Consider the following 140,971-nt stretch of genomic DNA (forward strand, 5'->3'; position numbering starts at 1 on the left):
CACTCAGCCCTCTCCCTGGCTGACCGTCTCTAACTCTGACCACTGGGCACCTCCCTGCCTGCCCTGCCTCCCAGGCACCTTGCTTTGACTCTCTCCCTCCCAATCCATATACACACAGCATGTGTGCGAGGGCTCCCGGGGATCCAGGAGCAGCCAGGAAAGCCTTTGTTCACTTCTATAATTGGTCCCGGCTCTTCTCCATGCCAGGACCTTCAAGTCTGCTGCTCCAACCACCTCCCAGCTGCTCTTGCTTCAGCTCCTCATTCAGATGTCACTTCCTTCACCTTCCCGGTGCAATCCCTCTGGGATCCTTACCCGTCACATCCTGAACTTAGCCTCCATAGCACTGTCTCCAGTCAGTGCAACAACTTGTTTGCAGTCTGTTCCATCTCTCTCACTGGATTGACAAACCCCTGAGGGCAAGGACCCGGGCTGTCTGCTTTCTGCCCTATCCCCAGCCCCAAGCTCCATGCCTGGCCTATAGCAGATGCTCAAAAATGCTTGAATCAGTGTTGAATGAATGAATGGCCAAGCGCATCTGCCTTACAGGCAGCCTCTGGGGAAAGCAAAAGTTGCATCTGGGGATGAAACCCTCACTTGTCTGGACCCAGGACTCCTGGGATGTGGTCCCAGTGCTGACACTCACTTCTAGTGTGACCTTGGGCAAGTCACACTGAGGACGCCCCCTCTGGTCTTCAGTGTGCTGTTTTGAAATGCAGGGGGTGGATAAATCAGGGCTATAGTGGGGCTTGAAGAAATATATGACATTGTGTATGTTTTCACAGTGTCTGTGTGACTGTGTGTGTCAGTGTGTGTGTGAGACTGTGTGTAAGTGTGTGTGTATAAGTGTACGCGTGAGCATGGGTATGAGTGTGTGAGCATACGTGTGAGCGTGTGTGTGAGCATGTGTGTGAACTGTGTGTATGAGTGTATGTATGAGTGTGAGTGTGGGAGTGTATGTGTGTGTGTATGTGTGTGAGTGTATGTGTGTTTATGTGTGTGTATGTGAGTGAGCATGTGAGTGTATGTGTGTGTATGGTGTGTATGTGAGTGTGTGAGCATGTCCGTGTGTATGAGTGTGAGTGTGTGAGTGTACGTGTGTGTATGTGAGTGCGTGACCGTGTGAGTGTATGTGTGTGTATGGTGTGTATGTGAGTGTGTGAGCGTGTCTGCGTGTATGTGTGAGTGTGTGAGAGTGTGTATGTGAGTGTGTAAGCATGTGAGTGTATGTGTGTATGGTGTGTATGTGAGTGTGTGAGCGTGTCTGTGTGTATGTGTGTATGTGAGTGTGTGAGTATGTGAGTGTGTGAGCATGTGAGTGTATGTGTGTGTATGGTGTGTATGTGTGTGAGCATGTCTGTGTGTATGAGTGTATGTGAGCATGTCTGTGTGTGTGTCTGTGTGTGGATGAGTGTGAGTGTGTCTGTGTGTGTATGAGTGTCTTGTGTGAGTGTGTGAATGTGCCTGTGTGTATGAGTGTGTGTGTGTATGAGTGTGTGTGAACATGTCTGTGTGTCAGTGTATGAGTGTGTGTTGTGTGTGAGCATGTCTGTGTGTGCATGAGTGTGTGTGTGTCATGTGTGAGCATGTCTGTGTGTGTATGAGTGTGTGTCTTGTGTGAGTGAGTGTGCCTGTGTGTATAAGTGTGTGTGAGTGTGTCTCCATGAGTGTGAGTGTGTGAGCATGTCTGTGTGTGAGTGTATGAGTGTGTGTGTGTTGTGTGGGAGCGTGTCCGTGTGTGTATGAGTGTGTGTCGTGTGTGAGTGTGCCTGTGTGTATGAGTGTATGTGTGTCTGTGTGTGTGTGCACCTTCTCCCTAGCAAGAGCCCATAGGTTACATCAGATTCTCAAAGGGATCTGTGTCCTCAAAAGGCTCAGAAGCACTAAGATCCTTTTCATCTCTGGGGTCTTTGATTCTACATAACAAGAAAGAGAGGAAGAGGAGGTCATCCAACCCATGGGGGAGGGAGTCAGACCAGATCCTAGAACTTCCAAAAGGGGTGCAGGCTCCACAACAGGAATGCAGGGCAGGCTGCAGGACCAGGCCCCGGGAGAACTTCTAACCTCAGTGGTTCTCCGGGCTGAAAGAAGCAGAGCCCAGAAGAGCTGACTGCAGAAACAGAAGAGGCAACAGCAGCCAGGAGTCTCCTCCCCACTGCTCCCGCCCCATCCACAAGCACCCACTTGTCCTGGGATACAGCAGAGAGCAAGGAGGCACGACTGGCACCCGGAGATGCCCGCCAGGCCCCTTGGCACCCAGAAGGCTTGGCTGGAGGACTCAGGAGGGTGCCAAGCCCCAACCTCTTGCTCCTGAGGCTGACATGTGGGACCATAGGAGGGCTCAGGGTGTAGGGCACTTGTGGGACCTAGAGAGGCCACCTGGGAGGGGCAGGGCCCACAGCTGCAGGCACTGGCAACCCAGAGCTGGACTTGGAAGCCTAAGAGCCAAGGCATGCACCCTCTCGAAGCCCAGGGGAGGAGCAGGAGCCAAATACTGGCCAGGGAGAAAGGGGAGTGGGCAATGGGGGCTGGGGGACAAGGCAGTCCAGGAGAAGGAGGAGGACAGCCTGCTTATGGAGGAGGAGGCAGCATGACAGGGGGAGGGGGCGATGTGGCCTGGTTAGGAGAGGGCTGTGCTGAGGGGACAGGAGAATAGCAAGGCTGGGTGTGGACACAGGCAGCAGGAGCTCAGGCTGTGGCTCAGGAAGAGATGCTGGGCCTATGGCAGGGCCTGGGGCAGGTATGGGGGGTGTGTCTGCAGCAGGACTGGCAGTGGGTGTGCCCTGGCAGGCAGCCCAGATGTCTGAGTAGCCACTAACTTCTGGCTTTTGAGGAGATCAGCACCCAGGAGATGTTTATCCACCCCAAGAATGAGGGTATCACCCCTCCTCTAGTGAGGGCCCAGGTGATGGGTACAGGCTGTTCTTCCCTAGGCCCCTGAAGCAGGGAGCCCCGAGCAGCAGCAACTGCCACTGGAGCCAGAGTCAGGGCACACCAGCTGGGATGGAGCTTGATCCCCACAGATAGAGGAGGGAGGGAGTCACAGGCGAGCTCCAGGCTCTCCCAAGAGGCCGCTCAGAAACCAGCTCATCTGATGCAGACACTCGTCCCCATCCCTGTCCCTGCCACTGTCACACACCGGCACACACACCCTCCCCTCCTTCTCCCCTTGATCATCCACCTCCAGAGCCCCGGCTCCTCCCTCCATCTCAGCCCCACTGCCTGTCCCTGTCCCTGCCCACCTTTAACTGGCCCAACAGGCACCTGCCCCATGTCAAAGCTGGCTGTGTGGGAGGTGGGAAGGCAGGGACACGAGGTGAAGAAAGAAGACCCACCAACAGCGAGTCCTGAGGTCACAGGGACCTAGAGAGGAGTTACCCATCCCTGGTGACCCCAGACACCTTCTCCTACTCTCCCAGGAAGAAACCAGCGCCACACCTATACCAGGCCTACTGGTTCCCTGGCAGACACCTTCTCCAGAGCAGACACCTGCCTCCCAGCTCAGACCTGTCCCCACTGCCAGGTCAGCTCCCTACTTGCTAGTCTCTGAGACTTACCCAGCACAGAGAAGGCAGGGGTGAGAGCCCAACTGTCCCCACCATCCTGGGGAAGTCCTTGCTCCAGTGGGGCCCCCACCCTCCTAAATCCAGAGCCCTCCTAAATCAAGGGACAGTGCCAGAGCTGCCCCTTGGTCCAGCTCAAGGAAGATTAACTCTTTCCCTACCTTGCCCCAGCACTCCAGGCCTGCCCCTCCTGGGTGACTCCTAAACCAACCTCACCCGAGCTATTTGCCCTTCTAGGGGTCAGGTCCTATATCACCCTCCTCCCAAGGGCACAAGAGACCCAGGGGAGCCCTCCACCCAACTGGAGGCCCCTTCACCCGGTCCTGGTCCTGCCTCCCCCTTGGTCCACCTGCCTTGCCGCACTTCCCAAGCAGACTAGCACTGTCCTGGGCTGGCTACTTAACCTGTGTCAGGTGCCCTGGGCTCTGCCAGCCGCCAGCTCCCGACTCGGGGCGGCCTCCCTCACCCATTCCTGCAGCCCTACCTGAAGCAGTAGCTGCCTTTTCTCTGCACAGGCTAAACCCCCGGGCTTCCAGCACTCAGCCCGCGCCGAGGCCCAGGGACTCCCCGGGGGCTGGGGACCGCAGGGTGGCCCGGGCTGCAGCTCTTCGCAGCACACCAGGCTCACAGTGCAGCCCATCCGGCCTGGCGCCCGGCGGGCAGGGGCGGAGACGCGGGAGCCCCAGGAGCCGGCCCGCCCCCAGCCCTTGCGACAGCTCAGCCCAGAGCGCCTGCGACATTGGCAGGGGAACAGCAACGCCCCCAGCCTGGCCCCGACAGAGTCCCTGCCTTTATGGCCAGCAGCGACAGGAGCCCCCATTGTGGGGCCTGATAAGGGTCTGCAGTACAGGTCCTGAACACAGCCAGTGATGAAGCCCACCTCAGGGAGGGGAGAAGGGAGGGCGGCAGTGGTGGAGTCCTTGGGACAGGGACTTCAGACAGTCTGACTTGGGGAGCAGGGTGAGAAACACACCAAGAACATGACAGAGGGACAGGGAGAAGATAAAGGCAGACAATGAGGAAGAGGCAGAGATGAGGGACAGAGATGGGGGACGGAGCCTCCGCATGGGGGATATAGGTGCAGGACGGAGCCGAGGGCAGAAACGCTGGGGCATCCCTTGTGCTGGTTTTTAGATGCGGTTCCTGGGGTATGTGAAAACAGCCGTCCTCCCAGGCCCCTGCTCCACTTCCCTAATACTAGACCCTGAGGCAGCCCAGCCTGGAGAAACGAGGACTTGGCATGGAAAGACCCCAGCCTCAAGGAGGCAGGGCACAGCCAGGATGGGGAGCCCCAGCCCACCTGGGAAACCCGCCTGGCCCATTGCTGGGCACAGGATCTCACTGGTGGTCTCACATCCATCCTTTTGGGAATGGGATCAGGCCTGGGGGGTCGGCACTGGTGACCAGCACTCACGGGGACCGCCTCAGCTGACTGAGGTGGAGACAGGAAGGAGGAGCGTGGTGGGACCCTCGACCTCCCCTCCCCATTCTGGAGCGCTGCCTCACGGCCCAACCAAGCGACAGGGAAGAGACAACCACAGCAATAGCAGCTGCGGAGCTCCTGGCCTTCCTCTGCCCCCTGGTGGCGAGAAGGAAGAAAAGCAAGAGCAGGTGCTGAAAACGAAAAGGAAACTAGCAGCAGTCCCAGCTACCACAATGGATCAGCATCCATTTGGCCAACAGGTGACTCTACCCCAGGTCGGCCTGAGAGGACCCATCCCCCATCTCACCATTCTGCCCCAGTGACCTGGATCCTGCCTCTACCACTTCTTCCCTGCACAGTCACTAGGAACGGACTCTGGCAGCAGAGCCGCGCTGTAGTGCCCCAGCCAGCCAGGATCTCCCGGGCATCATTCCCCTTGGGAATTACGGGGATAGAGGAGTGATGCCAGGAGCCAGGGGAGAAAAATGCATGGCAGCGATGAGGGAGAGGAGGAGACATATGGAGCCGTTCATGGATTTCACACAGGTTCTGGGCTGGAAGGGGCTGCCAAGACCATCAGTCCAATCTTTGGTCTACAGGTTGGGAAACTGAGGCTCAAGGAAGGTGAGTGATTTGCCTGAGATCACATAGTGAGCACGTAGCCAGGCCAGGATGGAGACCCAGGTCTCTGGACTCCTGACCCCATCCTCCCTAAATCCCATGCCCCACCCACCTCCCTCATTTACCTCCGTTTCCCTCTCCCCTCCCCTCCACTGTGTCCCACTGCTGTACCACTGCCACCCCACCCCAAACTCCAGCAGCCACAGCCTGGGAGGCAGGACACCTGGGTTTTCCACTCCATGCCTGGTCTTGACTCTAGGATCTCAGAATAAGGCCACCAACTCTCAGGGCCACAGTGTTCCCCTCTGGGCCCCAGGATCCATCGGGAGGAGAAGAGGATGAGATCCTCCTGGAGAGAGAGGCAGTATTAAAACCAGGCGCCCTGCTCCCCACACACACGCAGCATTTGCTCAGCCCCAGCCCTGGGGCAGCGCTTTACTTCTGCACCCTCTCCTCAAAGAACACACATTTTCCATTCAGCTGGAGCCCAGGAAATGATGAGTGGGTGTCTCGAGGAGGATGAGTAGCCAGGCAAGGCTGGGGGCCCTCCATGGGGAACATGGGGACACTCCAGTCTAGTGTCCACATGGCATGAGCCCTCATGGGGTTGCTCACACCAAGTCAGGGCCCAGAACACAACCCTGTGGGCACACACACCTGAGTTCAAATCCTGGGAACCTCTGTGATGCTGGATAAAAGACTTACCCTCTCTGTGCCCCAGGTTCCCCTCTAGCCTCCCAGGGTTATGTGGGAATTGAATGGGACAAAGATGTTAAACAATTAGCACAGTGTTGTCACCCAGGGACTGCTCAATTGGTGGAGGCCACACCATCATCTTCAAACGCTAGCCTACAAGATAGAGCTGGGATTTTTCCCTTGCTGTGTGGCCAGATATAAGTCTTTCCCTCTATAGACTTTCCCTCTGTAGGCTCTGCATCCTCCTTTGTGTAAGGAGAGAGCTGGGCGGTGAGACTCAGCGTTCTTCCTGGGCTCACAGTCCAAGTCACAGGGAATCACATTATCTAGCATCCTATGACTGGGTTAAATTAAAACAGGGAGTGAGAATGAGTGAGTCTAGAAGTCTAACTCTATAAAAGGGACCACAGGTCCAATTTGAACAAACAGTTGAATTAGGGATGCAGCTAAAGTTAGCCACTGGGTGGCCTAAAGGATCTCTTAGGTGATGTAAAACTTTGGGTTTGATGTCACAGAACCAATACTCCCTCAAGTTACCCACAGAAGCTACTGGCTGTGAAATCCTAATTACAGCATAATGCTGCCAAGTGAAAGGGATAGACATAAGCAAGGAGAAATTAAGAGAGGTAAGAGATTCACCACAATGAGGAGTCTTCTTCAGTGTTTTGGGGAAAGCTGTCCACAGCTTGAAGTCATCAACTTCTCACTCTGGTTTGCAGTTTAAATGTCTCTGGTTATGGCATCAGGTATTTTGGTGAAACTCTGTGTGGCACGCACATCAGGCATGAAGGTTTTCCCTTGAAATTTACACCAAGTTGCCCAGCTCCAGCTTATAAGGCTTCAGGAACAGAGCAGTTCTTGTTCTTTTTAATTCCATGGGAGAAAATTGGATTGGAGGAATCTAGAAGGAATCAAGATCCAGTCCAGTCTACAGGTAGATAATAAACTGAGGCTGGGCGCAGTGGCTCACACCTGTAATCCCAGCACTTTGAGAGGCCGAGGTGGGCGGATCACTAGACCAGTCTGACCAACATAGTGAAACCCCATCTCTACTAAAAATACAAAAAATTAGCTGGGCGTGGTGGCGGGCGCCTGTAATCTCAGCCACTTGGGAGGCTGAGGCAGAAGAATCCCTTGAACCCAGGAGGCAGAGGTTGCAGTGAGTAGAGATAGCGCCACTGCACTCCAGCCTGGGCAATAGTGCAAAACTCCGTCTCAAAAAAAAAAAAGATAATAAACTGAAAAACAATGAGCAGGGCTACAATCTAATAACAGGCACACTATAATTTTTCTTCTGAAACATAATTTTTTTCTCTACAGTCACTCTCATTTCTACCAAAGATAATCAAAGTAAGACTAATTTGTTTGCAAAATAAGTTTAGCTTCATCAAATACAGCCTGACTAATTAAATAAATGCAGCAAACATAGCAATTGACCACAGAGGTTTTCTTTTAAAGCTTGCTTTGTTGGAACTTTTGATAGGAAATCTCAAATTGGATTTTTTAAAACCTCTTGAGGCTAGAAAGCCAAACCAAGGCAGACTTCAGACTTCGACAGCAATACCTATAGATTCCTTCTCTGGACATTTTCAAATATGACATCCCAGTCAATGCCCTAGTAATATACCAAATACTGTCAATATATCCTGTTATAAACAGAACCAATTCCTATAGAACAGAAGCAAATCACTATATTACCATACCAACAAGAATACTCACAAATAGTTTCTGAATTCTGGAAGGATCCTATATGGAGAAAAAGTAAATGTTTCCATTTTTGTTCACAAAAGTACATTTGGCCAAATTTCTGTAATCTATAGATAGTTTAAAAGAAAAAAAGTTTCCTAAACTATGGCAAACAAAATATTTAAAGAACCAGCAAAGTTTCAGATAAAAATTCTTAAAAAACATTATCCTCCTCAGTTCATTTAACCTCATGTAATTAACTCTGTTCTGCTTGATCGTGGTTAAGTTTCATGATAGCATCAGTCTCTTCCTTAGAGTTATGGAAATTCTTACCCAGTCCAATGGTATGATCTTAAAGTTATCAAAAACCTATACTTATCAGAGTCCTTTCCATGAATCTCCTTGAACACATAACACCTTAGAATTACAGCTGCTTGAATAAAAAAAGAAAGTTTTCAGAAAAACATCAGAAAAAAAAGCAATTATTTGTGGACAATATGTCTTGAAATGGCCATGGTTAAATATCTTATTTGTGTTTATTATGATGATGCAACTGAGAAGGAAATTTGGGCATCAGAGACATAGACAAAGCAAAAAAAGCAAAAGCAAAAAAAGTTTGCTTTTGCAAAGTGCTCCATCGGTAAAAATGCAACAGTTTTGGGTGATTCATGGTGAATCTGTTTTCATTTTAATCATTACATATTCATTTTAAGTTAAATTAACAAAAGTGAATCGATTTAAAGAATATTACACTTCAGCAGACATGGCCAAAATGTGAAAGGTGGTTTAGAGATGATGCAAGTTTGGAAGACCCCAAATTAGATGATCATGTTATCAGTGAAGAGTGCCCTCAGCGGCTAGTAACAAAAATCTAACTCCCAGCGGCTTAAAAACATAGCTGGTGAGGGGTTTTTGGTGGTGTTATTTTACACATAACATTTGCTAATGTTGGTTGGGGGCTCAGTAACGTCTAAGGCTGACTGCCCTCTTTCTGATTCATTTGCCCTTTTCCTCATGGTCCCATGATGGTTGCTGCAGCTCTAGCAGTCACAAGCAAAAGGAAAGAAAAGGGAGAGAGGGTGCCAAGGAGTGTCTTTCTTTCTCTTTGGTAGGAAAAGCAAGGGCTTTCCCAGAGCTCACAGCAGTCTTCTCCTTGACCTTCATTAGCCAAAATCATATCCTTGGCCACCGCTAGGTGTAAAGAAGGCTGGGAGAGTGGGCAATAGGTTGCATAACTGGTTTAGACCATCCTCATCCAATGGAGGTTCTATCAGTGAGTAAGGAAGGGGCATCGCAGCACGATAAACCAACATTGGTAAAAGCAAATTGAGAGTGGCTACTGTCTCTTTAAACTTCCTGTCACTATTTATACATGAAAAGAGAACCCAGCAGGAGAGTATGATCTACCTTTAAAAATAGGCTTGCCAGTGGCAGAATTGTAGGCATCTGTGGCATGATAAATTTGACATTTGTGGTAGAGCAAGATTTACACTACCATTAGAGGATGGTTGGGAAGGAACAATGGCAGGCAGACCAGGTGGGCTGTGTGGAAGTGAAGCTTTCAGGCATACCTGTGGTATGAGTGTGTGACCAAAAGCAATAGACAATGAATTGTGGTGGTGACACGTGGTCCATGAATCACAGTAGAAATGTCTCCCATTATTTATTTCCACAACCGTTGATTGAGCACTTACTATAGTCCCTGAAAGAGAACACAAAGATGAATGGAAGAGGATTCTTGCTCACAGGCTGGGGGAGGGAAGACTTGTAAACACATCATTGCAGTATAGTAGGGTTCATGTTATAATGGAGAATTGATGAAGGTGCCAGAAGACTCAAGCCAGGGAACAGACATTAGCTGCTGAGGGAAGCTAAGGCAGGTTCCCAGAGAAGCCGTTCTCCATTATTGAGATGGGGGGAGCAGTGACCTTGACCCCAGCTCTTCCATTCATGGACTGCCCCAGCTCTATGGTCTCTCTGCTAACCATCCAGACTCTGGGAGTGGCCTATGCCCCCAGCCTCAGAGCCATTTAAATCAACTGGTCATTGGCACTGGTTGTGCAAAAGAGTGGCTAGCAGCAAAGGAGCATTCATTTTCCCATCAAATCCCCACCAGACTACCTCAAAGAAGCCTGAAAAATAAGTAAAGATTGTGTGCCTGTTGTCCAAACACAGCTCAAGTGCAGTCTTCCACCTCCTTCCCACTGGATTGCCCCCAATTTGCTGCTAGAGAGGACTCCTTCTGAAGTCTCTGCTGTAAAGTCAAATCCTTCCCCCTTTATTCTTATCAGACAGTTGCAAGCTTTCACAGGTGATCTACCAGGGAATTTAGGAATAAACAAATGGAAATAAATTCAAGAAAAGGAAAAGAATAAAAATGATCATCCATAGAGGGGAAAATTCAGATAATGGATCCTCAACCCCAGCTTCACACCTGGGACCCCTGCTTGGTCATATGGACCCTGGCAGTCTCTGATCCCTTGACTTAACTGTTCTTCTCCAGATGGAGACATGGTTGGGACTCAGAAGGGAGGTGTCGTCTGACTTGGTTTCCCTATTTCACCTTATTCATCAAGTGCCCTCTAACTGTTAAGTCACTCTGATCTCTGAGCTGTGGCTCCTACGGTTGGACACGCCTGGCTGGGGCCTCAGGTAGGAAACCACCTTTGCTTGCTAGGATTTTCTTTGGGGTAGGGCAGCTTGGCTTGACTTGATTTTAGAAAACGTGTTCATTTCTGTGGGACCTGAGGATTTCTGATAAACTGGGTGCCCTCCTCCTCCCTTATGACCATGTACTAAACTCTGACTTCATACATGGAGGTAGGTGAAGAGGAGGCCACAGCCTCTTCCTCCCCTCTTTTTATACCTCGCCGTTTTGTGGGAAGAGGCTGACAGTTTTCCAATTTGAGGTTTATTGCTTTGCCCTGAGACTTTGTCTTTGGTGAAAATGCAAACACTGGTAGGGAGGGAACATACTAAAATGTGTGTATCTGAGTGGACTTATCATAGATCCTCAGGTCTGGCAGCAAATTAAAGGTGGACGACCCTGTCCCTCGATTTGCAGATGAGAAGACTGAAATCTATAGGGGTACGAGACCCCACTCAAGGTCACGAGACTTATTAATGGTAGATTCAGGATAGAACGAGAACTAGATGCTGGATGTCCTTACAACCAATCTGAGTAGCTTTCCAAAGGCTTTCAGATGGTTCTCTAGAGAGCACTGGGGCTTTGAGGGGCTTTTTAGGGGTCATTTGTGTTGGGAGATCAGCAAACCCTCCCCCGAGCAGCTCAGCTTTTATCTATTTCACATATTGGGCTTCTAGGAAATTTTTGTTTCAGCAAAATGCTTCACAATAGGAAATATATTTGAAAAGTCTTTAATGACTCTAGATTTCTGGGGGAAATTCAAGGACCAAGACTGAGGCTTTATCTTCTCAAACGCTTAAAACTCCTTTAAACAGAGGACAAGGCTTAAAATACAGATTAATGCAATGTGTTGCTACCACTTCCTTCCCCTAGTAAATTTTAAGAAGGTTAAACAGAATCAGGGAGAATATAGGAAAGGAAATAATAGAAAGGGCCACCTGGGAACAGGTTTGCCTTCTTGCATTTTGCTTAATGCTGGCCCTTCCCTGAATGTCCAAGACCAACTTGGTCCCCCCATCCAAATGCACAGACACAGCTGAGGATGGAGAAGGCTAAAGAGGGACAGAGGTAGAGACACAGGCCGAGAGGAGACAGACAGTTGTAGGTTGAGCTAGGGCTAAGGCATTTCCCCCATATTCCATCTTACCCTATACTCAGACCAGGCCTTGGAGTTGTGGAAGGTGGAGAACACTGGGAAGCCAACCTCCAAAGAAGCCCAGGTTGGAGGCAAAGGAGGAAGGGGAGCTCTGGTTGCCAAACCAACAGGGAAGCAAAGGATATCCCAGTAACTGCTCTCACATCCTTGATGAGAGTGCCTTGAATCCGAGCTACTAAATCACATTTCCTTCCTTCTAACCTTCCAGCTAGATCAAACCATGGCTGAAATTGAAGAAGACATGGACTATTACAGACTCACGGATGTGGTTTGGTGAGGAGCATTCAAATTTCACTGGCATGCCACCTACAGCAAAAGATTACAGCCCCTGTAGACTAGAAACTGAGACACTCAACAAGTATGTTGTGGTCATTACCTATGCCCTAGTGTTCCTGCTGAGCCTGCTGGGAAATTCGCTGGTAGTGCTGGTCATTTTATACAGCAATGTTGGCCACTTCATCACTAATGTCTACCTGCTGAACCCAGCCTTAGTCAACCTACTCTTTGCCCTGACCTTGCCCATCTGGGCCACTTCCAAGGTGAATGGCTGGATTTTTGCACACCCCTGTGCAAGGTGGTCTCACTCCTGAAGGAAGTCAACTTCTGTAGTGGTATCCTACTACTGTCCTGCATCAGCGTGGGCTGTTACCAGGCCATCGTCCATGCCACTTGTACACTGACCCAGAAGCATCACTTGGCCAAGATTGTTTGTTGGCAGGGCCCAGTGGCTCATGTCTGTAATCCCAGAACTTTGGGAGGCTGAGGCAGGCAGACCACCTGAGGTCAAGAGTTCGAGAGCAGCCTGGCCAGCATGGTGAAATCCCATCTGTACTAAAAATACAAAAATATTAGCCGGGTAAGGTGGCACCTGCCTGTAGTCTCAACTACTTGGAGGCTGAGGCAAAAGAATCATTTGAACCCGAGAGGCGGAGGTTGCAGTGAGCCTCACAACTTTGGCTTCATTGTGCCGCTGCTGGTCATGCTGTTCTGCTATGGATTCACCCTGCGTACACTGTTTAAGGCCAACATGGGGCAGAAGCACCGGGCCATGCAGGTCATCTTTGCTGTAGTCCTCATCTTCCTGCTCTGCTGGCTGCCCTACAACCTGGTCCTGCTCACAGACACCCTCATGAGGACCCAGGTGATCAAGGAGACCTGTGAGCACCGCAATGACATTGGCCGGGCCCTGGATGCCACCGAGATTCTGGGCATCCTTCATAGCTGCCTCAACCCCCTCATCTACGCCTTCATTGGCCAAAATTTTCGCCATGGATTCCTCAAGATCCTGGCCATGCATGGCCTGGTCAGCAAGGAGTTCTTGGTACGTCATCGCGTTACCTCCTACACTTCTTCCTCTGTCAGTGTCTCTTCCAACCTCTGAAAACCATCGATGAAGGAATATCTCTCCTAATAAGGAAAGAATAACCAACACCCTGAGGTTGTGTGTGGAAGGTGGTCTGGCTCTGGACAGGCACTCTCTGGGTTTTGGGGGGACGCTATAGGATGTGGGGAAGTTAGGAACTAGTGTCTTCGGGGGTCATGCCAACCTTCTGAGGAGCTGCTGAGGTACCTCCAAGGACCAGCCTTTGCACCTCCATGGAAAGGAAGCACCATCATTCCGGTTGAACGTTGCATCTTTATCCCACTAACTGGCTAATTAATTCAGTTCTGTTTAAGGTAGTTTGACTTCCGTTTCTATCATTTGCCATCAGAAGAGCCCCAACATCGTCAGTCCTCACATGGAACATTTTTACACAGTTAAACATCTAATGAAGCTAAACCACAAAGGCAAGCTTGATAAGCGGACAGCAAGAAACTGAAAGAGGAGAGGACAGACAAGAGGAGCTTTGAGCAGATGGTGTGCAAATGAGCTGTGGTCTTTTCAGCATGCATTCATTATTGTGATCATTATTTATTGAGCATTTAATAGGCTCCAGGCACCAAGGACATCGAGTGAACAAACCAACAGGGCCCTGTCTCCAAGGAGGGAAAACAGACTAGAAAAACGCTGCAACTGAGGGAAAGCATTTGGGGAGGGAGAGGTGAGCTCACATAGTTTCAGGAAGCCAGGCAAGGCCTAACCCAGAAGATGATGCTCACCTCAGGGTGAAGCTGAGACTCCCTGGAGGAGCATTTCCTTTTACTTGTGGACAAAGGGATCCTCCCCGGCCGGGGGTATGGTCACATACCAGCCCCGAATCTGACATTAGATGAGAGAACAAGGCTGAAGCTCTGTCCTCATAAGGGCTGGACGCTCTCATTGACCCTCTCAGGAGCATCTCCTCAACTCTGAGTGTTAAGTGTTGAGCCACCAGGCTGGTGGTTCTGTGTGCTCTGATCCGAGCTCAGGGGGTGGTTTTCCCATCTCAGGTGTGTTGCAGTGTCTGCTGGAGACATTGAGGCAGGCACTGCCAAAACATCAACCTGCCAGGTGGCCTTGTGAGAAGCTGGAAACACATGTTCTCCTTGGGGGTGGTGGGTGAACAAAGAGGAAGTGGGTTCAGAAGCCAGATCTATGCCACAGGAATTCCCTTTACCCCCATGCCCAACATTGCAGACACATGTGCTGGCCACCTGCTGAGCCCCAGGTGGAACAAAATGAGCAGCCCTTAGCCCTTCCCTCCTGCAGCTTCCAGGCTGGCGTGGAGCATCAGCATCCCCAGAAAGCCGTGTGCAGCCACCAGTCCACTGGGCAGGCAGATGTTCCAAATAAAGTTTCTGTTCCGTGCTTGTCCCTGTGGAAGTATCTTGGGTGTGACAGAGTCAAGGGTGTGTACGGCATTGTCGGCTGTTCCTGCAGTAGAATGGGGGCAGCACCTCCTAAAAAGACGCCTCTCTGGGTTGAAGGACAGCGTTCCCTGGGGCTTTAACTCCTGCTAGAACAGTCTCTGGAGGCACAGAAACTCCTGTTCATGCCCATACCCCTGACCAAGGAAGATCCCTTTGTCCGCAAGTAAAAGGAAATGCTCTTCCAGGGAGTCTCGGCTTCACCCTGAGGTTAGCATCATCTTCTGGATTAGGCCTTGCCTGGCTTCCTCAAACTACGGGAGCTCACCACTCCCTCCCCAAATGCTTTCCCTGAATTGCAGTTTTTTTCCTAGTCTATTTTCCCTCCTTGGGGACAGGACCCTCTCAGTTTGTTCACTCAATGTCCTTGGTGCCTGAAGCCTATTAAATTCTCAATAAATAATGATCACAGGAATGAACGCATGCTGAAAAGACCACAGCTCATTTGCACACCATCTGCTCAAAGCTCCTCTTGTCTGTCCTCTCCCCTTTCAGCCTCTGTCTGTCCACTTATCAGGCTTGCCTTTGTGGTTTAGCTTCATTAGATGTTTATCTGTGTAAAAATGTCCCAAGTGAGGACTGACGACGTCAGAAGAGTCCATCTTCTGATGGCAAATGATAGAAACAGAAGTCAAACTAGCTTAAGCAAAACTGAGAGTATATGGGTTTAGCATTTGTGGGGAAGGATCAGGGATGGCTTGAGGTTGGGAATAGGGTGAGGCTCAAAGACAGGACCTAGATCCAGCTTGAGATGGGGATCAGTGATTGATGTTGAAATCAAAGATGGGGTGGGTGCGGGGATGGGGTGGCTGCTTGGGATGTGGTCAGAGAAGGATGAATGCCAGGAATTGGGAAAGATCCACAAGGAGAAAGAGTGAGAATAAGGGTCATAGTGAGGAGCGGGGAACAGGGAGATTCAACATAGAGCTGGGACCAGATATGCAGTGAGGTTTTGGAATGGGATAAGTGTGGGGGAGTGGTGAGGCTCAGGCAGGAGATGTCAGGCCTGGAATGAATGTCAGGGAAGGGTTAGTAGCTACAAGGGTGAAGCAGAAGACATCCCTGGTAGGGTCACCACCCTTTCCAGAGCATCCCCTAAGATGCTCTTCCAGGGGCCAGGACAGAGGCTCCTCAGTCTGTCCTGCTTGAGGCTCTCCAGGCAGGTGAGTGAGGAGGGAGTTAGGCACTCAAGCTCTAAGAGACAGACAGACTCAGCAGAGAAGACAAGAAGGATGCAGAGGATGCAGAGATAATCTAGGGCGGAAGGCTGAGAACTGGGGCCTCCTTTTCCTCTCCTCTCTCCGCTAATCCCCCTCCACCTCTACTACTGTTTCCTCAAAGTCCAGCTTCCTCCTTCTTCACCTTATGCCCCTGCAAAGATGACTCCATCAGAGGCTTCAGTAAGTAAATAGGGATCCACATTGGGTCCAGGGGAAATGCAAATGACTCATAACCATGTGAAAAATGCTCAGCCTCACAAGTAACTTAAAAAGTGAGCCTCAAACAGCAACAAAATAACTCAGAAGTGATTAGGTATTTTAATGTGGCATATAGTTCTCTGCCTATAGCTCAAGACATCGGTGATTTGAATTTCAGATTTTTTTAATGCCAGGATTTGGGTACTTTATTAACATAATGTATTAAAATATCAAAAACTGGTGTTTTAATCACTGAATAGAATGAGGATTCGATGTCCGGTCAAGGCCCAGGAGATAGTTTGCCTCATGGGCCACCCACTGCCCAGGATGGGGCTGGGACCAGGAATGGGGTGAAACTTAGGAAAGGAGTGGGGGCCGGAAATGGGAGGAGTCAGTGGTTGGGGTTAGGGATGGGGTGCACATAAGGGCTAAGGTGGAGAACAGGGATTGAGATGCAGGTGCATTCTCTGCACAGTGCTTGCTGATGTTCAAATCTGAACATTTATTTTGTAGGCTTGGTTACAACGTACCACCTTTCAAGTAATTATGCCAAAAATCTACTGTTTTCCCCTAAACTAGTTCTGCTTGTGACCAATAGTCACCACTCATCACCCATTACCCCCCTAAATATGAATTGATAATCCAGGTTTTATGCCAAATTTGCCCCTTTCTCAGCAAGTGGCATTTTGGTAAGAGTCAAGGGCTAAAAAATCTCATAGATGCAAATGAAGTAAAATGGCAGTCTTGTCTTTGGTCTAAGAATCTTCTCAGAGATGTGTCTTCCCAGAAATGACCACTCACTAGGAGACAGTGGTGGAGTCCCAGCCTTTTGCTGTTTTTATGCACAGGTTGGAGGGGCCACTCTGGGCTCCATCCAGAAAGCCACAAAGAGCTAACAGCAGAGTTCTCAGCACCAATGTTGTTTTCCAACCTGGTAGTCTGTTTTGAATTCAAGATTTTCCTTCCAATCTTCAGGGTAGAAGAGAATCAAATACATCAAAAAACAGAATACTTTGGGCTGGGCTTGGTGGCTCACGCCTGTAATCCCAGCACTTTGGGAGGCCAAGGCGGGCAGATCACCTGAGGTCAAGAGTTTGAAACCAGCCTGACCAACACAGAGAAACCCCGTCTCTAGTAAAAATACAAAAATTAGCCAGGCGTGGTGGTGCATGCCTGTAATCCCAGCTACTCTGGAGGCTGAGGCAGGAGAATCGCTTGAACCCGGGAGGCAGAGGTTGTGGTAAGCCAAGATTTTGCCATTGCACCCCAGCATGGGCTACAAGAGTGAGACTCCATCTCAAAAAAATAAAAAATGAAAACCAGAATACTTTAACTTGACTTTCTGAAGTTAGTTTTTCTTTTTTTTAATCTTACTATTATGTATATTGCTGAAAAAGTGAAATGGCTTTATGAAGCTTATAATGAAAACCAGCAGCCTTCCAGCCTCAATCCCTGCAGGCAAGGGCAACAACTGTCCATACTTACTCTGCTAGTTCTTGATTTTTTTCCCCTCTAAGTTTAGGTGTCATCATTGACTTTCTACAAGAATGTAGTGTTCGCTTAACATCTCTCCGGCTTTTACTCCTGTCAAGTAAATGCAAATACTGCCTTCCCCAGTCTCCCATGATACAGATCCACACTTTTGTTTAAATCAGTATTGAATGTTTTTGTTATAATGACTATGTAAAAATTTTCGTAGTTGGGTCCGACTTTTACACTTCCTTTCTTTGTACAAGTTTTGTTTTCCCTGGAATTGATGATAGGATGTTCCATGTACTTATCATGACATCAGTCCCAATGTCTCCCTCAATACATTCACATTCATTGGATAATCTATTAATTTTTCTTTCTCAAAGACCACTTTCTTGGAGCTCCTCATTTTCTTCTTCCAACCTGGACAGTGACTCTCCATGCCTACTCTTCTTCCCCAAATTGCCTTGGCTATATTTCTAGATAAATTTTAGACACTGCTTATCAATTTCTGTATAATATCTAACTAGGATTTGGATTTGGATTGTATAGAATCTATAGATCAAGTTGGAGAAAATTGACATCTTAACAGTATTGCGTCTCCAGTCCATGAGCATAGTATCTTTCTCCATATATTTAGGTCTGAGATATAATAAAATTTTAAAGAGTTTATTTGAGCAAACAACAGCTCATGAACTGGGCAGTTCCAAACCAGAAGCAGTTCAGGAGCTCCACTGAGGGAATGCAGGAGAGAGGCTTTTATAGGTTGGACACAGAAGTACAGCAAAAAAAAAAAAAAAAGATTGGTTACAATTATACAGCTGCTTTATTTGGTCTATCCTGTTGGGAAGTCCCTATTATGTAAGTTTGTTGGCTACTTCTGAATGATTGAGATAAGTTTTGTTTTTCTTTAATATAGGCATTTTCAAGAAATAGCTTAAGTTTCACTTATGTTTTCAAATCAAGCAAGCTTGAGGTAATTTATAAGGCCTACCTGGTTTTGTCTTCTCAGGGATTCCTGAGCCCTGATCTCAATTTTAATTTACTTTAACAATTTTCCCTTTTTGGTCATCCTTTCAGCAAGCTAAGAGTATGAGCAAGCAGTATAGCGTTATTCTCAGTTACTGCTACTGATGTAGTCACTGGAACAAAGAGTCCTGTAGATGCCATTATCATCAACAGCTACCCTGGGATGTAAAAATCACATAGTCAGCACTATCCAAAATTGCATAGTCTTTGTAGGCTTGAGTAGTTGGGCTGTTGACTTATCCAAGTTGTCTAATCCTTGATGGCAATCATTTGATGAGTGAGTGGCTGGTGGGAACCACCACATGAGAGACTACAACACACTCAGGATATAAAGGCAACGACAATCAGGAGAATAATATCCAAGGACTGAAAAATTCCCTGGAGCAAAGTTTCCAGAATTTCATCAACTAAATAAATCAATAAAGGAGGTAGTACCTGATTTAAAAAAAAAAAAAAAAAAAAAGCTTATATTAGTTTCTTAAGGTCTTTAATTTTGGGGCAACTATTTCTGATTTGTTAACATAGAAACACCATTTCTTATCAATATGAGCATAAGTTTTTCTTGTTAAGTTACATAGCTTGAAGAGAACTCAGGGTATGTATCCATGAAAACAAAAGAAAAACAGAAGTTAATATTTCGAGCAAACTATTGTCTTAGTTTTTTAGTCCAGAAGCTAGTTAGTTGAGATTTCTAGAATTGAGTTTAAAGCATCTTCAGAAGATGAAATGAGGATGCCAGCTGCAGTCTGATGGATTTACCTCATTTGTAGTTTGAATGTCTCTGGTTATGTTGTTGGGTGTTCTGGTAAACTCTCCAAGTGATCCCCATAGCAGCAAGCATGAAAGTTGTTCATATATGATCTGTTGTAGTGATTTTTCTGAAGCTAAAATCATCCAGCTTCAGCTTGAAGGGCTTGGGAAAGGGGCAGTTTTAATTTTTAGTGAAACCAGGAAAAATCAAGACTCAATCCAGTTTATAGGGAGATAAAACTTCAAAGAAAAGAACAGGACCAGAATTTGATAATGGCTGTGTTACAGTTTTCTACTGAAATACAATCTTTATTATAGTCACTCCTATTTTTACCAAAAATAATCACAATTATTTTGTTTCTACAAAGCAAATCTAGTTTTGTGATTGGAGTGTTGCTTTTCTGGCTGGAAACCTCTGTGGCCAGTGGCACCTTTGCCCAAGTTTTGGTCTTGCATCCAGGGAGAATGAGGTAGGCAGACAAGTGGAGAGTGAGCAAGACGAAGAGAAAGTTTATTGCATGTTAGAACAGCTCAGAGGAGACCTGCAGTAGGGTAGCTCCTTCCTGTAGGCAGGTTGTCTCATTGAGTCTTCAGCTCTCAGCAGAGAGGAGGCCCTGGAATGGGTGGCTCCTCTCTGTAGGCAAGTCATCCCAGTGAGTGTTCAACTCTCAGGAGAGAGGGTAGGTCTTCTCTACAGCTGGTCATTTGGTCATCTGCCACTCTCAGCAGACAGGAGGCCCTGAAGAGGATAGCTCCTCTCTGCAGCTGGTCATCCAGTTGTCTGCAGCTCTCAGCAGAAACGAGGCCCTGGAGAAGGTAGCTCCTCTCTGCAGCTGTTCATCCCAACATCTGTTCTGCTCTCAGCAGAGAGGGTATCTCCTCTCTGTAGCTGGTCATCCCAACATCTGTTCAGCTCTCAGCAGAGAGAGTAGGTCCTCTCTGCAGCTGGTCGACCCAACTTCTGCAGTTCTCAGCAGAGATGAGGCCCTGGAGAGGGTAGCTCCTCTCTGCAACTGGTCGTCCCCACATCTGCTCTCCTCTGGCTGAGTCTGGGGTATGTATTGTCTTCAGATGGGGGAAGTGCATGCTGAGTGGTCCATCAGCAGCCACGGGTGGGCACAAGAAAAAACACCACAAGCTCCACCTCTGGTCCACAGGACTGGCAGCCCAGCCCCCAGACTTTGAAGGTGGGGCTTCACCAGGGACCCACCACCTTCCTCTCAGAAGCCTGTCTGCCTCCTGCCACCAACCATGGCATCCAGGCTGCTCACACGAAGGGGCACCTGCAGGCCAGTGCTGAGCTGCCCTCAGCCCCATCTCAGCTTCCCTCCCATGCTTGTCAGTGCCTAAAGTCCAGAAGGGGGCTGAGGAGGCAGGGGACTGGTGTCCCAGTACTGCTCTGAGCGTCCACCCACCCAGCAGGGCTATAAGAGTGCCCAGGCTCAGATGCAAACTTACTCCATGATCAGAGTAGGCACCGGGAGTGGGGAGAGACTAGGCAGCAGGAGCAGGCACTTCTGAGCCTGCAAGGGTCAGGGAGGCCTTCTGGGGCCTCCAAAGCACAGAGATGCCAGGATCTACAGCTAGGCTTGGGCAGCTGCTATGGCACCCAGGAGTGGGGCTCCTGCCTGCTCCATGGAGCAGAAGGCCCAGGCTGCACCTCCTCACTGCAGCCGGTGTTTCGGCAGTGGCCAGATGAGCCACTGCTGCCATCAGTTTCATGAAACTTGACCTGAATATGTATGTAAATGCAAGAATAATAATTCTATATATGCTATAAAATATGATACTCTCCAAGGTGCTTTATTGTCTTTGTATTAGTCAATCTTAGCTGTAATGAGAAATCTCAGATCAGATTTTTTTTTATGTTAACTTTTATTTTAAGTTCAGGGTACATGTGCAGGTTTGTTACATAGGTAAACTTGTGTCATGGGGGATTGTTGTACAGATTATTTTGTCACCCAGATATTAAACCTAGTACCCATTGGTTATTTTTCCTGATCCTTTTTCTTTCTCCTCCCACCCTCCACCCTCTGATAAACCCCAGTGTGTGTTGTTCCTCTCTGTGTGTCCATGTGTTCTCATCTTTCAGCTCCCACTTATAAGTGAGAACATCAATATTTAGGTTTCTGTTCCTGCATTAGTTTGTTAAGGATAATAGCCTCCAGTCTATCCATTTTCCTGCAGAGTACATGATCTCATTCTTTTTTATGGCTGCATAGTATTCCACAGTGTATATGTACCACATTTTCTTTATCCAGTCTACCATTGATGGGAATTTGGTTGATTCTATGTCTTTGCTATTATGAATAGTGCTGCAATGAACATATGTGTAGCTGTGTCTTTATAATGGAAGGATTTCTATTCCTTTGGGCATATACCCAGTAATGGAATTGCTGGGTAGAATTGTATTTGTGTTTTTCGGTCTTTGAGGAATCACCACATTGTCTTCCACATTGGTTGAACTAATTTACACACCCATTAACGGTATATAAGTGTTCCTTTTTCTCCCCAATCTGGCCAGCATCTGTTGTTTTTTGACTTTTTAATAGTAGCCATTCTGACTGGTGCCAAGTGGTGTCTTATTTTTTATGGTTTTGGTTTGCATTTCTCTAATGATCATTGATGTTGAGCTTTTTTCATATGATATTTGACTGCATGAGAAATCTCAGATTAGACTTTTTAAAACTTCTGTAGACAAGATGTCAAGCAAAGAACTTGCCCATTTATGTCCTATTACAAAGAGAGTATATTTTTATTGAACCAGTGCAAATACCCATATTGCATATAAGAATATTTAAGAAGAGTTTCCAAATCCTGGAACCATCAGGTAGGAAGAAAAAGATAAATGTTCCCTTTCTATTTACGAAGTATATTTTATCCAATTAATGTAAGTTATTGACAGCTCAAGAAAAAAGAAAAATTTCCCCTAAATCTAGAAAACAATATATTTAAAAAACCAACAATATTTTAACAAAAAGTAATAAAATGAATAATCATTCTCATCAGTTAATTTAGCCTCATCTAATTAACTTTTTTGTTTTGTTTGATATTTTGTTAACAGTTTCATGAAACTATCAGTTTTCTCTTAGAGTTTTGGAACTTCTTACCCAGTGCAATAGCATAATCTTAGTTATCAGACACCTGTACTTTCCAGTCTTTTTTCTACTTCTTTTTTAAAAATTGGCAAATATGTACATAATAATGATACATATTTATGGGGTACATAGTGATTTTTTTTTTGAGGCAGAGTCTCACTCCGTTGCCCAGGCTGGAGTGCAGTGGCGCGATCTTGGCTCACTGCAAGCTCAGCCTCCTGGGTTCATGCCATTCTCCTGCCTCAGCCTCCCGAGTAGCTGGGACTACAGGCTCCCGCCATGGCGCCCGGCTAATTTTTTTTGTATTTTTGGTAGAGACGGGGTTTCACCGTGTTAGCCAGATGTTCTCGATCTCCTGACCTCTTGATCCTCCCGCCTCGGCCTTCCAAAGTGCTGGGATTACAGGCGTGAGCCACCACGCCTGGCCCATAGTGATGTTTTGATGTATACGATGTATAGTGATCAGATCAGGGTAATTAGCACATCCATCATCTCAAATATTTGTCATTTTCTTGTGTTGGGAACATTCAATATCCTCTCTTCTAGCTATTTGTAAATATATACTATTGTTAACTATAGTCATTGGACAGTGCTAGAGAACACTAGAATTTATTCCTCCTAATTGTGTATCCTATAATTGTATAGGGAGAGTGTAGTCTCTCACTACTCCCCCTGCCACCTGTCCTTCCCAGCCTCTAGTAACCTCTCTTCTACTTTTCACTTCTATGTGTTCAACTTTTTTTAGCTTCCACATATGCGTGAGACAATGCAGTGCTTAACTTTCGGTTCCTGTCTTATTTCACTTAATGTCATGTTCTCCAGTTCCATCCATGTTGCTGAAGCAATTATTTTCTATGAATATCTTGCAATGTTGTGTCGTAGCTGCTTTCAAAATCTTTCAGGAAGAAAATTTGGTTAGTCTTAAAAATAGAGCATTATAAGACAATCATTAGTTTTATAACTGATAACATTATCCCAGGAAATATGAGACTTCTGGGAACTTTATACAATTTCTAGAACACTCTTATCAATGACAAATATAACTTAGAGAAAGTTCAGCATCACTTATTATTTGGCAGTGCCTCTCATGCAATTTAACACATCAAATAAGTCTAATTAGTTTAACTTCCCTCTTGTTACACGGAGATAAAATTAATTCTTTTGACATATTTCAGGGACCCTTCTGGAAACTCTCAATGTTAATTTGAGGTCCAAAAGACTTAATTTAGAATGTGATTTTGGGGAGCTGTCAAAAATGTCAAAAAGTTTAAAACACTTGATTAAATAGGTACACAGGTCACTGTGAAACAATACCAAAGTGACAATGATTTCAAAGGCAAACACAAAAAGTTTCATTGTGGTAAAAAAAAAAAAAAAGTTTTGCTCTTTTAGTATTGAAAAGATTACACTTTTCTTCAATAATAAAAGGCTTTTAAAAAGACAACATGTACAAAAATTACCTTGATTAAACACAAAATCTGTGTTTCTAGGCCAATTATTTAACAGATAAGGAAAAAAACCTTTCACAATCACAGGGAGACCAATACTCCAAGAAAATGTGTCCTTTTAACAGAGAGAAAACCTAATTCTAACTTTGCACCAGTACATTACTGAGTTTTTTTAACTTACAAGTAAAATCTATCTAATCTTAGTACTATGACCACAAATAAAGTTCTTCTTTCATAGACCTTCTGCAACTTTCTGTACCTATTCATTTTTTTGTCTTAGTCTTTTTCTCCTTTTTTATTCTGGATCAATAAGTCATTTTGCTTTAAGACAAAATTACTCTTTTTTTCTCTTAAGGAAAACACATACATTTTATACTTTTCCTTATTAAAAATACATCTCACTTTTAAAATACATTTTTCATATACATATTTGTGTACAGTTGTTTTCATTCATCCTTTGTTTTTAGTAGTTTTAATTACATGTATTAATTAAAATTCTTAACCCTTAGTAGCCTTAATATCTAGTGAAAATTAGTATGTACGTGGTTTCATTGGCTTAAATCCTATTTCCCCATAGCACAGGATACGCTTACCAGTGCGCCCAATTATCTCCAGTTCCTCTTTAATAAGCCTAAAGTACATAAGCTTAAACTTACATTTATTTAGTGATTAATAATTTTAGTAGTTTATCTCATATGTAAATGATCTAGATATTTAATTTATATGTATATTTTCATATTTAATTTTAATCTAGAAGTCTATCCTATTGGAAAGTTCCCAGTTATAAATTTTAAGTCTTTTGGTTACTTCTGATGGGTTGAACTTATAAGTTCTGTTTTTCTATAGTATGAGCATTTATATTTATTTCTGCTTTCAGGTCTTCGAGGGATTGCCACACTGTCTTCCATACTGGTTGAACTAATTTACACTCCCAGTAACAGTGTGTAAGCATTCCTTTTTCTCTGCAACCTTGCCAGCATCTGTTATTTTTTGTCTTTTTTGCCCTAAAGTGGTATTTCACTGTGGTTTTGATTTGAATTTCTCTAATGATCAGTGATATTGAGGTTTTTTACACGATTGCTGGCCACATGTATGTCTCCTTTTGAAAAGTGTTCATGTCCTTTGCCTACTTTTTAATGGGGTTGTTTTTTCTTGTAAATTTGTTTAAGTTTTTTATAGATGCTGGATATTAGACCTTCATCAGATGCATAGTTTGCAAAAATCTCCAATCCTGCGGATTGTCTGTTCACCCTGTTGATAGTTTCATTTGCTGTGCAGAAGCTCTTTAGTTTAATTAGATCCCATTTGTCAATTTTTGCTTTTGTTGCCATTGCTTTTTGTGTTTTCATCATGAGATCTTTGCTCATTCCTATATCCAGAATGGTATTTCCTAGGTTGTTTTCCAGGGTTTTTATAGTGTTTCTTATGTTTCTGAAGATACTATGGTTTTTGTAAAGATTTATTTGATTCCCTTTATTGTCTCTGTCTCTTTACTTTTGGTCTAATAAACTCAGTTACCACTTATCCATCTACTTCTGATTTCTATTTTTTTTTAAATCAGTTATCTTTTCTTCACTTTCTCTTAATCCTTGTACCTTGTAGCATTATACCTTTTAAAAAAATGCCTTTAGTGTCATTTTTAGTGGATTTTTGAGAGGAAACAGAGGTAAACACGTTCATTAAATTCTCCATTCTTAATATAAAATGCCTCTGGATTTTTAAAACATGCTTATTTTAAAAATCATATTCAGATTGCTCTATTATCTCTAGTCCTCAGTTGTGAAATCTCCCATGGGTTAAGTTGGCTGATTGTTGATTCTGGTGGTTGTTAGTTCTTTGTAATAGTTAATCATGAATTTATCTTTTGAAGAGCATATTTTCATGTAATCTTGCATTTGCCCTTGATTACAAAGAAATCTACATGGTGGAAGTTTCATGGCTGTACTGGCTGGGGCACTACTGGGTCATATGGTTCACAGCATTTTTTGTTGTTGCTAAATTTCTTGGCCCTGAGTTTCCACACCATTCCAAATGGCAGGTTTGGGACCTCATCACTTGATACTCAGGCTTGGGATTCTAGAATGTTCCTCAAATGACCTTCTTTTTCCCATGGCCTGGGGCAGGCAGCTCACTTGTGGATCATGTCCAGAGTTGGCAGATGTTTTTGCCTGGGAAAGTCTCTATGTCTCCTTCATCTTTGAAGGATAATTTTGCTGAATATAATATTTGAGGTTGCAAGTTGTTTTCCTTCAGCACTTTGAATATATCATCTCATTATCCTGGCCAGTAGAGTTTGCACTAAGAAGTCTGCTGCCAGATGTATTGGAGTCCCTTCATATTTAATTGACTTCTTTTTTCTTGCTGTTTTTAGGTCTTTTTTTTTTTTTTAGATGGAGTTTCACTCTTGTTGCCCAGGTTGGAGTGCAATGGCATGATCTCAGCTCACCGCAACCTCCGCCTCCCAGGTTCAAGCAATTCTCCTGCCTCAGCCTCCCAAGTAGCTGGGATTACAGGCATGCGCCACCACAGCCGGCTAATTTTTTGTGTTTTTAGTAGAGATGGGGTTTCTCCCTGTTGGTCAGGCTGGTCTCGAACTCCTGACCTCAGGTGATCCACCCACCTCAGCCTCCCAAAGTGCTGAGATTACAGGCATGAGCCACCGTGCCCAGCTAGGTCCTTTCTTTATCTTTGACCTTCTTTATCTTTGAGTTTGATGAATAGATGCCTTGAGATAATCTTATTTGAATTGAATCTGCTTGTGATAGTGACAGGAGACAGACAAATTCCTAGTCAGACAGGGATGGGTCCCTGGTGAAATCTGACCTTCAAATCAAGGACAGTTTAAAGCCTGAAAACCCAGCTGCTACTTCTGGATAGAGTCCATGACCGGAGTGAGAACTACTATCCTCATCTCACCCACTCTCTCTTGATTGGCTACTTCTGGATGATGTCTTTTAACCAATCAAAAGGTGTTTTTTCCAAAGCCACCTAAGGACCAATCAGCAAGTATTCCTCCATTCTAAGCCCATAAAAATCCCAGACTCAGCCTCACAGATGGCTACCCCACTTTCAGTGTCCCCTCCTGCAGCCGAGAGCTTTTCTTCTGTCACTAAATAAAATTCTTCTCCGCCTTACTCACGCTCCAGTGTCCACATATCTTATTCCTCTTCATCACAGGACAAGAACCCGGAACTCACCAAGCTACAGTAGGCAGGAGTGAAGGAGCTGTGATGCTCCTGGCTGGCTTGATGAGCTACAGATTACAGGGGTGAAAGAGCTGCAACCCTCCCTTCCACTTGCCGAACTGCAGGAGCAAAAGAGCTGTGACACTCATGGCTAGCTCACCAAACTGTGGGAGGTGGGAATAAGAGCTATAACCCTCCCTCCTGCTCACAGAACTGCAAGAGTGAAAGAAGCCACTGGGTGCCACTCCCTCCCACTTGCCAAACTACAAAATCCACAGCATTTCGTGTTCTATGACCTCCTTATAGCTGGATATTCACATCTTTCTCTGTATTACCACACATTTTTTTTGGCCTGGGTTTGGTAGCCAGACAGTGTTATATTTGTCTCTGCTAGATGTTTTAAGATCATAAAAGTATGAGTTTGACCTAAGCACAAATGTACAGATGAGAGTACATGCAATGACCATTGTTTTCTGTATATCAAACACAATTTAACCTTTAGTGATTTTCTTTGACAGGAAAAAGACTTAAAATAATGACCTGCTCTAATATCTCAGTTTTCAAGAGTAATCTAGGTAAAATTATTGTAAATAAAAAACAAGGTATATATAAATGGAATAAACATTTATACATAAACTTTTCATGTAATTTAAAATCTTGAAGTTATGTTAAAGTAAGTGATAGATATTTATAAAATAGCTAGGTAATTTTTTTTTCATTTTTTAAATTAATTTTTGTGGAGATGAAGTCTTATAATATTGCCTAGGCTGGTCTCAGACTGCTAGGCCCAAGCAATCCTCCCACCTCAGCCTCCCAAAGTGCGGGATCACAGTCCTGAGCCATTTCTAAATAAGATAAAATGCTGAAACATTAATTGTTAAACATAACTTCAAGCTTATTTATTTTTGACTTCTTAAATATTATAAAAACACAAAAGATATTTGGGTCTATTAAGAAAATGTCCTATACCACATTAGAAATTGTTCTATAAAAATATGCTTTTAAGTACTATAAAACATACATTCAGGGGATGTTTATATATAACAGCTCAGAAAAGTACTTATTCCTGGGTTTTTACTAAAAATTAAGGTTTCTAAAATTAAAGTTCTAATCAATATATTAATTCTGTATACAAAATATACAAAAGCTAATTTTTGCAAGAGAAAAAATATTAAGTGGTTTCCATAATAACAGGAAAAAGAGAACATTCTTGTCCTAAGATAAAATGACTGGCTGTTCCAATATTTAAAAAAAAAACACACACACAGAAAAGTGTAGGGCAGTAATGAGACCTTAAGAAAATAATGGAAGACCTAAGCAAGCTGGGGAGCGTTTATGAAGGATGGTTTTGTAAAGGGAGTTTTGTGTGTGATTAGGTTGCCTGGATTTAAAAAAAAGTTTCTAAGTTTTCTAAAAATTAAACACTGACATCAGGGGTACCATGGCACAGGGCTGGAGACTGGTCTATGTTTGAAACAGAAAGGTTTTCTTTTTTTTTTTTTTTTTTTCAGTACCCTCATCTTTATTTGGGAAGGGGAGGGTGAATCCTGGGTCGCCCACCCTCACCCTGCTCCTCCCAGCTCAGCTAAGCTCGTCCCTCGTGCCCCGCCTTTAGTGAGTGATGGGAGAGGACCAGGTGGGCATGGAGGCGTCTGGAACTAGCAGAGGTGGTGAGTGGGGCAGATGGAGGTGGGAGCATACCTGGGATCCGGGGTCGGGGGAGACTCGGGGTGCCCAGGGAGGGAAAGGGGCAGCTAGCATTGCGTGCATGCAGTACCAGGGTGAGAGAGCTGTGGCGTGTGTCCCGAGGGGCCCAGGCAGACTGTCAGTTACATGTGTTCAAAATGGGGGAAGGGCCGGGGGCGCTGCGCTTCTCGAGGTCTTGCTCCCTCGGGACCTGGTCTCCCATCTGACCCTCCAGGCCTTAGCTTGCCTCACGTGTCAGGGCAGGTATCCACCTGTCCAGGCTGCAGGGGAGGAGGAGGGAGGCCGGGACTAGGGTAGGAAGAAAGCTAGAGGTGGCCTGCAAGCTGCGCTGGGGCCCCCGCCGGCGGCCACCATAAATACTATGGGAGTTTAGCCAATCCCGAGCTCCGCTGTGTCTTGTGCTAAACATTCCTTTCTCTCCATGCCTCTGTCTCCCCTCTGTCCCCGCTCCCACCCTCCCCGTCCCGGCCCCCTGCTAATCCGACTTCTCGCCATCATCCTCCTGGTGGGTATCACCGTCGTGCCCGTCCTTGTCTTCCTTGGAGAGTTGGGCCTGGGAACCCAGCGCGGACAGCGAGAGGAGGCCGGTGCCTGCGCTGGCCGCCGGCAGCGAAGGCGGCTGCAGCCCCACGGGCAGTGGGGTCAAGGGCAGGGCCAGGGCCTGCAGCTGGGACAGCTGGTGGGCTTGGAGCTGCTGTCGGATGATAGAGTTCAGCTCGGGAGCGGTGACCTGCTTGGCCCTCTCGATGGCTCCCAAGACCTGCTGCTGTTGCTCTTGGGAGAGGTAGGGCAGGACCTGGGCACAAATCCCGTTCAGCCTTTTGACGATCTGTGCATCTCGATGTTCAAGCCATAGGACATCTCGTAGTACATCACATAGTGACGCTGCATCTCCGACTTCTCACTGGCCAACTTGTCACATTCGAGCTTGAGGCTGTGATACTGAGATTGCAGTAGCTGAAATTCGTCTTTGATGTGGTCGCAGGAGTCCGAGGTGGTGACTTTGAGTTGCTGGGGTAGGTGCGAGGAGCCCTGTAGGGAGGGGGCGGCCCGGGTCAGGCCCAGGCGTGGGCTGGACCACCCTCAAGGGCCGGCCAGGAGGTAGCGGCCGCGCAGCTGCGGCGCCCCCCCTTCCCGCCCCACTTCCTGGGCCCGTGTTTACGGCCCCTGGCGCGGCCCCCACCCTCGCTTCCTGCCCCCCGCCTCTCCCGGAGGAAGCCGAGGGGGTGGGTGCCCCCGGAGCCGCCCCGTCCCCCCCAGAAAGGTTTTCTTAAAATATTGATCTGCTTTTAGTAAACAACGACAACAAAAAAAAAATTACAGGAGGTTTGGGGTTTAATTCTGAATTCTGTTGAATTTTCAATCATCTTGTAAACTACACCTTTTTTCTATTTTAAATTTTCTACGTAATTTTAACTTAGAAGTGCTGTCTTCCTCATTCAAAATGATAATTTCCTTTCTCAAGGTAGAGTTTTCCTCTTAAAGCTTTTCAGATTCATGTCTCAGGGGTTCGGCTTTTTCACATCTCACTACATGTGACTTACAGGTCATGCGTCACTGCCTTCTGCTCTTCTTCCTTGAAAAGGTATATCTTTTTCTTTACTAAAGTGGTGACTGTCCCCTTCAACATTTGTCAGTTCCTGTAGCTTTTTCTTTTTTTATTTCAGACTCTACTCTTGTGGCCTGACCCAGAATGTTTGTCTTAAAGGCCTAGGAGGACAACGTGTCCTCCAGTGTAAGTCGACTCTGTACTCAGCTCTTCCTGCTGTGTCTAAATTGTTCTATGTAACCAGACAATTTCATACGCTTTTACTTTTTCTAAAAGCCATGCATTCCGTCGCCCAAGGTATTGGTTTTCTTGTTTACCTTTTTCTCCTAGAATATGGTATACACTCCTAACCTTGGACATACTCTTACCATGTCTAATTACCTTTGTATGAGGTTTGCCTTCCAAGTTATCCAAATAGGTTTCCCATAAAGACAAGCAGTTATACTGCAGGAGGCTTTTCTTTACCTTTTAAGTAATTTGCCTAAGAAACAGAGATTTCAAGTTTTAAAATAGTTTCTTGCCAGACACAGTATTGAGCACCTGTAGTTCCAGCTACTCAGGAGGCTAAGACAGGAGAGTTGCTTGAGTCCAGGGGTTCAAGGCCAGCCCAGGCATCATAGCAAGACCTCTATCTAGCTTTTCTTTTTTTAAAAAAAAGATAACTTCTTGTGTTTTGTGCTGTTAATATTAATAAACTAATATTAAGTTTTTTTGAAAGTCATCCCTAACACAGGTCTAAGGTTTTTTTTTTCTCTCAGCTATGTAACATTTTGTATTTACTCTTAAAGTATTTTTATTATCCTTCTGATTCAATAAATGACGGTCATTTCAAAATGACATTTGATTCCACTTATTATTATTATAGTTATTATTATTTCATAAACATAAGGCTCACCCTGTCACCCAGGCTCAAGTGCAATCGCATGATCACAGCTTAGTGCAGCCTTAAACTTCTGAGCTCAAGGAATCCTCCTACCTCAGCCTCCTAGGTAGCTGGGATAACATGTGCAAGACACAGTGCCTGGCTCATGATTCTATTTTAATTAAATGTTTTAAGCCTTTTAACATCTTTGACAAACTTCCCTAAAATAGAATTCTAATTTAAGTCTTTTTAACCTAACATTGACTTTGGGATTTTCTAGTTGGGCCCCTGAAAGTCTCAAAGGATGTGTCTCTTATGAGGCTTATTTAATATGTTTAATTGTATGAAAAGCACTGTCAAATAACAAAATGATATTAAACCTCTTTTTTTTTTTTTGGAAACAGGGTCTCCCTTTGTCACCCAGGCTGGAGTTCTGTGCCATGAACATGGCTCACTGAAGCCTCAACCTTCCAGGCTAAAGCAATCCTCCTACCTCAGCTTCCTAAGTAGCTCAGACTACAGGCATGCACCACCACACCTGGCTAATTTTTTTTTTTTTTTTTTTTGAGACGGAGTCTTGCTCTGTTGCCCAGGCTGGAGTGCAGTGGTATGATCTCGACTCACTGCAAGCTCCACCTCCCGGGTTCATGCCATTCTCCTGCCTCAGCCTCCCGAATAGCTGGGACTACAGGCGTCTGCCACCACGCCCGGCTAATTTTTTTGTATTTTTAGTAGAGACGGGGTTTCACCGTGGTCTCGATCTCCTGACTTCGTGATCCGCCCGCCTCGGCCTCCCAAAGTGCTGGGATTACAGGCGTGAGCCACCGCGCGTGGCCGCACATGGCTAATTTTTGTAACTTTTTGTGCAGACTGGGTTTTGCCACATTGCCCAGGCTGGTCTCCAACTCCTGAGCTCAAGAAATCCACCTGCCTTGGCCTCCCAAAGTGCTGGAATGGCAAGCCTGAGACACTGCACCTGGCCTAAACATCTTTTAAGTTATATTCATGTGGATGTTACTGACAGAAATCTTCATCTTCTAAAGATTATATGAAATTTATAAAAGTCTGATGGTCCTGGTGTGATGCTGTCAGTCATGATTCTCGTTTTTGTCTTAAAATGCTGTTTGCAATACAAATGACAGAATTCCTTTTCAAATGTTGAACTTTCATCAGATTTCAAGCATGGCTATTCTAAGTTTTTATCATACTGTGTTGATTCTTCTCTAAAGGCATCTGCAATCAGATTCATAAGACTCTTACAAGTACTCTTAAATACAGGTTTTTAATTACTTTAAGATCACGGATTAGGGTCGGGCATGATGGCTCATGTCTGTAGTTCCAACACTTTGGGAGGTCGAGGCCAGGTGCTCGAGACCAGCCTGGCCAAATAGCAAAACCCAAGCTCTACTGAAAACACAAAAATTAGCCAGTTGTTGTGGCGTGCACCTGTAATATCAGCTACTCAGGGGGCTGAAGCTGAAGAGTTGTTTGAACCTAGGAAGTGGAGGTTGCAGTGAGCCAAGATCACACGACTGCCCTCCAGCCTGGGCGACAGAGTGAGACTCTGTCTCAAAAAAAAAAAAAAAATCAGTGGACTAAATAAATAACATTTCTAAAACTCTAACGAGAAAAACTGATAGGTTCATAAAACTGCTAATCAAAATCAAGCAGAATAAAAATTGATTACATGAAATTGAATAACTGATACAAATTATGATTTTTATATCATTTGAAATATTGTTGGTTCTTTACTTATATGTCTTGTTTTCCAGATTTAAGAAAAGTTTCTCTCTTAAGCTATCTGTAGTTTAACAACAATTTGGTGAGGCAAATTTTCATGAACAAAGGTGAAAACATTTACTTATTCTTCCTACTTGATCTTTCTAAAATTTGGAAATTATCTGTGAGTACTTTTTATTTTATGACAATATAGTTATTCACATAAGTTCAATAAAATTCTGTTTCCTTTATAGCACGATGCAATTTAAAATGTTAATTATATTATCAGGGTTAGATGAAGTTATCATATTTTAACTTATTTCCGGGTACTGCAGCTAAAATCAGAAGCCTGCCTTAATTTGACTTCCTAGTCTCAAAATTAAAAAAATAATAAGAAGAAGATACAAGGCCAGGCACATTGGCTCATGCCTGTAATCCCAGCACTTTGGGAGGCTGAGGCAGGCAGATCACCTGAACTCAGGAGTTCGAGACCAGCCTGAGAAACATGATGAAACCCCATCTCTACTAAAAATACGAAAATCAGCCAGGCGTCATGGTGGGCACCTGTAGTCCCAGCTACACAGGAGGCTGAGACTGGAGAATTGCTTGAGCCCAGGAAGTGGAGGTTGCAGTGAGCCGAGATCGTGCCACTGCACTCCAGCCTGGGCAACAGGGCGAGACCCTGTCTCAAAAAAAAAAAAATACAATCTAAGATTCAATCACTGTTTTTACTATACTTACATAAATAATCAGGCCAAACCTGATAAAACTAAATTTGGTGTTACTCTGATTATCTTCAGTAAAAATTGGGATGTCTAGAATACACTCGTTATTGCTTTTGTATTGTAGTCCAGTGCATTGTTTTCGATTTTTTATTATCTGTCTGTAGAATGGACTGTATCTTAAATTCTTCTGGGTTCCTGTGATCCAATTTTCCCCCATGGAATTACTAAGCAGGAAATTACTTTTTCCTAAAGCCCTAAACTAAAACTAAACAACTTAATATACATTTCAAGGAACAAGACTCATGCCTGATATATGGGTCCACACAGAGAGTTCACCAACCATCCCCGCCACAATGCCATCATCAGAGATATTTGAACTACAAAACTGGCAACTTCATGCTATAGGCAGCTTTTCCCAAGACCGTCAAAATACAACTCCATATGGTAATACGACTCCTACCCCTCTCATTGACTACCTTTTCCACTTCACAGGATAATGCTATCATTAAAATTTCACAAATTAGATACTGCTATGGGTAACTTGACAGAATTTGACCTAAAAAAATCCTTCAGTCCACCTGGAGAGTATCTTTGGCAATATCCCAGCACGAATTTTTGTTCGAATTGTCCCTTTTCTAGAGTTGACACTCTCTGCTTTAATTCAGCCCACTCACGGAATGCTACACAATGGCTGCAACAGGTCTCAATTTGATTTGCCTAGTTGGTTGCCTTGAGGCTTGGGCTTTTGGTTCAAAACCATTGTACAAATTGGATTTATTATATTGTTGCTGGGTTGTTTTTTTTTTTTTTTTTTTTTTTTTTTTTGTATTCTGCTCTGTAAGCTCTGCTTTTATTGCCTGTCTAATCTTTGCAAAGCCAGTTCTCCCAACAGGATAATGTTAGCCCCACACTTCAAGATGATTGCTGATGCCTGCCAGAATAATCAGGTAGAACTTGGTGCTAAACTCCAGGCAACTCTGCCCTGAGAGAGCTTTTTTCCCCCACTTCTGGTCTCTCTTGCCCAAATGTGGCCCGGGTCCCTGACACTGACTCTTGTACTTTCTCCTCAATGTAAGACCACAGGGATGGGCTTATCCTGGCATGAAGGACAATGAAGCCTAACTTCAAGATGGTTACCCAGTGATGCTTTCAGACAACGATCTTGATCAACAGGTGGAAATATGAAAATTGATTACATAAATTACAGTTGTCACATACAACTAAATTAGAGTTGAGTGTCCAGAGGGGAAAGAAGCACTCAGTGCACAAAGGGCCTGACCAGGGATTACATCACAGTTCAGCTGCCAAAATGACCTGCTGTAACCTTAAGACCAGTTTTACCAAGTAGCTGCTGTGATTTCAAGACTAGTTTTATCCAGGCCAGGCGCGGTGAATCACACCTGTAATCCCAGCATTTTGGGAGGCTGAGGCAGGTGGATCACTTGAGGTCAGGAGTTTGAGACAAACCTGGTCAACATGGTGAAACCCCATCTCTACTAAAAATTAGCCAGGCATGGTGGCTTGCACCTGTAGTCCCCAGCTACTTGGGAGGCTGAGGCAGGCGAATCTCTTGAACCCGGGAGGCCAAGGTTGCAGTGAGCCAAAATTGTGCCACTGCACTCCAGCCTGGGCAACAGAGTGAGACTCTCTCTCAAAAAAAAAAAGAAAGGAAAAGAAAAGACAAGACTAGTTTTACCCAGCGCTGTCCTACCTATCAGAGCTTGTCAATTCCCAAAAACCTTTGCTTAATGCCAATGAGTTTTCTTTCAAAACAATACTTAACATTTCTTTTTCCAATAAAACCTGCAACTTTCTCTTTGTTGCAAAGACCACCCCAGTCTGTGTACACACCCTGAATTGTAATTCTGTTTTGCCACATAAAAGGTTTTGTTTAGAAATTCATCTCTAGATTTTATGTGACTTTGATACTTCCTAGACATTTGTCTGAACCTTTATTAATCTACATATATTATAATTTTTTATACAAATGGGTAAGCCATTTACTACACATGCTGTTCTACCTTCCTCCTTCATTCTACATTATTTCTTGAAGAACTTTCTGTGTCTGCTCATATACATACCTCATTAATTTTTTAAGGTTCTTTTTTAAAAACAGTTTTATTCAGGTGTAATTTACCAACTATGAGACCCACCTGTTTTAAGGATACAATCCAATGTTTTTAGTAAACTAACAGAGCTGTAAAACCATCGCCACAGGTTACTTCTATCACCCCAAAAAGAACCGTTCTGACTATAATCAATCTGTGTTCTCAACCCCAGGCCCAGGCAACCAGTCATCTGCTTTCAGTCTCTGCAGATTTGCCTTTTCAGGAAACATTTTAGGCAAATGGAATCATATAACATGTGGTTCTGTTCTGGCTTCTTCCACTTAGCAGAATGTTTTTAGCTTTGACCTTAAACTACTGCATTCACAGTATTCCATGGTGTGGCTGCAACTTCAGAGTGTAACTAATGAATTCCCTATTGATAAACATTTGGGTTGCTTCTAATCTCTGATTTTTGTAAATAAGGCTGCAATGAATGGTCTGTTCACATTTGGCCAACTAAGCGGGTATTTCTGTAGGATAGGTTTGTAGTAGTATAATTCCTGAATCAGAGATTGTGTGCATTAAAAGAGAGATCATCAAATTGCTTTCTCTAAAGCTTGTACCTATTTATCTACAACCAGCAATGCATAAAAGTATCTTCTTCTAATCTGGTGAATTCTCACTCCAAAATTACAAGATGCAAAAGCCTGCACTCCACTCTGTGCAGTGGGTCCTCAAAATGACCCGAATTGCCCCTGTGTTCTTCTGATCACTTTCTCCTTAGCTTTTCCTTTATTTTAACGTTTTAAAACATTTTCATTGTGAATAGCATACATACTACAAGTTTAGAGAAACTTATGTTTATAGCCTAAGGAATAATAATACACTAAATCCCAAGCATCTATCATGTGGGTGAGGAAAGAGGGCATTATCAGTGCCTTCAAAAGCCCCAATGTGCTTCTCCCTTCCCCGACCCTTTAATAAACATCACCTGAACCTTTGTGGGAACCGTTCTTTTTCCTTAGAGTTTGCACATAAGTTTGTGTGGAGGGATTTGTACTGAGTCAGCATGATAAGATAGAACTGTGTTTCCCCAAATTCTCTTCCTTTCACATTTCCAGGTCAGTGGGGGTCCAGAAGGAACCTTGTATGTGAGATCTGGAAGCAGGAATTGGAGCAGCAGTTTCATTCTGCTTCAGCTCAGGAAGGTCAGCGCAAGGTGCCAGACACCACCATATGATGGGTGTGTGCTTGTGGGGGAGAGAGAGAGAGGGAGGGACACTCAAAGTGGGTGCTGCTGGCTGACCTGGAAGAGCTCTCTGCCTTTCTGCTACCTGATCAGGGGGATTTGGTGAACTTACTCAACTCTCTGCACCTTCTAAGTCCCACCCCTGACACTCCTGACTACTGCTTCACCCAAGGATATGAGATGCCCTAGAGCATCCCAGAACACATTTTTTTCCATGATGCGTGGTCTACAGCAGGAAGCTTAGGTTGGGGGTGAGGGGATGGCAAGGCTGGGCTCCATCTCTATGGATGGAGAAGGATAGACCTTCTCTCTACGACACAACAAATAACAAAGAGATTTACTTCTTGTAAAGACTCTCACCCAAGACCTCTGCTCACTCTCGCCCCACTTCTCTGTAGCAGTTTGGAAGCTTTTGGTTGGAAGAAACAAAATAAACACACAAAAGTGGTTTAAGCAATGAAAGACATTTAATGATCTCATTTAGCAAGAAATTCCAGCCTTGGTTCTTTGGCAAAAGTACCTTTGGGGGCCAAGGTGTTTTCTTTTTACTTGAGGTAAAATATACATAAAATTTTACCATTTTAGACATTTAAGTGTACAGTTTAGTGGCATTAAGTACTCAGACATTGTTGTACAACTATCACTACTGTTTATCTTTACAACTTTTTCAACATCCCAAACATAAACTCTGTGCCCATTAAACCATCACTCCCCATGCTCCCCTCCCCTCAGTCCCTGGTAATCACTGTTCTGCTTTCTGTCTCTGTGAATTTGTTCACTCTCAGTACCTCATGTAAGTGGAATCATACACTATTTATCTGTTTATGTCTGGCTTATTTCACTTAGCATAAAGTTTTCAAGGTTCGTCCGTGTTGTAACATGTATGAGTACTTCATTCCTCTTTCAGGCTGAAGGATACTTCGTTATGTACATACCACATTTTGCTTAGCCATTCATTCATTGATGAACACTGTACACATCACATCTTGTTTAGCCATTCATTCATTCATTGATGAACATTTGGGTTGTTTCTGCCTTTTGGGTCTTGTGAATAAGCTGCTATGAATATTGGTGTACAAATATGGGTTCAAGTCCCTGCTTTCACTTCTTGTGGGTCAATTCCTAGAAGTGGAATTGCGGGATCATGTGGTAATTCTATCTCTGATGTTTTGAGGAAAGCTGCCATACTGTCTTCCACAGTGGCCACACCATTTTACATTCCCGCTCGCGATGCTTGAGAATTCCACTTTCTCTGCATCTTTGTGGACACCTTCTATTTTGTGATTTTCTTTCTTCTGACACTAGCCATCCTAATGAGTATGCAGAGCTGTCTCACTGGAGTGTAGATTTTCACTTCTTAGAACACAGAGTGCCATGAGCTCAAGGGCAGGATGGACAGAGCTCCAGCAAGTGACATAGTAATTATGGCAAGGGGTGAGGCACCAGGGCAAGCTTTCTAAACCATGCAAGGGAAACTAGTAAGAACGTGGCCTCCTCTGCTTCCTGTGACCACAATGGGGGCTGCACTAACACCAAGACCAAGAAGAATCAGTGGACATGAGGCTTGGAATGCGACTGTGAAGAGAAGGGAGGAACTCCACGGGACTGCACTTAGGCAGGAGGTCTTAGAGAGTAGTGGAAGTGTGCCCTGAAGAAGAGCCAACAAAGGAAGGCCTGATGTCTTTGGGCAGGGAGTCCTTGCTGATCAAGCCATGTATGACTAGAATCTTGAGGAGTCCATGGCGAAACTTCTGGCCAGTGAAGGATGCCCAGAATCTCGGTGGCATCCAGGGCCTGGTTGATGTCATTGCGGCGCTCACAGGTCTCATTGGTCATCTGGGTTCTCATGAGGGTGTCTGCCAGCAGGACCAGGTTGTAGGGCAGCCAGCAAAGCAGGAAGATGAGGACGACAGCAAAGATGACCCGCATGGCCCTGTGCTTCTACCCCATATGGGCCTTAAACAGCGTATGCAGGGTGAATCCGTAGCAGAACAGCATGGTCAGCAGCAGCACGATGAAGCCAAAGGACTGGGGCAGGATCCGTAACAGCATCCACCAGTTTGCTGTATTGTTGCCCATGTCCTCATAGCAGACTGGGCTAACATAGGGTGGGTAGATGGTCCTTCGGAAAAGTAAGATGGGCAGGGACAGTAACAGGAGCAGGGTCCACACACCCAAACATATGAACTTGACCAAGTGGCGCTGCTGGGTCAGTGTGCGTGTGGCATAGACAATGGCCAGGTAACAGTCCATGCTGCGGCAGGCCAGTAGTAGAATACCACTGTAGAAGCTGACTTCCTTCAGGAGCTAGACCACCTGGCACAGATTGTGCCAAAAATCCAGCCATTCATCTTGGAGGCAGCCAAGGTGGGCAAGGTCAGGGCAAAGAACAGGTCAGCCAAGGCCAGGTTCAGCAGGTAGACATCAGTGACAGTGGCTGACTCAGCTGAATAAGATGACCAGCATCAGCGGGAGTTTCACATCAGATTCAGTAGAAACATCAGGGCATAGATGATGATCAAAACATAATTGATTTCTAGGGATTCTGGCCAACATGGGGCAGAATCTAGTAGAGAAGGGGTAGGGCCATAGCTGAAACTGTAATTACTAAAATCTCCACTGAAGACGTCTTCCCACATGTAATTTTCCCAGCCAAAATTTTCCATTTTTGAGGTAAACTTAAATCCTGGCCTATAGAAGAGAGAAGAGGATTATTGCACAATAAACCTTACCCAGATTCTTGCCTATCCACCCAAGAAACTGGGATAGGATTCTTTGTGTTGGCTTGTATGTTACGTGGAAGTAATTTTCACCTCTAATTTGTATATGGCAGGTAGTCTAAAGTTTTGAGGCAGTGTTAGTGATAAATGCCACAATTTATCAAAAGACTTCCATACTGGTTCCCTTCCATGCTGGACACATATTCTTAGCATTTCCCATGACATCACAGTCTCCCAAAACTTTGTAGAATGTTCCCTGTGGATAATAACTACAAGACACTCAATCCTACTTGGATCCCTCAGTGGTGAGCACCTTCAGCTGTCGAGGCTGGGTTTAATGTTCAGAAACATGAGATGCCACTCAGTTCTTGTAATCAGGGGACTAAGCAGCCACTCCAATGGGGTTGTACCCTCAAAAAAGATCAAGGTTTGACTATAAAGGTGAGGGACGAATCTCTTTGTGCACCCTTCTGAAAGGTATTTTGAAAGAAGTGCTCTGGAAAACGGTTTGAACAGTAGCATGGAGTTTTGGAAGGCTCGAGCTAGGAGAAGCTTCAGTTAATTAGTAAGGCCCAGCATTTCTCTTTTGGGTAGAAGGAGGCCTGCTCTGGGAATGTGCGTGTAGTTTGGAAAAGTATATTAAAAATGATAAGAGGACCAGGCGCGGTGGCTCACGCCTGTAATCCCAGCACTTTGGGAGGCCGAGGCAGGTGGATCACGAGGTCAGGAGATTGAAACCATCCTGGGTAACACGGTGAAACCCCATCTCTACTAAAAATATTAAAAAAAAAAATAGCCAGGTGTGGTGGCGGGCGCCTGTAGTTCCAGCTACTCGGTAGGTTGAGACAGGAGAATGGCGTGAAGCCGAGAGGCAGAGCTTGCAGTGAGCTGAGATCGCACTACTGCACTCCAGCTTGGGAGACACAGCGAGACTCTGTCTCAAAAAAAAAAAAAAAAAAAAAAGTGATAAGCGGCGGGGCGCGGTGGCTCATGCCTGTAATCCCAGCACTCTGGGAGCCAGAGGCAGGCGGATTGCCTGAGCTCAGGAGTTCGTGACCAGCCTGGGCAACACGGTGAGACCCCATCTCTACTAAACTACAAAAAATTAGCTGGGCCTGGTGGCGTGCACCTGTAGTCCCAGCTACCTGGGAGGCTGAGGCAGGACAATTGCTTGAACCCGGGAGGCAGGGGTTGCAGTGAGCCGAGATGGCACCGCTGTACTCCAGCCTGGGCGACAGAGCAAGACTCTGTCTCAAAAAAATAAAATAACATAACATAAAATAAAAATAAATAAAAAATGATAAGCAAGTGGGCTGCCTGATTCTCCCCGTGGGTGGAAACCTAACAGGTTATTTGGGGAGCTCTGAGCAGCCATGTGCTGCCATGCAGGATGAGCAGACACAGCCAGCCCGCACCCCAATAAGAGGGAACAGCGGCAGGAAGCAGAGAAGACAGGAGCTGCACTACCCTTGCTTGGTGGCTGTCCAGCCCTGCTGGGGACCCTTCCTGTCCTGCACATGTGTGCCTCCATCCAGCCCTGACTCCCCTGTTCTTCTCATTCAGTCCATCTCTGCTGGCTCTGCCCTTGCTACAGGGACAGGAGAGATCCTGCTCTGGGGAAGCCTGGGTGTAGAGGGTGGGCTGAAGCCATTCAAAAATGTTATCCCAGTTTCTCAAAGAAGAAGTCAACTAAAGCAATCCAACTCCCTAATTAGCTTTTTCCCGAACCACAAAATAGATCACCCTCCGGCCATTGCCTTAGAGTAAGGGATGACCATCCTACCACCAACCAGGTCCAAGTCCATAACCTACCCCCAAAATGGAACCCAGTGTCAGAGAAAAACCAGGAAGTTAAAGGTCCCAGAACCCACTTCACACTCACCAGGCTGGGCACACTCAGAAAAAGCTGGGCACACTCAGAAAAAGATGCCCAAGAACAATGTGGGTGAGGAACTGGAAAAGTCAGAAGTCTCCCACATTGCAGGTGGGAATGTAAGATGGTGCAGCTGCTTTGGAAAACAATTTAGCAGTTGCTCAAAAAAGTTAAACACAGAGTTACCACATGAACCAGCAACCCCCATCCTAGGGAGATACCCAAGAGAATTGAAAGCTATGCCCACACAAAAACTAATGTTCATAGCGGCATGCTCCAGCCCTCAGGGATTGACCAGCAGGCAAGGGGCAGAGTAGGCCACGAGGAATAGGAAGAACCTCAGAACCTTTGCAGGAAGCAGCTGGGGGCGGACCTGGTAGGTGCTGAGTCATGGGTGTGAGGGAGAGGCACAGTGTGAGGACAGAGCATCAGACTCTCAGTTCCCCAAAACTAGCAGGGAGGTGGGGCCCCTGCAAGTGCTGTATTAGACAAAATAAGCTCACTACCTTACACGTCAGCCCATAAGGCAAGGTCCCTAGGAAGCTCTTTCTTCACCTGAGCCAAGCTTCCACCTCTGAGTCTCCTCTTCCTTCAACCAAACAAAAGTCCTTTCTGACCTCTCTTGATTCCTGCCCCTATCTGGGTAGAAACAGGAGCCCGAGCGTCCCCAAACTCCAAGACTTCAGCCACAGCCCATCAGAGGCCAGAAGTTGGTCACAAAACAATAGTATCTTCCATGAACCCATAAGCACCCCACCCCAGCCCCGCTCCACCTGGCCACCAGATTCGCTGTACTTATACTTCCTGGACACCGCCATCTCCCTGGGAAATTCTGCACTGGAGTTTTGCAGAAAGTGAAGCGTGAAGAAGTATGGGATAAGGGATGGCGAAGCAGAGCCAGAAGGGCTCAAGGCCAGGTGCCTGGAAGCAGAGGGTCCCCAGGTTGCCTCCTCCACCACCAAGAACGCTCAGCTCCTGGTTCCAGTGCTGGCTCCCAGCTCTGGTGGTCAGCCAGACTGGCCGAGACCCTCCCCAGCCTGGACCAGCCCACTCCTCTCCAACTCCCTGCCCTCCATGGGCAGCAGAGTCCAAGCCAACCCCAAGTTGGGTCTCCAGCGCTGATCCCATTCGGGGCTCTCCCACCCACCTCTCCATCTCAATCCACATCTTCCCTCGCTCCCTCCCACAACCCTGGGCCAGAGGTTTCAGGCAGGGGGTGCCCCAGCTATAGCAAGTACTGAGGTCTGGGGAGAGCTGGAGTGGGGGAGACAGGAGTGGCCACCAATTGGCAGGGGAAGGTGCAACTTGAGGCCAAGTCTGAGCCACCATGATCTTTACCCACCCCAGGCAGCTTTAGGAGGGGAAGAGAGGGTGCTCCCCCTACACCTTCCCCACTGGTGCCACGCTGAAGGGACAACTGGGGCTTCCAGAAGAGAAGCCCCTGTGCCCAAAGACCCTGGCACCCTGGTTTCCAGGTCCCCCTCCTATTCCCATCCCACAACCGCCTGCTTGCCTGTCCTCCCCCTTCAGCTCCTCCCCACCCAGCACCCATCCTGTCCCCTAACCCCATCCCCTCCCCTGTAGGGAGCCCAGCCTTGAAGCACAGCAGGCTTCTCCAGGTCCCCCTTCATCACCCTGATCCCGTTTCTTCGTCTAGAACAGTAGCCAGCCTAAAACATCTGGGCAGGCAGTCCTAGCGCAAGTTCTGGATTGGGGATTGGGGGACAGACACTGAGGTCAGCCCCATATGGATTCTCCAGCCTGGGAACAGGTGGAGAATCATCTCATCTTTGTGAGATGAGAGGGGCCATTTTCAACGTCCTTCCACTCCTTCTCACCCACACCCAAGCCATCTCCACGTCGTCCTTTATCCAAAATTAGTCATGGCCCCACTCAGCCCTCTCCCTGGCCCACTGCAGGCAGGGCATCAGAGTCGGAGAAGGAGATGGGGGGTGGGGGGAGAGGGAGGGGCAGGGGGAGGCAGCTTCAGTCTGTTCATTAACCACCTTGATTGGCCATTTCTGCCCAGAGGGGTGAGGAAGGAGTAAGGGCTTGTGCTGCGGAAGGTGCAGGGGGCGCTCCCGCCAGGCTATGCCTAAGGGCAAGAGAGCAGGGCCCATGCTTTAGAGTGGAGATGGAGACAGTGCTTTGAACCCTAACCTTGCCGGGCCTGCCAGCCCCACTCACTCACTTACCTTTCCTGTAGAGGAGCCACTGAATGAGGTGGGTGTCTGGGACAAGGGATTCCCAGGACAGGAGTGGTGGCTGGTGGTGGGAGTAGCAGCTGTGGCTGGCAAGAAGCTGGTTTGCCAGAAGAAGGAAGCAAGTGAGCCTGTGTCCAAGCAGGGAGCAGGGTGCAAGGAGCAGAGCTGGTCCCAGGGCCACTGCTGGGAACAACTGAGCAGAGGGCTCTACTAGTGGGGTTCCCACCCAGACCAGCCCAGGAGGCGGGCCAGCAGTGCACCACCTCCTTCCCGGAGTCAGCCAGCAGTGGGCCCCCTCTGCCAGCCATGGCCTTCTTTAACCCCTGCAGTGCCCTGCTGGCTGCACTCTAACCGGCTCTGGCCAGGCCATGTCAGGGCACAGACACTTGGGGCAGGAGATCACCAGTGAGTGTGGCTGCCCCTCCTTCAGCCACTGGCCCAGCAGCCTCCCTGGGGACAGGAGGGGTGGGGCCAGAAGACTTGGGGAACAAGGGGGGTGGGGAAGGGGACTGGGAGGCATCAGGGCCTTGAGAGGGCCAGGACCCCATAGAAGAGACACAGGTGCAGAGAAATACCCAAAGTGCTGCTAGGTGGGGAAGGACGGTTGCTAAGATGATGATGATGATGATGATAACAATATAGCAACTGTCAACTTTTCTTTTCTTTTTTTTTTTTTTTTTTGAGAAGGAATTTTGCTCTTGTCACCCAGGCTGGAGCTCAGTGACACAATCTCAGCTCACTGCAACCTCCACTTCCCAGGTTCAAGGGATTCTCCTGCCTCAGCTTCCCTAGTAGCTGGGATTACAGGCGCCCGCAACCACACTCAGCTAATTTTTGTATTTTTAGTAGGGACAGGGTTTTGCCATGTTGGTCTCGAATTCCTGACCTCAGGTGATCCTCCCACCTCAGCCTCCCAAAGTGCTGGGATTACAGGCGTGAGCCACCACGCCTGGCCAACTGTCAACGTTTCTAGAGCACTCTGCTTTATGCTATTTCCAATTCATTTTGTGATTGCAGGCCAGGCATCTCACTTCTTTTTTATTTTAACTTTTTGTTTTAAAATAATTATGTGTTTACCAAAGAGATTCAATGACGGTAGAGACAGTACAGGTCTCATACCCTCCACCAGCTTTCTCTAAAGGTAACGTCTTACATTATGTGCCACATATGTCCAAACTAACTAATTTGCATTGCTGCAATGCTATTCAGAGGACTGTGAGCCTTATGAAAATGTCATCATATTCTGAAATGTCTGTTATCTGTTCCAGAACCCAATCCAGGATCTCACATTACATTGGATTGTCGCGTCTTCATAATGTCTTTCAAAATGTGACAGATTTTCAGTTTCCTTGTTCTTTCACAAACACCACACTGTCTTGATTACTGTTGCTTTAATGGTAATTTCTAGACTCTGAGAGCTGAGGATACCGATACACCTGTGTGTTCAGTCAGTGGGAAGTTTGCACACTTTTCTGTATTTATGAAATATTTCAACACACTAATATAGACAAATGCCTGAAGCTGCCTTGTCAGTCACCGTCTCTGTGAGATGAGAGGGGTCATTTTCAACTTCCTCCCGCTCTTTATCACCCATGTACAAGCCATCTCCGCATCCGGTCCTTTCTCCCAAGTTAGTCGTGGCCCCACTCAGCCCTCTCCCTGGCTCATAACATCTCTAACCCCAGCCACTGGCACCACCCCGCAGACGGCTGCCCCACCTCCCGGGCCCCTTGCACTGCCTTCCGCCCTCCCAATCCATATACACACAGCACACATGGGAGGGCTCCAGGAGAGGCAGGAGAGGAATGGGGGCATGTAAGTAGCAGGACTGGCAGTGGGTGTGCCCTGGCAGGCAGCCCAGATGTCTGGGTAGCCACTGAGCCTTGGCTCCTGAGGGGATCAGCACCCAGAAGATGTTTATCCACCCCAAGAACGAGGGTATCACCCCTCCTCTACTGAGGGCCCAGGTGATGGGTGCAGGCTGCTCTTCCCTAAGCCCCTGAAGGGGGGAGTCCCGAGCAGCAGCAACCCCCACTGGAGCCAGAGTCAGGGCACACCAGCTGGGCTGGAGCTTAATCCCCACAGATAGAGGAGGGAGGGAGTCACAGGCGAGCTCCAGGCTCTCCCAAGAGGCCGCTCAGAAACCAGCTCATCTGATGCAGACACTCGTCCCCATCCCTGTCCCTGCCACTGTTGCACACCGGCACACACACCCTCCCCTCCTTCTCCCCTTGATCATCCACCTCCAGTGCCCCTGGCTCCTCGCTCCATCCCAGCCCCTCTGCCTGTCCCTGTCCCTGCCCACCCTCACCTGGCCCAACAGGCACCCCCACTGTGTCAAAGCTGGCTGTGTGGCAGGTGGGGAGGCAGGGACATGGGGTGAAGCAAGGAGACCCACCAACATCGAATCCTGAGGTCACAGGGACCTAGAGAGGAGTTACCCATCCCTGGTGGCCCCAAACACCTCCTCCTACTCTCCCAGGAAGAAACCAGCGCCACACCTATACCAGGCATAGTGGTTCCCTGGCAGACACCTTCTCCAGAACAGACACCTGCCTCCCAGCTCAGACCTGGCAGAGGGCAGGGGGCTGGAGGACGGCAGGGGACTGGAGGAGGGCAGGGGCCTGGAGGATGGCAGGGAGTTAGAGGAGGGCTGGGGACTGGAGGGAGGCAGGGGGCTGGAGGAGGGCAGGGGCGGGGATCCTGGACAGGGCTTCAGACAGACTGAATTGGGAGGGCAAGAAAGAGACCAAGGGTGCAAAGTGAGACGCAGGGAACAGAGAAAGGGAAGGAATGAGGGAAAGACAGGGATGGGAGACAGGGACATGACCGGGGAGACAGAGATGGGCTTTGCAGCCTCTGCATGGGGGATATAGGGACAGAGGAGAGGGCAGATGGGCTGGGGCATCCCTTGTGCTGGTTTTTAGATGCGGTTCCTGGTGTTTATGAAAACAGGCGTCCTCCCAGACCCCTGCTCCTCTGCCCCAATACTAGCCCCTGCAGCAGCCCAGCCTGGAGAAACGAGGACTCGGCATGGAAAGACCCTAGGCTCAAGGAGGCAGAGCACAGCCAGGATGGGGAGCCCCAGCCCACCTGGGAAACCCGCCTGGCCCATTGCTGGGCACAGGATCTCACTGGTGGTCTCACATCCATCCTTTTGGGAATGGGATCAGGACTAGGTGGTCGGCACTGGTGACCAGCACTCAGGGGGACCGCACAGCTGACTGAGGTGGAGAAGGAAGGAGGAGTGTGGTGGGACCCTCGCCCTCCCCTCCCCACCCTGGAGCGCTGCCTCACAGCCCAACCAAGCGACAGGGAAGAGACAACCACAGCAATAGCAGCTGCGGAGCTCCATGGCCTCCCTCTGCCCCCTGGTGGTGAGAAGGAAGAAAAGCAAGAGTAAGTGCTGAAAACGAAAAGGAAACCTGCAGCAGTCCCAGCTACCACAACGGATCAGCCCCCATTTGGCCAACAGGTGACTCTACCCCAGGTCGGCCTGAGAGGACCCATCCCCCATCTCACCATTCTGCCCCAGTGACCTGGATCCTGCCTTTACCACTTCTTCCCTGCAGCGTCTTCGGTTCCCCCACCGCTGTGGGCCAGGTTCCCCCTCCAGGCTGCTGGGCTGGGACTGAGTCACTTCTTCCCAGGCTGTAAATCCTGGGACTGCTGTGCAAGGCAGAGTCACTAGGGACGGACTCAGGCAGCAGAGCCGCGTTCTCATGCCCCAGCCAGCCAGGCTCTCCTGGGTGAGTAGCAGGGAGACCCCTGGAACTTACGGGGATAGAAGGGGAGTGATGCCAGGAGCGGGGAGAAAAATGCATGGCAGAGATGAGGGAGAGGAGGAGACACATGGAGCCATTCATGGATTTCACACAGGATCTGGGCTGGAAGGGGCTGCCGAGACCATCAGTCAAATCTTTGGTCTACAGGTGGGGAAACTGAGGCTCAAGGAAGGTGAGTGATTTGCCCGAGATCACACAGTGAGCGTGTAGCCAGGCCAGGATGGAGACCCAGGTCTCTGGACTCCTGACCCCATCCTTCCTAAATCCATGCCCCATCCACCTCCCTCATTTACCTCCGTCTCCCTCTCCCCTCCCCTCCACTGTGTCCCACTGCTGTACCACTGCCACCCCACCCCAAACTCCAGCAGCCACAGCCCGGGAGGCAGGACACCTGGGTTTTCCACTCCATGCCTGGTCTTGACTCTAGGATCTCAGAATAAGGCCACCAGCTGTCAGGGCCACAGTGTCCCTCTCTGGGCCCCAGGACCCATCGGGAGGAGAAGAGGATGAGATCCCCCTGGAGAGAAAGGCAGTATTAAAACCAGGCACCCTGCTCCCCACACACACGCAGCATCTGTTCAGCCCCAGCCCTGGGGCCGTGCTTTACTTCTGCACCCTCTCCTCAAAGAACACACATTTTCCATTCAGCTGGGGCCCAGGAAACGATGAGTGGGTGTCTCGAGGAGGATGAATACCCAGGCAAGGCTGGGGGCCCTCCATGGGGAACATGGGGACACTCCAGTCTAGTGTCCACATGGCATGAGCCCTCACGGGGTTGCTCACACCAAGTCAGGGCCCAGAACACAGCCCTGTGGACACACACACCTGAGTTCAAATCCTGGGTACCTCTGCGATGTTGGATAAAAGACTTACCCTCTCCAACCCCCTGTTTCTCCGGGTCTAAAATGGAGTTAATAACCTCCAGGATTATGTGAGGATTGAATGGGACAAGGACATCAAGTGTTAGCACAGTGTCGTCACCCAGGGACCACTCAATCGGTGGAGGCCACACCATCATCTTCACACGCTGGCCTACAAGATAGAGCTGGGATTCTCCCCCTACTAGGTAACTTGCTATGTCACCCGAGATAAGTCACTTTCCCTCTGTAGGCTCTGCGTCCTGCTTTGTGTAAGGAGAGAGCTGGGCAGTGAGGCCGAGGGTCCTTCCTGGGCTCACAGTCCAAGTCGCAAGGAATCACATCATTTCCAAGTACCCATGGCAGAAGAGGGAGCCATCCTCAAGGTCACCAAAGACCTAAGAGGTGAGTGTGTCCTGAGAGATGTTCTGGGACTGAGTCACAGGAGAAGTCAGGGTCTGGGAGCCCCTCCCTCAGCGGCCTGACATCTGCCATCTTCCCGGCAGCTGCCGTCTCTGCCATCCTCCAGGGCTATGGGGATGGGCAGGGGCCAGTGACAGACACCAGTGCTGAGCTGCACAGACTCTGTGGCTGCCTGGAGCTGCTGCTGCAGGTGGGACTTCTCCTCCCCTTCCCCATCCCTCTCCCCAGCCCCAGATAACTGGTGGGACATTCCTGAAAAATCAGGGAGAAGCCACAGCCCCTTTCCTTACCATGCACTGTCTCATCTCCCCCTCCCTCCTGACACCTAACCTCACTCTTGGAGTTTGTCACTGCAGCCTGAGAAGCGAGGTAGGGCAAAGCGGGGCTGGAAGGGACCCTGGCCTGGGGTTGGGACCCAAGCCTGGGGGCAACCCCCACTGCTTAAACCTTCAGAGGCATTGATGTCCTAGGGCTGGCCCTTCCTGCTGCTACTCAGAGCCCCAACTATGACCAGCACTGCTTTTATTGAATACTTGCTATTTGTCAGGCTTCGGCCTCTATATGCCTGGCTTTATGCAATCCTCACTCTGGCCCTCTGAGATGCTTGATGTCCACCCCCCAACACCCCGACACACATCCTCCTACTTCTCTGACTTCATCTCTTGCCACCCTGCCACTCATCTACTGCACTCCAGCTCCCCTGGCCTCTTGGATCTTCCTGGAGCACACCAGTCATGCTCCTGCCTCAGGGCCTTTGCAAGGGCTCTCCCCTCTACTTAGAATGCTCTTCCACTGGAATGCACAGCATACTTTCTCAGCTCCTTCAAGCAGGAAGGCTTTTCTGGGCACCCTAGATTTTCAACACACATGCCACACACGCCACACACACCACACACCACACATACACACACCACATTTTCCATTCTCTTTCCTGCTTTATTTTTTTCTCCGTAGCAGTCATCACTATCTAATATACTCGATGCTTTACTTATCTCATCTGTTTGTTGTCTTAACTCCCCTATCAAGATGTAAGTTCCATGAAGTCAGTTTGTTCATAGTTGTATCCCCAGAACATAGAACAGGGCCTGGAATATAGTAAGGGTCTCTGAATGAATGAGTGAGAACACTGAGGCTCAGGGAGGTCAAGCACCTTGCTCGTGGTCACACAGCCAGTAATGACAGGGCTCAGTCTGGATGTCAGGTGTGTCTGCAGGAGCCCTCTCCTCCAGCATGTGTCCCCTCAGCAAGCTAGAATGCAGGGCTTGTTCTAGGAGGAAGCATTTCTACACTTTCTTTGCCTCATTTTGGTTCTAGTTTGACCAGAAAGAGCAGAAGAGCTTCCTGGGGCCTCGGAAGGATTACTGGGACTTTCTCTGCACTGCCCTACGACGGCAGCGGGGGGACATGGAGCCAATCCACTTTGTCCGTTCCCAGGACAAGGTATCCAGGGCCAGGCAGTGAGAAGGCTGATGGGGTGGGGGTGGACATACGCCTTCTCCTTTTCCCCCATCCTGCTCTACCGACCATAGAGCCCTCACCTGCTCTGCATGTCTCCTAAGCCCTGCCCACAGCACCCCTCCAGACACCCTTTTCCTCCCATGGCCTCAGGTCCCCCCCACACTTCCCATTGCCAAGCACTTCCAGTCCCCTCTCTCTGTGTTTCCTGGGCGCCCTTTGTCCTAATACCACCCCCCGCCCATTCTGCCCCTGTTCACTCTGCAGTTGAAGACCCCTCTGGGGAAAGGCCGTGCCTTCATCCGCTTCTGCCTGGCCCACGGGCAGCTGGCTGAGGCCCTGCAGCTTTGCCTCCTGAACCCAGAGCTCACCAGGTGGGGCTGCTGGGACATCCTCCTGCAGATGCCATCTGAGCCACTTTCCCTCCTTTGTAAAAGAGGCCTCCTTTACCCCCGACGGATGGCTTTCTATCAAGGACAGTTACAAAGAGAATCATGAAGGAAAAATCAAGGGAGAAAGGGCAGAGGGAGGTTGGAACCCAGGAGTCCTGGGAGCATCAGGGTTCTTGGGTCTCCTGCTCCTGAAGGGCCACAGCTCTGCCTGGGGAACAGCCTGATGACGGTGTGTAGTGGAGGCTGCTTTGTTGAGGTTGAGCTGGGGTGGCGGTGGTTGGGGCGGGGGGAAATAGCACCAGGGTCAAAGGCCAAGGGTTCTGATCACTGTTAACACAGGGAATGGTATGGACCCCGGAGCCCTCTGCTCTGCCCAGAACGCCAAGAAGACATCCTGGACTCTCTCTATGCTCTCAATGGGGTGACCTTCAAGTTGGACCTCCAGCAGCCAGACCTGGATGGAGCCTGGCCCATGTTCTCAGAGTGAGTGGGTGCAGCCAGGAAGGAAGTCTCTTTTGACACCTGGTCCCATGGCCACCAAGGGTCCCAGGCAAGCCCCAAGCCCTCAGCCTCCAGCCCCATCTGTCTCTGCCTCCTTTTGCTCCATGACTTTGGATCCTTCTAGCCCTCGATGCTCCCAGTGCAAATTCATGGCATAATGCTGCCTAGAATATGCACTCACTAACGACTTCCTGGGTGGTTGAGGTGGAGGGCTGGAGGATGAATGGCTAGCGGGATGCTGGGAGGGAAAGTACGGACGAATAGAGGATGGGATGCGTGAGGGTGGGTGAGCAGGAAGGAGGAAGTGTCATGGGATGAATGGGCGAGTGGAAAGATGGGATACCCTCCATCTGAGGACCAAGCCCAACACTGAAGAGAGGCCCAGGGTCCCCCTGCCTCTTTCACTTTCAGGTCACGCTGCTCCAGTTCCACCCAAACCCAGGGAAGGAGACCCAGAAAAAACAAAGATGCCCCAAAGAAGGTGCCTCTGCCCTGCCTTCACTCTGAGTTGCCTCTTCCCCATCTCCTTGGCATCCTCAGGTTGAGTAGAAACTGAGCTTCTCCCTCTGAGTGTACAGAGAGCCCTGACCCTACTGGACAGACAGAGCAAGAGGCCAGTGTGTGGAGCAGGGGACTGGGGAGCTGCAGGGGAGGAGAGGGCTCCTATTCCTGGGGTGGTGGGGACACTGGGAGAGAAAAGGAACTCTAGCACCCTCTGCCAGAGCCACTGGGCCCAGAGGAGGAGAAAGTGCTATGAGGGGCGGGCCACTGAAAGCTTCAGGAAACAGATGAGAGGGACGCCCTCTGCTGAGTCCCCTGCACTGGACAATTGACACATGACTCAGTTCAGTTCAAGAAGCGACTAAAGACCCAGGTTGCCTGGTTGAATTCCAGCCCCACCCCTTACAAACTATGGTTCTTGAACAAGTTACTTATCCTGCCCCGTAGGGATATTGTGAGGATGAACTGACAAAACTCACATCCAGCACTGCACAGGGCTCCTGGCTACACGCTCCCCGCATGGCACTGTGTGGTCACCGTCATTGTTGTTATCATCATCCCACAAGCACATTTTGCACCCCCACCAGCTTCCAGGCACTGGGTACAGATACTATTAGTTCTCTGGCCTGAAAAGTTCAGGGTCTCTTCGTGGAGATAGACCATAAAGAAAAGCATTGCAATATACAAGTTCAGTGTAAGTGACACAGAAATGAACAGAGGAACATGGGAGCACAGAGAAGGCTTCTTGAGAGGTCGCTCTTAGCTGAGTGTTGGTCTAGTCGAGATTTCATCACAACCCTAAAACTGGGTATTATCATTCCCATTTTGCAGATGAAAAAATTGAAACACAAAGTGTAGTTCAGGAGGAAGGATTAAAGGAAAGGAGTGGGAGGAACTTAGGGGGAACCAGATCAATACCCAAGACCCAGGTGCAGGAGGGAGAAGGATGTGGGCTGCGGGAAGGGACAGAAGGACATCAGGATGCACTGCTGTCCCTCACCAGACCAAAGCATGGCACTCAGATCACCTAGGTGTTGCTAAAAATCAGATTTGGGGTTTGATAAATCAAAGCTTCCAGTGAGAGGACCTGGTACCTATCTATTTCGCAAGCTGATTAGATTAGTGCTGTGGCCTAATCTAATGGCACCAGGTCAGTGAATTGGTGCTGAGAGGGATGACTGGTTTTGGGTCCTCTCCACAGATCCCAGCCACATATGGAGGGCCCGAAAATGTCCAGATTGAGGACTCACACACCAGTCAAGCCGTCTGTCTGCAAGATGCACCGAGTGGACAGCAGTTGGCAGGGCTTCCCAGGTCCCAGCAACAAAGGCATCTTCCTTTCTTTTTGGAAAAGAAGGGGGAAAATTCCAGGAGACATAGGTACCCCCAGAGCATGTGGGAGCCAGGAGGGGAGGAGCTTCAGCTAGACCAGGAGGAAGCAGCCCCATGGATTGAGATCTTCCTGGGGAACTCAACATCCAGCACCCAGGGACAGGGGAAGGGGGCTATGGGCACTCAGAAGGAGGTGATAGGGATGGAGGCTGAGGGCACAGGGGTTCTTCTGGTTGCAAAGGGTCAGAGAACAACAGAGGGGACTCGTGAAAAGGAAGCAGAGTGGAGTCATGTCCAGAGGCTGCTGATGCCCAGCTCCAGAGGGACCATAGCAGGAGCAGTATCGGGGAGCAGGCAGAGGTCGGGGGGCTCTAGCATCCTAGGGGAGCCCTGGGTCCTTCAGGGACTCGCAACAAAGGAAGACTCTACCGTGGAGAATCCACAAGTGCAAACGGAAGTGACCCTTGTGGCCAGAAGGGAGGAGCAAGCCGAGGTGTCCCTGCAGGACGAGATCAAGGTGAGAACAGTTGAGCTCCACACCTGGTTATTCGCCCCTCTCTGACCTGGCCCACAGATGAGGGTCTGCAATGGTAGCCTGGGACCATTCCCTCCCACGGGTCTATTTTTATTGGCCCACTCAGGATTATTATTTGGGGATGCCTTTGAAAGCCATACATTCTTCAGGTCCCCCACAGTCTCCACCTCTCCCTATTGCCCCACACTAGACCCACTTTATTCAGCAATACTTCTTGCCCAGCCCCAGTAGGCATTGGAGTTTGAGATCCTTTCCCAGCAGTTCTTCCAGGCAGTCACTTCCTCTCTCCAGTTCCATATCCTCATGATGGTAAGTCTCTTCCCCAAATCTAAGTTCTACTGTTGCAGAGCCCACCTAGTTGCTCCTGTGGTAGATGCTTCTCCTGGAGGTCACTCAAGGTTGTCACCAAGCCTCGCTTCAGCCTTCACCCAGGAACTTGCAAGTTTCTGAGTTTACAACTTCCACCCTTCAGTGAAGGAAGAAACAGTGGCCCAGGCTCACCCAGAAGCAGGGCCTAGGACAGAGCCAGGCATCGCAGCTCTCAGCACTGTCCCCAGCCCTGCCAGGGCATGGCCTGGGGTCTCTCGGGAATGTTGTTCAGGTCAGCCCCGGCACTGGGGTCTCTGCCCTTCTCCTTCAGCCTCCTTCTCCCTTCCTTCCACCCCCCAGAGCCTCAGACTTGGGCTCCAGAAGGCTGAGGAGAAGGCCCAGCGCCAGGAGCAGCTGCTGAGAGAGCAGGAGGGGGAGCTGCAGGCACTTCGGGAGCAGCTCAGCAGGTAACCTTGGCAACCCACAACACAGGGCACCCGGAGGTGCTCCCTGAGTCCTGCTGTCAATCACGGTCAAGCCAGTGAGGTGTTGTGAGAACCTCCCGTGCACCAGGCCCTGGGCTGGGCACACCTTCGGGATCTGAGGCCTGCAGGGCATTGCTCCTGATCCCAGGGCTCCACCCTCCCCCACCCCCACCCCCACCCCCACCCCCCCCCCCGTGCATACCTTCTCACAGGTCTCCCAGAGCAGCCCCAGGAAAGGCCCCGCCTCCTGGCCTGCTTCCCTCCCACCCTCACTCCTACCTCCCTCTGATGCCTCCCTGGGCAGCCCTCTCTCTTTTCCACCCTCTCTGCCTCCCTACTCCACTGGGCTTCTTTCTCCCATCTTTCTGTCTCCCTCTTTTACTCAGTTTCTTTGTGTCTCATTTGCTTCTTCCTGTTATGCCACCTCTCACCCTCTCATAATCATAGCTATCGTTTACTGAGCATTTACTATGTCCCGGGCACTGCTGTAGGTGCTTCTGCGTAACACCCTTATGAGATGAGTTCTATAGAACCCCCATTTTATAGAGGAGGAAGCTGAGGCTCAAAGATGCTGCACAATTCACCCACCATTGGCTAGTTAGCAGGGGAGCTGAGATTCAAGGCCTGCAGCTGACTCCAGAACCAGTGGGCTCAGACGCCCCCCTCAGGCAGCATGTCGGGTGCCTGCACTTCAGTCTCTCCGTTTCTCCTGCTCAGTGTCTCTCACCACCCAGTGTCTTCATCTTCCGTCATCCCATTGACCTCAGGGACCCACAGCATGCTGTCTGTCTCTACCATCCCCTCTCAGTCCTCAGTCTCTCGGGTCTCAGTTTCTCTCTCTCTCTCTTTCTTTTTGTAGAGACGAGGTCTCACTACATGGTGCAGACTGGTCTCAAATTCCTAGGCTCAAGCTTCAGCCTTCCAAAGTGCTAGGGTTACAGGCATGAGCCACCACACCCAGCCCATAATTTGTTTTTTAAAGTCTCTTCTCGCTGCAGAGATCTTCCGTGGCCTGACTCAGCCTCTCTGTGTCTCTCTCCTGTGGTCTCCAGGTGCGTCGGTCTGCCCACCTGCCCCTGTCTCTCCCTCCCACATGGGTAACACCTGCCCCAGGTCCAACAGACACCAGTCGGACCCCAGCAGAGCCTGAGTAGCTGTGATTCAGCCTGAATCACTGGGAAGCCTGCTGGCTGTCTGCTTCGCAGATGAGAGAGTCCCAGGAACCCAGAAACCAACCCAAAAGGGCCCCCAGGCTCCTCCCACTCCACACTCAGCTGAGCACACAGTGTGGTCGCAAAGGTTTCCATGATTCAGGGCCCAAATGACCATGGGGGTTCTGCCCACACGAGAGTCTTCAAGGGTTCAAGACAGTCTGGGAGGAGCAGCTGGGAGGTTGTAGAGAGATGGCCTGGCCCTGGCTGCTCCTTTTGCTGGGGGCCCTGTCTTACAGACCACAGTGCTCTGGCCACCTGTCACTCATCATTCAGTCATTCCACAAACACTCTGTGCACCCACTCTGAGCCAGGCCTGTCCTAGGTACGGGAAATCCTCTCACAGACAAAACAGGCCAAGTGCCTGCCCTCATGGAGCTTGCATTCTAGTGGGGGAGGCAATAAAAGTGATTAGCAAGTAAAGTACCTAGGATATCAGATTGGAATAAGTTCTAAGAAGACATAAAGCAGACAAGAGGAATGGGACATGTTGGTGTGGTATTTTACATTTTAATAAAGTAACATGGCCAGGGAAGACCTCCCTGAAAAGGTGACATTGACCTAAAGACCTGAAGGAAGTGAGGATCAAGCCCTTTGACTATTCGGTAGAATGTTCCAGGCTGCGGGAACAGCAAAAACAAAGGCCCTGATGGGGGACGGGCAGGCCAGATTCTAGGAACATCCAAGGAGGCCTTCCGGGCCCCAGTAGAGTGAAGGAGGGAGAGGATGTGGGAAAAGGTCAGGTGAGCCAAGAAGGCAGGTTAGGGAGAGCCTGCAAGGTCCTTGGAAGTGCCTTGACTTTGACTCAGAGGAAGATGGGAGCCACTGAGAGCTCAGAGGAGGAGAGGGACTTGACCTTTTTTAATGTCAAAAAGATGTTTACATGCTTTTTCAAATGCTTAACAATTAAATGGTTTTTAGTATATTCAAGAGTTATACATCCACCACCTCAATCAACTTCAGAACATTTCCATCTCCCCAAAGAAAAATCCTGTACCCATTAGCAGCCACTCCTTATTCCTTTCCCGGCTCTAGGCAACACCAGTCCACTTTCTCTATAGATCAGCCTGTTAGAGGCTGGCATGTTTTCTGTTGCTGTTGGTTTTTTTGTTTTGTTTTGTTTTTGTTTTTGAGACAGAGTTTCGCTCTTGCTGCCCAGGCTGGAGTGCAGTGGTGACATCTCGGCTCACCGCAACCTCCGCCTCCTGGGTTCAAGTGATTCTCCTGCCTCAGCCTCCCGAGTAGCTGGGATTACAGACACCCACCACCACGCCCAGCTAATTTTTCGTATTTTTAGTAGAGGTGGGGTTTCATCATGTTGGCCAGGCTGGTCTCAAACTCCTGACCTCAGGTGATCCACCTACCTTGGCCTCCCAAAGTGCAGAGATTACAGGCATGAGCCACGGTGCCCGGCTTGATGTGTGTTTTAAAGGCCCCTTGGAGCTGGCCTGTTAGCCGGCAAGCTGAACACAGGGAGTCCAGTGAGGACCCTGCCATGCAGTGGAGAGTAGGGGTGCTCAGACTGGGCTGGCGGCATGGAGCAAGGAGCAGCTGCTGGGCTTTGGATGAAGTGTGAAGTAGAACTTCCTGAGGAATTGGATATGCTGTCTGAAAGAAAGACAGAAGTTGAGAATGACTCTGAGCTTTTTGACCTGATCAGCTAGAAAGCTAGAGTCATCATTAATTGAAGTGTATAGGCTGTGGGAGGGCAGGTTTGTGGGGAAAGTTCAGAGCTTGGTTTTGAACACGTTATGTTTGAGATACCTGTTAGACATGTCAGACGGGGGCCGCTGGGCAAGCAGTTAAGTGTGGAACTCAGGAGGGAAGTGTGAGCTGGGAGATCGATCCTGGAGTCCTCAGAGTAAGGACGGTGAGTAACAGCTGACCCTGAGCCTCAGAAGAGGACGTGCTACCCTGATGCCTGGGAGCCAGGGAGCTAAGGACAAAGCTCACTCCCGGGAAAGGAGCCCGTGGGCATCAAGCTGGTGAAGAGTTCCTCAACACAGAGAATAGAAGTGCCGAGGGACCCATTCATTCCGTGGACATTTAATATGCTTCTACAATGGCCATGAGCAGGTGTGGTGAACAAACTTGGCCCAGCCTGCTCTAGAAGACATGGGACAGATAAACAGATAGCAATCCAATGGCCATTGGATGGATGCTAGGGAAAAAAAGGCAGGGAAGGGCGCAGAGAAAGACAGGATAGTCATTCAGACTGGGGGCCAGGAAGTCTTCTCTGAGGTGACATTTGAGCAGAAGCCCCAACCACATGAAAGACTGGACCGGGCAAATATCTAGTGAGAAGTGCTGTGGCCAGGGGAATGGCCGGAAGACATGCGTTTGTGGACCGGCAGGCCAGATGCATACGGGGTGTGGCTGAGCAGAGGAGAGGGGCAGAGCCGGAACCAGGGACCTCAAAGGCAGAGTGAGGCACTGGAATTCTTCTCTGTGCTACCAGAGTCTGGGGCAGGGTTTAGAGCAGGGGCGTTTCTCCGTCTGACTTCTGTGTTTAAAGGCTCACTCAGGTTGTGGTGTGGAGGACAGTGGAAGGGTGGTAGAAGTCCCGCACAGAGCACAGGCTGGGGGCAGAGGCGAGCCACAGCCGACCTGAAGGCGGCAGGCCCCGGGCAGGCCCATGGGGCTGCGAAAACGGACTTTGGGCTGAGACATGGGGCTTCCAACACCCACCTCACAGCTTTCTAGCTGTGGGCCCCTGGGGACAGTGGCCTGCCCTCTCTGGGCCTCAGGTCCCTGATTTGCAAAAGGAGATGGTGGGATAGCTAAGGTTCCTCCTCCCAGCTCAGATGCTCGTGGGGCCATCTTTCCAAGCAGGTGGGTGTCCTCTGCGCTGGGAATAAGACTTCGAGCAAAAGAAATTAGGACAAGCATCAGCCGAAGTGGTCCTCAGGATGGGGAACTAGGCAGATGTCACATGACCCCCAGCCCCTGCACAGCATCACTGAGCTCCTTTGAGGCCTGCCAGTCTCCATCAGCATCCTTCCCTCCCTCCCTCCCACCTGCTGCCCTCTTGGCACCAGTGCCAGGAATCACTGGTGATCAGGGCCTTACCTGGGTGAAGGTGTAGGGAGGCAAAAAGAGTTTTGATCTGGGCTGGCCTGTGTCCAGATTTCTGCCCCCTCCACTCATCAAGCTGTGTGACCCCGGGCAAGTGTCACCCCCTCTCTGAGGTTCTACTTTTCTCTCTTGTAAAATGAGGATTATATTATCTGTCCCCTAACATTGTGAAAACTAAATGAATGAGGCTACAAAACACTAAGCTCAGGCCTGGCATATAGTAAGTGCTCAGTAAACTAATTCCTTCCATGCCCCCTCGTGTGCTAGGAGTATCCATCACCCCCTGATTAAAATACTTCAGGGGCTCCCCATTTCACTGAGATTGACATCCACTTTTCCTGGGCCGCTGACAGACAGCTCAGGTCCTGCCCACCTCCCCACTCTTCTCTGCCTTCCCTGCCCCCCACTGCCCTTTGTGGCAGCCCAGATTCACTCATCTTCTTTCAGTTCCTCAAACAAGCTCAGCTCCTTCCAACTTGCAGACCTTTGCATGTGCCCATGCCTGGCTCTATATTGCTGACTTTTCATCTTCTGGGTCAGCTTCCATTTCACCTTGTCTGAGAAGCCTCTCCAAGAACCCTCCCTGGTCTCTGTCTTCGCCTCTCCTTTGTCTCTGTCATAGCACTGAGTTTAGTTATTTTACGAGTCTATCATTTATTTTACCCCTGCCTCAAACACTGTAAGATTCATAGGCTCTGCTTTATTCCTGGCAGCTAAACATCCCTTGGCACAAAGTAGGTGCTAAGTAAGTGTTCTCTCCCACCCCAGAGACACATGTACACACCACGGTGATCACATTAAGGGCCCAGGATCACAGGGCAAGTAAACTGGCTCAGGAAAATTAAAGTCAGCAGCTAAGAAATGAGGTGCCAAAAGACTAGAATGTTCATTAAAATTAAAAACATGGCCCTACTTCGTGCCTGAGCACCAGAACGCTCTTGGGGTTGCAGTGACTGAACTCTTTGGAATGTCAGTGGCTGGGCTGCTGACAGTTTGATGTCATGGCCCACCCAACTTTCTTCCCTGCAACACGCTAAAAGGGGGTGTTTTAAAATTACGTGTTCAATTCATTGTCAAGCCTCTTGCAAGCCTCTTCCGCTCAAACACGCTCAAGCCCCAGGACACACACTGGCACAGACACGTACATGCATCCTGAGCACCAGGACTCTCACTCCTGCCACCTGCCATTGCAACGCCCTCCCAGCTGAGCCAGGGGCCTCCCAACTGAGCCAGAGGCTGGGCCCTGGAGCCAGGTCTTTTTTATTTCCAGTCCAGTGGTCTTCTTGGAACCTTTCAGAAAACCACTACAGACAAAAAGAAAAACCAAGAGTGGAGCTGAGAAGCCACCAAGCCCAAAACTAAAACAAATTTAGGAAAGCCATATTTTTACTATTACTTTTTTAATTGAAAAGACAAGGTAACATAACTTTTTTAAATATTTTAAAGCAAAACATCACCCTAAATCCTTCACTGCTCCCCTTCCACACACAATTATTTCCAGCTGGGCACCAACCATTCAGCCTGAGTTCCCAGGCATCTGCCTTCCCTCCAGAGAGCTGCCATGATGGTGAACACACCTTTCAAGAAAGTTACGTTTTAAATGGAAATGTTTAAAAACAAAGCCGGGAGGAGGAAATGTTGGCTCATCCCCTCCCTCTAAAGGAACACTCAAGGCAGGGCCCTGTTTTCATTTCTCTGAATGGTTGGTGAGGAGTCAGTTCGTAGGTGTCAGGCCAAACACAGTGTGCAGTTCAGTGTGTGGTGTGTGCATTGTGTGTGTGTGTAAATGCACACACATTGTGTGCATGTTGTGTTGTGTGTCTGCATTATGGATGTCTGTTGTGTGTGTTGTGCAAGTGTGTGTTTATATGTTGTGTTGTGTTCTGTTTATATGTGTGGTGTGTGCATTATATACGTGTTGCACTGTGTGTATTGTGTTGTGTGTGCGTTATGTCTGTTGTGATGTGTGATGTGTTGTGGTGTGTGTACGTATTGTATTATATGTATAAAGTATATGCATGTAGCATTGTAAGTGTGTCTTCTGTGTTGTGTGTATGTGTTCTGTTATACTATGTGTGTATTAGGGTGTGTGTTGTGTTGTAGGCATGTGTGTGCTGTGTGTTGTGTATATGCTGTGTTGCGTTTTGTGTTGTATTGCATGTGTGTTGTGTTGTGTATGTGTTGTTTGTGTGTTGTGCGTGCATGTTATGCATGTGCATTGTGTTGTGTGATTGTGACTGTGTGTGGTGTGTATGATGTGTTGTTATGTGTGCATTATGAATGTGTATGTAGTGTTGTGCTGTGTCTGTGTATGTTGTCTTGTATGTGTTGTACTGTGTGTTTTGTGTTGTACACATATGTTGTGTTTTTGTGTTGTGTTATGTGTATGGGTTACGTGTGTTGTGCATATATTGAGTTGTGTGTATGTGTTATGCTGTGTGTTGTGTATGTGTTGCGTTGTCTATATGTGTTGTGTGTGTGCCATGTGTTGTATTGTGTGCGTTATAATATGTAGGGGGTGTTGTGTGCTATGTGTTGTATTGTGTGTGTTATAATACGTAGGGGTTGTTGTGTGTGTTGTCTTGTGTGTATATGTTGTATGTGTTGTGTATGTGTGTTCTGTTGGGTGTTGTATCTGTTGTTATGTGTTGTATTGTGTGAGTGCATTGTGTGTGTTGTATTGTGTTTTGTGTTGTGTGTACGTGTTGTGTTTTGTGTGAATGTTGTTATGTGTATGGGTTACATTTGTGTTGTGTTGTGTATATGTTGAGTTATGTATGTATTATATTGTGTGTTGTGTATATGTTGTGTTGTGTGTATGTGTTGTGTGTAGTATTGTGTGTGTTACAATGTGTGGGGGGTTGTGTGTGTTGTGTGTATTGTATATATATGTTCTGTTGGGTGTTATGTCTGTTGTGTTATATTGTATTATGTGTATGCATTTTGTGTGTGGTGTGTTGTGTGTTGTTTTGTGTGTATGTGTGCGTGTGTGTGTGTGTGTGTGTGTGTGTGTGTGGACTTCAGCTGCCAGGGGCATCACCAACGTCTCCCATGGGCTCCCTATCTGGAACAGCCTCAGCCTAGCTCAGGCACAAAGGCTGAGCTTTGCCCCCTGAGAACTTAGTCTTCCTTCTGTACCCAGGTGTCAGGAAGAGAGAGCTGAGCTGCAGGCACAGCTGGAGCAGAAGCAACAGGAGGCTGAGAGAAGGGATGCCATGTACCAGGAGGAGCTTGGAGGGCAGCGGGACTTGGTCCAGGCCATGAAGAGGCGGGTGTTGGAACTGATCCAGTAAGGACGGGGACAGTGGGAAAGGGGAAACAGATGGGGGAACGGTAAGGGATGTGGAGCCTGGAGCGTGAAAATTCTACTCCACTCACAGCTCCCAAGCAGGGTTCTAGACCTTCTGTATAAGCTAACCCTTCTGTTTCTTTTAGCCACTCCCTGCTGTTATCCCCATTTTACAGAAAAGGAAACTGAGGGTCAGAAATAAGGCAGACTTGGCCACGCGCAGTGGCTCACACCTGTAATCCCAGTACTTTAGAAGGCCAAGGTGGGCGGATAATGAGGTCAGGAGTTCAAGACCAGCCTGGCCAATGTAGTGAAAACCCATCTATACTAAAAATACAAAAATTAGCCGGACATGGTGGCACGTGCCTGTAGTCCCAGCTACTCGGGAGGTTGAGGCAAGAGAATAACTTGAACCCGGGAGGCAGAGGTTGCAGTGAGCCAAGATCACACCACTGTACTCTAGCCTGGGCAACAGAGTGAGAATCCATTAAAAAAAAAAAAAAAAAGGCAGACTTAGTCATCTAGGACACATAGTATATAAATTGTATAGAGTCCCCTGAAAATAATGCACACCCCCACCCAGACCCACCCCCACATACACACACCTACTAAGGTTAGGGAGAAGAAAGGAACCATGGGTTGAGAAGGAATTGGGAGAAGGAGGAAAAAGACACCAGGGAGAACCCAGAGGTGATCACGTGTCCTACACCTGCCTGCCCACGGGACTTCCTCAAACCCTGGGCCTGTGGACCTGCCCTGGGTCAGCTGTCCTAGGTTCCAGACGCTGGGCTCACCAGGGTCAGCTCCAAACCACTAAGCTCACTGAAAGATGGGGAAGATGCGGAAAGCATAGTTCCTGCCCTTTAGTTGAGTAGAAAGAGAGTTCACATACATATGTTATCCTGTCATACAGTTCAGGAAACAGGAGACCAGTGGACTCAGGTTCCATTAAAATTTGAAGGTTGCTAAGGGTTTTTTGTTTGCTTGTTTTTTTTTAACGGAGTCTCGCTCTGTCCCCCAGACTGGAGTGCAGTGGCGCCATCTCAGCTCACTGCAACCTCTGCCTCCCGGATTCAAGCGGTTCTCCTGCCTCAGCCTTCCAAGTAGCTGGGACTACAGGTGTGTGCCACCATGCCGGGCTAATTTTTGTATTTTTAGTAGAGATGGGATTTCACCATGTTGGTCAGGCTGCTCTTGAACTCCTGACCTCAAGCAATCCACCCAGCTCGACCTCCCAAAGTGCTAGGATTTCAGGTGAGGGGTCATTTAGAACTAAATCCTCTTACACAATATCCAAATGGTATTAAGGGTGAGAAAAAGGAGACATCAACTTGGAAATGACAAACAAATAATTTAAGGAATAATTCCTCCAAAGAATTTACTGTCAACTGGGAGGAAAAGACATATAAAAAGTGAAGTATTGACCTCATGAAAGAATTTAAGGTAGCCAACAATAAAAGACATATATATATGATTGTTAAAGAAAACTAGAAAATTAAATGGAACATGGCTGGGTGCAGTGGCTCACAGGCCTGTAATCCCAGCACTTTAGGAGGGCGAGGTGGATGAATCACCTGAGGTCAGGAATTCGAGACCAGCCTGACCAACATGGTGAAATCCTGCCTCTACTAAAAATGCAAAAATTAGCTAGGCGTGTTAGTGGGCACCTGTAATCCCAGCTACTCAAGAGGCTGAGGCAGGAGAATCGCTTGAACCCAGGAGGCGGAGGTTGCAGTGAGCCAAGATCGTGCCACTCCACTCCAGCCTGAGTGACAAGAGTGAAACTCCATCTCAAAAAAAAAGAAAGAAAGAAAATTAAATGGAACATATAATAGAAAACAAAACGTATATATCCCCAAAGTGTTAGGATTAGGGTTAGCATTAGAACTCAGCACTGAGCATATTGGTAGCAGGATCTAAAAGGGAAAGACAGAGTGACTAAATCTCACTTCCCATCCAAAGAAAATATACTAGTGCATCAGCACTAGTTTCCCAGTGCAAAGGTGATTAATCACAGGTTCTCAGGCAGGAGACATTAAACTATATAATACAATGTCCCTGGCAGAAGCTTATGGAAAATACGACCCTAAGCAAAAAACGAAAAGAAAAAGGAAAAAAAAAATAGCCACCAAGGTTGACTTCTGCATCAGGATGGTGGACTGCCCACATCTTATCTATTCTCCATCCTGAAATTTCTCTAAAATGACTATAAAAGACTAAAACTTAAAACGGAGAGAAAAGTGGAGGAGCTAACCACAGAGGAGAGATTTCAGCTAATTTCCAGAAGTTGGAAAATGGATGGAGAAGTGGATACTGTGTGAAGCCCAAGTTTTTTGTAGGATCCAGAGATCCCAGAGCCACACATGGCAGAAGTGAGATGAGGGATAAAGTCATTAGAAAGAGCAATCCATACCTGCTGCCTTCTGCCTGCCTCTCCACATGCAGAATATCCAGCACTCAGGGGCCTATCTCCCAAGCAAATGATCAAAAGATCCTTCACTAAAGGAATTCAAGTGCCCCAAATAAAAGACCAGTTTGTCCTGGAATTTGGGTGTCTGGTTGTAGCAGGTAGCTCCCTGCCCAGTCCCCACTAAAGGGAAGCCACTAGTCAACCATTCCTGTCCACTATTCAGAGCTCTAAACAGATTTTATTGCCTCTTTCTTACACATAAAATGACAACCAAGGATCCCCAGATATTTGAGGAGAGTCTAGAATATAAAGGGAAGAGATGAAGATAAACAAAGGAAAAAGATCCATCTTCCGTGAAACAGGATGCTATAAAAAGCATCTGTCAAAAGATGAAAAACATTCTTGGAAATTAAAAATTAAATTAAAATTATGATCACTGAATTTTTTTCAATTCACTAAAATGATTAGAAGAGAAAGATGAGGCAGTCCCTTAGAAGGCAGAATAAAAAGCATAGAGAGATGGGAGTCCGGAGAGAAATAATTAGACATACAGATAATCAGTCTCTGAGTTCCAATGTCCTTTCTAACTGTGAGGAGAAAAACAAATGAAACACAGCAAAAATTAAGATGTGAGGGAATTCCCCAGCTCTGATGGACACAGGTCTTCAGATTTGAAGATTTCACTGAGCAAAGAAATGAAAAACAAAACAAACAAAGCCCACAATTAGATACATCATTATGAAATTTCAGTAAGACAGTTAAGGAGAATGTCCTAAGATTGTCTAGAAAAAAAGACAGATCACCTATAAAAGAAGTAGAATCCAACCACATAAACAGTCTATGGTGCAATTCTTTTCAAGTTCTGAGAAAAACTGACTTTTGCCCTAGAATCTTGTTTCCAGACAAACCATGAATTAAGTGGGGGAGGTGGTGGAGTAAAGACATTTTCACATAGACAGATTTCAGAAAATTTGCCTCCCACATAGCCTTTCATAGGAAGTTAGTTGAGGATGTGCTCCAGAAAAACAAGGAAGTAAGCCAAGAAAGGAGAAGATGTGGAATTCAGGAAATAAAAAAATAGCTCTAGCCTAGGAGAGAAGAAAAGGGAATTCCCAAGATGACAAGTGGGCAGCAAGCCCAGGGAGCAGTCAGTCTAGACTGTAGCAGAAGGACCAAGGACCCAGGAGGAAGGTTTCTGGGGAGAAAGGGAATCAAGAGAGCACCTGAAATGATGAAGAATTGGGAGGAAAATAATATGTTAAAGGCAAGTAATGCAAGGAACAAAGAAAGGCAATTAAAAACTCCCAGAAAACCAAAATCCTTCCAAGAAGGAAAATGTTATAGAAGACATCTCAGCTCTTTGGGAAGAAATATGTATATATATTATCTAAGAATGTAAATATTATTCATTAATTTTTTCAATGTTAGAATCAACTTAAAAGCAAAGCACAGAAAGCAATTATGTAATTATAGAAACAGAATATAAATGCTACCACCTTAACAATATTATGTATAGAATAGAATCCAATAGAATGTTCTATAAAGGTTGTATATTTATGCTGTCCAGTATGGTAGCTGATAGTCACATGTAGAGATGGAGCACTTGAAATATTGAGCTGGTGCGACTAAGGAACTAAAGTTTTTATTTTATTTATTAATATTTTAATTAAATTAAATGTAAATAGCCACATGTGGGGTAGTGGCTACAGTTTTGGATGCTGTGAGAAAAGATGGCAAGTTAGAAGGTGGAGTAAAGAGGTGAGATGAAAGGAAGAGATGCTGCATCATCATATTACAGAACAGGAGACATAAGGATACTACCTATAGTTAGTAGATGAAGAAATAAATATGTGAGTTCATTCTTTAAAAATTACAATGGTAGGCTAGGCACGGTGGCTCATGCTTGTCATCCCAGCACTTTGGAAGGCCAAGGCAGGTGATCTCCTGAGGTCAGGAGTTTGAGACCAGCCTGGCCAACATGCTGAAACCCCATCTCTACTAAAAATACAAAAATTAGCCAGGCGTGGTGGCACATGCCTGTAATCCCAGCTACTTGGGAGGCCAAGGCAGGAGAATCACTTGAACCCAGGAGGCAGAGGTTGCAGTTAGCCAAGATCATGCCACAGCACTCCAGCCTGGGTGACAGAGGAAGACTCTGTCTCAAAAAAAAAAAAAAATTACAATGGTAGCCAATAGAGGAACCAAAAATAGGAATATAACTATGTTAGGAGGGTGAGTTAGTGAGGATGGTAATAAATAAGCTAAATCCTCTGATGTCAGAGGAAGGAGCTCTATAGAGAATGTTCTCTATTGGTAAACAAAGGAGATATAGGAGCATATTACTTAAATTTGGAAGTAATTTCAAGGAGAGAAAGCAAAAAGATGTCAGAAATGGTTTGCCACTGAGAATGAGAAAGAGAGGGGAGGCCTTTTGATATGAGCACTTTTGTATGATTGTATTTTTAAATCATATGCATGTTTTATTTTGATAAAAAATTAAAACAACCTGTCTTCCTAAATATCCTTACAAGAGGGAGTGAAGGTGGGGAATGGTGGTTCATGCCTGTAATCCCTGCACTTTGGGAGGTTGAGGCAGAGTTCAAGACCAGTCTGGGCAACATGTCGAAACCCCATCTCTACAAAAGATTAGCCAGGCACGTGCCTATAGTCCCAGCTACTCAGGAGGCTAAAGTGTGAGGATCACCTGAGCCCAGGAGGTAAAGACTGCAGTGAGCTGTGATCATGCTACTGCACTCCAGCCTGGGCAACAGAGTGAGATGCTCTCAAAAAAAAAAGAAAAAAGCAGTGAAATTAGTTTTGCAAGGGCATACATGTAAATAAATACAAGACAGTTTGTACTAAGTGCCAGATAAGAGACAGTAGGCAAGATGTGCTGTAAGTGTCTGGAGCAAGAAACCCCAGGGGTCTCTGTGATCGGGGAACACTCCTTTGTGCTTAAATAATGGGTCCTTAAATCATGGGTCAAGGTTATTTTGGGCGAAGAGGAAGCCAGGTGTCAGATGCATTCTGATCTCTTGTATATGTCTCTCACTGTCTCTTCATTTCTCTCTGTCTTTCTCTGGCCCCTGTGTCTCTTTCTCTATCTCTCCATCTGTCTCCATATCTGTCTCTCTCCCTCTGTCTCCATTTTCTCTGTCTCTGCATCTCTTTCTCTGTGTGTGTCTCTCTCCCTCTATATATCTCTCAACTTCTCTATGTCACTCTCTGTCTCTCTCCAATCCTCTGGCTTTCTCTCTCTCTCTCTCTCTCCCCCCTCTCTCTCCCTCTTTCTCCTTCTTTCCACCCCCTCTCTCTCTGAGTAACCATCTCGCTCAGTCCATCTTGGTATCCCTCTCCATTGCTGTGTCTCTGTCTTTCTGCATCTCTGCTCTCATTCCTGTCCCTGCCTCTGAATCTCTTTTTATTTCTCTGTGTGTGCATGTGATTCCCTCCATCACCCTCTCTGTCTCTCTCTTCCCTCTCTGTGTGATTCCCTCTGTTCCTCTCTGTCTCTCTGTCTGGGTCATTTCCCATTTCTATCTTTTGATCTCTGTCTCTGTCTGTGTCTCTTCACCTTCATCCCCCATCAGAGAGAAGGACCACCTGTGGCAGAGGCTCCAGCATCTCTCTTCCATGGCCCCTGGGTGCTGCGTGGCCTGTAGCAAGATCTTTGGCCGATTGTCTCGGCGGTATCCATGCAGGTAAAGGGAAGGGCACAGAATCCTCCCTCTGGGACAGCCCAGTTTCCACCAGCTAACAGCACCCACCCACCCCAGGGAAGGGAGGGACACAGGAACTGGGTGTTTATAAAAGGCCACTTACAGCTGGCCACTCATTCTACCACATCTGGCTTCCAACACTAAGCGGAGACATGAAGGAGAAGAGCAGAGGGGTCAGATAAGGAGTGGGGCCCGGGGGCGGGGTTGGGTCCCCCTCCAAGAGCCGATTGAGAAGTGGGCCTCTCATCTGGAAGGGAGCATCTGTACAGCGTAAGCTGCTCCCCGTCCTTCCTCTGTGAGCACAGTGCTAGGACCAGCCTTGGGAGAGAGGAAAGTGAGCCACCAGGAGAAGCTGTCATGTGGAGGTGGAGGCTCTGGAGGGGTCGGGCATCAGGACACCCTTCAGGAGAAGGGAGACCTCCTGAGACAAACCAGGGGCATTCCACTGGGAGATGAGAAACAGATGTCTCAGGTGGACCTGAAGATACTGGAACTCCATGACCTCAGCGCCCACTTGGGGAAGTGCCAGCTGCAGAGGCCGCCCCAGGCTTTCCTGCCTCTGCTTTCCAGGCTCTGCGGAGGCCTGCTCTGCCACGCTTGCTCCGTGGATTACAAGAAGAGAGACCACTGCTGCCCGCCCTGTGCCCAGGGAGGAGAAGCCCAGGTCACCTGACCAAGACCAAGACCAGCCCATGACTGGCCTCCCACCCGCCTGCCCATCCCACTCAATCCACTCCCTGCCTGTAGCTCTTCCCAGCCCTCTTGTTTGTCCAGTCCTAATTCTAGACACTGAAGATCTAAGGCACCAGCACTTCTGTGGGCAGAGTAGGGTGTGGGAAGTGGTTCCAGCCCTGCAGCTACCACAACGAGCTAGGTGACTTTGGCGAAGCCCTCAGTGCTCAGGGCTTCTTCTCTAATGTTAAGAGTCGGGCCCCATCCTCTTTAAAGTCCCTCTGGGCTCAGCAAATCCATGACTGTAGATAAGACCCCAGCAGCCCTGACATTTCTCCTGCACACTCCCCACTCACCTAGCAGGGGTGCCCACCCTTCCTGATTCACTAGAAGTGAAGCCTGCGCTGTCTTGGACTCCCCAGCAGCTTCCTGTCTGGAGTCAGCTTCAGGGATCTGTGTTTGTGTTGCTGTGTTTCTTTTTATGTTTATTGAAGTACTACTGACATATGATAAACATCACAGAGTGTACAATTTGATGTTTCGATTTTAATAAACACCAGTGAAACCATCTTCATGAACATATCTATCCACCCCAAAGTTTCCTTGTGCCCCTTTGTGGCCTCCCTCCCTTCCCTTCCCTCCATACCTAGGCAAACACTGATCTGCTTTCAGTCACCACAGGCTAATGTGCATTTTCTAGAATTTTATGTAAGTGAAATCATACAGTATGCCCTCTTTATTGCCTGCCTTCTTCTGCTCAACTTAATAATATTGAGATTTGTGCCTGTTGCTACATATATCAAGAACATATTTTATTGTCGAGTGGTATTCCACCCCATGGATATGCCACAGTTTGTCTCTACATTCACCTGTGGATGGACATCTGAGTTGTTTCCAACTTGGGGCTATTACAAATAAGATTCACATGAGTATCTGCTGACATACACTTGTTTCTCTTAGGTTTCTCTTGTGTAGACATACACTTGTTTCTCTTAGGTAAATTCCTAGGAATGACATGGGTGGGTCATTATGTTTAACTTTTTTTTTTGAGATGGAGTCTCGCTCTGTCACCCAGGCTGGAGTGCAGTGGTGTGATCTCGTCTCACTGCAAGCTGTGCCTCCCGGGTTCTCGCCATTCTCCTGCCTCAGCCTCCCAAGTAGCTGGGACTACAGGCGGCCGCCACCACGCCCGGCTAATTTTTTGTATTTTTAGTAGAGACAGGGTTTCCCCGTGTTAGCCAGCATGGTCTCGATCTCCTGACCTCGTAATCGGCCCGCCTCAGCCTCCCAAAGTGCTGGGATTACAAGCGTGAGCCACCGCGTCTGGCCATGTTTAACTTTTAAGGAACTGCCAAACTATTGCCCAAAGAGGCTGTACATTGGCCCTTCCCACCAGCAGCATGTGAGAGTTTCTGTTGCCCCCACCCCACTCCTGCCAGGACTCCTGCATTTGGAGGGCAGGAAAGAGGCACAGACACAGAACTTGGATCTCTCTGTCCTTCCCTACCAACCACTATAGTTCTTTATTGATCTCAAGTTGAGAGTACCTGGAGGGAAGGGCTGAGTCTAGGTCACTCTCTGTGCAGTGTTCATTTGGCCAGACTTTGATAAGGACCATTGATGTGGACTACATAGTACTGAGGCATAAGATCACATCCCTGTATTGTCCAAGAAGGCTTATGAAAGGTGTAGGTCATTCCCTAGGCACCTGATTGTGGTGCTTCTAAGAATAACTGTTTTGGAAGAAGTGCAGACCACACTCTATGATAAGGTGATTAGCTGCCCTACACAGGTTCTAAGACACATTTTGTGGCCCCCAACAGGCAGTCACACTGTCCTTATCTGCTCTGTCTTGCAGGCACTGCCAGAGCCTCCACAGCAGTTGGGCAATACTGTGGCTCTGACCAGAGCTGTGGACGGCCTCTTGGGGTTAGGTCGCCCAGATTGCATCCCATTACCTTCACATGGAGCAAGAGTTTTGCAACAGTAGTTTCTGCCCTAGAGAGTTGGTGAGAACTTCTGCTTAGCAAACACAATAACAGGGTGAGGGGAGAAAGTCGGGGGCTCCTGGAGCAATCAGAGCAATAGAATTGCCACTACTCTAAAGGGCAGCAGTCCCTTTCTGGAAATGAGGCTTACTCACATGTCTTTACTAGGGCAGGATTCTTACTATAGCAGAAGAAGTCATATTCTAGCAGGAACTCCAGCACAAAATTCAGACCTTCCTGATGAATTGATTGGATGTTCGCAGGGTGGGAGGGGGGACTGGCTGAAGCCCATTTCACAGAGCAAGGAGGCTGCTCCTGGAAGAGAACTCATCAGACGGGAATCAGGGGCCAGGATTGGGGGAGCTGGACCTTCTCCCACTGTTTGGGGAAAAGAAGAGCAATGCTGAAGACCAACATCTAGCTCAACACTGCCCCTGAAGAGTCTGCACCAAGTCCAATGGAGAGCAAAAGAGTTCCAAAAAGAAATCAGAAAAGTCTGTTAGACTTTGGGGACTCTCAAGCAGAGAGACCCACAAAGATCACCATAGACCTCCCAGAGCCTGGCACTGCAAGTGCACCCATCCTTCTTCAGTGGTGACTCTAGGGTGCATGTCTAGCAACTGCAAAGCCCAGAGAAGCATGTGGGAGACACCCCTAATAGACTCCCCCAAGTCCCTGAGGAGCACATTACAGGGCTGAAGCCCAGCATGAATGCATGGGCTCTGAGCCAGCGCAATCCAGGTTGTTGCTATTGATGTGATTTCATCTGTATTCATAGGCTGGGGATGCCCTGGGTAATTGGGACAACATAATTATTTCTTTAAATTAGATGTCACTGGGATGCTCCAACGTACATTAGTTTCCCCTACCTGTCGATTCATTTAGTGCTCAACAAAAATGTATTAAGCATCTGTGATATGCCAAACAATGATTGATTTGGAGATACAAAGATAAAAATATGAAAGCACTGCTTTCAAGAACATTACCATGGGGGAAGGAGCAGCCAAATGGATGAGGAATTATAAACCCTTGGCTACATTTGCAAGGTAAAGGGAGAGTTGGCCAAACCAAAAGAGTGGGAAACAGCATCCCAGGGAAAAGGGAAACACATGCCAAGACCCCAGGGGAAACTAGAACAGCCCCTTGGGGGTTGAGGGCACTGTAGGTGGTTCCCTGTGGCTGGAGTTTAGGGTTCTGTATTGGGGGTGGGGGGAGCCTGAAGTGACAGGGTTGGAGAAGTAACAGGAGTTAGATGGAGGGTACCAGGTGACCAGCTCAGGAGTCTGACTTTACCTGAGTGTAACTAGGGTTCTTGATGAATTTTAAGAGGAAAAGAAAGTGATCAAATTCATATATTAGGAAGCTCGTTCTGGCAGTAGATTGGAGGGTGGGTTAAAGGGGGAACTATTTGAGGTAGAGAACATTTAGGAGAGGAGGAGGAGGGGGAGAGGAGGAAGAGGAGGATAAGGAACAACTAACAGAGCCAAGCATCATTCCAAGTGTTTATCAGTATAGACTCATTTAATCCACATAACATTCCCATGTAGGAGCTGCTCTCATTATACCCAGTTCACAGATAATGAAACTGAGACCCAGTGAGATTAAATCACTTGACCAAAGTCCAGGACTAGGTAGATGGATTCTAACTCACACAGCCCAGTCTGGAACCCACAACTTTGCATGACCATTGCTTTAGGTGAGGTGAGAGAGAATAAAGTGTTGCCTAACACTCTCAGTGAAGATGGTGAGGAGGAGATAGTCAGGAGTGTTGTTAAGGAGCGGAAGAGTAAGGAGCAGGTACATTTCTGGTTTGGCAGATGATTGAACAAGGAACCACTCAGGAGAAAGACATGTCAGGAAATACAATGAGATTAGTTTTCTACATGTTGAATTTGCAACATCTGTGGGCCCTCAGGGAGATTTAAGGAGATAATTGAATGTCAGAGTTTGGAGCTTAGGGGAGACACTGGTTGGGAGCAGTAGCTATGGGAGACCCTGGCACATGTCGGATGGCAGCTGAAGCCATGAAAACCAGTGGACTCACCAAGAGGGAGCAGTAGAGTGAAAAGAGAACCAAAGTAGAATCCTCAGGAACCTCAATATTTGAGGAATAAATTAAGAAATAGAGCAATAAACAAGACAAGAGAGGTCAAGGGGAATAGAGGAGAATGGGTTAGTGGGATTCAATGATGTATAGATCAAGTAAGACCTGAACAGTAACTTTCCACCATAAATAAAGATGAAAAGCACACAGCAGGCAGGAAGAAAATATCTTAACATAATTGACAAATATTCAAAACATAATTATATAAAGAGCTCCTACAAATCAATAACAAAATCAATCAATAACAAAATAACATTCCAAGGCTGGGCATGGTGGTTCACGCCTGTCCCAGCACTTTGGGAGGCTGAGGTGGGTGGCCAGGGATTCGAGACCAGCCTGGCCAACATGGTGTGAAACCCCGTCTCTACTAAAATTACAAAAATGACCCGGGAGTGGTGGTGAACACTTGTAGTCCCAGCTACTCAGGAGGCTGAGACATGAGAATGGCTTGACTTCGGAAGGCAGAGGTTGCAGTGAGCCAAGACTGCACTCCAGGCTGAGCAACAGAGTGAGACTCTGTCTCCAAAAAAAAAAGTTTATTTCTTGCCATGCGCAGTGGCTCATGCCTGTAATCCCAACACTTTGAGAGGCAGAGGCAAGAGAATCACTTGAGGCCAAAAAAAATTAACAAAATAACAATCCAAAGCAAAAGGGAAACAGATAAGAATAACTAATTCAGCTGGGCCCAGTGGCTCACACCTGTAATCCCAGATATACAGGAGGCTAAGATGGCAGGATCACTTAAGGTGAGATATATACATATATATGATGTAATAGATACATCTTTTTTATTAAGAAAAGAAGGAAGGAAAACATGTTTGTATTTGCATAGAGAGAATTCCAGGAAAATGTATACACCAAGTTGTAGACAGTGGTTATCTGAGGAAAAGATACAGGTGAACAAAGGAACGGAAGAGAGACTTTCCAGCTGTGTTCCATATGCTTTTGTGCTTTTTTATTGCTTGTATTCTTTACAATATGCATGCTTTGTTTTGTCATATTAAAAGTTTTGTGTGTTTGTGTGTTTCTTTTTTGTTTCAATAGTTTTGAGGTACAGGTGGTTTTCTGTTACATGGATAAGTTCTTTAGAGGTGATTTCTGAGAGATTTTTATGCACCTATCACCCAAGCAGTGTACGCTGTACCCAATATGTAATCTTTTATCCCTCACCTCCCTCCCAGCCTTCTTCCCTGCATCACCAAAATCTATTATATCACTCTTAGGCCTTTGCATCCTCATAGCTTAGCCCCCACTTATAACTGAGAACATATGATATTTGGTTTTCCATTCCTGAGTTACTTTACTTAGAATAACGGCTTCCAGCTCTATCCAAGTTGCTGCAAAAGACATTATTTTGTTCATTTTTATGGCTGAGTAGTATTGTATGGTGTATGTAGGGAAAAGAAAGAGAGCTCAGACTGTTACTGTGTCTATGTAGAAAAGGAAGACATAAGAAACTCCATTTTCACCTGTACCCTCAACAACTGTTTTGGCCTGAGATGCTGTTAATCTGTAACTTTGCCCCAACCTTGAGCTTATAAAAACATGTGTTGTATGGAATCAAGGTTTAAGGGATCTAGGGCTGTGCAGGATGTGCCTTGTTAACAAAATGTTTACAGGCAGTATGCTTGGTAAAAGTCATCGCCATTCTCCAGTTTCAATAAACCAGGGGCACAATGCACTGCGGAAAGCTGCAGGAACCTCTGCCCTGGAAAGCCAGGTATCATTCAAGATTTCTCCCCATGTGATAGTCTGAAATATGGCCTTATGGGATGGGAAAGACCACACCGTCCCCCAGCCCGACACCCATGAAAGGTCTTGCTGAGGAGGATTAGTAAAAGAGGAAGGCCTCTTGCAGTTGAGATAAGAAGAAGGCCTCTGTCTCCTGCCTGCCCCTGGAAACAGAATGTCTCAGTATAAAACCCGATTGTACATTTGTTCAATTCTGAGATAGGAGAAAAACTGCCCTGTGGCAGGAGGCGAGACATGTTGGCAGCAATGCTGATCTGTTATTCTGAGATGTTTGGGTGGAGAGAAGCATAAATCTGGCCTATGTGCACATCCAGGCATAGTATCTTCCCTTAAACTTATTTGTGGCACAGATTCATTTGCTCACATGTTTTCTTGCTGACCTTCTCCCCACTATCACCCTTCTCTCCTGCCGCATTCCTCTTGCTGAGATCGTGAAAATAGTAATTAATAAATACTGAGGGAACTCAGAGACCAGTGCCGGTGCGGGTCCTCCATATGCTGAGCGCCGATCCCCTGGGCCCACTGTTCTTTCTCTATACTTTGTCTCTGTGTCTTATTTCTTTTCTCAGTCTCTCATCCCACCTGATGAGATATACCCACAGGTGTGGAGGGGCAGGCCACCCCTTCAGGTGTATATAAACCACATTTTCTGTATCCACTCATTGGTTGATGGGCATTTAGGTCGGTTCCATATCTTTGCAATTGTGAATTGTGCTGCTATAAACATGTGTGTGCAAGTGTCCTTTTCACATAATGACTTCTTTTCCCTTGGATAGATACCCAGTAGTGGGATTGCTGGATCAAATGGTAGTTTCACTTTTAGTTCTTTAAGAAATCCCCACACTGTTTTCCATAGTGGTTGTACTTTGCATTCTCACCAGCAGTGTAAAAGTGGTCTCTTTTCACCACATCCACACCAACATCTATTGTTTTTTGACTTTTGAATTATGGCCATTCTTGCAGGAGTATGGTGGCATCTCATTCCAGTTTTCATTTGCATTTCCCTAATGATTAGTGATGTTGAGCGTTTTATCATGTTTGTTGGCTGTTTGTATATCTTATTTTGAGAAATGTCTAATCATGTCCTTTGCCCACTTTTTGATGGGATTGTTTGGTTTCTTCTTGCTGATTTGTTTGAGTTCCTTGTAGATTCTAGATACTAGATTCTAGTCCTTTGTCAGATGCTTATTTTGCTGATTTGAGTTCCTTGATTCTGTATACTAGTCCTTTGTCTGAATACACAGTTTGCTAATATTTTCTCCCACTCTGGGTTGTCTGTTTACTCTGCTGGTTATTTCTTTTGCTATGCAGGAGCCTTTTAGTTTAATTAGGTCCCATTTATTTATTTTTGTTTTTGTTGCATTTGCTTTTGGGATCTTAGTCACAAATTCTTTGCCTAAGCCAATATCCAGAAGAGTTTTTCCAAAGTTATCTTCTAGAATGTTTATGGTTTCAGGTCTTAGATTTAAAGTCTTTGATCCATCTTGAGTTGATTTTTGTATATGGTGGGAGATGGGGATCCAGTTCCATTCTTCTACATGTGGTTTCCCTGCACCTTTTATTGAAATGTCCTTTACTCAATTTATGTTTTTGTTTGTTTTATCAAAGGTCAGATAGCTGCATTTGGCTTTATTGCTGGGTTCTCTATTCTGTTCCCTTAGTCTACATGCCTATTTGTATACCAGTACCATGCTGTTTGGTAATTGTAGCCTTGTAGTATAATTTGTAGTCAGGTGATATCTTCAGATTTATTCTTTTGCTTAGTTTTGCTTTGGCTTTGTGGGCTCTTTTTTGGTTCCATATGAATTTCAGGATTTTTTTTTCTATTTCTATGAAGACTGATGATGGTATTTTGATGGGAATGGCATTGAATCTGTAGATTGCTTTGGGCAGTATGGTCATTTTCACAATATTAATTTTTCCATCCATGAGCACGGGGTGTGTTTCCATTTGTTTGTGTCATCTATGATTTTTCAGCAGTGTTTTGTAGTTTTCTTTGTAGAGATGTTACACCTCCTCAGTTAAGCGTATTCCTAGGTATTTTATTTTATTTTTTGCAGCTGTCATAAAAGAGATTGAGTTCTTGATTTGATTCTCAGCGTGGTCGTTGTTGGTAGATAGCAGTGCTACTGATTTGTGTACATTGATTTCATAACCTGAGACCGTACTGAATTCATGTATCAGATCTAGGAGCTTTCTGGATGAGTCTTTAGGGTTTTTTAGGTATACGATCATATCAGCAGTGAACAGTGACAGTTTGACTTCCTCTTTTCCAATTTGGATGCCATTTATTTCTTTCTCTTGTCTGATTGCTCTGGCTGAGACTTCCAGTACTATGTTGAATAGAAGTGGTGAAAGTGGGCATCCTTGTCTTATTCCAGTTCTCAGGGGGAATGCTTTCAACTTCTCCCCATTCAGTATGATGTTGGCTGTGGGTTTGTCATATAATGGCTTTATTACTTTGAGCTAAGTCCCTTCTATGCCTATTTTGTTGAGGGTGCTGGATTTTATTAAATGCTTTGTGTCTATTGAAATGATCATATGGTTTTCCTTTTTAATTCTATCTATGGGATGTATCACATTTATTGACTTGTGTATGTTAAATCATCCCTGCATCCCTGGGATGAAACCCACTTGATCATGATGTATTATATTTTTGATGTGCTGTTGGATTCGGTTAGCTAGTATTTTATTGAGGATTTTTGTATCTATGGTCATCAGAGGTATTGGTCTATAGTTTTCATTTTTTGTTATGTCCTTTCCTGGTTTTGGTATTAGGGTGACACTGGTTTCATAGAGTGATTGGGGCAAGGGAGAATTCCTTCTTTCTTTATCTTTTGGAATAGTTTCAGTAAGACTGGTACCAATTCTTCTTTGAATGTCTGGTAGAAATCAGCTGTGAATCCATCTGGTCCTGCACTTTTTTGGGTTGGCAATTTTTTATTACTGATTCAGTCTCACTGCTTATTATTGGTCTGCTCAGGGTTTCTATTTTTCCCTGATTTAACCTAGAAGGATTGTATATTTCCAGGAATTTATCCATTTCCTCTAGATTTTCTAGTTTTTGCGCATAAAGGTGTTCATAGTAGCCTTGATTGGTTTTTTGTATTTCTGTGTGATCGGTTGTAATATCTCCAGTTTCATTTCTAATTGATCTTATTGGATCTTCTCTCTTCTTTTCTTGGTTAATCTTGCTAATGGTCTATCAATTTGGTTTACCTTTTCAAAGAACCAGCTTTTTGTTTCATTTATCTTTTATATTGTTTTTGTTTGTTTCAATTTCATTTAGTTCTTCTCTGATCTTCATTATTTCTTTTCTTCTGCTGGATGTGGGTTTAGTTTGTTCTTGTTTCTCTAGTTCCTTGAGGTGTGACATTAGGTCGTCAATTTGTGCTCTTGCAGACTTTTTGATGTAAGCATTTAACGCTATGAAGTTTCCTCTTAGCACTGCTTTTGCTGTATCCCAGAGGTTTTGATAAGTTGTGTCAATATTATCATTCATACTAAAGAATTTTTTAATTTCCATCTTGATTTCATTGCTAACCCAAAAATCTTTCAAGAGCAGATTATTTAATTCCCATGTATTTGTATAGTTTGAGAGTTCCTTTTGGAGTTAATTTCCAGTTTTATTCCACTGTGGTCTGAGAAGATACTTGCTATTTTGATTTTCTTAAATTTATTGTGACTTGTTTTGTGGCCTATCATATGTTTTGTCTTGGAGAATGTTCCATGTGCTGTTGAGAAGAATGTATATTCTGCAGTTGTTGGAAAGAATGTTCTGTCAATATCTGTTAAGTCCACTTGTTCTAGGGTATAGTTTAAGCCCATTGTTTCTTTGTTGGTTTTCTGTCTTGATGATCTGTCTAGTGCTGAGAGTGGAGTATTGGAGTCCCCCACTATTATTGTGTTGCTGTCTATCTCATTTCTTAGGTCAGGTAGTAAATGTTTTATAAATCTGGGAGCTCCAGTGTTAGGTGGATATAAATTTAGAATTGTAATATCTTCTTGTTGAACTAATTCTTTTATCATTATATAATGTCCTTCTTTGTCTTTTTTTACTGTTGTTGATCAAAACTCTGTTTTGCCGGAAATAAGAATAGCTACACCTGCTTGGTTTTGGTTTCCATTTGCGTGGAATATCTTTTTTCCCTTTACCTTGAGTTTATATGAGTCCTTATGTGGCAGGTCAGATTTTCATTAGCAGCCAAGGTCAGTTTCCACTAACCCTTTACTATAATTTTGATGAATACATAAGTTAAATATTAAAGAACTGGAGAAACCAGTGTCTGGGTGTATTAGTCCATTCTTACACTGCTATAAAGAACTACCTGAGACTGGGTAATTTATGAATAAAAGAGGTTTCATTGACTCACAGTTCTGCAGGCTATACAGGAAGCATGGCTGGAAGGCCTCAGGAAACTTACAATCATGGCAGAAGGTGAAGGGCAAGCAAGCATGTCCTACCATGGCAAAGCAGGAGAGAGAGAGTGAAGGTGGAAGGGCTACACATTTTCAAACAACCAGATCTCATGAGAACTCACCCACTATCATGAGAGCAGCAAGGGGGATATCCACCCCCAAGATCCAATCACCTCCCACCAGCTCCCTCCCCCAAACTGGGAATTACAATTTGACATGACATTTGGGTAGAGACATGGAGCCAAACCATGTCATCAAGTATGAGGACTAGAATGCAAAAACAAACCCATGAAGACCTTGCCTGGGTTTTCTCAGACCCTAAAGTCTGATCAAATAATAAAAGCATTCTAACACATATACCTCATACCAGGGCCCACTTAGGATTAAGAAAATTTCCAAGGCTCTAGAGAAAGTTTTCCAGACCCCAAACCCTAGTTAAAGATTAGATATAGATTGAATGAAACACTCTTGCTTGTAGCTGCACTCCCACACGTAGTCATAGAGTGTAAAATATATATAAGCACTGGGGAAAAATTTGTAACTTTGAGTTGGCCTGGTGAGTTGCTCCAACCTTCTCCCTGTAACCATTTGCAGAAATAAACTCCCTTCTTTCCCAGTCTGTCTGCATCTTGCTATCGGACCATAAGTGCAAGCAGCCGGACCTCATTCATCTGGGAACACTTATGTGTTAGTTGTGTCTCTTGAAGACAGCAGATATTTGGTGGGTGGTTTTTACATCAATCCTGCCACTCTGTATCTTTTAAGTGGAGCATTTATGCCACTTACATTCAATGTTAAAATTGGGATGTTCTGTCTGGAATTGGTTCCTTCCGGTGGGTTCTAGGTCTTGCTGACTTCAAGAATGAAGCCACGGACACTCGCAGTGAGTGTTACAGTTCTTAAAGATGGTGTGTCCGGAGTTTGTTCCTTCAGATGTTCAGATGTGTCCAGAGTTTCTTCCTTCCGGTGGGTTCGTGGTCTCGCTGACTTCAGGAGTGAAGCCGCAGACCTTCGCAGTGAGTGTTACAGCTCTTAAAGGTGGTGCATCCAGAGTTTTTTGTTCCTCCTAGTGGGTTCGTGGTCTCGCTGACTTCAGGAGTGAAGCCACAGACCTTCTCAGTGAGTGTTACAGCTCTTTTTTTTTTTTTAATTTTACATTTTGTTTTATTTTATCAAAGTTATGCTTGGTTCCAGATCTGTGAGACAATATTTTTAATATGGAAAACAGAATGTCAACAAAACAAACAAGAAAATGACTTGCAGCCTTGAAGTATACTCAGGGCAAGGTAGTGTGGATGACCGTCCGATTAAAGAAGCTAAGTCAGAGCCAGAAATCACTTCATGTTTTAAGTATAATAATCAACAAGTCAGAATCACAGCCAATAATTAAACTTCTTAGGCAGTTGCTTCATCATAACATTCATTTCTGCATACATACTTTCAGGTTGGAAGTAGAAATTCTCAAATGTCTGAATAACCAATATACAAAAACAATTCTGAAGATGTTAATTACAGAAGCACCTTCATACAGTGTTCTCAGATTCAAAAAGTTTTAAAAGGGGCTTGGATTTGGAGGAATGCAGGAGGCAGACATATGGATGGGGAGAAAGGAGGATGGTCAAAGAGGCAGAGCCCTTTGCTATGAGAATCAACTTCAACCAGAAAAGATCCACTTTTACTAATTTTACAAAGTAGGATTTCACATGCGTTATCTTTAAAAATATCTTCAAAGAAAGTGTTTACTTACTTTAAAAAGAGAGTCCAAAAATCACTGTCCTAAAGAATGGATATGTTTTGTTACAAAAGTAGAGGCAATAAGAATTTGTAGTATACTGATGGTAAAGAAGAAAACTAACTTCTGAGCTATTGTCTACATTTCTGTTCATTTAATTCCATTCTCTCTGAGCCATCCCGGTGCCTCCTTGTTATGAGAACACCCCTTTATCTTATATCATCCAACAAACAGAATCCTGCAATTCCTTTGGTAGATTTGGGATTCTGGTTTACATAACTATTGGCTATGACAGAAACACCTAGGATACTGTCTCAGTGTGTTTACATGGTTCCTTTTGATTTTACATTTAGATGGTGCCTTTTGCTTATTATGCTTGTTACTTATAGGGAATGCAGTTTTACAAGCTAAGATCTTCTTGGCTGTGGTATTATTCCATGTAGAAATTAGCTCAGCTCCTTCTAGTCACTAAGAGACCAAAGGCTGTAGTAACTCTGTCTCCCTATCACCTCTCTGGATTTCTATGTGGTCCATGCCTCCTGTAAGACTAATTTTTTTTTTATTATACTTTAAGTTCTAGGGTACATGTGCACAATGTGCAGGTTTGTTGCATATGTATACATGTGCCATGTTGGTGTGCTGCACCCATTAACTCGTCATTTACATTACGTATATCTCCTAATGCTATCCCTCTTCCCTCCCCCCACCCCACGACAGGCCCCAGTGTGTGATGTTCCCCACCCTGTGTCCAAGTGTTCTCATTGTTCAGTTCCCACCTATAAGTGAGAACCTTGCAACAGTTTGCTCAGAATGATGGTTTCCAGCTTCATCCATGTCCCTTCAAAGGACATGACCTCATCCTTTTTATGGCTGCATAGTATTCCATGGCGTATATGTGCCACATTTTCTTAATCCAGTCTATCATTGACAGACATTTGGTTTGGTTCCAAGTCTTTGCTATTGTGAATAGTGCTGCAATAAACATATGTGTGCATGTGTCTTTATAGCAGCATGATTTATAATCCTTTGAGTATATACCCAGTAATGGGATGGCTGGGTCAAACGGTGTGTCTAGTTCTAGATCCTTGAGGAATTGCCACACTGTCTTCCACAATCTTTGAACTAATTTACAGTCCCACCAACAGTGTAAAAGTGTTCCTATTTCTCCACATCCTCTCCAGCACCTGTTGTTTCCTGACTTTTTAATGATCGCCATTCTAACTGGTGTGAGATAGTATCTCATTGTGGTTTTGATTTGCATTTCTCTGATGGCCAGTGATGATGAGCATTTTTTCATAGGTCTGTTGGGTGCATAAATGTCTTCTTTTGAGAAGTGTCTGTTCATATCCTTTGCCCATTTTTTGATGGGGTTGTTTGATTTTTTCTTGTACATTTGTTTAAGTTCTTTGTAGATGCTGGATATTAGCCCTTTGTCAGATGGGTAGATTGCAAACATTTTCTCCCATTCTGTAGGTTGCCCGTTCACTCTGATGGTAGTTTCTTTTGCTGTGCAGAAGCTCTTTAGTTTAATTAGATCCCATTTGTCAATTTTGGCTTTTGTTGCCATTGCTTTGGTGTTTTAGACATGAAGTCCTTGCCCATGCCTATGTCCTGAATGGTATTGCCTAGATATTCTTCTAGGGTTTTTATGATTTTAGGTCTAACATTTAAGTCTTTAATCCATCTTGAATTAATTTTTGTATAAAATATAAGGAAGGGATCCAGTTTCAGCTTTCTACATATGGCTAGCCAGTTTTCCCAGCACCATTTATTAAATAGGGAATCCTTTCCCCATTGCTTGTTTTTGTCAGGTTTGTCAAAGATCAGATAGTTGTAGATGTGTGGTATTATTTCCAGGGGCTCTATTCTGTTCCATTGGTCTATATCTCTGTTTTGGTACCAATACCATGCTGATTTGGTTACTATAGCCTTATAGTATAGTTTGAAGTCTGGTAGCTTGATGCCTCCAGCTTTGCTCTTTTGGCTTAGGATTATCTTGGCAATGCGGGCTCTTTTTTGGTTCCATATGAACTTTAAAGTAGTTTTTTCCAGTTCTGTGAAGAAAGTCATTGGTAGCTTGATGGGGATGGCATTGAATCTATAAATTACCTTGGGCAGCATGGCCATTTTCACAATATTGATTCTTCCTATCCATAAGCATGGAATGTTCTTCCATTTGTTTGTGTCCTCTTTTATTTCATTGAGCAGTGGGCTGTAGTTCTCCTTGAAGAGGTCCTTCACATCCCTTGTAAGTTGGATTCCTAGGTATTTTATTCTCTTTGTAGCAATTGTGAATGGGAGTTCACTAATGATTTGGCTCTCTGTTTGTCTGTTATTGGTGTATAAGAATGCTTGTGATTTTTGCACATTTATTTTGTATCCTGAGACTTTGCAGAAGTTGCTTATCAGCTTAAGGAGATTTTGGGCTGAGATGATGGGGTTTTCTAAATATACAATCATGTCATCTGCAAACAGGGACAATTTGACTTCCTCTTTTCCTAATTGAATACCCTTTATTTCTTTCTCTTGCCTGATTGCCCTGGCCAGAACTTCCAACACTATGTTGAATAGAAGTGGTGAGAGAGGGCATCCCTGTCTTGTGCCAGTTTTCAAAGGGAATGCTTCCAGTTTTTGCCCATTCGGTATGATATCGGCTGTCGGTTTTTCATAAATAGCTCTTATTATTTTGAGATACATCCCATCAATACCTAGTTTATTGAGAGTTTTTTGCATGAAGGCTATTGAATTTTGTCGAAGGCCTTTTCTGCATCTATTGAGATAATCATGTGGTTTTTGTCTTTGGTTCTGTTTATATGATGGATTACATTTATTGGTTTGCATATATGGAACCAGCCTTGCATCCCAGGGATGAAGCCAACTTCATTGTGGTGGATAAGCTTTTTGATGTGCTGCTGGATTCGGTTTGCCTGTATTTTATTGAGGATTTTTACATCATTGTTCATCAAGGATATTGGTCTAAAATTCCCTTTTTTCGTTGTGTCTCTGCCAGGCTTTGGTATCAGGATGATGCTGGCCTCATAAAATGAGTTAGGGAGGATTCCCTCTTTTTCTATTAATTGGAATAGTTTCAGAAGGAATGGTACCAGCTCCTCTTTGTACCTCTGGTAGAATTTGGCAGTGAATCCGTCTGGTCCTGAACTTTTTTTGGTTGGTAGGCTATTAATTATTGCCTCAATTTCAGAACCTGTTATTGGTCTATTCAGGGATTCAACTTCTTCCTGGTTTAGTCTTGGGAGGGTGTATGTGTTGAGGAATTTATCCATTTCTTCTAGATTTTCTAGTTTGTTTGCATAGAGGTGTTTGTAGTATTCTCTGATGGTAGTTTGTATTTCTGTGGGATCAGTGGTGATATCCCCTTTATCATTTTTTATTGCATCTATTTGATTCTTCTCTCTTTTCTTCTTTATTAGTCTTGCTAGCAGTCTATCAATTTTGTTGATCTTTTCAAAAAACCAGCCCCTGGATTCATTGATTTTTTGAAGGGATTTTTGTGTCTCTATCTCCTTCAGTTCTGCTCTGATCTTAGTTATTTCTAGCCTTATGCTAGCTTTCGAATGTGTTTGCTCTTGCTTCTCTAGTTCTTTTAATTGTGATGTTAGGGTGTCAATTTCAGATCTTTCCTGCTTTCTCTTGCGGGCATTTAGTGCTATAAATTTCCCTCTGCACACTGCTTTAAATGTGTCACAGAGATTCTGGTATGTTGTGTCTTTGTTCTCATTGGTTTCAAAAAACATCTTTATTTCTGCCTTCATTTCATTATGTACCCAGTAGTCATTCAGGAGCAAGTTGTTCAGTTTCCATGTAGTTGAGCGGTTTTGAGTGCGTTTCTTAATCCTGAGTTCTAGTTTGATTGCACTGTGGTCTGAAAGACAGTTTGTTATAATTTCTGTTCTTTTACATTTGCTGAGGAGTGCTTTACTTCCAACTATGTGGTCAATTTTGGAATAAGTGTGATGTGGTGCTGAAAAGAATATATATTCTGTTGATTTGTGGTGGAGAGTTCTGTAGATGTCTATTAGGTCTGCTTGGTGCAGAGCTGGGTTCAATTCCTGGATATCCTTGTTAACTTTCTGTTTCATTGATCTGTCTAATGCTGACATTGAGGTGTTAAAGTCTCCCACTATTATTGTGTGGGAGTCTAAGTCTCTTTGTAGGTCTCTAAGGACTTGCTTTATGAATCTGGGTGCTCTTGTACTGGGTGCATATATATCTAGGATAGTTAGCTCTTCTTGTTGAATGATCCCTTTACCAATATGTTATGGCTTTCTTTGTCTCTTTCAATCTTTGTTGGTATAAAGTCTGTTTATCAGAGACTAGGATTGCAACCCCTGCTTTTTTTTTGTTTTCTATTTGCTTGGTAGATCTTCCTCCATCCCTTTATTTTGAGCCTAGGTGTGTCTCTGCACGTGAGATAAGTCTCCTGAATACAGCACACTGATGGGTCTTAACTCTTTATCCAATTTGCCAGTCTGTGTCTTTTAATTGGAGCATTTAGCCCATTTACATTTAAGGTTAATATTGTTATGTGTGAATTTGATCCTGTCATTATGATGTTAGCTGGTTATTTTGCTCATTAGTTGATGCAGTTTCTTCCTAGCATTGATGATCTTTACAATTTGGCATGTTTTTGCAGTGGCTGGTAGCGGTTTTTCCTTTCCATGTTTAGTGCTTCCTTCAGGAGCTCTTGTAAAAGGCAGGCCGGGTGGTGACAAAATCTCTCAGCATTTGTTTGTCTGTAAAGGATTTTATTTCTGCTTCACTTATGAAGCTTAGTTTGGCTGGATATGAAATTCTGGATTGAAAATCTTTTCTTTAAGAATGTTGAATATTAGCCCCCACTCTCTTCTGGCTTGTAGAGTTTCTGCTGAGAGATCAGCTGTTAGTCTGATTGGCTTCCCTTTGTGGGTAACCTGACCTTTCTCTCTGGCTACCCTTAACATTTTTTCCTTCATTTCAACTTTGGCGAATCTGACAATTATGTGTCTTGGAGTTGTTCTTCTTGAGGAGTATCTTTGTGGCGTTCTCTGTATTTCCTGAATTTGAATGTTGGCCTGCCTTGCTAGTTGGGGAAGTTCTCCTGGGTAATATCATGAAGAGTGTTTTCCAACTTGGTTTGATTCTCCTCGTCACTTTAAGGTACACCAATCAGATGTAGATTTGGTCTTTTCACATAGTCCCATATTTTTTGGAGGCTTTCTTCATTTCTTTTTACTCTTTTTTTCTCTAAACTTATCTTCTCACTTCATTTCATTCATTTGATCTTCAATCACTGATGCCCTTTCTTCCACTTGATCAAATCGGCTACTGAAGCTTATGCATGCATCATGTAGTTCTTGTGCCATGGTTTTCAGCTCCATCAGGTCATTTAAGGACTTCTCTACACTGTTTGTTCTAGTTAGCCATTTGTCTCATTTTTTTCAAGGTTTTTAGCTTCTTTGTGGTGGGTTCCAACATCCTCCTTTAGCTCAGAGAAATTTGTTATTACCAATTGTCTGAAGCCTTCTTCTCTCTACTCGTCAAAGTCATTCTCCATCCAGCTTTGTTCCGTTCCTGGCAAGGAGCTGCATTCCTTTGGAGGAGAAGAGGTGCTCTCATTTTTAGAATTTTCAGTTTTTCTGCTCTGGTTTCTCCCCATCTTTGTGGTTTTTATTTACCTTTGGTCTTTGATGATGGTGATGTACAGATGGGGTTTTGGTGTGGATGTCCTTTCTGTTTGTTAGTTTTCCTTCTAACAGTCAGGACCCTCAGCTGCAGGTCTGTTGGAGTTTGCTGGAGGTCCACTCCAGACCCTGTTTGCCTGGGTAACACCAGTGTAGGGTGCAGAACAACAAATATTGCAGAACGGCAAATGTTGCTGTCTGCTGATCCTTCTCCTGGAAGCTTCATCTCAGAGGGGCACCCGGCTGTATGAGGTATCAATTGGCCCCTACTGGCAGGTGTCTCCCAGTTAGGCTACTCGGGGGTCAGGGACCCACTTGAGGAGGCAGTCTGTACATTCTCAGATCTCACACTCCATGCTGGGAGAAGCATTACTCTCTTCAAAGCTGTCACACAGGAACGTTTAAGTCTGCAGAAGTTTCTGCTGCCTTTTGTTCAGCTGTACCCTGCCCCCAGAGGTGGAGTCTACAGAGGCAGGCAGGCCTCCTTGAGCTGCAGTGGGCTCCACCCAGTTCGAGTTTCCCAGCTGCTTTGTTTACCTACTCAAGCCTCAGCAATGGCAGACATCCCTACCCCAGCCTCACTGCTGCCTTGCAGTTCAATCTCAGACTGCTGTGCTAGCAGTTAGCGAGGCTCCGTGGGTTTGGGTCCCTCCAAGCCAGGCATGGAATATAATCTCCTGGTGTGCCATTTGCTAAGGCCATTGGAAAACCTCAGTATTAGGGTGGAAGTGTCCCAATTTTCCAGGTACCATCTGTCATGTCTTCCCTTTGCTAAGAAAGGGAATTCCCCGACCCCTTGTGCTTCCCAGGTGAGGCGATGCCCTGCCCTGCTCCATGGGCTGCACCCACTGTCTGACAAGCCCCAGTGAGATGAAGCCGGTACCTCAGTTGGAAATTCAGAAATCACCCATCTTCTGTGTCACTCACGCGGGGAGCTGCAGACTGGAGCTGTTCCTATTCAGCCATCTTGGAACCTCCCCCCGAGTGTTACAGCTCTTAAAGGTGGCATGTCTGGAGTTGTTTGTTCCTCCCAGTGGGTTCATGGTCTTGCTGATTTCAGGAGTGAAGCCGCAGACCTTCACAGTGAGTGTTACAGCTCATAAAGGTAGTGGGGACCCAAAAAGTGAGCAGCAGCAAGATTTACTGTGAAGAGCAAAAGAACAAAACTTCCACAGGGTGGAAAGGGACCCTAGTGGGTTGTCGCTGCTGGCTCAGGTGGCCAGCTTTTATTTCCTTGTTTGGCCCTGCCCACGTCCTGCTGATTGGTCCATTTTACAGAGTGCTGATTGGTCCGTTTTACAGAGTGCTGATTGGTGCATTTTTACACAGTGCTGATTGGTGCATTTACAAACCTTTAGCTAGACAAAGAGCGCTGATTGGTGCGTTTTTACAGAGTGCTGATTGGTGCATTTACAGACCTTTAGCTAGACACAGAGCGCTATTTTGTGTGTTTATAATCCTTTAGCTAGAGAGAAAAGTTCTCCAAGTCCCCACCCAACCCAAAAGCCCAGCTGGCTTCACCTCTCAATCCCCCCTCTAAACAGGACACCCCAACTGCTGTTGGGAATTGGGTGATGACCACTCTAGCTACTTCCTGCTGGATAGGGGAGAAGAAGGGGCCCTGCAGTTGTAGTGTCCTCCAGAGGGGAACTCTTTAGGCCATTGAAAGAGCCAGCAGGTTGGTCCAGAGGTCCTCAGTAGAAGTTGTTAGTTGAGCTCATTTGGGGTTCCACTTGTAAGACCATCTGTAGCTTGATGGCTTCAATCCTAGAGGAAACAAATTTGACAAGGAGGTTAAAAATACAGGGCCCGAAGACAAGTAATAGCAAGATGGTTGCCACCAGACCTAGAAAGAGGAGAAGCCATGTTGCCCAACTCTAGAGGTTGGTATAAGAATTTGAAAGGCATCGTCTGATTTCAGAAGCCTTTTCCTGTAAATCCCGAGCAGCATCTCATACTATCCCTGACTGGTTAGTGTAAAAACAACACTCTTCCCCTAAGAAGGTGCAGAGTCCTCCTTTCTCAGCAGTGAAGAGGTCTAGGCCTCGGCGATTTTGGAGAGTCACTGTTGCCAAAGAGTCTATTTGGGATTGTAGAGTAAGGATAGATTTTGTTATTTCTTGTAAACTGTCTGAGAAATTCTTTGAGAGTGTGTGGTAGTAGGATAATGAAGTAGATAAACTGGCTATTCCAGTTCCTGTAGCAGTAGCCATTCCTAACCCTATAAGTAGGGTTAAGTTGTATTGGTTGTATGGCTTTGCACTGATGGACTTGAGCTTTGAGGGGTACTGATAGGGTCTGATTTCCTGGGACAATGTTAATGTTGAGACATAGAAAGACTAAGGTGCAGATGCCTGTCCAGTTAGTGGGGAGGCAGATATAGGTCAACATTCCACATAAGAAGAATATACCTTGGCTGGGTAGACAGAACTGGTTGTTTATGTTAAAAAGGTGTGTGAGTTTGTTGTTTTCATTTTTTCATACTTCTGAGTACTTGCCAGGGTAGCTCCATTGAGTGGCTGGAAAGGGGTGTTGGGAGCAAACTGAGTGGCTCCATGTGTTCTATTTTATTTTCATCCCAGAAGGAGCTACAGTATATAGTCCTACCACAAAGAGTATGGTTAGTATGCTGCTTAATAATATGATGAAATAGTAAAAGGATTCCATTAAAGGGGCAAGGAGAGGTGTTAAAGATTATGTAGGTTTTCATTTATCTTTTTTAAGGAGGAAGGGGTTTTTCTTCAGGATCAGTGGTAGAAGCCTTTTTAGTCTCGGATGTTTCCTTCCGAAATAGAAGATGCAAGTCCTCCAATGGTTTGCAGGTGTATCAAGGCTGGTCTGGCCGATCTTGGGACTCCTGAGCTGACAGTCCTGCAGGTTCCTCAGAGGATATCCAAAATTTAACTCAGGTGTGGTGAATCTAAGATTCCACTCCTGCCACCTTAACTGTAGTGGTGGTACAGAGGATTACTGAGTATGGTCCTTCCCACAAAGAGTCCATAGACGGGGAGGTAGAGGGGAGATATTTGACCAACACTAGATCTCCTGGTTGAAACAACTCTGTTCCCTATTCTCTGTGACATCCTTCAGGCAGGTTTTTAAGGTTTTGTTAATATGTTGCAAAGAAGTTATATCTTTGACCAAGTTGGCCATTTCCTGATCAAGTAGGAGGTCATTTGTGAGCAAAGATCATCCATACAGCATTTCATATGGACTGAGCCCCATTTTGTGAGGAGAATTTCAGATTTTCAACAAGGCCATGGGCAAAAGAGTAGGCCATGGGAGATGAGTTTCTTGTGTTAGTTTCCTCAAGTGCCTCTTGAGTGTTTCATTTGCCTTCTCAACTTTCTCTGAGGATTGTGGCCTCCAGGCACACTGAAGATGATATTGTATCCCTAGCACCCTGGAAATTCCCTGGGTTATCATGGCTTTAAAAGCCAGACCATTGTCACTCTGTAAGCTTTGGGGAAGCCCAAATCTAGGAATTATTTCATGAATTAAGATTTTAATCACTTCCTGAACCTCCTCTGTCTTGCAGGGGGAAAGCTTCTATCCAATTTGTAAAGACATCAACACAGACCAACAAGTATTGAAATCCCTTTGACTTAGGCATATGGGTGAAGTCTAACTGCCAGTCATCTCCAGGATAGTGACCTATTCTTTGTTCCCCCAAAGGGGCCTTATGATGGACCAAGGGATTATTCCTTTAGCACACCTCACAGGCTTTGACTACCTGTTGGGTGGTCCGGAGGAGATTTGGCCTTATAAATAGGGATTTGGCCATTTAATGAATGTTTTCAATACCCATATGAAAAGTTTGGTGGAGGGTTTTAAGTATTTTCAACTGGCTGGCTTTGGGTATAAGTACCTTTCCTTCTTCTGTCATTAACCACCCCAAGGGGAGAAAACTATGCCCCCATGAAAGTCCCCATTCTGTTTCAGTCAGGGAATAGTGGGGCTTAGTCTCTTGGAGGGGGTTGTTCCATATCAAGGGTCCTTCCATAGGTATTTCTAATGGGAGGTTCCACCTGGCAGCAATTTTGGCCTCAGCATCTGCCCAACGGTTTCCTTCTGCCTTTTCTCCTTCACCTTTCTGATGGCTTTGGCAGTGTAAGACTGCCACCTCCTTGAGTTTTTGCACAGCATGCAATAACTCCATAATTTCCATGTGGTATTTAATGGGGGTTCCCCCAGAGGTTAGGAACTCCCTTTCTTTCCATATTGCAACATGGGCATGTAGGATTAGATAAGCATACTTGCTATCTGTATATACATTTATTCTTTTTCCCTTTCCCTATTCTAATGCTCAGGTAAGTGCCACTAGTTCTGCTAACTGGGCACTGGTCCCTGGGGGAAGAGGCTTACTTTCAGGTATAGTTACATCACTAACTATGGCATAACCTGCCCTTTGTATCCCATTCTCCACAAATGAACTTCCATTGGTATATACGTTAAGGTCAGGATTAGCTAAGGGGACTTCCAAGAGATCATCTTGGGTGGCATAAGTCTGGACTATAATTTGTTGGCTGTTGGGAACAGGCTCCCCAAAATCTGGCCATTAACTGGCCCCAAAACTGGCCATAAACAAAATCTCTGCGGCACTGTGACATGTTCATGATGGCCATGATGCCCGCACTGGAAGGTTGTGGGTTTACCAGAATGAGGGCAAGGAACATCTGGCCCACCCAGGGCAGAAAACAACTTAAAGGCATTCTTAAGCCACAAACAATAGCATGAGCGATCTGTGCCTTAAGGATATGCTCCTGCTGCAGATAGCTAGCCAAACCTGTCCCTTTATTTCTGCCCATTCCTTTGTTTCCCATAAGGAATACTTTTAGTTAATCTATAATCTATAGAAACAATGCTTATCACTGGCTTGCTGTCAGTAAATACTTGGGTAAATCTCTGTTCGAGGCTGTCAGCTCTGAAGGCTGTGAGACCCCTGATTTCCCACTCCACACCTCTATATTTCTGTGTGTGTCTTTAATTCCTCTAGCACCACCAGGTTAGGGTCTCCCTGACCAAGCTGGTCTTGGCAAGTGGCATCCATCATGGGGGCTTGAATCCAGGTCGAAGAGTCACCAGAGCGATGGTTGGAGAACGTGGAACTAAGCTGGAGGACACCCGAGTACTCTTAAAGCAATCCCCATGGTGAGTAAGAAGGGGAGCTCAGAAGCATCAGGGTAACAATGGGACAAGTGTGGGCTCTGGTTTGTTCCACCTTGGAACATTTTCACACTGATGATGAGGAGGAAGGTGAGTATAATGAAGTAACAGAAGAGATTACAGAGCAGGTTTGTTTGCCAGCTAAAACTAAAGCAGCAAAGGAGGTAGAGGTTCACCCCTACCCTTCTGCACTGCCTCATTATTATCTTAAAGTAAAACAGTGGCCTGACCTTCCAGATCTTTCTTTTCCAGAGGACACTGGGTGAAAAGTATTTGCCCCAGTGACTGTTCGAGCAGTGCCTCAAGTGTCCACTCTCAGTTCTATTCAGGCAGGAATTCGGCAAGCTAGACAAGAGGGTGATATATAGGCTTGGCAGTTTCCTGTTAGAATACACCCCCCAGATCAACAGGGAAATGTTATAGCTACATTCGAGCCTTTTCCTTTTAAATTTGGGAAAGCACATTTAGTTGATTATATCAAGGCCTGTGATGCTATCGGAGGTAATCTACATAAAGCTACTTTGTTGGCACAGGCAATGGCAGGACTGAGAGTGGATAAAGGAAATACTCTATTTCCTGGGGCTTGTTTTAACTGTGGGAAGCATGGTCATACTAAAAAAGAATGTAGAAAAAATCAGAGAGTCAGGCCGCCAGAAAGGGGAAAAAAGAAAACTGCTGAGCCTGAAATATGTCCAAAATGTATAAAAGGAAAACATTGGGCTAATCAGTGTCACTCTAAGTTTGGTAAAGATGGGAACCTGATTTCAGGAAAGGCCATGAAGGGCCCATCCCAGGCCCCATTCCAAATCAGGGCATTTCCAGCTCAGGCCATTCCCTCACCCTTGTACAATGTTTGTCCCCCGCCACAGCTGGTAGTGCCACAGTAGATTTATGCTGCACAAAAGCTGTGAGCCTTCTTCCTGGTGAACCCCTGCAAAAGGTCCCAGTCTGTGGACCCTTGCCAGTGGGGACAATAGGATTACTTCTAGGCAGGTCTAGTTTGAATTTAAAAGGGGTACAAATACATACAGGAGTCATTGATTCAGATTACAATGGGGAAATTCAAATTGTTGTATCTGCTTCTGTTCCCTGGAAAGCAGAGCCAGGACAGGGCATAGCACAGCTCCTGATTGTGCCATATGTGGGAATGGGGAAAAGTGAAATTAAATGAACAGGAGGATTTGGAAGCACAAATAAACAAGGCAAAGCAGCTTATTGGGTAAATCAAATTACTGATAAACATCCTACCTGTGAAATAACTATTCAGGAAAAGAAACTTAAAGGTTTGGTAGATACAGGAGTGGACCTTTCAATCATTTCTCTACAGTACTGGCCGTCCACATGGCCAATTCAACCTGCTCAATTTCACATAGTTGGAGTTGGTAAAGCCCCTGAAGTATATCAAAGCAGCTATATTTTGCATTGTGAAGGGCCCCATGGACAACCTAGGACTATTCAACCAATTATAACTTCTGTACCTATAAATTTATGGGAGAGAGATTTATTACAACAATGGGGAGCACAAATTCTAATTCCAGAACAACTATATAGCTGTCAAAGTCAACATATGATGTATAAAGTGGTGTACATCCCTGGTATAAGACTAGGAAAAAATTTGCAAGGTTTAAAGGAACTGCTTCAAGTGGAAAGACAAAGTTCCTGCCAAGGTTTAGGATATTTTGATAGTGGCCATTGTTAAGCCTCCAGAACCTATGCCTTTAAAATGGTTAACTAGTAAGCCAATTTGGATAGAAAAATGGCTGCTGAGTAAAGAGAAACTGGAGCCTTTAGAGAACTTAAAATTGGCCTTTAATAGTCATAGATTTAAAAGACTATTTCTTTACTATCCCCTTAGCTGAGCAAGACTGTAAAGGGTTTGCATTTACAATTCCTGCAGTAAACAACCTGCAGCCTGCTAAGTGTTTTCATTGTTTTACAGGTGGGTCTAGTAATGGTAAAGCTTCTTATTCTGGCTCAAAAATTAAAGATTTCCAGACTTCCTATACTTCAGCTCAAAAGCAGAGCTTGTAGCTGTAATTGAAGTATTGACTGCTTTTCATATGCCTATTAATGTGATTTCTGATTCTTCATACGTGGTTCATTCCACACAGTTAATTGAAAATGCTCAGTTACAATTTCATACAGATGAACAACTGATGACAAAAACAAAAAAGGGGGAGAAACAGGGATTACAAAACAGCCCATATACAACTGAATCTAGCATTATTAACTTTAAATTTTTTGAGCCTGCCCAAATGCCAGATATTATCAGCAGCTGAACAGCATCTACAGAAACCAGCTGCAAAGACAAAAGCAGAACAGCTGGTTTGGTGGAGAGATCCAATAACAGAAAGTTGGGAAATAGGTAAAATAATAACTTGGGGTAGAGGTTATGCTTATGTTTCTCCAGGCCAAAAGCAACAGTCAATTTGGATACCATCAAGACATCTGAAAGCTAATCATGAGCCAGATGCCAAGGAAGAGATTCCGGGAGGATCCCAAGGAACCCCCAGTTGCAGCCATGTTTAGGCTGATTCTGAGGAGGACCTCAACTGTCATGAGCAACACTCATCGAACACAGCCATCCACCTGGGGTCAGATCAAGAAGCTGTCACAGATGGTGGAAGAAAACCTGAGTTAAGCGGGACAACCAGTCACGATGAGTAATTTAATGGTAGCTATGATAGTGGTGATCACCATTGCCATGAGTATTCCTTCAATAAGGGCTGACACAGGAACAATTACACTTATTGGGCATATGTAACAATCTTGGCTGGCAATAATGCCTGGATATAATCACTCTATGGCATAGTTACACATGCTTTCTGATCCCAGTATTTACCATAATAAATCTGCTCCTATAATTGAGGCATACCACCCTCAAAAACCTATTTGTAAACAAAATAGAACCTGGCCAGAAATAATGAACATACTTGTTTAGGAAGATTGCATTGCAGAACAGGCAGAGGTGCTGTGCAATGATTCCTATGGAATCATTATTGATTGGTCCCCTAAGGGGATGTTTAACATAAATTGCACCTCTCAGTCCTTGTGCCATGGCCACACTATGTTCAGCTGGTCTGAACAAAATGGTCAGATGGTAGAAATGCCAAGAAGTATGGCAAGAGTTCCTATTATCTGGAACCATGGCGGTATAGTGGCCCCTCAACCTCAAATGATATGGCCTGCTCTAGGAGCTTAACATAAGGATTTGTGGAAACTACTAATAGCTCTTAATAAGATCAAAATTTGAGAAAGAATTAAAAAAGCATCTAGAAGGACACTCTACAAACTTGTTTTTGGATATTGCAAAATTAAAAGAACAAATATTTAAAGCATCCCAGGCACACCTGACCTTAATGCCAGGAACTGGAGTGCTTGAAGGAGATGCAGACAGATTAGCAGCTAGTAACCCATTAAAATGGATAAAAACACTTGGAAGCTCTGTGATTTCAATGATGATTGTGCTTTTAACCTATGTTGTTTGTCTTTGTATAGTCTGCAGATGCAGATCCTGACTCTTGCAAGAAGTAGCTCACCATAACAAAGCTGCCTTTGCTTTTATCACTTTGCAAATCAAAGAAGGGGGACATGTTGGGAACAGGCCCCCCCCAAAATCTGGCCATTAACTGGCCCCAAAATTGGCCATAAACAAAATCTCTGCAGCACTGTGACATGTTCTGGCCATGACACCCACACTGAAAGGTTGTGGGTTTACCAGAATGAGGGCAAGGAACACCTGGCCCACCCAGGGCAGAAAACCGCTTAAAGGCATTCTTAAACCACAAACAATAGCGTGAGTGATCTGTGCCTTAAGGACATACTCCTGCTGCAGATAACTAGTCATCTGAATATATTTTATTTCAGCCCATCGCTTTGTTTCCCATAAGGAATACTTTTAGTTAATCTATAATCTATAGAAACGATGCTTATCACTGGTTTGCTGTCAATAAATACGTGGGTAAATCTCTGTTCAAGGTTCTCAGCTCCGAAGGCTGTGAGACTCCTGATTTCCCACTCCACACCTCTATATTTCTGTGTGTGTGTCTTTAATTCCTCTAGCTCCACTGCGTTAGGGTCTCCCCAACTGAACTGGTCTCGGCAGTTGGCAGTCATGCTCGATTGGTTCCCCATCCCCTGGGAGAAAAGTGGCACGGTTGAGGGCCATGCACATATGTATTTGAAGCACTGGTCCCTCAAGGAGTAGCACCTGGTATCTAAGTAAGCAGTTGTCTGATAGCCATAAACTTCCTTTGGCACCTAGTATGCCATTTACATCATGAGTAGTCCAGACAGTGATATCCTTTCCTTGTATTATTTTGATAGTCTCTGACACTAAGACGGCCACTGCCACAACTACCCATAAACAGTGAGGCCAGCTTTTTGCTACTACATCAGTTTCCTTACTTAGGTATGCCACTGTTTGTGGGTTGTCCCACAAGTCTGAGTAAGGACTCCAAGAGCTATCCCTGCTCTCTCTGTGACGTATAAAGAGAAGTTTTGTCCTGTGGGAAGGCTTAAAGCTGGAGCTTGTACTGGGGCCTGCCTTAAGGTTTTGAAGGCTGTTTCTGCCCCTGGTTCCCATTCTACTAGATGAATATTTGCCCTCCAGGTCTCCTTGATTAGAGTATAGAGGGGCCTGGCTATCTCGCTATGTCTGGGGATCCATAGTCAGCAAAAGCTAGTGATTCCAAGGAACCCCCACAACTGTTTTAATGTCTTAGGCTGAGGATAAGCCAATATAGGCTGTATTTGTTCCTTGCTGAGGGCCCTGGTCCCTCTGGCTAAGATGAGGTCTACATATTTGACCTGCTGTAGGCAAAGCTGGGCCTTTAACCTAGATGCCTTGTACCCTTGATTAGCTGGAAAGTTCAAGAGATCTAGAGTAGCCTGATGACATGAGGCTTCCAAACTGGTAGCCAAAAGTAAATCATCCACATACTGAAAGACCAGACTGCTTGGACTTGAGAAGTGGCCTAGATCTTGGGCCAGTGCCTGACCAAAGAGATGAGGGCTATCCCTAAACCCTTGGGGCAAGACCGCCCACATAAGTTGGGACATGTGGTTGTGGGATCCTCAAAGGCAAAGAGAAACTGGGAGTCAGAGTGCAGGGGAATACAGAAGAAGGCATCCTTGACATCCAGAACAGTGAACCGTTCTGCTTCCTCTGGTATTTGAGAGGGCAGGGTATAGGGGTTGGGTACAACTGGATATAGAGGAATTACTGCCTCATTGATGAGTCTAAGATCTTGCACTAGTCTCCACTAACCGTTTGGTTTTTGTACTCCTAGAATTGGGGTGTTGCAGGGAATGCTGCATTTCCTTATTAAGCCTTGAGCTTTAAAATGTTTAACAATATTATGTAATCATTTATGAGCTTCAGGCCTTAAGGGATATTGTCTTTGATAAGAAAAAGTGGTGGGGTCTTTTTGCCTGATTTGGACTGAGCGGGCATTTTTTGCCCTTCCAAATTGTCCTTCCAATGCCCAGACTTCAGGGTTGATTCCCTCCTCAAGTAGGGGACAACAAATTGGTAAACTTGTTCCCCATATTCATGTAGATAATAGCTCCATGTTTGGCTAGTATATCCCTCCCTAATAAGGGTGTGGGACTTGCAGGCATGACAAGAAAGGCATGTGAAAAGAGCAAAGTCTCCCAATTACAACCAAGGAGGTGGGAGAAATACCTGGTTACAGGCTATCCCAGGATTCCTTGGATGCTAACGGACCTTGAGGACAGTCGTCCAGGACAAGAGACTAACACTGAGAAAGCCACGCCAGTGTCCAGGAGGAAGTCAATTTCCCGGCTTTCAATGGTTAAACATACCCAGGACTTAGTGAGGGTGATGACATGAGCTGGTGCTTGCCCCAGGCACCCTCAGTCCTGTTGTTGGATCATCTGGTTGGGGGCTTCTGGCCCAGAGAACCTTTGTCCTCTGGGGCAGTGTGCCTTCTAGTGATTGCCTCAGCATAGTGGACATGGGCGAGGGGGCAGCTTGTTTCTCACTGGACAATCTTTTTTAAGGTGTCCTTGTAAACCACACTGATAACAAGCCCTACTGGGTGATTGGCCTGCTCCATTTTCTGTCCTCTCTGAACCACCAAGGTTTGTTTGTCTGAGGGCCATGACTAAGACTGCGGCCTTTCTCTGATCTCGCCTTTCCTTTTGAGCCTGTTCTTCTTGGTCCCTATTATAGAACGCCAAGGCTGCCAGGTTTAATAATGCCTCCAGATTTTGTTCAGGGCTGAGGGCTTGCTTTTGGAGCTTTCTCCTGATATCTTTGGCTGATTGGGTAATAAATTTATCTTTTAGAATCAATTGACCCTCTAATGAGTGGGGTGACAGGGGAGTATATCTTCTTAAGGCCTCCCATAGCTGCTCGAGGAAGTCAGAAAGATTTTCTTCCTTTGTCTGAGTTATGGTAGATATCATTGAATAATTTACGGGCTTTTTCCTCATTCTCCTTAGTCCTTCTAGAATACAGGTCAACAGATGTTTATGACTCCAGTCCCCATGATCTGAGTCAAGGTCCCAGTGGGCATCCATACTGGGGATGGCTTGCTGACCGGTAGGGAATCTATCCCTTTCTTCAGATGTCATTCTATCATTTACTTGACTAAGAAACCAGGTATCTCCAAACTCTCAGGCTGCAGCTAAAGCCGCATTCTTTTCATTAAAGGCCAGGGTTTGATCTAACAACAGAATGACATCTCTCCAAGTGAGATCGAAGGTTTGCCCTAGACCCTGTAGAACATCCATATACCTATCAGGATCATCTGAAAATTTCCCCAGGTCTGCCTTGATCTGCTTTAAGTCAGAGAGGGAGAAGGGGACATGTACCCGGGTTGGGCCAAATTCCCCTCCCCCTACAGCTTGAAGGGGACATAACCGATAGCCCAGGGGGTTTTGTGGTCCTTTGGAGATTTCTTTGCTTATTTCCTTCTGGGCAGGGGAGATTAGAGGAGGCTTATCATTAATAGGAAGGGGAACCATAGGGAGGCTAGGATATGGGGGTAAGCGGAAAGGTCCTCTTGTGGGATGTAAATTGCAAACTTTGCATAGTTGTGTATTCTCCTTCAATGAAAGAAAGCTTGGACATAAGGTATTTCACTCCATTTGCCTTCCCTCTTAAAGAAAAGGTCAAGCTGCAGGATAGTATTGTAATTTATATTTCCCTCAGGTGGCCATTTTTCCCCATCAGAGAGAGAATATTGGGGCCAGGCAGTAGTGCAGAAAAAAATGAGCCACCTCTTTTTCAGGGTTTGCAGGTCAAATTGGTCCCAATGGCTTAGGATGCATTTTAAGGGCGAGCCTGTTGATGCCTGAGTGTTTCCCATCTGAAAGACAAAACTGCCTGTGGTTTTGGATTGTTTGTTTCTCCCCCTGCCCAAGAACCTGCAACGGTCCCTGGACCCTGCTGATTGGAATAGTTGTGCTCACCGATGCAGCAGCAGAAACATCTCTTGCCCAAGAACCTGCAACAGTCCCTGGACCCTGCTGATCGGAATAGTTGCACTCACTGACGCAGCAGCAGAAACACTAGTTTTCCTACTAGACCACAAGGAGGACCAAGGAAGGTCGGATTTAGTGGCCCTTACTGATGCATTCTCAAAAACATGCACCCTTGCCTGTCCTCCTAGACCACAAAGAGGACCGAGAAAAATCGGATTTAGTGGCCCTTACCAATGCATTCTCAAAAACCTGTTAGAGTCCTCAGCATTCTCCTGTTAGTACTGGGATCTTACCCATGTCCTATAAAGATGTTATGCTACAAAAATGAAGTGGAGGGCCATACCCTGAGGGAGGGAAGGGATCTTCAGAGTTGGAAGAGTGATGCCTTTTGTCCTCACTTATATGAATAGGAAGGGTACAATTTCTGAGGCTCCCCATATCCTATCTTCAGGAATAGCTTTTGTGAGGCCTGCTTGTCTGAGGAGGGATCCTAAAATTCCAGATAGTCCCCCCATGATGGGGCTTTGGGCAAAAATTATGTCTTTCTGATTGGTGAGCCAGGGTGCCTAAAGAAGGTAACAGAGTCCTGAAGTTTATACTAGAAATCATTCTTACAGGAGAAACTAGAAAAGCACCAGAGACAGGGAGTGGTTTTTAGAAGCGGGACTAGCCGTGGGGAAGAGAGGCGAGAGGAAGTTTGTCTGACAGGCATTGGGACCCAGGAGGCAACAGTCAGGATAGATAGGATAGATGGGCGAGTCTCACTTGGGCGACATGACTTTGAGAGCTCCGCTCATGGCCACAGGTTCAACCAGCTTGTTGTCGGGACCCCGGAGCTGAATGGCTTTCCTCTCTGTTGACCCTCAGCTCAGCCCAGTATTACAGGAAAAGCAGAAGCTGGTTCCAGGCAAACCAACGCTCCCAACTCTGAAAAGTCGGGGATTGTTAGAGAGCCCTTTCCAAGAAAGCCTGACACCCGTGTCTTTAGTCCGTGGCTGTGCTAGTTGCTTTTAACTGGCTGACAGGTGCCCGGTATTTAGTCCTCGAATTCTAAGGAAAAATAGGACAGAATAGCAAGTGAAAGGGGTCTGATGGTACTCACCACTTGGCAATAGGCAATAGTCCCTTCATGGTCACCAAAATGTGTCCAGAATTGGTTCCTTCCAGTGGGTTCTTGGTCTCGCTGACTTCAAGAATGAAGCCACGGACCCTCGCGGTGAGTGCTACAGTTCTTAAAGATGGTATGTCCAGAGTTTGTTCCTTCAGATGTTCAGATGTGTCCAGAGTTTCTTCCTTCCGGTGGGTTTGTGGTCTTACTGACTTCAGGAGTGAAGCTGCAGGCCTTCGCAGTGAGTGTTACAGCTCTTAAAGGTGGTGCATACAGAGTTGTTTGTTACTCCCGGCAGGCTCGTGGTCTCACTGACTTCAGGAGTGAAGCCGCAGACCTTTGCAGTGAGTGTTAGAGCTCATAAAGGTAGTGCAGACCCAAAGAGTGAGCAGCAGCAAGATTTATTGTGAAGACCGAGAAAACAAAGCTTCCACAGCATGGAAAGGGACCCGAGCGGGTTGCCGCTGCTGGCTCAGGTGGCCAGTTTTTATTTCCTTATTTGGCCCTGCCCATGTCCTACTGATTGGTCCATTTTACAGAGTGCTGATTGGTCCATTTTTACAGAGTGCTGATTGGTGCGTTTTTACAGAGTGCTGATTGGTGCATTTACAAACCTTTAGCTAGACACAGAGCACTGATTGTTGTGTTTACAATCCTTTAGTTAGACAGAAAAGTTCTCCAAGTCCCCACCCGACCCAAAAATCCAGCTGGCTTCACCTCTCAATGTGAGTTAGTGTTCTATTCATCATATTAGTTGTTACCTAGATACTTTGTTTTTTTCATTGTGTTATTGTTTTATAGGCCCTGTGAGATTTATGCTTTAAGGAAATTCTATTTTGGTGCACATAAAGCTTTTGTTTAAATATTTAAAACTCTTTTTAGCATTTCTGATAATGCTGGTTTAGTAGTGGCAATTTCTCTCAGCATTTGTTTGTCTGAAAAAAGACTTTATCTCTCCTTCATTTATGAAGCTTAGTTTTGCCGGATACAAAATTCTTGGCTGACAATTATTTTGTTTAAGGAAGGTAAAGATAGGACCCCAATCCCTTCTGTCTTGCAAGGTTTCTGTGAGAAATCTGCTGTTAGTCTGATAGGTTTTCCTTTATAGGTTACCTGACGTTTTTGTCACACGGTTCTTAAAATTATTTCCTTCTTGTTGAATTTAGATAACCTAATGACTATGTGGCTAGGTGATAATCTTTTTGTAATGAATTTCCCAGAAGTTCTTTGAGCTTCTTATATTTGGGTATCTAAATCTCTAGCAAGGTCAGGGAAGTTTTCCTCAATTATTCCCTCAAATACGTTTTTCAAACTTTTAGACTTATCTTCTCCCTCAGGAATACCAATTATTCTCAAGTCTGGCTGTTTTACATAATTTTATATTTCTTGGGGACTTTGTTCATTTCTTTTGGTCTTTTTTTTTATCTTTGTCTGATTGGGTTAATTCAAATGCCTTGTCTTCGAGCTCTGAAATATTTTCTTCTAATTGTTCTAGTCTATTGTTGAAACTTTCCACCACATTTTGTATTCCCTAAGTATACTTTCATTTCCAGAAGTTTTGATTAGTTTTTCTTTATGATATATACCCTCCAGAAATTTTTTCATTCATATCCTGAATTGATTTTTTTAAATTTCTTTATGTTGGTTTTTACTTTTCTCTGGTATCTCCTTAAGTAGCTTAATGATCAAACTTCTGGGCTGGGCACAGTGGTTCACACCTGCAATCCCAGCATTGTGGGAGGCCAAGGCAGGCAGATCACTTTAGGCCAGGAGTTCGAGACCAGCCTGGTCAACATGGTGAAACCCCATCTCTACTGAAAATACAAAAATTAGCCAGGCATGGTGTCACATGCCTGTAATCCCAGGTATTCAGGAGGCTGAGGCAGGAGAATCACTTGAACCCGGGAGGCAGAGGTTGCAGTGAGCCGAGATCACACCATTGCACTCTAGCCTGAGCAACAAGAGTGAAAATCTGTCTCAAAATAATAATAATAATAATAACAATAATAATAAACAACCTTCTGAATTCTTTGTCTGGTATTTCAAAAATTTCATCTTGGTTTGGATTTATTGCTGGAAAGTTAGTGTGATCTTTTGGGGGTGTTACAGAACCCTGTTTTGTCATATTGCCAGAATTACTTTTCTGGTTCCTTCTCATCTGGGTAGACTTCAAGTTATTCTTGAATTTATTTTTGATTTGACTTTTTTTTTTTTTTGAGACAGAGTTTTGCTCTTGTTGCCCAGGCTGGAGTGCAGTGTGTGATCTTGGCTCACTGCAACCTCTGCCTCCCGGGTTCGAGTGATTCTCCTGTCTCAGCCTCCCGAGTAGCTGGGATTACAGGCATGCACCACCACACTCGACTAATTTTGTATTTTTAGTAGAGACAGGATTTCTCCATGTTGGTCAGTCTGGTCTAGAACTCCTGACCTTAGGTGATCTGCCAGCCTCAGCTTCCCAAAATGCTAGGATTACAGGCATGAGCCACCACGCCCAGCGACTATGTTTTTTTTTTTTTTCTTTTTCTTCACTTTTAAGGATCTGACTTTAATATTTATAGTTTATTTTAGCCTAATTTGATCCTTGGTTTTTAGGGGTGAAGACTTTTGGATTTTAGGAGTGAAGACTCTGTATGAGTTCCTTAGTTAGAGACAGTCCTTGTGTGCTGGCTTTTCCAGATCCTGGTTGTAGCAGTTATGTACTTGGTGTGTGGGAAGGTTTACTGTCTCCTACAGGGTTGGAATGGCAGGAATCTCTTTAAGCTTACCTCATTTTCTCATGGTGTACTCTTTATTTATTTATTTAATTTTTCCCCAGTATTTTATTTACTGAATCGATGATTCAGGCTTTGGACCAGTAGGGGAAGTATCCCTGGGTAGGCACCAGTTGTAGCTAAAGCAGGTGGGTAGATGTAATACCCAATGGTGGGCAGAGATCCCAGCCTTGATGAGAGTGCCTGGGAGAGCTCTCAATTAGATGTGCTGAGGTTTTGTCTGGATGAAGGGTAGGAGCTACCTCAGGTCCCCCACCAGGCCAGCTGGAAAGCTATCCACCTCCCAGCTTCACCCGTGTCCCAGTGTTCTGGCTATTCAGATCAGACAGGCAGTTATTTTCATCTGTAGAAATGTTGATGTTCCAAGTAGAGAGGAATTGTGACTGCCTGTCATGCAAGCCTGAATCGGGGGAGTGCTCCTCCCATGGGGATGCAATCACCCTGATTTGTTCCAGGAAGGCTGTCTATAGGTGCATCAATGCTGCATTCCTTTGGGAGAAGCCCCAACTCTGTCTTCAGTGGCATAGCAGGGGGAACAAGGATCCCTTCTCTAAGACCCTTCACAATACCAGAGGCTGCCTGCCTGTTTGGTAGAGGTGCAAACTTTCCCCACTCTGCCCAGCATGGCAATTGTCTCTGCAATAGGAAACTTCCCACCAGTGAAAAGATCTGGGACTCAAGGCCTGCCGTTCAGATTCTTTTGTTCCACAGGGTATTACCTTGATGTGATGTTCTTCCCCTTCCTCTACAAATGAGACTTCCTGAGAGCCAGACTACAGTGCTCTTCTGGGTCTAGCCACCCAGTGGGCCTACCAGACTCTGGGCTGGTGGTGGGGAATGTCTGCAAGGGATCCAGTGCTGTTACCTGTCTTCAAGACTCCCAGCAGTGAATACCAGCACCATCTCTGACAGAAGTGGGAGGGGAGTGATGTAAACTCTCCAAGATTCCTTGGTTGTAGATAGGCTTAGAGTGCTGACTTTCTCAAATGCTGGTTATAATTATAGTGAACTTATCACGTGGACAGACGCAGGACTTCTGGTTAGCCAGGGTGTTGTAAGCAGTGGTGATAGCTGAGAATATGCAGCCGTTTTCTCCTTCCTGGGTGCAGTGCTATTCTGCCTAGAGGTGAGTTTTTTGCCTGTCTCACAGAGTAGGCTGCAGCCTGCCACTTCTTTCAAAAGTTCTGTGGATTCTTTTAGTTTTCCTGTTCAGTTCCTGCATTCGTTCCTGGAGAAAAAAAATTTATAGTGTGAATCTCTACATGCTATTCTGTCCTTCCAGGTGGGAGAGGCATGCTAACACTGACTCCAACCTGTTGTCTTGTGGGGAAAGAAAGCAATTTATTTTTTGTTTTTTTTTTTTAATGGATTTGCTAGGTTTAGTAACCCAGAGGTCATTGGGAACCTTGGCGAAAGTTATTTCAGTGGAGCAGTAGGAAGGAAGCCAGTTGCAGTGTCTTTGTTGAGCAGCAGAGGGGAGGTGAGGAAGTGGAGAGAGCAGCTGTGGTAGCTGAAGGGTGCTAGGACAGAGGGAGCATGATAAAGCCATAAGTAAGGTGTGGTAGAAGGGAAAGAGCCAGGACAGAGGGGAGAGAAAGCAGGATCCTCAAGGACCAAAGAGGCAGTGGGTCCCACAGTCAGGTGCGGGGATTCAACAGAAACAGAAGGAGGGACATTTCTCACTCTGACCCTGGAAAGAAGGAAGAAACTGCGTGCGAGTTCAGACAAGTCCGTTGGCGGGGGCTGGGATGCTTGCATCTTCCTTGTTAAAAAAGGAAGTGCAGGTTCAAAACATTTAGAGACAGAAGGTGGGTAGACAAATCTCCACCTTCAGACTGGTAGGCTTCTCCAGAAGCCATCAGAAAGGAAGATGTGAAAATCCCCAGCACTCATCCCAGAATCACTAAGTGGCACCTGTCCTGGGCCAAAGTCCCAGGACAGACCTCATTGTTCCTCTGTGGGAATACCTCCCCAAGAGGGCATCCTGGATTTCCCCCTTGCAACGCAGGTCAGAAGTTTTATCGTCAAGGCTGTTTCATTTTTTTTTTTCCTGTCTAACAGCTCTGACTACCACCCAACCTTGAGGCACAGTGAAGACATCGGTGGCCACTCCAATAATAGCAGGTAGGTGACTTGTTCAGTCTGAGATGCTGGGGACATATTTCTAATGGAAGAGATCTGGAAACTTCAGCCTCCTCTGAGGCCCCTGAGAACTGGGGTGATGAAGTGTAGAACCTTAGAGCTAAAGACAACTAAGTCTTCACCTAGACAGTGCTGCACAAAAGAATTTTCTGCAATAATAGAAATGTCCTAGATCTGCCCTGCCCAGTATGGTAGCCACTAGTCACACATGGCTACGGAGCACTTGAAATGTGACTAGTGTGACTGCGGATCTCAATTTTTATTTTATTTTATTTTATTTTTTCTTTATTGAGACAGGGTCTCACTCCAATGCCCAGGCTGGAGTGCTGTGGCATGATCTTGGCTCATTGCAACCTCGACCTACAGGTCTAGGTGATTCTCCCACCTCAGCCTCCCAAGTAGCTGCAGCTACAGGCACGTGCCGCTACACTCAGCTAATTTTTTGTTGTTTTTTTTGTTTGTTTGTTTGTTTTGTTTTTGTTTTTGTTTTTGTAAAGACAGGGTTTCGTCATGTTGCCCAGGCTGGTCTCAAACTCCTGGGCTCAAGTGACTCGCCCACCTCGACCTCTCAAAGTGCTGGGATTACAGGTGTGGGCCACCTTGCCTGGCCTTTATTTTAATTAATTTTAATTTAAATAGCTACACGTGGCTAGTAGCTACCATGCTGAACAGAATAGACTTAGAAGAAGCTCCCATTTTCCAAAGGCACACACCAAGGCCCAGAAAGAATGACTTCTCCAAGCAGGATTAGAAGCCAGGTTTTTGTTTTGTTTTTGTTTGAGACAGGGTTTTGCTCTGTCGCCCAGGCTGGAATGCAATGGCACAGTCTCGGCTCACTGCAACCTCTGCCTCCCGAGTTCAAGCAATTCTTATGCCTCAGGCTCTGGAGTAGCTAGGATTACAGGCATGCGCTATCACGCCTGGCTAATTTTTGCATTTTTAGTAGAGGTGGGGTTTCACCATGTTGGCCAGGCTGGTCTGTAACTCCTGGCCTCGAGTGATCCATTCACCTCAGCCTCCCAAAGTGCTGGGATTACAGGCATGAGCCACCACACCAGAAGCCAGTTTTTTAATTCACTCCACCCTACATATAACCGCAGTGATCTCCATGGAAATGAAATTGACCTAAGGAGCATGAAGAAGGAGGCTGACTGGGAAATGTCAAATCTGGGCTCCCCTCTCTACATCCTTTGTATCTGACTTTCTGGGACACAGGGAGGTACCTAATGGAGCTCAGAAACTTTAGGCTGGGATCCTGCTCCTTATTACAGTGAACAAGAGATAGGATTTGAGAGCAGATTTTTAGAAGTTTTTTAAACTGAAAACCTAGTTCAGCTGTGTCACTTTAGGTATGTTGCTTAACCCCTCAGAGTCTTCATTTCCTCATCCAGAAAGTGCCTGCTTCATGAGGTTATCCTGAGGATTAATTGATATAAATTCTGGAAAGCACTTTGCCCAGAAGCTAGAACCTGGTAGACACTCAACATTACAGCTAGTATGACAATTAATATCCAGGTCAAAGTAAATTAGATGTCATCAAAGTCAGCCTTGAAAGCAGACCCACTGCCCACTGCTTTCCCTTGATTGGGGATGTAGTGAGAGAGGCAGCATGTTATCAGTGAATAAACTATTCCAGTAATAATGATCACAACAATAAAGGTTAACATTGTTCTTTATGTATGTTTTATGTGATTTACAAGCAATCCCTCATTTCATCCTCGCCACAACCCCATGAGCTGGATTCTGTATTGGCCCCATTTTACAGATGAGTAAACTGAGACTCAGAAAGGAAAAGTCACTTGCCCAGAATTGCTCAGCTAGCTCTGGTCTCATCTGCCTCTCTCCGTATGTAATAAGCCTTTATCTGGTTTTAGCGTCAACTGGCCAGGTGGCATTGCATTCTTCCCCAGCTTGGGAAAGAGAGGTGACGAAGACTAAGAAACATTTGCTGAACAGCTGGACTCAAAGATTCTTTCTTTGGGGTAGGCAGGCAGTTTAAGTGCGTCTGCCACAGGCATTGAGTCCCCTGTGCCCCGGGATGCACGGAGCAAGAGATAGGGTAAGGAGTAATGGAGGGGATTGAGGTGTTGTTCACTGGGGTGGGCACTTGGGAGAGAGCAGAATTAGTGTTCATGGCTCTGCCTGGATTAATTCATTCATTTGTAATCAATAGCAAATTGATAAAATACATTCTTAGGGTCACTTAACATTGTTTTTAAAAATGCATTTGGACTTGGGTGGAATCTTCCCTTTTACCAAAAGGCTTTCTTTCCAAATTAGAGGGTCTTGGCTCCAAGGGTGGTAAGCTGCTGCAGAGTTGGTGTCCTCAGACCCAATGCCAAGTGTATGAACCAAGAAAGAATATCAATACCCAGAGATGGACTTGTGGTCAGAGCAGGTGGTTGGGGAGTGAGGGGAAAGACGAGAGGCAGGAGTGGGGCCGAGAAGTAGAGGCATCAGGTCCAGGGAGGAACGCCACCAGACTCACCAGAAGCTTTAGTCCATCTCTGTCGTTTTAATGCACTGCTCCCTTTGACATGTGAAAGACATTGAAGAGCTATAGTACTGCCGATGGTATGATGGGGAAGCCTGAGGCAGCTGGAGTGCCAGGAGACTCAGACAAGGCAGCTGAAGGAGCCAGGGGCTCTGAGATACAGCAAAGATGAAAGAAATCCATGCAATCCTGGGCAAGCCATTTCCTTTGTCTGGGCTTCAGTTTCCCCATCTGTAAAATGGAAAGACTAGCTAGAAAACCCCTCAGGTCCCTTCCCAATATAAACTCTACGAGTCTATGACATGACTATGCATCCGAGAGCTGACCTGGGAACTAATTATTCAAAGTTATCAAAATCACCCGCACCCTCAGGAGCTCCACCCCTGAATTTCATTGAGCAATCTAATCTACCACTCACTTCCTCCACTGTGTTCTCACCACCACCTCCCTTTCATAGGTCACAGCTGCCCTTCTGGAGGTGTCCTGAAGGTGAAAAGCCCAGCATCCCGGTAAGTCTTGGAACACCCACCCTTCCCACCAGCTAGAATGTTTCTGTTCTCTGTTTCCCTTGATACCCAGCCTACATTTATCCCAAGCATCTCTCCCCACCCTTGGTGGGCCCCTCACCCTCACCCCTTGGCCTCTTCATTTTCTCCCTTTGGGGCTCTCCATCCCCAAAGGAAGAACTTCTGTTCCTCCTCCCTCACAACCCTCTCCAACCACTCAGGGCCACTTGCTGCCAATGCTCCTCCCTTGGCCTGGCTGCCTTCCAAGACTCAGCCAGCCCTCCTGGCCTGGGCTAGGACTGGGTCTGAGGATGGGCCGAACGCTGTTCGCTTCCCACTTCCCAACACTAAATGCAAATATTTGTGGATTATATTTATAGAGAGAAAGAATACTGGAACTGTACTAAAATGACTGTTTTGTTGTTAAAAAGATTGCTTTAGATGTTTGAGATCTTGTAAATGTCTCTCGTTCTATAGCATTTTCATGTAATAAATTAGAATTCATGCCATCATCTATGGAGTTTCCAAACTACCATGAGTCACTAAGGGGCTGGCATTTTCCCTAAGTCAAGGAAGCCCCCTTTTTATCCTGGAAAATATGACTGTGTGGTCAGCCGGACCCAGCCAGTTCAAGGGTGTTTGGTTTATCATCCCTGTAAGAACTGTTTCTTTCATTCTGGGCCAAAGAAACAGCAAAAGAAAACAATGCATAAAACATCAAAGAATGTGAGTGGACCATATACAGGTTGATTTAATGATATTTCAAGAATTTAGCTTTGCCGGGCGCGGTGGCTTACGCCTGTAATCTCAGCACTTTGGGAGGCTAAGGTGGGCGGATCACCTGAGGTCAGGAGTTCGAGACCAGCCCAACCAACATAGTGAAACCCCGTCTCTACTAAAATACAAAAATTAGCTGGGTGCAGTGGCAGGCGCCTGTAATCTCAGCTACTTGGGAAGCTGAGGCAGGAGACTCACTTGAACCCGGGAGGCGGAGGTTGCAGTAAGCCGAGATCACACCATTGCACTCCAGCCTGGCAACAGAGCGAGACTGCATCAAAAAAAAAAAAAAAAAAGAAAGAAAAAAAAGAACTTAGCTTACAAACATGTTTAATAGATGAGGTGCACTTTTTTTAAGAGGAAGGGCTATAGACTACAAATAATACAAGTGTAGTCCTTTACACCTCACTGGAACAGTGGTTTCACCACTTCTCCACCCTGTGATCGCAGGCTGGTTACTGAGCCTCCCTGTTAGGTCAGCTGATCCTCCTTGTGCCTCAGTCTTCTAGAAACAGGGCCTAATTGTATCTATTTGTAATGAGCCATGGAGATCATGTACCTGTGAGGCACAAAGCAGACCTCAGATGTGTCATCTCCTTCCCATAGTTTGTCCCTCTAACTGCCAAGTCATCCTCTGTAGAGATTGGTAAACTAAAAAACAACACCAACAACAAACACCGCTCTCCCTACCCTAGGAGCTGGAGGTCACTGGCCTGACCTGGTTCTCCTTGCTGAGTTCTCTACCTTCTGTCCTGACTTGCATGCTCTCCCTCTGGAACCTGAAGTTGACCCATAATGCCTGGGAGCATGAGCTCACCCATACGCCTCCAGCCCACCCCCAGCACAGCTGAGCACTGGATTATCCACAGTGAGGATTTACCTGTGAAACATGCTCTGCCACTGCTGCCTGTGCTGACATGGCAGTTTCTGCAGCAGCCCCAGTCCTGGCTTCTCACAGCCAATATTCATACATACAAGGCCCTGCTCTCTAAGAGCACAAGCTCTCTGCACCCAATATGCCCTGCATCTACTCTCAAAGATGGGTCTTCGGTTGGGTCATTTGTTCCCTTAAGAGCATCTGTAATCATCTGCTCCCAGAAGTGATCCACCCTTGATCTCTTGACTTCATTGGACATACCCTGGGCCTCTGAGCAAACTTGCTCTCAACCATGGGACTGCGGAGCTGGTGACTTCTTTCAGGTCTTGCTGACCATACTGGTCCAGCAAGCTGTATTCCCAGCCCTCTCAATACCTCCCCAGCCTTCTGGCCAGGCAGGACCAGAAATGAGGGATTGCTTGTAAAATTACGTAAGACATACATAAAGTACAATGTTAACTTTTTTTTTTTTTTTTTTTTGAGATGGAGTCTCCTCTGTCGCCCAGGCTGGAGTGCAGTGGCGCCATCTCGGCTCACTGCAAGCTTCGCTTCCCGGGTTCACGCCTTTCTCCTGCCTCAGCCTCCCGAGTAGCTGGGACCACAGGCGCCTGCCACCACACCCAGCTAATTTTTTGTATTTTTAGTAGACACGGGGTTTCACTGCGTTAGCCAGGATGGTCTCGATCTCTGACCTCATGATCCGCCCGTCTCGGCCTCCCAAAGTGCTGGGAGCCACCGCGCCCAGCCCAAATGTTAACTTTTATTGTTGTGATCTAGTATAGTGCATTACAACTGATTGAATCTTCTCCATCAGTTGCCTTGGCATGCTGGGAAAGCAATGTATCTGGCCCCTAACTCTTAAAAGAGAAACTAAAAACTTGTCAGGAAGGTGATGGCTAAGAATTCCATCACTCTTGGGGGAAAAGTGGCATTATTTTTCCAGTTTTGCTTAATCTTCTTCAGCTTTCTTCTTTGCTACATATGATTGATGACAACAGAGACTTCCTTTCTGCTAAAAAGAAATCCTCCCTGGGACTTTTGTTGTTATTGTTGTAATATTTGTATTTGCTTTGCAAGGCTGTGTACCCTTTGATTAATCTTTTTTTTTTAAATTGAGACATAAGTCACATACCACAAAAGTCACCCATTTAAAGATTTTAGCATTTAGTTTTAAATTCTACAACAATTGCCACTAATTCCAGAACACTTTTATCACTCAAAAGAAAAACTCCGTAGTCATTAACATTCCTCTCCCAGCTCGCCTTGACCCTGGAAACCACCAATCTACTTTCTGTCTCTACCAATTCTACCCATTTGCCTATTTTGATCATTTCACATATATGGAATCACACAATAAGAAAACTTTTGTGTCTGCCTTTTTTCACCTAGACTAACATTTTCAAGGTTCATCCATGTTGTATTGTGTATCAGTACCTCATTCCTTCTCATGGCTGCATAATATTCTGTTGTACATAATACAGTCATAGGTTGCTTAACAATGCAGATGCATTCTGAGAAATATGTCATGTGAACATCGTAGAGTATACGATGTTATAGCCTACTACACACATGGGCTATATGGTAAAGAGTACCGCTCCTAGGCTACAAACCTACTCAGCATGTTACTGTACTAAATACTGTAGGTAATTATAACACAATGGTATTTGTATATATAAACATAGGAAAAGAACACTAAAAATACTGTATTATAATCTTATGGGACCACTGTGGTATTTGTGATGTGTCATTGACCGAAAAGTCTTTCAGTTGCTCATGACTGTTCCTCAGTTTGTCTGTCCGTTCATCAGTTGATGGATATTTGGTTTGTTTCCACTTTTTGGCCTTAATGATGAATGCCGCTATGAACATTAGCTTTCAATTATTTTGGGTGTATACCTAGGTTGGGGTTTGCTTGTTCATGTGGTAACTCTATGTTTAACTTTTTGAGCAACTGCTAAACTGTTTTCCAAAGCAGCTGCACCATCTTACATTCCCACCTGCAATGCGGGAGAGTTCTGACTTTTCTCCTTCCTCATTCACATTGTTCTTGGGCACCTTTTTCTGAGTGTGCCCAGCCTGGTGAGTGTGAAGTGGGTTCTGGGACCTTTAACTTCCTGGTTTTTCTCTGACACTGGGTTCCATTTTGGGGGTAGGTTACAAACTTGGACCTGGTTGGTGGTAGGATGGTCATCCCTTACTCTAAGGCAATGGCCGGAGGGTGATCTATTTTGTGGTTCAAAAAGAAGCTAATTAGGGAGCTGGATTGCTTTAGTTGACTTCTTTGAGAAACTGGGATTTTTTTTTTTTTTTTTTTTTTTTTTTTGAGGCAGAGTCTCGCTCTGTTGCCCAGGCTGGAGTGCAGTGATGTGATTTCGGCTCACTGCAACCTCCACCTCCTGGGTTCAAGCAATTCTTGTGCCTCAGCCTCCCAAGTAGCTGGGATTACAGGTGCGCACCACCATACCTGGCTAATTTTTGTATTATTAGTAGAGACAGGGTTTCACCATGTTAGCCAGGCTGGTCTCGAACTCCTGACCTCAAGTGATCTGCCACCTCGGCCTCCCAAACTGCTGGGATTACAGGTGTGAGCCACCACTGGGATAATATTTTTGAATAACTGCAGCCCATCCTCTACACCCAGGCTTCCCCAGAGCAGGATCTGTGCTGTCCCTGTGGCAAGGGCAGAGCCCGGGGAGCTAGACTAAATCTGAGAGGAACAGGGGAGTCAGGGCTGGATGGAGGCACACACGTGCAGGACAGGAAGGGTCCCCAGCAGGGCTGGACAGCCACCAAGCAAGGGTAGTGCAACCCCTGTCTTCTCTGCTTCCTGCTTTCCCTCTCTCTTATTGGGGAGCAGACTGGCTGTGTCTGCTCATCCTGCATGGTGGCACATGGCTGCCCAGAGCTCCCCAAATAACCTGTTACATTTCCACCCACAGGGACAATTAGGCAGCCCGCTTGCTTATTATTTTTAATATGCTTTTCCAAACTACACAGACATTCCCAAAGCAGGTCTCCTTTTACCCAAAAGAGAAACGCTGGGCCTTACTAATTAACTGAAGATTCTGCTAGCTCGAGCCTTCCAAAACTCCATGCCACAATTGTTCAAACCATTTTCCAGAATACGTCTTTTAAAATAACTTTTAGAAAATTGAACAAAGGGATTCATGTCTCAGCTTTATAGTCAAACCATGATCTTTTCTGAGGGTACAGCCCATTTGGAGTTCCTGCTTAATCCCCTGATTAAAAACTGAATGAGGCTGAGTGCAGTGGCTCATGCCTATATTCCGAGCACTTTGGGAGACAGAGGCAGGAGAATTACTTGAGGTCAGGAGTTTAAGACCATCCTGAGCAACATAACAAGACCCCATCTCTAAGACAAAAAAAAAAGAACTGAGTGACATCTCACATCTCACATTTCTGAACATTAAACCCAGCCTTGATAGCCAAAGATGCTCGCCGCTGAAGGATCCAGGTAGTATTGAGTGTTCTGTGGGGATTATCCAAAGAGAACTTTCTACAAAGTTTTAGGTGATGGTGATGCTAAAAGAAATGCTAAGAATTTCTCTCTTATATTAAAGAGAACTATGGTCCTTTCATAAAATGTACCATTTATCACCAAATTTATCTCATAACCTAAGAGCTACCACTTACAAATTTGAAGGGAAAAATTACTTCAGTGTAATACTCAAGCCAACACAAAGAATCCTATCCCAGTTTCTTGGGTGGATGGGCAAGAATATGGGGAATTTATTATGCAGTAACCTTCATCTCTCTTCTATAGGTCAGGATTTAAGTTTACCTCAAAAATGGAAGATTTTAACATGGAGAGTGACAGCTTTGAAGATTTCTTGAAAGGTGAAGATTTTAGTAATTACAGTTACAGCTCTGACCTGCCCCCTTTTCTACTAGATGCCGCCCCATGTGAACCAGAATCCCTGGAAATCAACAAGTATTTTGTGGTCATTATCTATGTCCTGGTATTCCTGCTGAGCCTGCTGGGAAACTCCCTCGTGATGCTGGTCATCTTATACAGCAGGGTCGGCCGCTCTGTCACTGATGTCTACCTGCTGAACCTGGCCTTGGCCGACCTACTCTTTGCCCTGACCTTGCCCATCTGGGCCGCCTCCAAGGTGACTGGCTGGATTTTTGGCACATTCCTGTGCAAGGTGGTCTCACTCCTGAAGGAAGTCAACTTCTATAGTGGCATCCTGCTACTGGCCTGCATCAGTGTGGACCGTTACCTGGCCATTGTCCATGCCACACGCACACTGACCCAGAAGCGCTACTTGGTCAAGTTCATATGTCTCAGCATCTGGGGTCTGTCCTTGCTCCTGGCCCTGCCTGTCTTAATTTTCCGAAAGACCATCTACCCACCCTATGTTAGCCCAGTCTGCTATGAGGACATGGGCAACAATACAGCAAACTGGCGGATGCTGTTACGGATCCTGCCCCAGTCCTTTGGCTTCATCGTGCCGCTGCTGATCATGCTGTTCTGCTACGGATTCACCCTGCGTACGCTGTTTAAGGCCCATATGGGGCAGAAGCACCGGGCCATGCGGGTCATCTTTGCTGTCGTCCTCATCTTCCTGCTTTGCTGGCTGCCCTACAACCTAGTCCTGCTGGCAGACACCCTCATGAGGACCTGGGTGATCCAGGAGACCTGTGAGCGTCGCAATGACATCGACCGGGCTCTGGAGGCCACCGAGATTCTGGGCATCCTTCACAGCTGCCTCAACCCCCTCATCTATGCCTTCATTGGCCAGAAGTTTCGCCATGGACTCCTCAAGATTCTAGCTATACATGGCTTGATCAGCAAGGACTCCCTGCCCAAAGACAGCAGGCCTTCCTTTGTTGGCTCTTCTTCAGGGCACACTTCCACTACTCTCTAAGACCTCCTGCCTAAGTGCAGCCCCGTGGGGTTCCTCCCTTCTCTTCACAGTCACATTCCAAGCCTCATGTCCACTGGTTCTTCTTGGTCTCAGTGTCAGTGCAGCCCCCATTGTGGTCACAGGAAGCAGAGGAGGCCACGTTCTTACTAGTTTCCCTTGCATGGTTTAGAAAGCTTGCCCTGGTGCCTCACCCCTTGCCATAATTACTATGTCACTTGCTGGAGCTCTGTCCATGCTGCCCCTGAGCCCATGGCACTCTGTGTTCTAAGAAGTGAAAATCTACACTCCAGTGAGACAGCTCTGCCTACTCATTAGGATGGCTAGTATCAAAAGAAAGAAAATTAGGCTGGCCAACAGGGTGAAACCCTGTCTCTACTAAAAATACAAAAAAAAAAAAAAAAAAAAATTAGCTGGGCGTGGTGGTGAGTGCCTGTAATCACAGCTACTTGGGAGGCTGAGGAGGGAGAATCGCTTGAACCCGGGAGGCAGAGGTTGCAGTGAGCCGAGATCGTGCCCCTGCACTCCAGCCTGAGCGACAGTGAGACTCTGTCTCAGTCCATGAAGATGTAGAGGAGAAACTGGAACTCTCGAGCGTTGCTGGGGGGGAATGTAAAATGGTGTGACCACTGCAGAAGACAGTATGGCAGCTTTCCTCAAAACTTCGGACATAGAATTAACACATGATCCTGCAGTTCCACTTATAGGAATTGACCCACAAGAATTGAAAGCAGGGACTTGAACCCATATTTGTACACCAATATTCATAGCAGCTTATTCACAAGACCCAAAAGGCAGAAGCAACCCAAATGTTCATCAATGAATGAATGAATGGCTAAGCAAAATGTGATATGTACATAACGAAGTATCCTTCAGCCTGAAAGAGGAATGAAGTACTCATATATGTTACAACACGGATGAACCTTGAAAACTTTATGCTAAGTGAAATAAGCCAGACATCAACAGATAAATAGTTTATGATTCCACTTACATGAGGTACTGAAAGTGAACAAATTTACAGAGACAGAAAGCAGAACAGTGGCTACCAGGAACTGAGGGGAGGGGAGCATAGGGAGTGATGGTTTAATGGGCACAGTGTTTATGTTTAGGATGTTGAAAAAGTTCTGAAGATAAACAGTAGTGATAGTTGTATAGCAATGTGACTTAATGCCACTAAATTGACACTTAAAAATGGTTAAAATGGTCAATTTTGTTATGTATATTTTATATCAATTAAAAAAAAAAACCTGAGCCCCAAAAAGTACTTTAATCACCAAGGCTGATTAAACCAAGGCTGAAACCAAGGCTGGAACCAAGGCTGGAACCACCTGCCTATATTTTTTGTTAAATGATTTCATTCAATATCTTTTTTTTAATAAACCATTTTTACTTGGGTGTTTATATTACTGCTTCCAAATTGCTACAGAGCGGTGGGGCAAGGGTGAGTGGAGGTCTTGGGTGAGAGTCTTTACAAGAAGTAAATCTCTTTGTTATTTGCTGTGTCGTAGAGAAAAGGATGGAATAGAGGTGGAGCCCAGCCTTGCCATCCCCTCACCCCCAACCCAAGCTTCCTGCTGTAGACCACGCATCATGGAAAGAAATGTGTTTGGGATGCTCTAGGGCATCTCATGTCCTTGGGTGAGGCAGTAGTCAGGAGTGTCAGGGGTGAGACAGAGTTAGAAGGTGCAGAGGGTTGAGTAAGTTCACCAAATCCCCCTGATCAGGTAGCAGGAAGGCAGAGAGCTCTCCCAGCTCAACCAGCAGCACCCACTGTGAGTGCCCTACCCTCTTCCCTCTCTCCCACCCAAACACACCCATCATTCCAGGTTTGACAGGACAGCCCGAATGCAGAATGGGGAAGTGGTTTATAATCTGTCATTAAGAGAAAACAAAAGATTCGAATCATGCCTCCAACAGCATGGAGTGCTGACTGTTCGGAGAGTAGGGGGTTACAGCAGAGACCAAGACAGACAGTGCCTTGCCCTTGGGGAGTTCACATTCCTAGGGCTTGTCTCTGCAGGGTCTTTGTGGAGGAGCTCTGGGTCTGAGCAGCCTGAGAAGGAAGGAAGGAGGCAAGAGGAACTGAAAGTCTGCAGTTCCCAAACAACCCGCTTCAGGTTAACAACTAAATCTAGGAGAAAACAGGGAGGCAGGAGCACACCTCTGAGCCGGAGGGCTTGAGGGGCAGAGAACTTCCACTTAAAAGCCACAGAAGTGCCTTTCCTATTGCATTCAGCAACAACAATCCTTTCTTTCCTGCTCATTCTATGCTGGGCACTTGCTAAACTCAGGACCAAGCATGACTCAACTGCTCTGGCTGAGTCTTCGGAACAGCTTCTGATTCAGTAGCAAGGAAATGCAGGGGAACGTGTATTTACCAAAGACCTGACTTGCCAGGGAAACCAATGGTGCTCTGCCTGGACAAGGCTGATGGACCAGGTGGCTCCCTGAGACGACTCCCAGAGGGAGGAGGTCAAATTACGCCTCACTCTGATTTCAGGACTCTGCTCTTTCCTCTAACAAGGACTGGAGGAAACATGGTTCTCCAAGGATAATAAAAGGATACCGTCGGCCTAGGAAAATGAGGCAGAGATTAAATTACGCTTACATGAACTCTGTTATTCATCTCTATCTCCTCTCTCTCTCTCTCTCTGTCTCTCTCTGACTCTCTCTCTCTCTCTCTTTCAGACTCTTTCTCATAAGAACAGTCTTGGCACAAATAATTTACCAAACACGCCATCCCTAGGACAGGTGAATCTGGGGATTGCCTTTGAGTTGTTGACTTCTTTCTTCCCTCTGATGTTTCTGAGCCTGAGTCCCAAGGTCTCAGGGTCTAGCACCTTTCTGCCTGATCTGCCTGCTCAGTCTGTCAAAGAGGCCTGAAGATCCCCCATTTCCATACATAAATGAGGAAACTGAGGCTTTACCAAAGCAACCTGGCCAAAATCTCATGGCTAGACAGTAGTGGAGCTGAAATAAGATTCCTAGTCAGTTCATTTTTTACCCAATATTTCACTTTTCGGTTCGAGCACCTGACAGACAAGATGGAAAATTACATGTAGATATGACCTTTTCAGACCATTTCACTCACACGGGTAAGACCAGTCTACATTTTCTGCACCTGCACTCATCTGTGCCTGGAGCTGGGGTTGCTGGAGTCTCAGTCATCGAGGCCCAGCGGAGGCTCAGGGGCACAGGTGTGGGAGCAGCTTCAGGCTGGGTTCTCCTATTCTCAGCTGGCAGGCAGCACAGTTAAAGACACAATCGTGGCCAGGCACAGTTGGTCACACCTGTAATCCCAGCACTTTGGGAGGCCGAGGAGAGCAGATCACCTGAGGTCAGGAGTTCGAGACCAACCTGACCAACATGGTGAAACTCAGTCTCTAACTAAAAACACAAAAATTAGTTAGGTGTGGTGGTGGGCACCTGTAATCACAGCTACATGGGAGGCTGAGGCAGGAGAATCACTTGAAGCTGGGAGGCGGAGGTTGCAGTGAGCTGAGATCACGCCGTTGCATTCCAGCATGGGCAACAAGAGTGAAACTCCATCTCATAAATAAATAAATAAAGATGCAATCAGACCCCAACACAAAATTCAGAGACAGGCACAACTAACCCCTCTACAGAGGACACATATCTTATCAGGCAGGGGCCAATTAGAGAAGAAAAACCACTGGGAGGAGGAATTTGTGACAGGCATTTGACCTTAGGCAACTGTGGGAGCTGGCTAAACCATTAGTGTCAGGCTGTTGGCTTTGTTTCTTGGCTGGGATCTGAAGCTGGTAGGATGGACAGCCTGGAAGGAAAGATGGATGTAAAGTGGGAACAGTGAGGAGGAGCTGGAACCTACCAGGATAGGCTGATACCTGCATTGGTCCAAGTTCAGTATGTGAACGGCCTGTGGAGAAGCTGGCACCTGCACCAAGCAGGTAAACCCACACCTGAGGGGCTGCAGGCCAGCTCAGGCCCCATGCCTACAGGAGCCAGCAGATAAGTGACATCATAAGGTGGTATCTGGTGTCTGGTGCCTTGCACTGACCTTCCTGAGCTGAAAGAGAATGTAGATTCTGCTCCACTTCCACCTTCCAGATCTCACATACAAGGTCCCTTCTGGCCCCTCGCTGAGCTGGAAATGTGAAAGGAAGAAGATTTGGGGAAATACAGTTCTATCTTATCTATGCTGACTCAATACAAATCCTCTGCACAAACTTATGTGCAAACTTTAAAGAAAAAGAACGGTTCCCACAAAGGTTCAGGTGATATTTTATTAAAGGATCGGGAAAGGGAGGAACACATGGGGGCTTTAGAGGGCACTGATAATGTCCTCTCTCTTATCCTACGTAATAGATGCTTAAGAGCCATTATATTATTATTTTTTAAGCTATAAATGTCAGTTTTCTGTAACCCGTGGTATGTATGCTATTCACAAGAAAAGTGTTTTTAATCATTAAAATGAAGGAAAAAAATAAAGAAACAGTGATCAGAAGAACAAAAGGACAACCTGGGTCATTTCAAGGAACCACTGCAGGGAGTGGACTGCAAGCTTTTGTATTGTATAGTTTGGGGGTCAGAATTCACCAGACTAGAAGATATTATCATCCACTGCCAGTAGGAGAGGAATTAGGAACGATCTTTCAAGAAGGCAATTTTGTGATATATACTTTAATGCATACAATCTCTGATCCAGGAATTATACTACTACAAATCTATCCTATAGAAATACACATCTAGGTGGACAAATGTGTACAGGATATTCATCACAGCATTTTTTATAAAAGTCAAAGCTCAGAAACAACCTAAATATTCACCAGTGGGGAATTGGTTAGAAACACTTTGAAGGTGCAGCCACACTGTGGAATACTGTGAATGCAGTGGCTTGAACATAATGTTTAAAACATGCAAAGTACGGCCGGGTGTGGGCTCACGCCTGTAATCCCAGCACTTTGGGAAGCTGAGGTGGGTGGATCACCTGAGGTCAGGAGTTCGAGACCAGCCTGGCCAACATGGTAAAACCCCATCTCTACTAAAAATACAAAAATCAGCCAGGCATGGTGGTGCACACCTGTAATCCCAGCTACTCGGGAGGCTGAGGCAAGAAAATCACTTGAACCAGAGAGGCGGAAGTTGCAGTGAGCCAAGATTGTGCCATTGCACTCCTGCCTGGGCAACAGAGCAAGACTCTGTATCAAAAAATAAATAAATAAAATAAAAATAAAACATGTAAAGTGGAAGCCGCTGATCAGTATGATTCCATTTACATAAAATGTCCAGAAAAGACAAATCTATACAGACAGAAAGCAGATGAGCAGTTGCCTGGGGTTGAGGGTGGGAAAAGGGATTGACTACAAACAGGCACCAGGATTCCCTTTGGAGTGATGGAAATATCCTAAACCTGGATTATGGTGATGGTTGCACAACTCTGTAAATTTATTAAAACTCACTGGATGGCATTCTTAGGACAGAATGAATCTGATAATAGGTTAGTGATATCTCAGCAAACTGTTCTTTAAAAGAATCTTTAAAAATAATGAAGTAGGGCCAGGCATAGCGGCTAATGTCTATAATCCCAGCACTTTGAGACACCGAGGCAGGTGGATCATTTGAGCTCAGGAGTTTGAGACCAGCCTGGCCAACAAGGTGAAACCCCATCTCTACTAAAAATACAAAAATTCGCTGGGCATGGTGGCAGGTGCCTGTAATCCCAGCTACTCAGGAGGCTGAGACAAAATAATCACTTGAGCCCAGGAGGCGGAGGTTGCAGTGAGCTGAGATCACGTCACTGCACTCCAGCCCGGGTGACAGAGGGAGACTCTGTCTCAAAAAAAAATAAATTAAATATAATATAATATAAAAATAATGAAGTAGTTCTATGAATGGACATGGAAAGATCTTCAATAAATAATGTTGAATGGAAAAGGAAGGCAGATGATTCATGAATTGCTGTTTGCTCAAATACAGTGTTTAAAATTGCAACAACAAAAAAGAAAAAGGAAGGTAGAACAGCATGTGTAGTAAATGGCTTACCTGTCTGTGTAAAAAACACTCTAATTTATATGTGGATTTGTAAATGTTCAGAAAAATGACTGAGAGAACATATACCAAGCTGTCAATAGGAGTTATGGCTGGAGAGAACTGGAGGATGGGGTAGTATTCATCACTGGTTTGTACAGTTTTGCATTGTTTCCATTTATTTGGTTGGGGCTGGATTTTTCCAAAAATGTAGGAGCTGAAGCTGATTTTGCAAGGGTCTGTACAGGCCTCCTTATACACAAGGAGGCTGGGCTTTGTGGACATGACCATTTATGTGTTTTATATTCTTTCTCGAACAATTTTCATATTCTTTTTTTTACTTCATTTCCTGGTAAAGTTGCTTTTTGAAAAACATCTCCTTAGTCCCAAATGAGTTAAGCAATAAAGAGACTTGTTGATATTTGACCAAAAAAGAACTAGGCACCACTGATGGCCATGGGACAGCATTTCTAAATTACTCCATGCTTAAAATGGGCTTCTTGTCCAGGTGGTTCCTGCCTGTAATTCCTACACTTTGGGAGGCCAAGGCAGGAGGAGGATTGCTAGAGCGCAGGAGTTCGAGACCACCCTGAGCATCAGTGAGACCCCATCTCTACAAAAAATGTTTAAAATTAGCCAGACATGGTGGCATACACATGTAGTCCTAGCTACTCAGGAGGCTGAGATGGGAGGATCATTTAAGCCCAGGAGGTGGAGGCTGCAGTGAGCTGTGATCATGCCACTGCACTCCAGCTGGGACAACAGAGCAAGACCCTGTCTTAAAATAAAATGAAATAAAATAAAATATAATAAAATGGGCTTCTTGTTCAAAATATAGATTTATGGATAATCCCCAGTTTCCTGGCAGAAACTAGGCAGTGCACCTGAGCTAGGCAAGGAGAGAGAGTTTTATCAACTTCAGTAAGAGTTGAATAAAGGGACCTTGAACAACAGTGTGGGAAGGATTTGGGGAAAGTAATGTGAAATTCAGTACCCTAAGGACTGTGACAGTGGGGAGCAATCACTATCCCTAGGCCTAAAGCAGCAAGGTGAGGAACCATGAGAGGAGCCCGAGAGAGCAGTATGATGTGGGCTGCCTGACAGGTGTCAACCCCAACAACCAGCAGGGACAGGGCTGAGCAAAGAAATGCCCTGACTTGACACTGCTCCTGTTTAGGGTTCCTGAAGCCTCTCTTACCAGGGTTCCCATTGGCTGAACTCAGTCCCATCTCCCACTTGGATCCCCCTGATACTGGGTTGAGCTCAACCCAATCTCGTACCAGTGAAACAGGAGGAGTTCCCTTATCCCCCTCACGAGGCATACAACTGGGGTGTGTCTCGCTTCTTCAGTGCCCTGCCGCTCAAACCTCAAGGGGGAGCATGCAGGTGGGCAGGTTGTGGGGAATATTTTTGGGCTCTGACCCCACGACAGTGCCTAGGGTTGAGTGTCCCAAAAAACCCCACGACAGTGCCTAGGTTTGAGCTCCCAAAACCCCAGTGGGCATGTGTTACACTGTGCTCTTTCAGTTTTGCCATCTGCAGGTGGCTTGTGTTAATCAGCTCAATTAGATCCTCTGCCTTATCACAAGGACAGAGGGCTTTCTGTATCCCAAGTTCTTGCCCTGGTGTACCAGAAAAATCAGATCACACATGGGCTTGGAGGATGGGTGCAAGGTTTTATTGAGTGGTGGAGGTAGCTCTCAGAGAGGTGAATGGGGAGCCAGAAGGAGGATGGAGTGGGAAGGTGGTCTTCCCCTGGAGTCAGGCTGCCCAGCAGCCAGACTTTCCTCCTACCACCCCCAACAGAATTCCATGTTGTCCCACCCTCAATGGCCTGCCGGTGTCCGCTGGTGTCTGTTGGTGTGTTGTTCTGCTCCTCCTGATGTCCAGCTACTTGTGTGTGTACCCGCTAAGGTCTCTCGGGTTTATATGGGCACAGGATGGGGGATGTAGGGGGCCAGAGTGGGCTTGGAAAATGCAACAGGAATGGCTCTCCTCATTTAGGTCCGTGGACACAGGCCCAGGGTGGAGCCCTCACCAGGGACCCCACCCTTCTCTACCCAGCACTTCCCTGCCCCACTCCTGTATCACCAGGATTCCCATTGGTTGAGCTCAGAAACCAGAGGACAAGGGAGTGCCCTGAGACAGTCCATGTAGGTCAGCATCCCAGGGCACAGAACTCAGTAAAGAAAGGTAGAGAGTGTATCCAGAGGAAAACATAGACGATATCCAACTCACCACCCAAGCTTCAAGTTAAGAGTGACGGTTCCAATTCTACCAAATCTGTATGGCTGAGGGTGGATCCTGGGAATCTGGAGCCCCGATGACTCTGATCATGACTCAAGTTTAAAACTCACCAGCCCAGAAGTAATAGCAGCAGAGCTCTCAAACTGGAGACAAGAAATGCCCTCTTGGAATTAGAATTGTTTCTGAGGGTGATCCTTTTTTTGAGGCGGAGTCTCACTCTTGCCCAGGCTGGAGTGCGGTGGTATGATCTTGGCTCACTGCAACCTCCACCTCCCAAGTTCAAGTGATTCTCCTGCCTCAGCCTCCCAAGTAGCTGGGATTACAGGTGCCCGCCACCAGGCCTAGCTAATTTTTGTATTTTTAGTAGAGACGGGGTTTTATCATGTTGGCCAGGTTGGTCTCGAACTCCTGACCTCAGGTGATCTTCCCTCTTTGGCCTCCCAAAGTGCTGGGATTACAGGCGTGACCCACTGCACCTGGCTGTTGGGAACAGGCCCCCCAAAATCTGGCCATAAACTGGCCCCAAAACTGGCCATAAACAAAATCTCTGCAGCACTGTGACATGTTCATGATGGCCATGACGCCCACACTGGAAGGTTGTGGGTTTACCAGAATGAAGGCAAGGAATACCTGGCCCATCCAGGGCAGAAAACCGCTTAAAGGCATTCTTAAACCACAAACAATAGCATGAGCAATCTGTGCCTTAAGGGCATGTTCCTGCTGCAGATAACTAGACAAACCCACCCCTTTATTTCGGCCCATCCCTTCCTTTCCCATAAGGGATACTTCTAATTAATCTAATATCTATAGAAACAATGCTTATAACTGGCTTGCTGTTAATAAATACCTGGGTAAATCTCTGTTCGGGGCTCTCAGCTCTGAAGGCTGTGAGACCCCTGATTTCCCACTTCACACCTCTATATTTCTGCGTGTGTCTTTAATTCCTCTAGTGCCACTGGGTTAGGGTCTCCCCGACTGAGCTGGTCTCAGCATCCGGCCATGATTTTGGCCTAGCCAAAAAGAAGATGGCCTTGCATTGGAGCTTCTTGGGGTCATTCCATCTGCCCTAGGTGGAACAGCTATGGGAGTCCAGAGGGAAAACAGAGAGGAGCAGAAATCATGGCCCCAACTCAAGGGCCCTCCCCTAAGGACAGCTTCAGAGACATGAACAAAGGAGCACCTTCCGGGAGAAGACAAACACACCACTGATTTCTCAACAGGGCCTTGCTAGGTCTGATGTCAGACATGTTCCCTGCTCATAAACAGAAGAGCCAGCTTCCCATCAACACTGGCTCTGTGCCAGGCAGACCCAGAGACAGGGCTAAAGTCCTGGTTCCCATGAGGTGGTCAGTGTTTTTTCTCTATTCTGCTACAGTCATGATCCCAGCAGGCATTTCTAGAGGACTTTCTTAGAAGTCCAGCACCGTGCTAAGGGATTTGCTCTGCTGGACTGCACAGCTGTCTATGGCACTTGGAATACCTCACTTCCCGATGCCTAATTCCATGTTTGCCCAACAGTCCAACCCAATTGCCAAAAATCCATAAGCAGAGGTGCCAGGGAGCTTCTGCAAGGCTCAGGGGTCTCAATGTCATAGTAGTTCCCAGGGACCATGGTCAGGGGTGCCCAGAAACCCTCTGTTTATGGAAAGATTCTGCTCATTCAGTTTAGGACATATACACACAAGTGTGTTATTCATATCATACTCTCCACTCTCCACTCTCCACTCATCACTTGTGTGAGTGGTGGCCTTGAACTGCTTTACCTAAATCCACACTGTCTGGGTGGAAGGAATCTCGAAGATCCACTTCTGAACTGACCTCCCCTTTTGACAGGTGAATGACTGGAGGCCCAGAGCAGGTGGACACTTGCAAGACATCTCAAACTACAAGTGACTGAAGGAGCACTGGACACTGACTGGTCTCCAGATTCCCCATTCATTACCCTCCTCACTACCAGGAAGCCACTCTCAAGTTACTGAGAAAATGATTCTTATGGGACTGGTAGCAAGACTCATAAGATTATTCCCATGGCCTTTTTCTTCCAGTACCTGTAGATAAAGATTCGGAGAAAAAGAAGACCCAGGAATAGAGACACAGAGGACAGTCCTAAAGCTACTCCTTCACTTATTCATTTTTTTCCTGTTCATCATGCAAGTCAAGTAAACATTTGGATCTGATTTAGTGGTAAACATTGGCATGATGACAGCTTCTTGCAACAGCTTTTAATGCCAAGATACCTTGTATTCAAACAGAGAGATATTTCTTTTTTTTACCCAAAAACATAAACATTAAAGAAGTGTTAAAAGAAAAACTCTTTTAAAGTATGGTGAAACAAGACATAACTGAAATAACAACCATTAATGAATAAGTATTGGAAGAAAGGTACCAAACTGTGTCTTGAGGCAGTCTAGCAGAGTGGTTAAGGGTGTAGGCCCTGGGGCCAGAATGCTAAATGCACATCCCAACTCCAGTTACCTAAACTTTTGTGCTTCAGTTTCCTCCTGAGTAAAATGGGCTCATTATAGAACCAGCCTTACAAGGTAATTTTAAGGATTAGGTTAGTTAGGAAATACATATATAAAGCACTTAGCCCAGGGCCTAGAACATGGTAAGCTCTCAATAAATGTAAGCTATTGATCTGTATTTAAATCTTTAATTTTGTTTCAAGTTCACAGATAAAATAATTTGGGCTAAATTTTATAAATAGAAATTTTGATATAAAGTTCAAACAAGATCCTAGCTATAGTATTAATACAAAATACACATAGCCATCATCAACTAGCCTGTCATATAAAGGTAGTGACTTTTTTTTCTTTTTTTGAGACAGAGTCTCACTATGTCGACCAGGCTGGAGTGTAGTAGCGCAATCTCAGCTCACTGCAACCTCCACCTCCCAGGCTCAATCGATTCTCCTGCCTCAACCTCTCGAGTAGCTGGGATTACAGATGCCTGCCACCACACCAGGATAATTGTTGTATTTTTAGTAGAGATGGAGTTTTGTCATGTTGGCCAGGCTGGTCTCAAACTTCTGACATCAGGTGATCTGCCCACCTCAGCCTCCCAAAGTGCTGGGATTATAGGCGTGAGCCACAGCACCCAGTTAAAGCTTGTGACATTTTTAAATCTGCTCTAGCTAGGCACAGTGGCTCACACCTATAATCTCAGCACTTTGGAAGGCTGAGGCAGGAGGATCACTTGAGCCCAGGAGTTCAAGACCAGCCTGGGAAACATAGGGAGACCCCATCTCTACAAAAAATTTGTAAAAATTAGCCAGGCTTGATGGTGCACACCTGTGATCCCAGCTACTCAAGAGTCTGAGATGGGAGGATCCCTCGAGCCCAGGAGGTGGAGGCTGCAGTGAGCCATAATCATACCCCTGCACTCCAGCCTGGGCCTCAGAACAAGACTGTCTGAATAAAAAATTAATTAAGTTAATAAAATCTGTTCTAAACCAGGCCTATTCTACTTTTAGCCATTCATTTATTTATACCACCTAATAAGTCAGATTGGGCAATTTTAATCTACAAAGCCACAGATAACCCTGTAGTATTGCGGAAAATGAATCCTAAGTTACGTAGCTTCCTGAGGGCTGATACTCATGAGATTCTGATGAGCTATGAGGAACAGGCAGCCAATGCAGTAAGCAAGCTACCTGTGGTATTCTCTCTTTTTCTATCACATGCCCTGCATCCTGCCTGGTGTGGATGAAAACTAATGGGCTGTTTCACTGCTTCATTTAAAAATTGAATCTGTCAGCCGGGCGCGGTGGCTCACGCCTGTAATCCCGGCACTTTAGGAGGCTGAGGCGGGCGGATCACAAGGTCAGGAGTTCGAGACCAGCCTGACCAACATGGTGAAACCCTGTTTCTACTAAAAATACAAAAATTAGCCAGACGTAGCGGCACACGCCTGTAATCCCAGCTACTCAGGAGGCTGAGGCAGGAGAATTTCTTGAACCCAGGAGGCGGAGGTTGCAGTGAGCTGAGATGGCACCACCGTACTCCAGCCTGGCTGACAGAGCAAGACTGTCTCAAAAAAAAAAAAATTGAATCTGTCCCTATTTTAGACCTGGCTCTTCCCCTGACTCTAGAGAAAAGGAGATGAACAGGTTCTGAGCCTACCCCCAAGGATCTCATGGTCTACTGAGAGACAGACAAGAAATCAGTGGATATGACCCAAATATGATGTGCTATAATCAAGGTTTGCTATGGTTTTACAGGAACACATGGAGGGGGCTCCTAATTCAGCCAGAGGAGGCTTCTGGGAAGGTCTAACTCTTAAGGATTTAGCCAGATGGGCCAAGTGAGGTGGCTCACCCCTGTAATCCCAGCACTTTGGGAAGCCAAGGCAGGTGGATCCCTTGAGATCAGGAGTTTGAGATCAGCCTGGCCAACATGGTGAAACCCAGTCTCTACTAAAAATACAAAAATTAGCCGGGCGTGGTGGTGCACACCTGTAGTCCCAGCTACTTGGGTGGCTGATGCAGGAGAATCGCTTGAACCCAGGAAGCAGAGGTTGCAGTCAGCTAAGATGATGCCATTGCACTCTAGCCTGGGCAACAGAGTCAGACTCTGTCTCAATTTAAAAAAAAAAAAAAACAATTAAGCCAGATGAAGACACAGGGAAGGGTATCCAATGAAAAGAAATAGTATACGTAAAGATTCACATGGAGAGTTTGGGGATTTTTCTGGGGCTGTCCTCCAAGCCTTCTTTCTCCAAGCTGTGTTTGTTCTCCATGAGGCTGCCTCCCTGGCCATAACTGGGCCAATCACAATTGCTTTCCTGGAAATGAGAGACTGTGATGCTACCTGGACTTTTCAGTTGATCTGGGGTGCTGTAAACTCAGGGAGTGTCTGTGGGCAGAAAAGGGCAGGGAAAGATAGTGTGCTTAGAAAGAGGAGTGACATGGATCTGCTAAATGAAGTAGAGGTGAGGAATCAGTGGCCCCAAAGAGATTGAGCCTGAGGAAGTCACCACCTTCCTACTCCTGGTGCTGGTCCCTCTTGGAATCTCAGGACCCTGCATCAGATACCCTTTGATCCTTCTGCTAAATTCCCCCTTGGCTTCAGCCTTTTCAAAGCAGGTTTCTTTCCCTTGCAACAAAAGAAACCCAGTCAAAGGCAGACGACATGAGGCATCAGGGGAAAACTAAGGAATCCAGAATGACCAGAGCAAAGGCCATTCCCGACGTGGGATGAAATAGATAAGGCATGCACCTGGCCCAAAAGGCAAGGCCAAACCACAAAGGGCTTTGAGTGCTGTGCTAAAACGTTTGCATTTTATCTCACAGGCAACAGGAGCCCTGGAAGAGCTTTCAGCAAATGCATAATGCAATCCCATCACTCCCCTGAGCTTGTGTGTGAATGCACTGAAAGGGGTAAAGGCTCAAGGCAGGAGTCCTGTTAGGAGGCTAGAGCAGAGGTAGTGAAGACCTGGACAAAGTAACAACAATGGGGGTGGAGATGGGGGGTGAGTTCAAGAGATCTTTAAGAGAAGTCCAGACTTGACTAGCAACTGGAAGGAGAAAGGGGCAGTGAGAAAAACCAGGGGATTCAAATAGGACTCTTCAGCCCACAGCTTGGACGAATGGCTTGAAGGGGCAGGTTTGAGGGGAAGATGCTGGCTTCAATTCTGGTCTTGTGGTGAGGGTGCAAGTAGATGTGTCACTGTGCATTGGGACACTTAGCTTTGGGAGCCCAGGAAAAACATTTTTCAGAGCCTCAACACACTTTTTCAAAGATCATTCTCCCAGAGATGGCAGATTAAAGCTACAGGAGGTGATGACATCGCACAGGGAAATTGGGGGACAGAGAAAGGACAGAAAATGGGAGAGAACAGAGTCTTGAAGAATGCCAGCATTTGAGGGACTAAAAGAGGAAGAGGGGCTTTCAAAGGGGACTGAAAAGAAGCCAAAGACTCTGGATAAAAAGAGGAGGCCTGAGAAATAGAACTTGAAGAAAGAGGAAGCGTAACATATGAGAAAATAATGCTCTGCTGCACTCCCAGTGGGAGTGGAAATCCGACCACCTTTCACCATCTCCTCCTCCATCACCTTTGTCCAAGCCACCATCACCTCTCTCTTGGAACCATTGAAATAACCTCCTAACTGGTCTTCCTTCCTCCACCCTTTCCTGCATTCTCCCAGAGGCGCCTCCCTGGCCATAGCTGAGTCAACCACAGTTGCTTTCCTGGAAATGGGCAACCGCGATGCTATTTGGACTTTTCGGTTGATCTGGGGTGATGTAAACTCGGGGAGCATCTGCAGGCAGAAAAAGGCAGGGAAAGGTGGTGTGCCTAGAAAGAGGAGTGACACAGACCTGCCAAATGGAGTAGAGGTGAGGAATCAGTGGCCCCAGAAAGAGCAAGCCTGAGAAAGGCACCACCTTCCTGCTCCTGGGGCTGGTCGCTCTTGGAATCTCAGGAAACTTGAGAAAGTAATGATTTAGGGTTGCGTCTTAGGGAGAACTTGAAGGCAACAGGAGTTTGTAAAATAACAGGAGCCTCTACACATCAGGGATAATAAGAGAAAACTCATCTTTTGAGTAAAAGGTGGACTTCATCAACTCTGAATTTGCTTGGTGATATTTAGGGCTTATAGCCATAGACTTAACTATCTCCAAAAATTATCATTATGTACGTTCCTAAAGAGCAATAACTGTTATTGTGAATTTGAGCTCTCTGGATTACAACCCTTCTTCTCCCCTTTAAGATACTTTTGGTGTAACGAAATTTCTTAGGAATACTATATGGTGTTTTGGCAAAACAGACTGTACTGAGAGAAAAACAAATAAGGCTACAAAATACCACATTACAAATAAGGCTACAAAATACCACATTTTTATTTTGTTTTTTAAAGTGTTATATGTACAGACCAAGGTATGGCAGGATATACCACGAGTAGACAGTGGTTATCTATAAGTGGGGAAATAGACTATTATGGTCTTCTTTAGTTTTTCTGAATCTTCTCATTTTTTAATGTTTTTTAATTGTGTTAATTTTTTATAGAGACAGGGTCTCACTATGTTGCCCAGGCTGGTCTCAAACTCCTGGCTATAAATGATCCTCCCTCTTCGGCATCTCAAAACTCTGGGATTACAAGTGTGAGCCACAACCCCTAACCCCCAAGATAATCTTTTATAAATTTTTTATAAATTTATAAAATTTTCTCCTTTTCATACTATGAATCTGGGGATTTGTGATTTTTTTAAAAATCAGGCAAGAGGAGGCTGGGCATGGTGACTCACACCTGTAATCCCAGCACTTTGGGAGGCAGAGGAGGGTGGATCACAAGGTCAGAAGATCGAGACCATCCTGGCAAACACGGTGAAATCCCATCTCTACTAAAAATACAAAAAATTAGCTGGGCGTGGTGGTAGGCACCTGTAGTCCCAGCTACTCAGGAGGCTGAGGCAGGAGAATGGTGTGAACCCGGGAGGCAGAGCTTGCAGTAAGCCGAGATCACGCCACTGCACTCCAGCCTGGACAACAGAGCGAGACTCCATCTCAAAAAAAAAAAAATTCAGGCAAGAGGTGTGGATTTAGGCTTTTGTAGGGCAGGGATTTGTGAACATTTTGCTCCTGCTGTTCCATTTCTTTTTCATAAATGAAGTAAGGATACGAATAGGGTCAAATGCTACAGAGAGGAAGTATTGTCCAGAAATCCCATATGCAGAGACCTAGGGAAGGAGCTGAAGACTGGGAGAGGTTGACACAACAGTGGGGTAAGAGGGGGCAGGAAGCCAGAGCAGGTTCAACATTGCTGAGGAGGTGGGTGGATCAGGCACTGCAGGGGGATTCAACCAAATAGAAGGAGCAGAGGCCACCTCCTCCCTGGACATCAGATGAGGGACAGGGAGGAGAGGAGAGTAAGTGTGGATGCTGGTGAGGCGTCAAATTGCTGAGGAACCTCCGGCCCAGCAGCCTTAGTTTCTTAGGTCAACGGGAGGCAACTAATTGGGAGAGAAAGCAAGACCATGCACAACCTTGGGATGGCAAGCTAGAGAGGAAAGTGACCGAAATAACAAGAGGCCAGAAGAAAGCCGGAGAAAATCACTAAGTGGGAGGAATATAACAGGCAAGGAAATGTTAAATATGATAATAACATGAAATCAAAGCATGATGTAGGCTGATTTTTTAAAATGAGAAAAACGTTAAAACATAATAACATGAAAACTGCATTAAATTATTCAAAGAAAATAGTATGAACCTAAGCTGTACTGACAAGACATTGTGATGCTATGACATTGAAACATTCAAGAAGAAATACCGCAATGAAAAAATGTGGCTGGGCGCAGTGGCTCACACCCTTAATCTCAGTAGTTTGGGAAGCCGAGGCGGGTGTATCACCTGAGGTCAGGAGTTCAAGACAATCCTGGCCAACATGGTGAAATCCCATTGCTACTAAAAATGCAAAAATTAGCCGGGCATGGTGGCAGGTGCCTGTAATCCCAGCTACTCAGGAGGCTGAGGCAGGAGAATCGCTTGAACCCAGGAGGCAGAGGTTGCAGTGTGCTGAGATCGCACCATTGCACTCCAGCCTGGGTGAGAAGAGTGAAATTCTAACTCAAAAGAAAAAAAAAAAAAGTAAAGTAAAGAAAGATTAATAGAAGGTTTTCGTTCAATTTTGCTGTGAACCTAAAACCGCTCTGAAAAATAAACTCTTTATTGTTTTTTAATGCTAGAAGGCAATAAACCAAAATGTGCATGGGTTGACTTTGAGTGGTGGAAATATGAGTGCTTTTTTCCTTTTTTTACCCTTTTTTTTGGCTCTTTCTGTGTTCACACTCTGTACCTGTGTACCCCATGAGTCAGCCTGTGACTCAGCACCTCAGGTAGCCTTCCAAGGTCCCTCCTCCCACATGCATCCCTGAGGCTGCCTGCACCCATTTGCCAAGTTGGCCTCCACCCTCTACCAGTTCCAGCCCGGCCACCTGCAGGGGAACAGGGCCAGGTTTCCCTGAGTGTGTTGCTGGCACTGCCAAAATCTCCCCAGTTTTTTTCACTTTCACTCCCAGCCCCATCTCCCTACTACTCAGGTGAGAAGCCCTGAACCTGGGCTGGTCTTGGCCTCAGCACTCAACTCCTGTAGCCCTCAAGGTCTCCCTAAGCCCCAACACTGAGGCGTTGCCTTTAGCAGGCCTGTGTGGTTTCCTCCTGACCCCCAGAAATGAGCTCCTCCCTAAGAGCTCTCAACCTTTCATTTCTTTCAGGGACATTGCTTGCACTGACTTACATGAATTCCAGAGTGAGCCCAGTTTAGGTTCAAACTGATACTCTGCTCAGTGTTGCTAATCTCCCCTCACAGACTTGAAGCACCCCTTGAGCAGTGGGCCTCAGACCTTAGCTGCAAAGTGGAGCAGAAAAATAAGACCATAGCTGATGAGATGTGGGATCAAGGAAGGGTTGTTATAAGATGGGAACTCCTACAACAAGATTGTGCGCTGATGGGCAATCCAGAAGAGAAAAAATGGATGTCACAGGAACAAGGATATACCTTGATCACTTTCCAAGCTTTATCTTTTCATCTCAAAACATCTCTTGGAAAGAGTTATATCTCAACTCTCCTCCCAACTCCCTGGCACTATGACATCATGTAGGAAACACTGCCATCACAGTTAGAGGATTTGGAGTTACATCCCGATTTCCCAGTGGACTTGCCTTTCCAAGACTTCTCTGCTATGATAAATAATGTTTGCCATTTATGGAGACCTTAGTCTACCCTGAGAGCCTGGCATACATTACCCTGAACCTTGACAACAAGCTTCCAATGCTGCCATCCCTTCAAGGAGGGAGGGGTCCAGAGAAGTTAAATTACTTGCTCAAGATCACACAAGTCGGGATAGATTAAGCCCTAGGCTACCGCGAATTCACTCCGTGGCTCTCTCTCCACCACAGCACCTCTCCATGTGTCACACAGCAGTTCAGAGCTCAGACTCCGAAGGCAGCTGGTCCTTGACTTAAACTCCAGTTTTGCCACTTACCCACTGCTGTTATCTTGAGTGAAGGACTTAATCTCTTTGGTGCTTATTTTTCTCTTCTATAGAATAAGGATAATAATAATTCCTACCATCAGGTCTTGATGACCATTAAATAAAATAATTTATGTAAAAAGTGTTTTTTTCAGTGCCTGGCACAGAGTAAGTCTTCAATTACGATATCATGGGAAACACACTGTACATATAAGGATTTAGATAAGGGTTCTCCTTGTGTTGTAGAATGTAAAATAGAATTCAGGGATCAAAGTGACAATTTCATGGAAATAGGGCAGAAGCAGCTGATCTTTGGGTCCTTTTTTTTTTTTTTTTTTTTTTGAGACAGATTCTCGCTCTGTCACCCAGGCTGGAGTGCAGTGGCACGATCTCAGCTCACTGCAACCACCACCTCTTGGGCTCAAGCAATTCTCCTGCCTCAGCCTCCCCAGTAGCTGGGAATACTACAAGTGTGAGCCACCATGCCTGGCTAATTTTTGTATTTTTAGTAGAGAAAGGGTTTTGCCATGTTGGCCAGGCTGGTCTCAAACTCCTGACCTCAAGTGATCCACCCGCCTCAGCCTCCCAAAGTGCTGGGATTACAGGTGTGAGCCACTGTACCCGGCCTGGGTACCTTTCAACAACTCGTTGCTCTTCCCTTGCAACAAAGCCCTCAGGAATCCCAGATTGCTCCTTTCTCTCTCTCCTTGCAAAATCTTCCAACACATTAATGTTAGCATCTAAGTCCAAAGTGCGGTCCTACCAGTGAGCACAGACCTACCTGTTAGTGAGAAGCTGAGCTTACACGTTGGACTGGAGTGTGCCCATTTGCTCATGACATTGAAGGCTTAGAAAAGAGGATCCTATGCTGGAGAACAATTTCAAAACTCCGTTCTCATCCCTGGCTTAATGACTGAAAGAATTCCCCCAACCCAGGGGCATTTACTCTTTTTCTAAGAGGCCTGCCTAGGCCAAATAAAAGAATGGCTGACAGACCAGGGAGGGAAATATTGGATGGGGAGGTGGAAGAGAGGAGAAAGAGAAGGGGACAGAGAGAGGCCTTCTAGGAACTCCTCAGGCCAGACTTGGTCAGCAGCTGCCTGGAAAACACATACTAAGAACTGGCCTTCACAGGACACCTAATTGTGGATAATCACGATCTGGGCAAAGATAGATGTTTCATGTCAAGTTCACTAGAGCTATAGTCCTGTTTGTCCATCGCAGTACACTCTTAGATTTCGAGCATCCCCCATTCTTAGAACTGGAAGGAAGCTTGCCTAATCAAACTTCATTTTATGGGAGTGGAAACCAAGGTTCTGAAAATTTAAGTGAAGATTCAAGTAACACAGCAACTAAGTCTGTCTTTTTGCTCTGTTTTATTTAATTAGAAACATTTTTCCAAATCTTCAGGTTCAGCTTGTGGTACACTAGGACCCCCAAATAGATCTCTTTGTTCCAGTGACCCTACAGGAAGTTTCATAAACTCCTCACATACCTTCCATTCACACGTTTCCTTTGTCCCCTTAGATTTTATTTCTTTAGTACATTACTTTGTTTGTTTGTTTGAAATAGAGTCTTGCTCTGTCACCCAGGCTGAAGTGCAGTGGCACAATCTTGGCTCACTGCAACCTCTGCCTCCTGGGTTCAAGCGATTCTCTTGTCTCAGCCTCCTGAGTAGCTGGGATTACAGGCGCCCACCACCACGCCCAGGTAATTTTTATATTTTTAGTAGAGACCAGATTTCACCATGTTGGCCAGGCTGGTCTCGAACTCCTGACCTCAGATGATCTGCCCACCTCAACTCCCAAAGTGCTGAGATTCCAGGCGTGAGCCACTGCGCCTGGCCCATTACTTTGTTTTAAGACCTAGCACGGAGTTGGATGCAAACAAGCATTTGTTACATAATCAGACAACTAGTGGATTCTCACTTAGGAACATATGGGAATGTGCACAAAGACAGTACATGCTGAGTCTTGCCAGGGTCCCACTCAGAGGAGTGATCAAGGATGCTGGCCAAGTGGGGAACCCTGCACTGCACAGCCCTGAGACCTGTACCTGCCTAGTCTCCCCACACCCCCAATACCTTTAAAGCTGGAGCAAAGCCAGCTCTTTCAGGAAGACAGCCATGTTGTTTACAGTATGGGAACCAAGGGAGAGGTACGGATGTGGCCTCTTAGGTTTCAGTTGGGCAACACAATTCCTTCCCATGTCGGAAGTGACTAGATTTCTTCAGAGGCCCCTCCCCATTTACCTTCTAGATCTTACTTCTTCCATCCCCTGATGCAAGCCTGGCTAAAAAAAAAGGGGGTGATAGTTCTGGAATAACGTTGGGTCATTCATTCCCAAAACAGATATACATATGCACCCATGCATAAGCAACATGCACGTACACACTCTGGGTTACCTAGAAATCCCGTCAATGTATCCTCTTGGGGTACATAACGTTTTCTGGAAGAAAGTTTTAACATAAGAAAGGGAAATAAAAAACAAGAAAAGGAACTTTGTTTTTTGTTTGATGTGCTATCTGAATTTGTACTGATTTCTGGTCATGATAATGGGCTGGCTGAGGAGGCATAGCAGCAACACAGCAACACAAGCATGCCCTCCATAGGCATCCTAAATAACATTTTTTTAATTTTTAAAAAGACCGGGCATGGTGGCTTACACCTGTAATCCCAACACTTTGGGAGGCCGAGGCGGGCGGATCACCTGAGGTCAGGAGTTTGAGACCAGCCTGGCCAACATGGCAAAACCCCGTCTCTACTAAAAATACCAAAATTAGCTGGCATGGTGGTGGGTGCCTGTAATCCCAGCTACTTAGGAGGCTGAGGCAGGAGAATTGCTTGAACCCGGGAGGCAGAGGTTGCAGTGAGCTGAGATCATGCCACTGCACTCCAGCCTGGGCAATAGAGTGAGACTCTGTCTCAAAAATAAATGAATGAATTAATTAATTTTTAAAAATAAATATCTGAGGTCAAAAGCAGGCAAGAGAGACAGAAAAAATCTCCAAGGGCCAGAAATGAAGAGGGGGCTTAAAAATGTATGGATTTATCAGGGAGTAGGATTAAAGCCAGAGGAACCCAGAAAGATACTAAAATTGATCATGTACCTTAAGGATGGGAATGATAATACCAGTGACCCTAGAGGCCCCATATATAGCAGGCACTACAACTTGATTGCCTGTAAAAATGTCAGGACCAAGAAAGAGCTGCCATGCCCTTGAATGGGGATACAAAAGCACTTTGCAGCCTGAGACACAACCCCCAAGTGAGCTGCCTTCCTAGGTCATGAGAGAAAAGGGGCCAATTGAGGAACATTCCAGAATCCCAAGCCCTAGTATCAAGTGATGAGGACCCAAATCTGTCATTTTCAATGGTGTGGAAACTCAGGGCCAAGAAATATCAATAACAAAAAATGTTCTGAGCCATGTAACCCAGTAAGGCCCCAGCAGGTACAGCCATAAAGCCACCCCTGTATAGACTTCTTCATAATCCAGGGCACATGCAAGACTCCCATGAAAGAAAAAATGCCTTCAAAAGATGAATTTACAATAAAATATTACAAAGAGCTGACAATCATCACAATCAACAGTCAGTCAACAGCAAATGGGAGAATTCACACCTGAGGAGCTAAAGATAATAAAGCAATTTGGATTTGACTTTAAAATAAGTATATTTTTTGCCATGCACAGTGACTCACACCTATAATCCAAACACTTTGAGAGGCAGAGGTGGGAGAATCACTTGAGGCCAGGGGTTCAAGACCCGCCTGGGCAACATAGTGAGACTCCATCTCTCCAAAAAATATTTTAAACATTAGCCAGAGATGGTGTTGCGTGCCTGTAGTCCCAGCTACTTGGGGGTTAAGGCAGGAGGATTTTTTTTTTTTTTTTTGAGACAAGGTCTCACTCTGTTGCCCAGGCTGGAAGGCAGTGGTGCAACCTTGGCTCACTGCAACCTCTGCCTCTCAGGATCAAGCGATCCTCCCACCTTAGCCTCCAGAGTAGGTGCATTCCACCATGCACAGCTAATTTTGTGTGTGTGTGTATTTTTTTGTGGAGATGGGGTTTCACCATGTTGCCCGGGCTGGCCTTGAACTCCTTGACTCAAATGATCCCCCCACCCTGGATTCCCAAAGGGCAGGAATTATAGGCGTGAGCCACCCCACCCAGCCCCTAATTTTTTCTTTTTTTTAAATAGGTCAAGCTTGGTGGCTCATGCCTGAAATTCCAGAAATTTGGGAGGCCAAGGAAGAAGGACTGCTTGAGCCTAGGAGTTCAAGATGAGCCTGGGCGACATAGTAAGATTCTGTCTCTACAGTTTTTTTTTTTAATTAGCCAAAGGTGGTGTTGCATGCCTGTAGCCCCAGCTACTCAGGAGGCTGAGGCAGGAGGATTTTTTAATTTTTTTTTTAAATAGGCAGGGTGCAGTGGCTCAACCTGTAATCCTAGCACTTTGGAAGACAAGGAGAGGGGATCACTTGGGCCCAGGAGTTGGAGACCAGCCTGGGCGACATAGGGAGACCCCGACTCTATTTAAAAATTTAAAATTAGCCAGGCAGGCATGGTGGCACACACCTGTAGTCCCAGCTACTTAATAGGTTGAGGTAGGAGGATTCCTTGAGCCTGAGAGATCAAGGCTGCAGTGAGCTGAGATCGGGCCACTGCATTCCAGCATAGGTGATACAGTGAGATCCTGTCTCAAAAATAAAATAAAATAGAATAATTCTTTTAAAAAAATTAAAGAATAAGGAAAACGAAGGGTGGAACACCGTCGAAGAACTAATACCAGATAAATTTACATAACCTAAATTTCCAGATTAAGAAAATTTACCAGGCGCCCAGCACAATGAATGAAGAAAAATATTGCCAAGATACACATCATGCATTCTAAAACTAAAAAGATTTAAATTCTGAAATGATGGCATACAGTTAAAATCCAAAGCAATCTTTAAAAAAACTACTAGAACCAATAAATGAATTTACTTAGGTCCCAAGTTACAAGGTCAATATACATACCGCAACTACATTTCTATATACTATAGTAACCAAAAAAAAACTGGAAAATGAAAACTTTTTAAGATATCATTTGTAATAGCATCCAAAAAACCCATAAAATACTTAGGGACAAATTTAGCAAAGTATGTACAAGATTTATGTACCAAGAACTATAAAACATCCTTTGCAAAAAAATTAAAGAAGACATAAATGGAGAAAGATACCGTGCCCGTGGACTGGAAGACTCAATACTACAATGTCAATTTTCTCTAAATTGATGTATGGATTCTACATAATCCAAATCAAAATCCCAGCTGGACATTATATAGAAATTGATAAGCAGATTCTAAAATTTCTCTGGAAACATAGTCAAAGCAATTTAGGAAAGAGGAACTGGCCCCTTTCCTAAGAGTCACCTGTCCAGGTTGGAAGAAGACAATGAAGGACTCCAGGAGAGAGGTCTTTGAGAAAGAAAAATTAATAGATTATCCGCTGAGTGTGAATGTATTGAGGGAGACATTGGAACTGATGTCATGATAAGTCCATGGAACATCCTCTCATCAATTCCAGGGAAAACAAAACTTATACAAAGAAACATTGGACCCTACTGTGAATAATTTTTTACATAGTCATAATAACAAAAAATTGAATGTTGACTTAACCAAAAATGTGGTATCTGTTTCTGGAGAATGGAGAAGGCAGTATTTGTGTTTGTTTGGATGGGGGTGAAAGCAGGAGAGAGATTGGGAGAATACTACATTCTCAAAGCCAAGAGAGAGAGTCAGTGATGATACCTAAACCTGGAGGAGGAAATAAACAAGAACTAGCAGAGGGCTGGTCACAGTGGCTCACACTTGTAATCCCAGCACTTTGGGAGGCTGAGGTAGGGGCATCACTTGAGGTCAGGAGTTCAAGATTAGCCTGGCCAACGTGGTGAAACCCTGTCTCTACCAAAAAATGCAATAATTAGCCAGGCGTAGTGGCGGGCACCTATAGTCCCAGCTACTCAGGAGGCTGAGGTGGAAGAATGACTTAAACCAGGGAGGCGGAGGCTGCAGTGAGCTGAGATCATGCCACTGCACTCCAGCCTGGGAGACTGAGTGAGACCAAAAAAAAGAAAAAAACTAGCAGAACAAGTATGATATTTAGAAATATATAGATCACTATCTGATGAAACAGCTATGAGAGCTGACAGCTGCTGCCCTTGTCTGCAGGGATTGGAGCTGGAAGGCTGCTGGTTTTTTGTTATAAGCTTCATAAAGCCATTTCATTTTTTCAACAATGTGTATAAAATACTTAGACAATAAAAAGAAAATTTAATCTTAAAAAGTCGAGTTAACATATTTCGATTATTTTTTATTTTATTATGTCTTTGATTCATTTCTATCCTGAAGGTTGGAAGGAAGACTTTGGATTTAAAAACTGAATACCAGGCTGGAAGAAAACATTGGTGCTGAGAGCTCCACCGTTAGCTCCTTGTGGCTTTCTGGGTGGCACCCAGAGTGGCCTCTCTGACCTCTGCATGGAAATGGCAAAAGACTAGGATCCACCACTGTCTCTTGGTGAGTGGTCTTCTCTAGGAAGGCACATCTTTGGGACGATCCTTAGACCAAAGAGGAGACTGTCATTTTACTTCATTTGCATCTACGAGATTTTTCAGTCTCTGAAAGACTCTTATTAAAATACTACTTTGCTGAGAAAGGGGCAAATTTTACCTCTATGGCATAAAATGTGGATTATCAGTTAGTATTTTTGCTGGAATTAACAAGAATGGGCCAGGGGATGGAGGGCAAGGGGTGGTGAGAGGCTGTGGTTGGTCAGAAGTGGAACTGGTTTAGGGGAAAACAGTAGATTTTGACATTTTGATTTAGAGTCTCAAACGTTGTCACCAAGGCTACAAAACAAACTTCAGGATTTTAACATCAGGAAGCATTGTGCAGAACATGCGGTTACATCCTAATCCCGGTCCCTCACCTTACCCTGGTGTGCATCCCCTCTGTAATCCCAATCTCATCACTGACTCCTCCCATTTCTGACCCCCACTCCTGTCCTAAGATTCACCCCATCCCTAGTCCCAGCCCCATCCTGGACAAGGGAGTCCCTCCTTAAGGCAAACACTCTCCCTGGCTCTGACCAGATCTAATCCTCACCCTATCTGTAATTGAAATATCAGTTTTTGATACTTCAATATGCTGTTAACTAAGTACCAAAATCCTGGCATTTTAAAAAAATCTGAAATCCAAATCATTTGTGTCTTGAGCTATACCCAGAAAATTACAGGCTTCATTAAAATTTCCAATCAGCCTGGGTGCAGTGGCTCACACCTGTAATCCCAGCACTTTAAGAGGCCGAAGCAGGCAGATCACTTGAGCTCAGGAGTCCAAGACCAGCCTGGGCAATGTGGCAAGACTCCATATCTACAAAAATTTTTAAAAATTATCTGGGCATGATGGCGCACAGCTCTGGTCCCAGCTACTCTGGAAGCTGAGGTGGGAGGATCACCTGAACTCAGAAGGTTGAGGCTGCAGTGAGCTGTGTATGCACCACTGCACTCCAGCCTGGATGACAGAGCAAGACCCTGTATCATTTAAAAAAAAAAAAATCCAATCGAAAAATGTTGCACTTGTTTGAAGAGTCCACTATATACCTCCCCTGTTTAAAACACTTCTGAGTTATTTTGTTGCTGTTTGAGCCTCATTTCCCAAATTCCTGCTGAGGCTGAGCATTTTTCATGAAGTTATGAGTCATTTGTATTTCCCCTGGACCCAGTGTGGATCCCTATTTACTTACTGAAGTCTCTGATGGAGTCATCCTTGCAGGGGCATAAGGTGAAGAAGGAGGAAGTTGGACTTTGAGGAAACAGTAGGAGAGGTGGAGGGGTATTAGCGGAGGGAGGAGAGGAAAAGGAGGCCCCAGTTCTCAGCCTCCTGCCCTAGATTCTCTGTGCATCCTTTGCATCCTTCTTGTCTTCTCTGCTGAATCAGGTCTATCTCTTAGGGCTCGAGTGCCTAACTCCCTCCTCACTCACCTACCTGGAGAGCCTTAAGCAAGACAGACTGAGGAGCCTCTGTCTTGGCCCCGGAAGAGCATCTTAGATGATGCTCCAGATAGGATGGTGACCCTACCAGGCACGTCTTCTGCTCCAGCCTTATAGCTACTAAGCCTTCCCTCACATTCATTCCAGGCCTGACACCCCCTCCCTGAGCCTCACCACTCCCCCACACTTATCCCATTCCAAAGCCTCACTCTCCATATCTGGTCCCAGCTCCATGTTGAATCTCCCTGTTCCCAACACTTCATTGCGACCTT

The 140,971-nt window shown here is 45.9% G+C and overlaps 3 protein-coding genes and 2 pseudogenes across 4 annotated transcripts; 3 read left to right on the forward strand and 2 right to left on the reverse strand.

Moving 5' to 3' along the window:
* The first annotated feature begins 5,471 nt into the window (after positions 1–5,471).
* Positions 5,472–13,408, forward strand: LOC100459971 (C-X-C chemokine receptor type 1-like). Its single transcript, XM_054548840.1, has 3 exons — positions 5,472–5,610; positions 12,105–12,331; positions 12,628–13,408. The coding sequence occupies exons 1-3, from the start codon at positions 5,472–5,474 to the stop codon at positions 13,171–13,173; spliced, it is 912 nt and encodes a 303-aa protein (XP_054404815.1). The 3' UTR covers positions 13,174–13,408.
* Positions 13,409–28,474: 15,066 nt separating this feature from the next.
* LOC100460333 (TLE family member 5-like) lies at positions 28,475–29,736 on the reverse strand (annotated as a pseudogene).
* A 7,548-nt stretch (positions 29,737–37,284) lies between these two features.
* Positions 37,285–43,842, reverse strand: LOC100459600 (C-X-C chemokine receptor type 2-like; annotated as a pseudogene).
* Positions 43,843–47,224: 3,382 nt separating this feature from the next.
* Positions 47,225–69,115, forward strand: RUFY4 (RUN and FYVE domain containing 4). The gene is made up of 13 exons (XM_002812837.6): positions 47,225–47,382; positions 47,513–47,590; positions 48,529–48,680; positions 48,782–48,888; positions 50,013–50,138; positions 50,421–50,527; positions 50,885–51,028; positions 51,458–51,527; positions 52,749–53,396; positions 54,084–54,190; positions 61,637–61,783; positions 67,784–67,894; positions 68,483–69,115. Exons 3-13 carry the CDS (start codon positions 48,635–48,637, stop codon positions 68,583–68,585), a joined length of 1,716 nt encoding a protein of 571 aa, XP_002812883.2. The 5' UTR covers positions 47,225–47,382; positions 47,513–47,590; positions 48,529–48,634; the 3' UTR covers positions 68,586–69,115.
* Positions 69,116–104,248: 35,133 nt separating this feature from the next.
* On the forward strand, positions 104,249–115,843 carry CXCR2 (C-X-C motif chemokine receptor 2). Of its 2 annotated transcripts, XM_054549824.1 has the most exons (4): positions 104,249–104,565; positions 104,819–104,881; positions 107,851–107,902; positions 113,338–115,843. In XM_054549824.1, the coding sequence occupies exon 4, from the start codon at positions 113,363–113,365 to the stop codon at positions 114,443–114,445; it is 1,083 nt and encodes a 360-aa protein (XP_054405799.1). In that variant the 5' UTR covers positions 104,249–104,565; positions 104,819–104,881; positions 107,851–107,902; positions 113,338–113,362; the 3' UTR covers positions 114,446–115,843. The 2 variants fall into 2 exon arrangements, with proteins under 2 accessions (XP_054405799.1, XP_002812886.1); XM_002812840.4 differs by having other exon boundaries at positions 104,520–104,881.
* Positions 115,844–140,971: the final 25,128 nt, after the last annotated feature.

The sequence above is a fragment of the Pongo abelii genome, chromosome 11, assembly GCF_028885655.2.
Source record: "Pongo abelii isolate AG06213 chromosome 11, NHGRI_mPonAbe1-v2.0_pri, whole genome shotgun sequence".
In the NCBI taxonomy this organism is placed as follows: Eukaryota; Metazoa; Chordata; class Mammalia; order Primates; family Hominidae; genus Pongo; species Pongo abelii.

Excerpts from the sequence above, each read along its gene's own strand:
- LOC100459971 (XM_054548840.1), top strand. The coding sequence starts at position 5,472 with ATGCATGGCAGCGATGAGGGAGAGGAGGAGACATATGGAGCCGTTCAT. Across the intron at positions 5,611-12,104 it reads GAAACTGAGGCTCAAGGAAG|CAAAAGATTACAGCCCCTGT; the intron begins GTGAGTGATTTG and ends TGCCACCTACAG. Across the intron at positions 12,332-12,627 it reads CCATCTGGGCCACTTCCAAG|AAATACAAAAATATTAGCCG; the intron begins GTGAATGGCTGG and ends CATCTGTACTAA.
- CXCR2 (XM_054549824.1), top strand. The coding sequence starts at position 113,363 with ATGGAAGATTTTAACATGGAGAGTGACAGCTTTGAAGATTTCTTGAAA.
- RUFY4 (XM_002812837.6), top strand. The coding sequence starts at position 48,635 with ATGGCAGAAGAGGGAGCCATCCTCAAGGTCACCAAAGACCTAAGAG. Across the intron at positions 51,029-51,457 it reads GCCTGGCCCATGTTCTCAGA|GTCACGCTGCTCCAGTTCCA; the intron begins GTGAGTGGGTGC and ends TTTCACTTTCAG. Across the intron at positions 51,528-52,748 it reads ACAAAGATGCCCCAAAGAAG|ATCCCAGCCACATATGGAGG; the intron begins GTGCCTCTGCCC and ends TCCTCTCCACAG.